At 36.2% G+C, this 144,179-nt stretch overlaps 1 protein-coding gene across 2 annotated transcripts; it reads right to left on the reverse strand.

Annotated features, from left to right (window-relative positions):
* Positions 1 to 10,240: 10,240 nt before the first annotated feature.
* SLC7A11 (solute carrier family 7 member 11) lies at positions 10,241 to 93,316 on the reverse strand. Of its 2 annotated transcripts, XM_036112413.2 has the most exons (13): positions 93,044 to 93,315; positions 92,560 to 92,828; positions 88,885 to 89,011; positions 84,308 to 84,423; positions 76,040 to 76,165; positions 71,775 to 71,874; positions 64,282 to 64,326; positions 36,089 to 36,212; positions 34,094 to 34,197; positions 33,173 to 33,269; positions 31,278 to 31,427; positions 29,849 to 30,026; positions 10,241 to 18,355 (listed from the first exon to the last, which is right to left on the reverse strand). In XM_036112413.2, the coding sequence occupies exons 2-13, from the start codon at positions 92,603 to 92,605 to the stop codon at positions 18,288 to 18,290; spliced, it is 1,281 nt and encodes a 426-aa protein (XP_035968306.1). In that variant the 5' UTR covers positions 92,606 to 92,828; positions 93,044 to 93,315; the 3' UTR covers positions 10,241 to 18,287. The 2 variants fall into 2 exon arrangements, with proteins under 2 accessions (XP_035968306.1, XP_035968305.1); XM_036112412.2 differs by having other exon boundaries at positions 92,560 to 93,316.
* Positions 93,317 to 144,179: the final 50,863 nt, after the last annotated feature.

Here is a 144,179-nt window from a genome sequence, read left to right on the forward strand (position 1 = left end):
TCTCTCCCTCTATCCCTCCCACTTGCGCTATCTCTCTCACTCTCTCTCTCTCTCAAAAAATAAATAAATCTTTGAGGCACTGAGGTGGCTCAGTCGGTTAAGCGTCTGCCTTCGGCTCAGGTCATCATCTCAGGGTCCTGGGATCGAGCCCCATGCTGGGCTCCCTGCTCTGCAGGGAGTCTGCTTTTCCCTCTCCCCCTGCCCCCCTCCAATAAATAGATACAAATTTTTTTTAAAAATAGTGTGGACTTCATAAAGTTGGCATGAGAATTAAATGAGTTAGTTTTTACTTGGTCCTCAGAACAGTGTTAAAGGCACATAGTACACATCTGTTTAACATTAATTATTTTTATCTTGTCTCTCGCTATATCTCACGCTACCTATTCTTTCCAATTTCTTGATTTATTCATGCTTTATATGAATGTACATCTGTGTATGGGGGGGACAGTATACATGTGTCTAGAGAAAACCTTTTACAGTTAGTACAGTGACTGGGAATTCTGCTTCCTCAAAACCATTCACCCATTCACTTGTGCAGGGACCTGAGGGCCATTATTGAATTCTGCTTGGTGTTAAAATTTGTTACTTGTAATTGTGACTAAAAGACCTGTGGCTTCTTGAAGTACCTGGCCAGACAAAAGATTTGAGTCTTTGTGGTTGGGTAGAACTGAAAGTTACATCCAGCAGTTAAATGGAACTTCTGACTCGCTTACTGTCTGGGTGGTGTCATAGAATGGGCTCTGCGCTGGGACAGCCTGATGGATTTTGCTCCAAACTGGGCAGAACTGCCAACCAAGCTCCATGGCCAGAAAGAGTCACTGGATTGGGTCTGCATATGGGCACCACTGCCAACAGGAATGCTGTCTGCCAAGATCCACATGCTAATTACTGTGAGCCCTCTCCCCTTCTTTGTCTCTAGCAGATTTCCCCCCGTGATCCTTATGAGGTAATACCTAAGTGGGGCTCATGGGAAACTTCCCAGAATTATGGGGAAACTGGGTGTCCACCTTGGGCTTTCCTTTGCCCACTAGAGAAATAGGCCAGGGGACCACCCTACGTGTGGTGTTGTACTGGCCTGGGGGAAGGTAGATGTGGTCAAAATGAAATCAGTCTTCTTACCTTTCTAATGTGATTTTTCTTGGTTTTTGTCATCCAAGGGGGTGCTTCAGCCTCACCGCCAAGTTCTGCGGTCTTCACAAAGGTGTCTTATCTATGGGTAGTTGCTAGTTGTTCCTTCTGCAAAGAAAGCTTAAGTTGGGAACCATCTTTTTTACCATCTTGCTCTAACACAGCTTTGTCATACCAGGTTTGCTTTACCTGAAGTTCCATTACCAGATGTTTCTCTATGCACTTATAGTGATATATTGATTTCCTTAAAAGAATAATTTGATATCATCCAGGTGTGCCTAATGATAAGAAAAGGGTAATGTAGAAAGTCTGTGATTATTAGTAAAATACTTTCTCAAATTAAAGCTCTCAGATTTCAGTGAGAGACTATTGAATCAAAGAACTGAAAGGGCAGAAGAGATTGAACAATGGTTCAATTTTGTAATAGATGTTATTTATCATTTTTATTAAACTTTGTATTAGCCATGTGCTTTGCATTGACTAGGATACTCCTCACCACTCTTTATGAATAAGACAGATGACAAGTCTTACTTCCATTTTCGGATTAAGAAAATGCATCCAGAATAGCTAAAATGACTTGCTTAGAGCACAGAGAAAGTCAAAGAGGTCAGAATAGAAATTCTCATTATCAAGTCACTCTTAATTTTCAGACTATTAAATCAAAATATTTCTTAAGTGAAGACAATTACTTTATTTATAAGTTAATTAGTCATTAAATATTTATTTTGTATCTGCTATATAATTAATAATACATTTTATGACATAGAAAGTATACCATAATTCTTCAGCCCTAGGAACTCACAGTAATTCAGCTTGGATAAAGAAGAATCTGTAATAAGCCACAGAAACACACAATAGCATGTGATTAACTATAAAACTGTGGGTTACAACTCTAAATGCACTAAAGCATAAGAGTAGTGGGCTTTGCATTGGTCCTTAAACATTTGGAGGAGATGATCAAGAGGGTAGAAGTTCATTTTCAATGATGTGTGTATGTGGTTTTCAATTTGATGAAAGACATGTATGCCAAGTATACCATGCTTTTGGTTTCTAGAAGAGTTAAGTCTGAGTAAATTCAAGACTAGTCAATACAGAGGAGTTGATTGTATCATGTCTGCTTATGGCAAAGCCTTTAGACCAGGAAAGTGAGTTTGATCTGAAGATGGAATCTACCGGAGGCATTTCTAAAGGGAATAATTTGGTCAAAGCGGCTACTGAGCAAGGTTATATTGTCAGCTCTGCCAGAGAGTTTATGAGGAGAAATCTGGGATCAGCAAAATCTAGCTGATGAGTTTTACAATATATAGACATAAAGTCTAGATTGTGATTAGAGATAAAAGGGCAGATGAATTAGAAATTCTGGAGAAAAAAGCAACAAGTGTTTGTGCTTGATTTATTATGGAGGATAAAGAGGAAGAGGAGTCCAAGGAGACTCCTAGGTTTCAAGCCTGAATGAGCTGATGAATAAAGGAGCATGTGACTGAATTAGGCATGTTTGGTGGTAAACAGCTGATTTCTTTTTATGAAGTGATTGGAAATTTGAGCACATTTCCATTTATGAAGTGCTGAATTTGAGGTAGTGAAAATTCCTCTGGATACAGTTCCTAATTATTAGGTTACAGGCAAGAGCTCAGGAGAGAGGAGAGGATTCAAGATGTACATTGTTAATACTCTTGGGGAGGCTGATAAATATCACTTCTCTTCCCCACTTGAATTATAAATCAAGAAGACATAAGTCAAAATTGTAAGGCAAATAGGAGCATAAAAACATCACCTTTATTGCTGATACAGTTAATGTAGAAGAATATGATTCATAGCTAAGGGCAAGTGGGCTTTCTAAGATTGAACTCTAGGATTAGAAGGATTTGGTCATCTCATTGCAAGCATTGTACCATGTCAGGCCTCTTCCCAAGGATTTCTGACTCTGGAAAGGTATGGAGCAGCATGGCAGAATTAATGCCCTCTGAAGCCAGGATAGCTCCAAGAGAGAAAAGACACATAATTAGTTTCTTTTTTTCCTTTCCAAACTCACCAATAAAATTAGGGAACTTCTCTTCTAGAATGAGGCTGAATGTTTCCCTAACATGGCTCCTTCCACATGGAAGTATATATCAGGTATAAGAAAAAACCATCTCCTCTCTCCTCACCCCCCACTCCATCACATTTAGGAGTACTCTATAGAAATGCACCTTGAGTTCAGAAAACATGTCTTTTTCACTTTGTACCCATAATCTAACTCAAGCATGGTACCTAGAAGATGTCAGTTACTCAACAAATACTTTCTGATGACATGAGCAAATAAAATTGGCAGTTGAAGATGACATGACTTGATAGCTTTCCATTGAGGAGAGTGTAAAAGAGAAGAGGATAGCCCCCATTGAGTAAGCCTGCATGATCTGGGGAGGAATGAAAGGAACCAGAGGAACTAAAAGGGAAAAGAGCAGTGGGAACCTACTAAGACTTTGGATGTAAGATGAATGTCTGTTTGGGATGATGACACAATATATTGCATTTCATTGATGTCATCCTCTATTTCTCATATTTTGTTCAAGTTGGCAGCTATCCTGGACTTTGTGGTTTCAGGTATGTGGTGAGTGAAAATATGTCCAATGATAATTACTGTATTGTATTGTCTTCTGCTACCAGAAGCAGTCAAAAACATAATTTCAGCCCTAGCAAGTTCATTGTGATGTATTATATCATATTATCTAAAACTCTTTTGGATGTAAATAGCAGAAACCAATTCAAGTAATTAAAGCAAAAGAGGGAATAGGATAAGGAAATAGCCATGTCTTAAAGAACCACTATCAGTTTGGCCTCAGAAAGGGCCCCAAATCTTGAACTGAAAAGGTACAGGAAACCAGGCAACATTCTTTTTCCATTTCTTAATCTCTGTGCTTTATGTGACTCTTAATACTTCTATTCTTCCAGGTACTGGTCTCTGCTATACAACACCTGAGTTTGTACATCTCTTCCAATTAAGAGAAAAACTCAAAGACTCAAATCTTTTATCCGGGTACCATAGAAAACCACCAAGCACATCCTCGAGCCCTCCTGGGCAGGGAAGAAAGTCAGTGCCCCATCCAATTGCTGAGTATAGTCTCTAGTACTGCCTCACCGGCAAGCCTGGCCAGAGACTCTGGGGGGCTGTGGAGTCCATACTGTAGCCCTCCTCAGGCTGGGTCAAGTCAGCAGGCTTGCGCAACTGCAGAGCATAACCTCTGACACTGTCTTCAAGGGAGCCCAGACAGTGACCCCAGGCAGACTTGGACCTGAGCCAGCCGTACTACCCACAGCCTGTGGTCTCTTCCAGGCACAGAGCCCAGCCAGCACACCCAATCATGGAGCATAGCCAACAGTCCCATCCAACTATAAGGCACAGCTGATAGCCCTGCTCGACTAGGGACCCCAGCCAGAAGCCTTACCAAAGAGTGGAACATAGCCAGCAGACTGCCCAATCATGAAGCCCAGCCTGCAGCCCAGCCTGAACACACAGAGTCTACCCAGTGGCACCCTACATCTGGCTGGGGAGCCAAGTCAGATGAACATAGATTAAAAAATTCTCAACAAAATACTGGCAAACCAAATTCGGCAGCACATTAAAAAGATCATACACAATGACCAAGTGGGATTTATTCTTGGGATGCAAAGATGGTATAACATATGCAAATCAATAAATATCATATACCACATTAATAAAATGAAAGGTAAAAATCACATGATCTCAATAAATGCAGAAAAAGTATTTGACAATAGAACATCCTTTGATGATAAAAACTCTCAACAAATTGAGTATAGAAGAAACATCTTGACATAAGAAAGGCTATTATATGACAAACCATAGTTGTCACTTTAACGGTGAAAGGTTGAAAGCTTTTCTAAGACCAGCAACAACTCTCACCATTCCTATTCAACATGGTACTGGGAGTCCTAGCCAGAGTAATTAGGCAAGAAAAAGAAATAAAGGGAATTCAAATCATAAAGGAAGAACTAAAATTGTCTTTGTTTGAAGATGACAAGATCATATATTCACTAAACTAAATACTCTATAAAAAACTATAGACCTAATAAACAAATTCAGTGAAGTAGCAGGATACAAAATCAACACATAAAAATCTGTTGCATTTCTGTATACTAACAAGAAAGTATATGAAAAAAGAAATAAAGAAAAGAATCCTATTCACAATATTATCAAAAACACTAAAATACTTAAGAATAAGTTTAATCAAGGAGATGAAAAATTTGTACACTGAAAATTATAAAACAATGATTAAAGAAACTGAAGGAGACCCAAATAAATGGAAAGATATCCCATGTTACTGGATCAGAAAAATTAACATTGTCAAATGTCCCTACAACCCAAAGCAATCTATAGATTCAATGCAATCCATACCAAAATTCCAATGGCATTTTTCACAGAAATAAAAAAAAAATTCTAAAATTTGTATGGAACCCATAATAGATCCCAAATATCCAAAGCAAACTTGAGAAAGAAGAACAAAGCTGGAGGCACCACCCTTCTTGATTTCACACTTTATTATGTAGCTGTAGTAATCAAATAGCATGGCACTGGCATAAAAGTAGACACATAGGCCAATGGAATAGAATCAAGAGCCCAGAAATACATCCATGCATATACGGCCAACCAGTATTTGACAAGGAAACCCAGAATGTTCAATAGGGAAAGGTAACCTTCAATAAATGGTGCTAGGAAATCTGGATAATCACACACAGAATAATGAAATTTAACCCCTATCTGAAACCACTCACAAAAATTAACTCAATAAAGGAGCACCTGTATGGCTCAGTCAGTTAAGTGTCTCTGCCTTCAGCTCGGCTCATGATTTTAGGGTCCTAGAGTCAAGCCCCACGTCCAGCTCCCTGTTCAGCAGGGAGTCTGCTTCTCCCTCTCCCTCTGTCCCTCCTCCCTGCCCCGCTTGTGCTCTCTCTCAATCTCTCTAATAAATAAATAAAATCTTTTTTAAAAATTAACTCTAGATTAAGGACTTAAAAACTATAAAAAAACAAAAAACTCCTAAAGAAAACAATAAGAAAAATTTTCTTGATATTGTTCTTGGTGATAATTTTATGAAGATGACACCAAAAGCAGGAGTAACAAAAGTATATTAAACAAGTGGGGCTAATAAAATAAAAAGCTTCTGCACAGCAAAAGCAATAATCAACAAAATGTAAAGGCAACCTGTGAAATAGGAGAAAATGTTTGTAAATCATATATTTGATAAGGGGTTAATGTCCAAAATATATAAGGAACTCCTATAACTCAATAGCAAAAAAAAAAAAAAAAATTTTTTTAAATCCATTTTTAAAATGAGCAGAGGAGGGGCGCCTGGGTGGCTAAGCCGATTTTGGCTCAGGTCATGATCTCAGGGTCATGAGATGGAACACCGTGACAGGCTGCATGCTCAGCAAAGTCTGCTTGAGATTCTCTCTCTCCCTCTGCTCCTCTCTCCACTAATGTTCTCTCTCTCTCTGTCTCTCAAAAGAAAAGAAAATAATAAAATAAAATAAAATAAAATAGGCAGAGGACCTGAATAAATATTTTCCAAAAAGATATACAAATAGCCAACAGGTACATGCAAATGTGTTCAATATCACTAATCATCAGGGAAATTCAAATCAAAACCACAAAGAAATACCACCCCATACCTGTTAGAATGACTAGTATCAAAAAAACAAGAAATAACAAGTGTTGATGAGAACGTGGAAAAAGTGTGTCCTTACACACTGTTGGTAGAGATGTACATTGGTCCAGTCGCTATAGAAAACAGTTTGGAGATTCCTCAAAAAAAAAAAAAAAAATAGAATTACAATATGACCCAACAATCCCACTTCTGGATATATATCCAAAGGAGATGAAATCAGAATCTCAAAGACATATCTATACAACCTTGTTCATTACACCATTATTTATATTGCTAAGATATAAAAACAACCTAAGTGTCCAATGGCAGATGAATGGACGATGAAAGTGTATACTTGAAATTTGCTAAGAGAGTAAATCTTAAATGTTATTGCCACAAAAAAAGTGGTAACTATGTAAGGTGATGGATGTGGTAACTAATCTTGATGTGGTAATCATTTTCACAATATCTACATATATCAAATCATCACATTATATACATTAAACTTACACAGTATCATTTGTCAATTATATCTTAATAAAGCTGGGTGGGGGGGGAACTGTATCAGATAATTCCCTGTTTTCCAAGAAAGTGTTCTTTAAATAATCTCAAATAATTTTTCTTTATTTTTCTAATTCCTTAAACAAATGTTATCTTGCTAGAAGAGTCACTTTTCATCCATTGTGAATTACGAAGAGTAGAAATAACTAAAAATTCACTTTATTTCTACAAAACCAGAAAAAATTTCAAATAATTTTACTGTACTCGCATTTTTCATATTAAAGCATTATAGTCAAATGAAAATTTTCTTTTCTTCTAAGATAATAACTCTGTTTGATAATATGTCATGCAAAGTAGTTTTTGCTTAATGTTTTCACTTGGGGAAAAAAAAATTTAGAAGTTACAATTAGGCTAAAAAATTATAGCACCAGAAAAATATTTCTCAAAAAAAAAAAAAAAAGAAATTACAAATTGGCCTTGAGATGAATGTTGGTGAGCACTCAATAGTGTAGGTTAGATGTAATTTAATTTGAAAAAGAGGAGGGAAACATGCTAAGGAGAGACAACAGTAAAATTTCTGGAAAAAAAGATTTCCATTTGTTGATTATATAATTCTTGCAGTTACTTTCCTTTTCAAAATATATGTCTTGAGCTTATTGCCGTTTACTAACACTTTTGGCAATGTAAACTAATTAGATAAAATATAACAATAATTAAAAAAAGAAGTAAAATGGAAATCATTTTTTACTATTTGAAATGATTCTATCAGAGATTTTAGCAGAGTGTAAGATTTGAAATTTTGATAAAGTTCAACGTGCATATTATATCTGAATTTCATTTGTCTATGCCATAACACTGGGTAAAAACCAATGTCTTGAACATTGACTAATAAGTCCTCTACAATTGCTCCACTCTAGAGGTACATTACGTATGGTGTCCCCATGCTCTGGTTCCACTGGTCCTGCATTTATTTCCTTAAACAAGCCCTACTTTTTCTGGCTCAGGGCCTTTATCACACAGTTTGTTTTGCCTATAACACTCCTCATCCAGGCTCCACTTTACCTGATTAATGAGTACCCATCCTTCAATATCAATTCATACTACATCTCTAGGAAAGCCTTCCCCAACATCCTAGGACTAGATCACGTCTGGGTATACCGTTTTATAGCACCTGAGACCCTAATTTTAACGATACATTTGAATGACTAGGAGAAAAAATATTTGTACCCCCCAGCTTCACGAAGCAGAGGCAATACAAACTGTTAACCGTTTTGTATCTTTAGCACCTATCATATGGCTTAGCACTGGGGAGGTACTTAAAACTTTGACTTTAGTTCTCTAAGTAACAAATTTTGAAAGGAACATAACAATGGAAGAATAAGAAGTAAACATAAGTTTAAGGCAGAATTCAGAACATGAAAGAAATTTTTATGGTGTCTTTAGATTTTAGGAAATGGAATGCATGATGATAAAAGAACATTCGGGTATATAATCACAATGTTAATTACTATGACAAAAGTAAAATTAGTTTCTCTTATTTTTAAGAAAAAATAAAACGAGAGGAAAATAACTAGCTTGCTCACATTTTTCTTAGGGTTATCCTCACCTATACTTCGTTATTTTATTATAGCTGGAGGGTATTTCAATTTTTGTAGTATTTAACCTGAATTAACAACTTTGAAACCCTGTTTCACATCTTTCAGAGATTAATAAATCTTCAAAGCTAAAGTTTTAAAAGGTATTGAATCCTAATTACATTTTTATTTCTGAATTCTTTCAAACATCAAACGTTTTTTGAAAGAATTAGCCCATGCCTGCTGGTGACCAGGTGTTCTTAAGCTTAAGACTATAAAAACAATAAGATGGCTATAAAGACCTGACCTTCAAAGTCAGATCTCCAGGAAGTTGCAAATACAATTTTTAGGGCATGTGGAAGCAAAAGCAACAGTAGTTATCCATGGCCCACCCACCCAATCCCAGCATATATAATGATCTCAAATCTTCATAGACATAGCCTAAAAATTCAAGTAGAAAATTATTAGAGGTAGTTTAGCAGCAAAAGTTTTTGTAAACCTAAACTAGCATGTTTAAGAGCCTAATGATAGTTTAAAAGCAAATTATTAGCCATTATGTATTATCTAAGTTTTTCTGTATATTTTTATTAAACATATTTCCAGTCACATTCATTAACTTTAAAATAAGTATATCTACATATGACATGGTTTATATTTCTTTTGAAAATAGTTTAAATTTAACAGGTGCCAACGTTATGAGTTTACTTTTTTGTTGTTCTCCCAAAGCATTTCACCAGGGAAAAGTGCTACTCAATCTCCTATGTCTACTTCAAAGAGAGTTTTGGTCATCAAAACTTTAGGTTCCTTCTACTCTACATTTTTGAGCATTTTTTTCAAATTATTATGAAAATGATACCTTATTGAAAATATAAAAACCTAAATGTCTTTTCACAGGAAAAGTTCATAGTAGGTCATTTGACTGTTCATTTCCTCTATCAGGACCCACTTACTGACATGAACTGGGGATGGGGGGCAGTGGAAGGGAAAGAAAAAGAGAGAATGGGAGGGGAGAGGGTGGGAGGGAAGAGACTGAAACTCCCCAGTTTTCTTACATTCTGAAGTTAAGATATTCCACGGAAATATTCTTTCCATAGAATCTAATGGATAAGCAATTGTATTGCTTAAATTTAGAGGTAATAAAAACTGCATCTAAGAAAAAATTATCATGAAACCTAATGAATACAAACCATTCATTTATTCATTGAATATATTAATTTAATAAACATTGAGTACCTACTATGCTTCAGTCAGTGATAGGCACACACACACACACACACACACAATTTCAAATCTAGGCAGAGAAGGGAGCCAAGTACAACAATTTCAAAGGTGTGATGAGTTCTACAGAAAAGGTGCACCTAAGATGGTGAAGGTATTCAGGGATCAATCTTGGGGAAGGTTTCTGGAAGAGGTGACTTTTGAACTCGATCTTGAATGCTGGGTAGAAATTTGCTATGTGGAAAGTAGATGATAGGAATGGGCAAGGAAAATATAATTCCTGTAATCCACAGTGTGTCAAATGAAATAATAGCATCTTTTTTGTTGTTACTGTTAAACTACTGGAAAAAAAACATTTTATATGGCTGCAGAGAATGTAGAGTACCTGGAGAAAGGACAGCAGATTATTCAAAGCACTGTGTTATGCAGAGGAGTTTGGATTTATCCAACCAAAAAAAATAAAAAGTAAATGTAAAGCCATGGAAGACTTTTACTATATTTGTGTTTCAGAAAGAACATTCTGGAGAAACATGTGAAGGCTGAAATAGAGATAGACAAGACATGAGACTTTTGTTAAGAGGCAAGAAATAAGAAGACTGAACTAAGACAGGAGACAATAGAAGAGAGAAGTTGGTAGATATTTCAGACCAGAGCACAGATGGACATAAGCCATGAGGAAGAAGAGTGTCTACAGTCTTTAGTGTTTGCTACCACTTTGAGTTTTTAGTATAGGGAATTGATGCCAAGGGGAATACACCAACAAATTCACAGAATCAATGATAGATAAATCCAATCATCAAAACCAAAGCCTTCAATTTGTTGGGATGTATACTGCTTAAAAAAAAAAAAAAAAAAAAAGCAAAACATGACTTTTCTTATGTAAACTATCAAATGTTTATTTCCATTTAAAATATTTTCAAGTAAAAAATATGGACAAAAATACATACACAAAGCTTGAAGCAACTAGAAGCATGACGGGTATGCAGATACATATATACAAATGAAATTAAATTCATTGCAAAATTGAGTGACATCATATTGCACAAAAATTTATTCGATACAAAAACACATGTGTCAAGACTTTCCATCAGATGAAAGCACTCTTATTTCATAGTATCTTACCACTCACACAAAGAGCCCATAAACACCATCTGGCAGTGTGATTGCTGTACCAGAACTCTCCCCAGAGGGAAATCATTAAACTGTAGAAAAATCCATTTTATTTCACATATCACATGATGGTATAGGCATCAGTGCCAGAGACCCTTAAGAAACACAACACAATCCACACATGAAAGTCCCTTTGCACCATTTATATTTTCATAGTTAAATATCTAAATAATTCAGTACTCCTAATATGGTTGGAATGTAGACACAGAAAAGGAATTCTGCTATTTAAGAATTTAGCAATGTAAGACATTGTGTAGAATTTGTGCAAAATACACACAGACCCCTTTACCAAGTTTTATCATCATATTGTCAGAGTGAAGAAACCCCACCACAGATGAAGACCATTTAGGATACTGAGGTTCATTCTTCCTCAGATGGACTTCTCTGTTCCTGTATTTTAGATGACCGGGCCAAACACTGTTCCCCCTGCCCCTCAGTTAGGGGAATGGTACAAGGTCATGACAAATGCATTACAGATTCACGGTAGGGGTTAGAGCTGGTCTATAAATTATAGTTGAAACATAGATCAAAGAGGTGGCTGCCAGCACAACCCTCCAGAGGATTCTGACTACCATTTGTTCCACTGGTCTAACCTGATTCCGTGGGTGCAAATTATTGATGCTTGCCATATAGAATGTCAGAGGCATTTAAACACAATAATATACAGAACCTAATAATATGTTAATATGAACATACCAACACACATATTTGCTATCCCTTGATAACTGAAAAAAAAAAGTCACTGATACTAGGGAGATTTAACACAAAGCTCACTAAATCCATTTTTATATAAAGTAAATACAGATATACATACAATAAAAAGACACAAAAAATTCATCATGAAATGAATTCTGAGTCAATAACTAAACACCATCTCTACCAGTGCATCACTACCATCTAATCCACTCTACGGTAAGTAAAAAAAAAAAAAAAAAAAAAAAATTCTATGAAATCTGGAGTGAAATATTTGTCAGAAAAGTAGGACAAATTAAGTTTGTCAAGCATTTGGTACAAGAGGCCATTTGTCTTGCTTTTTTCTGACTTGTGTTTATTATAAAAACACAGGTAGCCAACATGTAGCATTAGTAAACACAACTACATGTCTGTTCACCAATTTGGCACAGAGAGAAGACTCTATATTTCATGGTATTAAGCAATGAACTCTTAACACATCCTTAACACATCTAATGCTTATGTTTGCAAAGTTCTCAAAATGTTGAGGGGTACCACTGAAAACTCATTACTATTACATTGCAACACATCTACAAAGAAATAGAAACTTGAGGCCCACGCCTATGTTCAAAATAACATTGGCCCCAAATATCCTAAAAGAGTAAAGTCATATGTCACTCTCTGTACATGAATAATGTCAAAAGAAGAATCCGGTTTTCAACATGTAAGTATCCACAGTTTAGTTCCAGATTTATAGCATTGGTAATACTATTCACAAGGGAAAACTATTAAGTAAAAAATTTCTCCAGGGAGAGGATCAAAAAAAAAAAATCCAAGACTACTTAAAATTTTTGGAGGACTCTTGTGGTTTATGTGATAACCATAGATATATATTGGGGTCTTTTTTTATTTTTGCTTCCAGAGCAATTAAAAAGTGCTATACTGTAGTGTTTGAAATCATTAAAACAACAGTAGTTTAATGTAGATCACTCATATTCTGTTAAAAGCATACATTCATTTGAAACAATCTGTTTTATTTGCCCAGAGTATTATTTTACTTTAAGATAATTTTCTTTATATTACATTAGTCAGTAAATGGAAATTTGGAATGGAGAACTTCTAGGGAAAAAATAATTCCAAAATCTTTTGAAATAAGACAGTTCAAACCTAGAACCAGGAACCACATTGCATTGCCTCCAGGTGTGATACAAATGAGCTTCTGAGGATGTACTGAAGACTGTTAACCTAGTAGGAGTAAGAGAGGTCTATCTTCACAGTCATCATCTAAGTCAAATCCCTCCCAACCCATCCAATTACCCAGATGTAACATCGAAAGGCCTAATACGTTTTCCCATAAGATTCTGTGCAAAGTACATTGTCACCCACGGTGCTCAAAATACAGTCACTTCTGCAAAAGACATAACTGTGATTCAGTCTTTTTTGTTTGTTTCTCTAGCTTTCAGCATGACCTTTAAAGACTTCAAGAGGTAATAAGGAAGGACTCAGCAAACAAGTCTTCTAACCAATAAATTAATTCGCTTGAAAGTCATACTTTAAAAAGAAGTCAGTAGTGTAAGTTACTGTGGAAGGAAAAACAAGTATGTTCACTTTCAAACCAGTGCATCCATCTGCATGTCTCTCAGATGCCTACCGCTCCACAGTTTTCTTGAGAGAATTTTTATCTATAAAATTGTTAAGGCTGTTACTGATACCATAAAGGTACCCTGTGTCCAAGTAGTTGAAATACACACATGTAATAGATAACTACTTGAGATAACCATCTCCCAGTGATATTTTAAGGCCAGTGGTAACAAAGAGAGGAGAGGTGAGGACTCCCAAGGAAGTAAATCAAGTGGCAATTTCACACTAAGGATATCTAGGGTCATTGTATAAATTCAAATTAAGACTAACTCCCATCTCAAGGCTATCATGTCGAAATATGACCAAAAAAAAACAAAGGAAATCATTGATTCATTTAAAAGAAAAAACAGAAATGGTTCAAAAAGATCAAGTTAATATCCTTAGGAGGTTATAAAGAAGGACAATATCTCACAACATGGAAACCTGGTGAACTTTCTGTGAGACCAGGATTTACACCTTTGTGAATTTGTAGTGAATCTAAAAATAGACCAAGCATTTATTTTTAGACACCAACTAATTTGAAAATGCAACAAAAGGAAGTAAGGATTATCTTTAAAACTTGGCTGTTAAAATAACTTTTTAAGAACAGTACTAAAACTACCTAGAGGTTACACTTTTAGGTATTATATATATTGAGATATATTTAAAATACTGTTTATGAGAACATTAACCTAAAATACACGTATAGGTAATAAATTTTTACCTTACATATAAATTATGTAAACAGAAGCTGTCAAGATGTCTCATTATCTACTCTATATCTGCCACGAGTTTCTCGCCAGTTACACAATGTCATGCTTTAATTCCTGACTTTGAATTGTTAACAAAGTAAAATGTGACTCTGTAAAAATTATCAGCACTAACATACAGCATATCGTGTTGGGCAAAATGAAGAAAGATTACATTTAAGTAAAATCAGTCTTTTACTCACTTGCATTCAAATCCCAAATATCACTATATTTCTTTCCTAACTAAGAAAAAGAATTACAATTAAAACCCTATTTGTTGTTTTTCTATCATTCAGAACTGAATCATAAAATATGTCAAAAGTGAACTCTCTCCTTATATATCGCAAAATATATATTATGAGAAAGCCATTTATAATCATATATAGATACTTCAATTAACTCAAAACTTTATTATTTAAAAATGTATTCTATAAATGGCCCATGTTTATTTCTACTAGAAAAAGTAATGGAAGTTTATTTTACCATACTCACAGGGAAAGATGCAGAATTTGTAGGGCCAGAAATGTATAAAATTTTTCTGATCTTCTTCAAGAAAATTAATACACATTTCCTAATGCAACATTAGGTACAGGACCTTGGAAGGGGCATGTCTAAGTGAGGGGCACGGAAGCTACATTCCATTAGTTACTTGGGATATCCACTTATGCACAACAGACAATTAATTTTTAATATTTCTCTGACTATGCTGCATAATAAGTTACATCAAAATATCATTACTTCCAGTCACATGCTGTCTTTCATTTCCTGCTACTCCGACCTTCAGTATTCTATCTTTTCATAACCTACACCTCAATTATAAGAAATCCACCATAGGTCAAAGATGCCTTCTTTCTTGGTTGGCATTACATTCATCTACAAATAGAGATAAAATAATGAGTTTCCTGAAGACTGATTACAGTTCATAAAAAATTAAGTAATTATACTCAGGTTAACTATCTGTTAATATACCAAATAGCAACTGGGGAAACAATTTTACCAGGCACGTAAAATAATCCAGAAATTTGTTTCAACGTACATGTTTTAGTGTTGGAGAAACTGCTATGCATTGCTAATGTAACCTAATAACCTATTGTACTTTTGTGCCAGCAGAGATGGGGGAGAATACAGTATAAGCACATATGTATATGTGAACATTTATATTGGATGCTGGAGTCCGCCATCTTTTCTAGGGCAAATCTTTAATCTCCTGAAGAAAGACAAGAACAAGATCTACTTCCAGCTGACCTAAACATTCATAGTAGTCTAGTTTTCCTCAACTGATCAAAGAAATACCTCAGAAAAATAACCTAACATTTTTAAAAGTGAGTCAAAAACATTTACTGAAATATTCCTATTGTGTAAGGAGAATCAGTTCAGTTTTTAATCAAATTGTTTTAGCTTTGGAAGTCTTTACTAATCTGTTTAATACGCAATTAAATACTTGAGACTCCATGTAACCCAAAAAGTAGCACATTTGAAAATAATATATTAGTTGTCTTAAACTGTATTGGCCACTTTTACATTTTGTGTTATAATAAACTCATAATATGTATATAAACATTTGAATATCCACACTGGTGCAAGTATATTGTAATGGTTTATATATAATTCTCTATATATATAATTTTAAATATATGAGAAAAAATTTTACTTAGTATAAATAAAAATATATATATTAGTGTTCAGGAGAGTTTTCAAATAGAATTGGTTTGATGTGATACCATCTGAATAAAAATTATGAATACTGATTTCCTGATTATAGAAACTCTGCATCTTGTCATGATGTATCCTAAAAATAAGCTGAAGTACAACTTAATCTTTATTACTTTAAAATAAATTACTGACTGACTCTCTGTCTGGCTAAAAGTGGTATTACAGTAGCATCAGAAATTTAACAATGCAAAAATCATTTTTGAAAATGATGGAAAAAATATAAGAATGTATCCTAGTTAGCTTTTATAATGTTATATTTAAAGAGAAATTAAAACAAAAAATAAAGAAATAAAATGAGACCTATCTGCCACTGTAGTTATAAGCACATTACTCTCAGGAATAATCAAGAACTATGTAAACCTCTCCATGAGATTTTACCATTTTTTTTCATTAGACAAAACAAACAAACAAAAAAACAAACAAACCCCACAAAAACCCTTAAGAAGAGTTTGCTGGTTTATATTACATGGGCCTAGACTGTTAAAAAAAAAAAGGAATATAAAGACAATCTATTTTTTTTTACCTCAGCAACAATAGAATGGCATGAGATACAGACAAATGGATATAAGAAGCAGAGACTACAGATCAAATTTGAAAACCAGATGGTAAGAGAAAAAGGAAGGAATTTTTATAAATTCACTTAGAGACCCAAACACCAGGTTTGGCCGAAAATAATATCAATCTTGGATGTGTATTAAATGTTATCAAGAGCAAAAACTGAAATTAGTGAATTGGAATTGCCTCAAATTATAAATCATCATTTCTACTTCGGTCAATTTTCTATGAACCTATATCAGCTCTTAACGATTTTAATCAGTGCAGTTGTTTCAAAAATTGTTACTTTTAAAATTAGAGGATGAAACATACTCTCGTATGACTATTTAATCTTGGATGTATGTAAATAATAGTTTACACATTCCATCATTATATTACACTATATGAAAATTCCACAGTATTTTCTAAACCTTGCATAAAAACACCTATCTGAATACACACACAGTTTCTCCTTCTTTCAGTGAATTTGTTATCAGTTATCTCTTTTGCAAGTTGAATGATAATTAAGGTGAGGAAATTACTGACAAAGCTGAGATAAAGAAGTGGAAAATTTTAGAAACATCAGTTGTAAATCTTATTTAGCAGTGACATTTCTTCCTCAATTTTTATGTAAATATATGCCTTTTCCTAATTAATCTGGACAGTTTCATCTGAAGAGATATTTTAACAGAATATAAAATATATAAAGGAAATGTACAAACTGTCAAAATTTATCACCATATAAAAATAGCTATGAGATTAAAAAATTGCATATAGATATGATTATAGGGTTGGGCATAATATTTTGGGTATTCTCTTTCTTGTTGATTTCTGTCTTATATGGACATTGCAATTTGAAGATTTAAAAATGCATATTTTTAACTATATTACCAAGGGGTAAATTATTAGTGAAACAAATGATTGTCCTTAAGAGCCTTTAATAACAAACTGACTATTGCTTTGCTCTAAAAAAGATGTTACATCCTTTCCTGATCAAGTGGGCTTCCATGAAAACAAAGTGGCCCATAACTGTGGTGCTTCCTGATAATGAGTGAAAAAAAAATCTTAACATAATCAATTATCGAAAATTTTTAGATATAATTCCTGTATTTTTCTCACAAACAATAGCCCCTGGAAACTCTTCTTTAATGTATTCATTAAAATTAGGCATATCCCCTCTGTCCTTTGTTCAAAATGCTCTGGGAATAACACACTAAAAGATGAGTGATATCTAAGTTGGTATCTAAGGGGAAGCAATGCAATGCCAACATAAAATAAATTTCTTTCTTTCCTCAGTCCATAATGATGATGTATGGTTCCCCTGCCCCAGAAGAGTAGAAAACACTTTTCACAGTATAGTCATCTACGGTATATAAAAATTGTTTCTATAAAAGCCATATATACAGAAAACATCTCGGTGTTCATGATTAGATATGTTATATGGACCACTAAAGTAATTGTTCATTCGGTAGTCTATTTCCTCTAACTTCATGTAGGTATCAGGAATTCCAAAATCATGTGAACTCATGGAATACTTGCATAGCATATCTGCTTTCAATAACTACAAGGAGTTATAACTAAATTTCTTAGAAACCAACTTGAACACACCAAAAGATATGAATAGCAATAACCGATTCCTTTAGTCCATCACCAAAGTTGCAATCTTCTGGATTTTCATAAAATGAAGTGAAGATCCACATTTTGTTTCAGCCCTTTGGGCAGAAACAAGGCCAAGCATAGATTGCCAAGATTTCAAATGCATTAATTCATAATTTATGACAATCTTCTTCTGGTACAACTTCCAGTATTATTTGTAATGTTCTGGTTATTCTGTCTACAAAGAAATAAAGAAGAGAAATTAAAAATGCACAGAACTCAGAAATGCGTAAAAACAGCAAAATGTGAATTATTTGGGGTTGAATACTGAAAACACACAACCGCATATTTCATAGAGCACTTTCAAGAATTATTTACTTCATTAAAATCCCATCATGCTCAATTAATTTATTTGTCACTTCTGTAACTTCCCATGATGGCTTCTCAGCAAGAATACATTAATATTTTGTATTCAAATAGGAATTTTTATTCATAAACCAGGAGGCTGAAAATATTTTGAGGCAATAGAACCAAGATATAAATAAATGTTCAAAAATACACTTCATATTCGGTTTAAAATTGGTTTGTTGTTTTAGTACCTATGAGATTACAACCAATTCCTCAGAAAAATCAAAAGACTCATACTATAATGTCCAGTCTTAAACATGTAGCATATTGGGGCACCTGGGTGAATCAGTCATTAAGCGTCTGCCTTTGGCTCAGGTCATGATCCCAGGGTCCTGGGATCGGGCCCCACATCGGGCTCCCTGCTTACCAGGAAGCCTGCTTCTCCCTCTCTCACTCCCCCTGCTTGTGTTCCCTCTCTCGCTGTGTCTCTCTCTGTCAAATAAATAAATAAAATCTTAAAAAAAAAAAAAAAACATGTAATATTACTGAGTAAAACATGTTATGTCCCAGGGCCTTATTACCTCATCTGCAGAATGAGGGATTTGGAAGTGCCACCAGCAAGATGGAGGGCTAGGGGGTCCCAACACTTGCCTCCCCAACAAAAAACAAAAACAAAAACAAAAACAAAACAAAACAAGGGAACCAAAAAGTACCCCAAGAACAATAAATAAACAGCTATAAACTGAAGAAAACAAATCAGGGAAATTTCTAAACAACAAAGAAAAGGGGGCCAAAGTCTGGCAGAGCTAAAAAATTGAGGATGTCTGCATAGAAAAGTAAAGAAAGCATTTTGCCTGCATCATCCCATCCCCCAGTCAGAAGCTGAAAGACCCCAGCAAGCCTCGGTGTTGTGGATGTTTGCAGCTTTTGCTACCGAGTTCTCCCACGGTCCTCCCCAATGACACTGGTGTCAGCTGATGAAGCAGCCTGCAGCGCCCCCACTCTGCATCTGCTCCCAGAGGCTGGGGCTGTTGCTGAGGTGAGATTTACCCTTGGGGGTCTTGGTTGTTGATATGCCCACTCTTAAGGACTGGGGGCTACAGCACATCACCACACACAAGACTGGAGCTGCCACAGTTCTTTGCCCACTCCAGCCCCAGACTGGGGCTTTGTCCCATAATTACTGAGGCAACCCCTCCCCACTTAAGCCCTGCCCTCAGGGTCCCAAGTTACTCGTTGGCTGTCATTTTTGGGACTGTGCTGTTGCCCTGAGCCCTCCTCCGACAACTTTCCCAGGTCAAGACTCTGAACTATAATTGCTGAGACAGTCTCTTACTGTTCTGACTCCTACGCCTGGGTTCTAGGTCCTGGCTCGGACTCATCATTGCCAGGGGCACTGCCACTACCCTAAGAGTCACTCACTTCCTGTGTCTCGAGTCACACTTTGGCTACCATTATCAGGGCTGTGCCGCTACTGCTCCGAGAACCCCCATCCCAGGTCAAGACTCTGAGCTGTCATTGCTGAGATGGGCTCTTGCTGCCCTGATCCCTGTCCTATGGGTTCCAGGTCACAGCTCTGACCCATCATTGCTAGGGGCACTGACACTACCCGGAGCCCCACCCCTCAAGTTTCACGTTGGGGTTCTGACCCATCATTGCTGGGACAAGGTTACTGCTGCCCTTAACCCTACCCCCCAGGTCCTGGGTTGCAGCTCCAGAATGTCATTGCCAGGGCAGTGCGGCCACTGCCCTGTGCCCAGATCCCTGGAGCCCTACACGTACCTTAAACAGACTACTACCAGAGTTGTGCTATTGCTATCTTGTGAGTGTACTGGTGCCAGAATTGAGACTTTCACCCACATCCTCAGGCTCTGCTACCATCACATCTTGTTATTCCAGGACTCTTGCCACTGCTGCATTCCCTCCTACCAGCACAAGTCACAGTGGTGAGTCTTTGAGACCCAGGTACCAGTTACATGGGATATCTGCATATTCCCACACTCTAGACATTAGTGCCAGAGCCACAGCCAGCACATCTATGCCCCAGGATCTAGGCACTGTGATAGTTCCACATGCACCTGAGCCTAGGATGCCAGCTCCAATTCTGCTCTGAGGGCTCTGAGTGTCAACATGACTGACCAGGTGCCAAGGAGGGCCTCCTTAGCTAGAGCTGCCTCCCACGGGCAAAAAGATCCCAGTAAGGCTATCAGCAGATTTCTCAGCAGAAAACCTGCAGGGAATGGGATTATATATTCAAAGGGCTCAAAGAAAACAAAACAAAACAAAACAAAAAAACTGCCATCAACCAAGAATATTTTATCCAGAAAAGCTGTCATTAGGAAATAAAGGAGAGGTAAAGACTTTCCCAGACAAACAAAAGCTGAGGGAACTTAAAGCCAATAGACCTGCCTACAAGAAATGCTAAAGAGAGTTCTTCAAGATAAATTATATATATAGAGAGAGAAAGTAACATGAAAACATAGGAAAGTAGAAAATTCACTGGTGAGGATGAATATATAGTCAAATTCAAAATACTCTCATTTTGATCAGAGCAGAATTAAAAGAAATAGAGACAGAAAAACAACAGAACAAAAGCAATGAAATTAAGAACTGATTATTTGAATAGATAAACCTTTATCTACATTAACTAAGAAGAGGATTCAAAAAGTAAAATCAAAAGAAAGAGGAGGGGTGTTTGAGTGGCTCAGTCAGTTAAGCATCCAACTCTTGATTTCAGCTCAGATCATGATCTCAGGGTGGTGAGATGGAGCCCCGCATCGGACTCCACACTGGTCATGCAGCCTACTTAAGATTCTCTCTCTCCCTCTCCTTCTGCCCCTCCACCAGCCCTTTCTCTCTCTGTGTCCCCCTTTCAAAAAAAAAAGAGGAGACATTACAACTGATACCACAGAAATACAAAGGATTATGAGAGACTTCTATGAACACTTATATGCCAACAAACTGAATAACCTAGAATAAATGGATAAATCCTAGAAATATATGCTCTCCCAAGATTAAATCAGGAAGAAGTAGAATCTCAATAAACCAATATCAAGTAAGGTGATTCAATCAGTAATAAAAACCTCCCAACACAGAAAAGCCTAGAAATAAATGGTTTGCACTGGTAAATTCTAGCAAACCTTCAAGGAAGTATTAACATGAATCCTTCTCAAACTGTTCCAAAAAAATTCTAAAGGAAGGAACACTCCCAAACTCATTTTATGAGGCCAGCATTATGCTGACACCAAGGTCAGACAAAGACATTATAAGAAAAGAATATCATAGACTGATATTCCTGATGAATATAGATGCAAAAATTCTCAAAAATATTAGCAAGTAAAATTCAACAACACAATAAAAGGATCATTTACCTATGGTCAAGTGGGATTTATTTCTGGGATGCAAGGATGCATGAAACATATACTGGAAGTCCTAGCCAGAGCAATTAAGCAAGAAAAAGAAATAAATGGCACTCATATCAGAAAGAAAGAAGAAAAATGATCTCTGTTCACAGTTGGGTGATCTCATATTCAGAAAACCCTAAAGACTCAACTAAAAAAAACTTTTAACTAAGTTTTAACTATTACATGAATTCAGTAAAATTGCAGGATACAAAATCAACATATAGAAATCAGTTGCATTTCTATAGAGTAACAACAAATTATCTGAAAGAGAAATTAAGAAAGGAATTCCCTTTACAATAGCATCGAAAACAATAAAATACTTAGGAATAAATTTAACCAAGGGGTGAAAGACCTGTGTTCTGACAATTATAAGACATTGATGAAAGAGACTGAAGAAGACACAAATAAATGGAAACATATCTCATGTTCCTAAATTGGAAGAATTAATATTGTGAAAATGTCCATATGACCCAAAGTGATCTACAGATTCAATGCAATCCCAATCAAAATTCCAATGACATTTTTCACAGAAATAGGAAAAACTATCCTAAAATTAGTTTGGAATCCCAAAAGACCCTGAATAGCCAAAGAAATCCTGAGAAAGAAGAACTAAGTGGGAGGCATTGCAATACTTGATTTCAAGCCATATTACAAAGCTACAGTAATCAAAACAGTATACTGGCATAAAAAGAGGCACATACAGGAATGGAATAGAGAGCCTATATACATAAATCCACATACATAAGAATGAAACCTTAGCTTGGACCTCAACCTTACATCATTCACAAAAATTAACTCAAAATGGATCAAAGATTTATTTATTTATTATTTTTTTTTTTAAAGATTTTATTTATTTATTTGACAGAGACACAGTGAGAGAGGGAACACAAGCAGGGGGAGTGGGAGAGGGAGAAGCAGGCTTCCCGCTGAGCAGGGAGCCCGATGCGGGGCTCGATCCCAGGACCCTGGGATCATGACCTGAGCTGAAGGCAGACGCTTAACGACTGAGCCACCCAGGCGCCCTGGATCAAAGATTTAAATGTAAGACCTGAGATCATAAAATTCCTAGAAGAAAATATAGGGGGAAAGATCCTTGACATTGGTCCAGGCAATGACTTCTTGGTTAAGTCACCAAAAGCACAGGCAATAAACACTAAAATAAACAAGTGTGACTATATTAAACTAGACAGCTCTGCACAGCAAAGGAAACAATCAACAAATTGAAAAAATAACCTACTGAATGGGAGAAAACATTCACAAATCATGTCTGATAAGGGACTCATAACAAAAATACATGAAGAACTCAGACAACTTAATAGCAAAAAAAGAAAATAATCCAATTAAAAATGAGCCAAAATCTGAATAGATATTTTTTCAAAGAAGACCTACAAATGGCCAACAGGTATATGAAAAGGTGTTCAACATCAGTAATTACCAGGGAAATGCAAATCAAAACCATAATGTGATATTACTTTACACCTGTTAGGATGGCTTTTATCAAAAACACAAGAGATAACAAATATTGGTGGGGATGTGAAGGAAAGGGAACCCTTATACACTATTGGTGGGAATGTAAATTGGTATAACCATTATGGAAAACATAATGGCAGTTCCTCAAAAAAGTAAAAATTGAACTACCTATGATCCAGCAATCCTATTCCTGGTTATGTGTGCAAAGAAGTTGAAGTCAGTATCTCAAAGGATTATCTTCACACCTATGTTGATTGCAACATTACTCACAATAGCCAAGATATGGAAACAACCTAGGTGTTCATCAACAGAAAAATGGATAAAGAAGATGTGATTATGGAATATATTCAGCCATGGGAAAAAGGAAATCCTGCCATTTGCAACAACATTATGCTAAGTGGGATGAGTCAGACAGAGAAAGACAAATATTGTATAATATCACTTACATTACGGAATCCAAAAAAAAAAAAATGAACTTGTTAAAATACAGAGTAGAATGATATTTACCAGGGACTAGAGGGTTAGGAAATTGGAGAGATGTTGTTTAAGGGTACAAACTTAGTTATGGAGATCTAATGCACAACATAGTGATTATAGTCAACAGTACAATAAATTACAAAAATTGCTAAGAGACTAAATCTGAACCAAAAAGAAATGATAAATACATGACATTATAAAAGGTGTTAACTAATGCTAGTGTTGTAATCATATTGCAATATACAAATATATCAAACCAACACATTATACACCTTAAACTTATATAATGTCATAATGTAAATTATATCTCAATAAAAAAGATAACTAAAAAAAGAAGAAGGGACTTGGACTAGAAAGTAGTTCTCAAAGTGTGATCCCTGGACTGGGAACATTAGCATAGCCTGAGTTATCAGAAATGCAACTTTTCAAAGTGCTATCCCAGACCTACTAAATTGGAAACTGAAGGCGGGGCCCAGAAATCTGTGATTCTGCTAGACACTAAAATATAGAAACCAGTGGGCTGGATGATTTCTAAGGTCATTTTATCTTGGCAGTCCTAGAACTCTGAGATGCTAGTTTCCCAGGGTATTCATTCTTGTTCATCTCTTATCTTTGTAATCGATCTCTACAGAATCTCTTTAAACTGTTACTGATCCTGGAACCTCTGGAGCTTATCTTCTTGACAGTTTCAGACCCAAATCGTCTCTCATCCAGACATGCAATGTTTCTCCTCTTTCATGACTTGTCACCTGTAATAGTCCCTTTCAAGCAGTATTTCACGTCACTAAAAAAGATATATTTTTCATCCGTTGCTTTATAACAGTGTTCCCCAAAGTTGTTTTTCTCCACACACTGATTTTTATAATATACATTAATTATCAAGAGCTCAGCACAGTTCTGGCAAATGATAAACTCCATGTAAATCTTTCTTGAATAAATTATATTTGTTACAGCCCACTCTACACTGAGATATATATGTGGAATACAAGGGAGTGCTCAAGAGTAATAAAAGTCCATGTTTACAGAAAAGGGAAGTGGTAAAATTATCTGAGAAAAATAGACTGTGGAAAAGTAAGTATCAATAGTATGGGATATATGGCTTTTGTAAACAGAGAAGGAGACAGGGCTATCTGATAGGTTGAAACAGTAAGAGATTTTAGGCATCTACAATGCTGGATTGCAAAGCATTGGGGTTAAATTTATATCCTCTCCATCTTTTCCTCCCTGAACTAATCCCTACAATGGCTGACTTTTGAGTGTGTGTGTGTGTGTGTGTGTGTGTGTGTGTGTGTGTGTGTGACTATTCAGGCATGTATCTTCTGAACAAAAGCCTTTTCCAAAAGTCCGTTTCTGTATTCTGGGACCCCCAGCCCTTTGCTTTCTTAGATGTCTTACTTACCCATGTCACAATACTGCATCAGTTCCAGAGAAAAGGAGAGCAACTTAGAGATCTTGATGCTTTGCTTGTATGACATTCTCCTTTCTGAAAACTCAATTTAGATCTTCTATTCAGCAGCACATATGGAGCCAAAGAATCTGTTTTCTGGTTCTGCACACCCATTCTCTTCTTCCATGTTCAATCAGTCCTATTACATTCTCTCCTATGACTTTTCTATGTTCTCTCTTGGGATCCCAAGATTTGAATAATTATCATAATGGAGGTTTGGCTAGAGTGACTGATTTTGGCCATGAGTAAGCTGTTGGAACTACACCAGCTTTTCCTTCTAGGTCATCTACAGCGATGGGGTCAGATAGGAGGACTCAGCAGACCCAAATAAGCCTCTGTGGAAGCTTCCTGCTTGCCCAGGAGAACTGCGGCGCATGTAGTATTCAACTGCACCTGTGCTCATATAAGCCTTTTTTTGACTTTGGGGATAATCAACTCCATGATACTCTTCTTTTTTACATATATATATTTTATAGATTTTATTTATTTACTTGAGAGAGAGTGTGAGAGAGAGAGCATAAGCAGGGGGAGGGGCAGAGGGAGAGCAAGAAGCAGACTCCCCAATGAGCAGGGAGCACCCACAGGGCTCGATCCCAGGACCCTGGGATCATGACCTGAGCCGAAGACAGATACTTAACTGACTGAGCCACCCAGGAGCCCCTCCATGATACTATTCTTTTAAATAAAGTTGAGCCAATGAGTCTATACTTGGTGTTTTCAGTAACTGCAAGTTACAAGAGCAAATAGCAATTGCAGTAATTTTAGTTTTACTTTTCAGTAGTAAAGTAGTTTTTGAAATCAGCTGAAACAACAACTGACCTTGCAAAATCTGATTTACCCAATCACGCTTGGTACAAGCATGGGATCTACAGCCAAAGTTGAGTAAGTCTGTGAAGTATTAGCACAAAACCAATCTTCCCCCCACAAGTCATAATGAAAATAATAGTATGTGTTTTTTTATAAAGGCTGCCAAACCTTTTCACATGTATGGTCTCATTTTATCCTTACAATGAAGATGGTTTAGGCCCCTAAGAGATGTAGGCAAGCTTAACTAATTTAAAATATCACCCTGCAGACTTCGTGAAGAGCCAGTCAAACGCATTAAGGAGCTTTCAGTGAGGTATCAGAAGCTAAGTTACCAATGATACACCGTAAGCAGCATAATGCTTTTAGGACCCCAGAATTGCAAAGTCATTGTCTACAGAGATGGACTATGATCATTTTGCTGGTGCTCCCCAGTATGATTCTTTGTACTCAAAGATGTTGCCTAAATGCAGCTGTCCTCCATATCTTGCTTTAGCAAGAGGGACCAGCTTCCAGTCATCCCACTCATCTCAGGTGCGACACAGTCTGGCTGATGAACAGAGGCAGCCAAGCCAAAAGCTACTGCAAGCCCTCGCCAGAGCTTGCCAGGTCTAGCTACCCCCATGTATAGTGAGTATGTCAGTGGGGTGTCTGCCCCATTTTCCCTGGGTGAGAAGCTCATGTTTCTATAAATAAATAAGTAAATACCCAGAAAAATTCACTACTCTGTCAGAGATTGCAGAAAAATGTGTTCTGTGTATCTGACTATTCCCTTAAGAGCACATTTTCTTTTCACCCTAGGAATGCTATCAAACAAACTGTGGTTCAATACTGGCATCCTGTGGCCAGAGAAATTCATCAAATCTCTGAAAATCTCAGATCCTCAGGTTCTGAACATTCCTGGCTATCTGTGCCAAGCAGCTTTTCACCATTTCCTGAAGGCTGTTCAGTCACCTCACATAGTCTGTGAAAGCACCTAAGGAAAGATGTATTGAGATCAACTATCATTTCAGAAGGCTAACCCGTTCATGCATATCAGGGTGAAAATAAATGATAATAGAAAGTCTAGAGAATGTTACCCAACAACAACAACAACAAAAATCTGATATGAAGCTCTCCAAGTTCACACTGAGCTTTTTCCTAACAAGGAGGCGGTTGGGAAAAGAGGCAAGGTGGTGGCCAGGACTCCGCTGTTTGTGTGTCTATGTATGAGAGTTTTGTTTTGGCCAAACGCTAGGAAACTACTTGCTATTGCAGCAATAAATATTATGAATTTTCTTTATTTTACTACAAGAATGCTGCCTAAGAGGAAAATCAAACAAAATTATGGAGGACTGTTGTTTTTTTGCTACTTACTTTCAAGGCGGCTATAAAGATAAAGGGTTACAAGGCCCGCAGTTTAAAGGCAGAATTGCCATGCTCCCTGGTAAGACTTAATGGCATTTATGAGATCCAAATAACCATCATGGGACTACCGCATCACGGCTGCTTTCACAAATGGCTACACTAAATTTGGAATCCTTGGAGATGTTTGAAACATCATTAAAGACAGAAAAATAACAAAAAACTTCAAAATCACATAACCGTGGAAAACCATCAAAGAAGGATCAAGTGTGAAAACTGACAAAGAAATGGTGCAAAATATGTACATGGTAGCCACGGGAAAGGATGTTTAGAGTTGGCTGCCTCCCAACTGCAGGAGCGCAATGCCTACTACGCAGAGAAGGCACGGAATCTGCTCTCTCAACATGCTCTCCCTCATCATCGTCCAACTCTAGGGCTACTAGCTCTCTCTTCCTCAATTCGCCTGCTTTCCCATGGCTCTTGGGGGTTTGAACTGTCTCTGGCCAGGATCTGAGACAGACACAGACCTCGCAATGATGAACGCTAATCTGTCCCAAACATTGGTAATGAGGACAGCAATCCTAAGGGTAGTTTGCTTAACAAGATTCTTTTTTTTTTTCTTTTCAGGAAAGCCTCTATTTTTATTGCCTACAACAGAGAAAATGTAACTAAAAATATTCCGCAGAAAACTAGTGTGATCTAACAGGAAATAGAGATTAAATACCCTGCCAGACAATCAGTGTGCCCGTGTTAGCCTTAAGGAACCCAACTTTTAGAGTAATGCCTCTTCAGGGAGTTAAGTGTTGCTGGCTAGAAAACAAAATTCAGATATAAATCATAGCATAAGGTCTAAAGATACCAAATACCAATTAAAAGCTAATAAAGAGTAGTAGCAAAAGTCTATTTTAAATGGCTGACTTCTAAATGAGTTTGTGTAGCACACTGGAGAGCCAATATGTATACATATTTCGGGGTTTTTTGTTTTTTAGTTTTAGTAACACTGACATTATTTATTAACAATTTTACCGGAAATATCAGAAATCTCCCTGAACCTCTTACTGGGCCTTTAAAAATTAATTATGGTTAAAGAAGTAAATTAAAATAAAGGACAAGAACAATAGCTGTTTTCTAAACTCACTAAACTCACCAAACTCACCAGCAAGAACATGGTTGTTCCTCTGGCTACATGTTTTTACTTTGCTCTTGTCCCCCAAGCACCTACTGGAGAAAGAGCATGGACTTTGAAGTCCAGCAGATGTGCGTTCAAATCCTAGCTCAATGGTTTAAAATCTGTACACTCAAAGATAAGTCCTCTACCTGCCTGAATCCTGGTTTCCCACCGGGTATGGGAATAACAAACATTATCTCTCACAGGGAGCTTGTGGAAGATGGAATGAGATGATGTGTGAGGGGAAAGGCCTCATGCAGCTGAGCCCCTGACAGAGGGGTAGGTTCCCCACAGAGGCTGCTCCTAAGCACCCTTCCTACCTACTCATAGCCTATATTTCCTCTTTCCCCAACTTACCTGGTCACCAAGCCCTCTGGGTTTTTCCTCTTTAACAGCTTTCACTTTCTCTTAGACCCTGCCAGCATTGTCCATGTTCAGACCCTCCTTAATCCTTGTACGGGGTTAATGTGGTAACTACCAGTCTTGAGTCTCTTCAGCCTTGACCCTCTCTAATCCATCTTCACTATACCCAGGATGATTTTTATGAAATACAACACTACTTGAGTTTGAATTCTAGCTGGTCTACCTAATATCTGCATGACTTGAAACAAGTCACATGAATTCTTCCACGGTATAACTCAAAATCTACAAAATAGGGATGAGAACTTTTCTTACCTCAGAAGGTTGTTATACAGATTAAATAAGGTCATATATGGGCTAACACACAGAAATCACACAATAAATATGAGTTGTTATTCTTCTCTTCATTGTTCCTGCTGTTCTTATGACCCTTCTGTGAACTGCCATGCCTATTAAATAGGGTTGTGTCATAATCATATTTAGGACCTTTGTGGGTCTCTATCTCACTCCCTACCAAATCTCATATCACTCAGCAAGTAGCATGTTATGATATAGAACCAATAAACTGAGTTCAACCCAGAATAAAAAATAATTAGGTTAGTAAGGGATTCAGGAAAGCAATTAGGTCATTTATAGAACTGCTAATAAAATTCTATCTAAAAAAAAACTATTCTCTTAAGAAGTGATTAGAGCAGCCCAAGCTAAATATCCTGAAAGGATTGAGTGGCTGTACCCTAAACATCCTTCCTGCTTTTTCTTCTCCTAGTTCTAATTAAAATGCAATAACGTATTTAAACTAGCAATTGTCTTACTTATATTTTTAAACTTTAAGGGGTGTGGGTGTACAAATAGATGGGTTTTCCACAACACGGTCCCTCAAGAGGTCCTGAAATTGTGTAAAAGTCTTACCTGACATTCTTCTAAACCACTTGGGTTTCTTGTCCCATATGATAAAGAGATAGTATGCAGGAACCCCAGTCAGAGTAATGATGAAGCCAATCCCTGTACTAAATGGGTCCGAATACAGGGAAAGGGCAACCATGAAGAAACACGTGAAGGAAAACAATGCTGGGATGAACAGCGGCACCTGGAACACAGCACAGGAAAAAAAAAAAAAATCACTTCAAACAGTTCTAGAGACAGAAGATGGGTTCAAGAGGAGCACATCAGTCATAGGATCGGATGATCCCCACTGGTCATGTGAGCAGGTGACCGGCACCATCCTACCTTTACCTTAACAGCAACTTTGATAGGGCGCAGAGAATGTAGCAAACATACTCCCCTAATTTTTTTTTTTTTAAATCTTTGAATAGAATAAAACCTGAGGATAAATAAGTGTGTTTCATTAGAGATGTTTTGTTTGAATGGTTTGACTAGATAAGTACCATTATGATTTATGTTTTTGATTTTAAAAGGTTGGCTCTTTGATAATTATGATTAGAATCTGCTTTAATGTAGAGTCAAGAGCAACGGCTGCTTGTTACATGTTAAAGCCTTTCAGTGCATATTGATTTTCTGCTGGAGACTCACAATAAGAACTGACAGGAATAAAACAGACCAACTCCTATTCAACCGCTAATAAAGATGTTGCTAGCATTAGGCAATGGATGTAATTAGAAACAAATTCTGACAACATGACTGACAACATTATCTGTGTTATTTTTTAAAAGCAAATAAATAGTGAGGTCAAATCAATCCATGAACACTCACGGCTAAAGGAGATGAGAAACAGATTCGTCAGCCTCCCCAAAGGAAATGCTTAGTTATAGTAAACGGTATTCTCTTAAGTGGTACATTCATACATATACCTTCACTTTCCCCATGTGTCCACACTTTTATTCCTTCTAGAATATCTAATTTGAAAAAAGAGCAATGTCACAAGTGATAAGATTTAAGAATACTTAAAATGACTGTTTTGTAAAGCAGCATCCTTTGTAGAGTTTCAATTAGTGACAATTCCACGTATATCTGCCTCCCTCTTTCTCAGCATGGCTATCCACAATTACTCAGCATAAAGATACAAGTGTCCCACACTTTGAACGCATCAGGTCATTAGACACATCCAAGAAATAGCAACATAACAAATACCTTATATATATATATACCTATCCCTTTTCAGAGATGTGACATACGAAGTTGGGTATATCACCTAAGACTTGATGAATTATTTTTCCAAGCTACATAAACTCAACACGAAGGCACTACCTGCAGGAGTTAAGCATTTTATTCCAGAGGATGCTGCCCCCCGCCCAAGCTCCTCCTCATCAAGTTATGACAAAGGGAGGACTAGGTATTAGAAGAAAGATTTATGTAAACCCATCAAGATTACTGAGGTTACCTTGAAAGGACGATGCATATCTGGGCGTTTGTATCGAAGATAAATCAGCCCAGCAACCGCCAGCCCAATAAAAAGCCACCTGGCAAAACTGAGGAAATTCAAAAGACTGTAGAGGTTCCCAGAGAAGAGCATTATCATCGTCAAAGGGTACTAGGGCGAAGGGGGAGAAAAACCTCGCTCAGTGAGTTAAAAGAGAACACAGCTGATAACAAATAATAACATCACTATACATTATGATTACCTTTTTCATATGATTATTTATACTGATAAACGACCACAGTGATTAAAACCTATATTCAACTAACTTCTTATCTATATTCTGCTCTTACACCCCATTACGCACCAGTAACAGCGTGAGAAGATCATCATCATTACCACTTAATCAGACGGAATGTTATATGGAAATTTAGTTCTTAGTTGTTTTTCATTTGAGAAGAGAACGTGTTTTCAAAGAGTAAAACACAGGATAGTCAATGACTTAAACTTAAAGACCCAGAGACTGAGATGGTTAGCAAATAACTAATACTAAAAATCAAAAGTGTACCCAATTAGAAAATTCACAGAGCACTCTGTAAATGGTTTCTGACAAGCCCTTGGCTATGCACACACGTGAAACGCAGCCACTTAGAGGTGACTCTGCCAACTCCTGAATGCAAAATATTGACCTTCCCTTCCTCCGCACTTACTCTCCCCGTGCGCTTGCCATGTGTGACCCTCAAGACCGCAGAAAAGAATGAAGCACAGAGATCAGCATAGCAAGTCTCTGCAGCTGCACACGCCAAGGACAGCACGACTGATAGCAGAGGCTTAAAATGAAAGCCCTCTCCACCGAATAATACATTCTGTTCCCACAAGTGACGTTAACTTCCAGATTCCGCACGGAGAGTACAGAGAGTAACATACTTTACAAAGAGATTTCAAAGGAAACATTCTGAAACAAATTAAATGCATGAAACAAAATGTCCAATGTATTCTATGGTGCTCCTGACAGCAGATTCCATTTGACAAAAATGTTACAAAAACAGTAGGTAAAAATGAATATAACATTGCCAATGGGTATTATAAAGGACTTTTACACCTTATGCAGTTTTTTGTATCCCACGCTTCACAAACACTTTGCATTAAGAATTCTACAACTCAAATTTCGGTTTTGGTGCTTTTATTTCTTCCCTATAGAGTTGGTCTCAAATAGCTCACTTTTTATCACACAGAATTACTGCACTGTCTAGGACTTCATGTGATTTTTTTCTGTTAGTTTTGTATGCATTTCATTATAAGGAGCCTACGATACTATAATGCACACCTAGGTGTTTCTGGACTGTGGCTTTTCGCTCCACTTTCAGTTCGCAGATTTGGGACTTGTTGCTCTACATCCTTTTCTGTGAGGCTCTGTGTCAGTGACAGAAGCCAAGGTAGTCATTTCCCCCAGAGCTCGCAAATTTCCACAAAGGTGAAAAAGAAGTGATGTGCTTATTGCCCCATAGCATCAAATATGCATCGGAAATACTGAACAAAGGGAAGCGATGGAAAATATCCTGCCTCCCAAACTCCACCAAGATACACATAGAGCCAATCCAGCAATGAATGAGAAAGTAAAGCCCTATCTAAAGTCTGCTTTGAAATCCTCTTTGCAGGCGCCTGAGTGGCTCAGTTGGTTAAGCGAGTGCCTTCAGCTCAGGTCATGATCCTGGAGTCCCAGGATCGAGTCCTGCGTTGGGCTCCCCGCTCAGTGGGGAGTCTGCTTCTCCCTTTCCTGCTCCCCTCCTCTTGTGCTCTCTCTCATTCTCTCTCTCAAATAAATAAATAAAATCTTTAAAAAAAAAAAAAAAAAGAAATCATCTTTGCTAACTGGTTATTCAAACTTATATGTAGGTATACTTTTTAATATGCATTACCAAAACAATAACTGCTGGCAGAGGGGTGTGCTTGCGGACATGAATCATGGAGAGGAGTTCTGGAAGGTGACCCTCTCGAGACGCAACATAGAATAACCTGATGGGAGAAAAACGTGGCTGGCATTGACTGTACAATTGATCATTTCAAAGAGAAAAATCCAGAAATCTGAGAAAACTTGCATCTAATTCCATACCAAACGGTTTGGCATTTCTTAGGTGGATTACTTCAGTTTCACTGTCCAGGTAAGGCAGAGAATCATCAAGAAAAATCTGACTTCAAATTTTATAAAATCTGCCAATAATTTCTCTTATTCTTTGAGGAGACCCAATAGCAACATCCGGCTCAGCATGGCTCTCCCTACATAGGAATAGTTCTAGATTCCTAGTATTGTATGTGTGCTGTCCATCCGATCCAGCCCGACATACACACACATGCACAGGCACGCACACACACAGACATGCCCATGTACACACATAACATTTATATTTTTCTGACTGGATCTTAATCTTATGTTAAAATAAAAGGGGCTTTTATATCAAACAAAACAAAAGGGATACGGATGGTAGGGTGGTGATTTCTGGTATCTCTTACTTTACTTTTTTTCTTGTCACCTTTAGAGAAACAAAAGATTTTATCACCAGAAATAAAATGCTGTTGTTAGACTCTGTAGACATACTATTAAAAAAAAAAAAAAAAAAGGCTCCATGCCCAGCTTCAGCGTAGGCTATGAGTAGACAAGCAGTGCCCTCTAATGGGCAGAATGAGACATGCTGTTGATACTTGGACAAAGATTTCGATCTTAATGTCTCTTTAAAAACAACAGCTTTGGAGGCACTATTTCTTCTCTTTTTAAACCTACCCTTATCACATCCAATCTCAAAAACAGAAATGCATTTCTGGAAATGCTTGAACTCACTCACCTGGAGACAGCAAACACACCACCATTCATGGAGCCAAAGCAGGAGAGGGCAACAAAGATCGGAACTGCTAATGAGAAATTTCCCAGTAGCCGCTCAGAAAAGGTCTAGTGAAAGACAGAACGAAGCAAATTAATGCTCTGCCAGAAAGTGGAATAAAATGAAGCAATTTAGTCCAAACTCGCTCTATGACTTTGTTTTAGCCTGCTGATACGTGTATGTTTTATAATCTTTCTTTTTGGTTAGGGTCAGACTAACTTCTTAGACAATAATCAGAAGCAAGTACCATGGCATTGCTTGTTGCAGAACTATGGGCAAAGGTCTAAACAAGCACCTTCTCCCTACTTTCAAAAAGCAACGATCCATTTATTGAATTTTTATCAACCGTGGTATCTATCATCTCTGATTCTGGTAGGTAGAAAAAGCTCAATTCAGAAGTTCTCCTATTGGAAACAGAAAGCCTTCTGTAAAATGCCTTCTCTTTAGCCTGGAAAGCCACATTTCGATAGCGAAGTACAAAGGTACACCGAGAAGTATCACAGATACTTGTTTCATATACCAGTCCTCCTGTTATGACACAGAAGTACAGTGAGATATAATTGACGACTTCATCATTTATATCGCAAATACGAGCAGTTCTGAAAATCTTTGCCCCAAATAATCACATTAGCTGAATGTCTGTTTATTGAGTCCCTCCCTCCCTCTCAGGTATCTGCCAATTCCTTCTGTGGTTTCCTACCATAAGGCTAGAATACAAATACAACTCTGAGAAAATCCAGCCACAGAAAATACGAAAGATAAATGACAAAACTTCTGAAATTTCCTTTTATGCCATGGCACAGGCAACACTGCGAAGTTCCATGAAGGATGTATTAAAAACACACACACACACAAAACAACTATGTGGGGTTCCTTAGTCGTCCTTCATGCAGCTGGCGTTGTGTAATTAATGGACCACATTACGCTCAAAGAGTAAGTGGTGCCCTTTGTCTAGTAAGACGGGATAACTGACCCGACCTCAGTAAGCTCTGGACACTTGGTTGTCTGGTAGGACTTACAATAGCGGCAAAGTCTTTTTTTTTAATACAGTGAACAAGTACATAGGTTCACATGAAATGAGATAATTTGTTCCCTGTGGATGTTGCCTATATGAGGTAATAGCGACTATTTTAAAAGGAACTGACATCTAGTGAAGGGAAGTTACTTTTTCACCTTTCATTGTTATGAAGTCATGAATAAATGCCCCCTTACCAGCTAAGTTTTTATACAAAATAAAAATATGTGTCACAGAATAACAGGCCCATAACCTGACCTTTGAGAGCAAAGATGATCCTGAAGTCAAATAAATTTTGGAAAATGCTGTAAAATTATGAGTATCCACTTCTTAGGGAGCTAAAATGCACATTAGCATCTTTAATATTCTGAGAAGTGCCATAGCAATGACATCTGTTTAACTTTGAATAACTCAGCATTTCTAAAAATTAGTAATATCCCATCACTGGTATTCAAAAGGATATACTAGAACAAACAACTATATATGGTCATCCCTTGGAAATTCTTAAGTGGTACTTTGGGAAAAAGATTTTAAGTTAGCATTTGAAAAGTTTACAAACAGGAAAGAGTACAGAATAAATTACAATTTGCATACCAAAAAATACATGCATTTAAATTCAGTAACTGCCCACCTATCCTGAAAGTCACGTTGGAAGAATACTATCTTCTGTACAACATGCACACGTGGAAATGTGTTTTCAAGCATGAATATGGGGAAATGTTTTACACGAAATGAACAATGCAGAGAAACCATACAGGACTTTGGCTGTATCAGTTAAACGGAGTATGCTAAGGTGTGTTCTAAAATTTTTCAGTGCTCATTATCATTCAGGTCAAGAAACGATTACTGAATTTCAAAACACTTTCTGCTGGAGGGAACTACTGTGAAATTGCATCAACTCATTAACCTAAATTCAGACCGGCCTTTTCTCAACTTGGACTTACCACCGCCACCGCATTTGACAGCAGCAGCTCCTCGGCACTAATGGTTGTAAAGTAGGCCACATTTGTTAGCACGTAGCCAACGGTGACGACGGCCATGGAGATACAAATGGCAAGGGGGACGGTTCTGAAAGGCACAAAGGAATTGCTTATTAGTCATCATTTGTTAGTCATTCTCTGAAAGCAAAGACCATACGACAACGGGCTAATTCAAACAAAGAATAAAATAGTATGTGTGATAATTATAGGCTCTGTTGGGCATGTATATTTTATCAGGGTGAAGTACTACAGAGTCCTTTGTAATTTCATAAGGTCCATGGGAGCAGAGACTTCATTTGTCTTGTCCCCTGCTCCACCCCCAGAACATGTGGGTCCATCCCATTCTTGGAATCCATAAATGCTACAGCAGTGTTTCTCACACTTGATCATGCATCACCTAGAAGGCTTGTTGAAACACGGTTTGCTGATCCCATCTCAGAGTTTCTGATTCAGTAGGCCTTGTACTGCTAACAAGTTCCTGAGCAATTGTGCTGCTACTGGCCAGGGGACCACACTTTGAGAACCATGGGCCCATATTCTTTTCTAATACTAATTTACTGCCTCAACACCTTTCTAATACTAGGCCCCAGGAAGGTCTTTCACATTCAGCTTTTCCCCTTCAGTAGGTTCCCTTATCAGCAAATAAGTTGTACCCTTTTGGATGCATAAGAGCAAGATACATCTACCATTCTAAATGGTAGTAAAGATAATTTTATATATAACACAAAAAGCACAGAAGTGCTCGCAATAATGACTTTGCACTGCCCTGCTGTGAGTTCAAAGGAAGCTCAAGATCGTGAGTATCTATTAAAGCAACAGTGCAGATAATCCCATGAAATTAGAGGTGACATGCTGAGAAGTACATATGACCGGACCGTGCTGACACTCCGTGGCATCCACAAGTACCCGGCACAAATGCAACGTTATGTCTTCATTTAATGCACTGGGAAAGCCAGGAGTTACTGACCCTAATAATTTGATTCCATGTTACCGATACACATTACTTGCTTAACATAATCACCTCTTCAGACTCTTTGCAGTTCAAGCAACTTAAACCTTCAGCTCCCTGCACAAAGGCTGATCGGTTTTTTAGCCACACAGCTTATCAGCCCTAGTGGAGCCTTAACCCTGCTGGGTGCCACTAATGAAGACCTCAATATAATTTCTTCCAAGATGAAAATACAGTTCAGAGCTGGGAGAGGAAAAAAATAAAAAAAAGAGGCACAGCCTGCCTCACTCCCCAAGCTGGGTATGTTTAGCACACAAAGTCCCAGCTCATTATGCTGAACAGCACTATCCCCTGTTGAGAACGGGCAAACCTGGCCAGTCAGCAACTGCCATTCATTATGCTGCTTGGAGCCTGACACTTCCCCTGATCCCCAAAGCCTTAAGCCTTGATGGGGAAACACACTGACCTCTAAATCCTGGCATCCTAATATAAAAGTAGCAGATGTTCCCCTTCCCCAGTGTGAAGAGGGTCCTGTGGAATTTTCTGTTAACACCATAACATGCATTGCTAGCTGTGATTGATAAATGCTAAATTCAAGCAGAGGAAATCACCGGGCCAATTAAATACAAAGGAGTGAGAGACATAAGGCATATTAGAGATGAATTCTGTTTCTCTGAAAGAAAGACGAGATGTAAATGCAAAGGGCTAAGATGTAATGCAAAATGCAAAAAAAACTAACAATTTTACTCTCATCCAGATATACTATATAGATACTAGAGGGAAAAATCAAAGGAGCTTAAAATACAAGACAAAAGTGAGAAAGGGTCCAACCTTGTTGCAGTCCAGGCAGACTGGAAGGTATATGTGCAGCTTTTCAACCACTCCCTGTATTATTTTAAACTTGAATCTTTTCTGTTTTTACAGCATCCCAAATGGTGTGTTAAGCTCCTTCTCTGGAGGAGAGAAGCAGGGAGGGAGAGGGGGAGAGAGAGAGAGACTCTCTATTCCTTGCAAGGATGGGATTAAGAAGTGTAAAGTTTCTGTTAATAAAAACTGAGGTGACATTGTTAAGTGCAGCGAAGCAGCTAACCTGTCCAGGACAGGTAGCCCTGTCACATCTTGTGGCACTGCAAAATAGCAGGGACAAGTCAGTCTGAAACGTGGGCCGTGACCCTCCCAGCACAGAATCTCGCCTCTGCTCGGCTCTTCCAAGGCAACCTCCCCGCTTCCCGCTTTGAGATTATGGTATGTCTGAGGGAAGTTTTCTAAACTGATTTTAGCAGAAAGAATCCTAAAAAATCCAACTTTTTTTTTCTCTGCTTGTCAATGACAAAAACTATAGCAATAGCTGCTGCCGTTTACTTGGTGGCTGTTATGCGCCCGATATTTTATTAGGTACTTTACATATTTGCCTCATTTTATCTTCGGAAAATCCTGTGAGTTAGGAGCATCATCACCATTTTATACGTGAGGAAATGAAGTCTTAGAGAGCCTAAATAACTGTTTAAGGATACACAACGGTAAATGGAAACCCAGAAATCAGCTGATCGATCCTCGCTGAAGTCACAGCATTTTAACCACTAAAGTGTACTCTCTCTCTCATGCATGTGGATCCTCAATCTTTTAACTCTTTATTTTCAGAGAAATCATAATTGTTGAATATGTTTATTGCAAAGCTCTTATCAAGATTGTATTTCTCATGTAGTCACTGAAAATGCAGTTTTATTTACTATAAAGGTCGGGAAGAGAGTTATTCCATGATTTTTAAAATTTTTCTGTGTAACATGAACCGTAATGTCAAGTGAATGTTTTCAAAAGTTTCAATTTTTAGAAAATGGGGTTTGTATTTTTTTTAGATTTAAAAGACAACGGAAGCTCACTTAATAAATTTCCCTAAACAATTTTTGCAGGAAGGAGGAAAAGCGAGCATGTTTGTCAGAGAAGCTGAAACATATAGATTACTAACAATTTTACTCTCATCCAGATATACTATATAGATACTAGAGGGAAAAATCAAAGGAGCTTAAAATACAAGGCAAAAGTGAGAAAGGGTCCAACCTTGTTGCAATTCATAACATGCCCAGGAATTCCTCTCTAAGTAAATTAAGCCATGAGAACTGGAGGGGGTATGGCAAAAGAGCCACTATCTTCTGTCCTCAGGTTTCATTTCACTTTGACAAAGGGAAGGAGAAGAGTTTGTGGCTGCCTTGGCTTAAACAGCAATCAATTACCGAGGAAAGCCGTTGACGTGTTCAGAAGGGCTTGGCACCATGTGGTTAACTCCTGGGTTTCAAGCATCAAGGCTTAAGAGCCACTGGGTGAGCTGATAAAAGCTATTAGGCCATGCCAGAGCAATCTTTCTGGAGGCTTTAGATGCAGAGGGCAGATAAGCACAGTTAGTAACTCAAGATTAAGGCAAATGGCACGTGATAATAAAATGAATTAAAGGGACTAGTAGACCACTGATATTTCAAAGCCTCTGTGTTATTGTGAGGTACCCTCCAATTCTAAGTGCAACAAAAGCATTGTCTTTAAGCTGAATAAAAATGACTCACACCTATGAGTTCTACTCTTTTTTGAATGTCCGTGCATGTCTATTATGATGAACAAAATACAAATGTACTGAAAAGAGTTACTTAATCCTTAAGACCTCTAGTCATTATACAAAGTCTTTTCAATTAAAGGCCATTAAGTATGTGAGAATCCAATAATTTTATTAGCTGCACTTAGTTTTCAATCAAAAGGTCTTGGATAGTCTTCTTTTCCTGTGGGTTTACTTTAAATTGGTACCTATAACCTGTCTATGTCACACATGGATAAATATTTGCTTTCTTTGAAATTATTAAATGGAAGTCTCTGCAACATCTGCTTAAAAGCACTTCATTCTAAGGAATAGACCTCCCCAGGTATCCAAATGGTCCCAAAAGTAATGGCTGGTGGCTTATATTTGGATAATCTACAAAGCACTGACAAATACACTTTATCTACAAATATACACATGCCATTCCAAATCCTTTGTGGAATGAGAGAGAGTATAAACGAATAACAAACAAAATTCACAACAACCAAATGAGGCAAGAGGTTGCTGAAATTGTTCCCACCATTTTCAAATAAGGGAACCAACGCTCGGAAAGTTAAGTGATGTGGCCAAGGTCACAAGAATAAGTGGGAGGGCTGAAACTTGAGCCTACATCTTCCAGATTCCACATTCACCATATATCCTGTCATGATACCATGGTTCCCTTGTGCCTGCTTTAACTCCATGGACAAGGTCCCTAGGATTCTTATGAGCTGACAAACATGTGTTTTATTTTGTATAAGTAATCCAAATACCTGAAGGCTGGATGTAACAATGTGACACGTTTTATACCAAGTGTATTTTCTCTATGCACCAAACAGTCATCACAAATAAACTTGCAAATAATGCAGCATGGGATGCATTTTTCAATATGCTTTGCAACTGTATAATAAAACATCAGAAATGACCATTGTTTCCAATGTTTTATGTTGGCTAGAAAGACTCTTGCTGCAAACACAGAATGAGTCAACCTCGCTTGATTCTCCAGAGATTTGAGGACACCTGAAGGTTACAGGGATTCCTGATTTTCAAACCATATGAGCCATTTATTCATCACTTGAATTTAGAATATTCCTAAAATTGTTTTATAACTTGATCCAAATTTTCCGAGATTTGTGTGAACCAAAATAATTCCCACACAATTCCAAGTGTTGCATACACAATGGGGACCACAGAACTCATTGATCCTGGAGCATCTAAAGTTGTCTTTGAGCCAGGGGACTGGGCATGATGACAGTCAGTTATGTAAAGCCTGCTTTTTTATGTTCAAGAATTTTCTAAGGGAAGTAACTGATGCTTCACACTTTCTATTTAAAAATCATTAATATTTTAACACATGTGTGTGACATTCAGGAGAAAGGAGCAGGGGAAGGAGGGCTTAAGAAGTGCAAGAAAATGGTAAACTTCTTAATATGTGAGATGCAAAAAAAAAAGTAAAACAACTTGCAAAATATTTTGCAATTCTATTAATAAACTAGGCACTATTTATTCATATATAATTGAAAATGTAACTGATTCATCGCAACCCATTTAAAATTATATTAAGTACCTCTTGATTCCAAGTTTTTATTTTAGAATCATCTTGTTTCACATTTTCTTTTTAATTACCCTATAAAGACCTTGAAAGCTTTTCTATAGCCCTGACACAGAAATGACTCAAGCACCTCTTTTATTTCTCTCTTTTGTATCCACCGATCAATTAATTAATTTTTGCTGAATCACTCTGTTTATACACTGCTGTTAATTTTAGCTCACTTCTCAAACTTCAGTCATGTGTTATAGACAAAAACATAAGTAATAGTATATCTTAAAGAAAATCAATCTATATTTTTCATTCACATGATTTTTTTTTCCATACATTTTTGCATACTTTCCCTGACTCTTGCTCATACCAAATGCTCTAGAGAGCCCTAGGCACAGAATCATCCTATCTGGCTATGTCATTTCTGACATTTCGAGCAGGGATTGAATTACAAATAAGTGTTTTTGATAGTTTTCCAGACTTGAAACAATTAGATTACAGATGGCTGGAATCACAGATTCCTTTATGCGTTTTCAGTGATTTTTGCCTCATTGTCATTTAAGTGCTATCACTATATCTCTAGTTATCCATGGTGAGTGGGAATTGGGCTGTTAATAACATAAAAGAAATGTACTTGAGGAGACATAGCAAGTGGTTGAGGGAAATGTGGGGCTGTCACTAAAAGAAAAAAAAATGTAGCAAGAAGAAGAATCATGTTCAGTTCTGACTTAATGACAATTTCTGGGCCAAGGATGAACACAGAGATGTGACCAGCAGATTGTCACATAAAGGTACACAGTGATCCCACTGATTTCAGGCATTAAACACCCGCCCTCTGCTCCTCAGGATCACCGCAAGGCTATGGATGTTTCCACTGAAACATTTTAAATTTCAATACCGCTGATGTCTAATCTAAATCTCACCATTCTCCATTGTCCACAGATGAAGAAGTCCATAAACAGAAAGAGAAGACAGAGAGACCTGTAGAGAGATGTAAGAAATGAACAGACACAGATTAAAAGACTGCAGGGCTGAAGGAGTCTCATGAGAAAATGTAAGGAGGGAAGTAGGTACGGCAACACCAAAGAGAACAAAGAACTAAGATGGAAACTTACAATTCAGAAACATAGGGTGAGAAGCAATCAGAAGCATTAGTATAAGCATTTAATCCCGAAAAATACTTATTTTTTATCCTATTAAAATAAATTCATCACTAAATAAAATTAAGTTTGAAAGTAAATTTTCATTTGCTTGAATTTCATTCAAAAAAAATAACATGGGCTACACCTCACTTTTTCTCATGTTCTAGAGATTTAGAGTATGTCTTCCAGATATATTACAATTATTCATATTTATCATGGGTAAACATAAAGATATTAGTAGGCAATTTTAAACGTACAAAAACATTATTGGTTTCCAATAAATGTTAGCCATTAAATAACTGGAAAGATAAAATATTTTAATAACAATAAATTTCACACCAATGTTCAATTCTTATTCTTGTTACACTGTTTTTACCATATGCCTTTTAAAATTTCATTATTTTCCTCAGGACTTGGCCTGATGTACACTACAATAATGCAACATCTCAGTGAGCCATTCTTTGAAACAGAGTCCCTAAAATTCAGATATATCGCTGAAACATTAACTACCTACCACACCTTTATGTACCTCTTTCCACAGTATAAATTGTTCCTGAGAAGAGCTACTCACATAGGCCACATTTGCCAGACTCTCTTGTATTTAGGTGAGAAGGTGACTTACCCTTGATGTCAACTGATGTGGCAGTTAAAGGCCCAGGTGGATAAGAAGTGGGCCACCTGTCAACCCCTTTGCCTAACTGAGAGCTAGTTGCTGAGGATCTATCGAGTAGCAAAGCCACGCTGTGGAAGGAATCTAGGTCACAGAATCAACATGTGGAGGAGGGCCCACCACTTAGCCAGGGACACCAACACGGGACTGTTACATGATTTAAAAATTAAATTTTTGACGGGGCGCCTAGGTGGCTCAGTCGTTAAGCGTCTGCCTTCGGCTCAGGTCATGATCCCAGGGTCCTGGGATCGAGCCCCACATCGGGCTCCCTGCTTGGCGGGAAGCCTGCTTCTCCCTCTCCCACTCCCCCTGCTTGTGTTCCCTCTCTCGCTGTGTCTCTCTCTGTCAAATAAATAAATAAAATCTTTAAAAAAAAAAAAAATTAAATTTTTGACTGTTTAAAGCCATTGAAAACTTGCGGTTTGTCTGCTGTAGCCATCAGCATTATCCTAACTAACAAAAGAATAAAAGGCCTCATTATATCAAGATCTCAATTAATTAGTTTATATAAGAGTTGAAATGGGTCCTCATTAAATTTTATCCTGTATTTATTGTTTTATAAGAGATTAGTATATGATATAAAATTCTTAAAACAATGTCCCAAATTACAAAAGCCAAAGGAAAACATTCACATCTGAGAATAGTAAAAATTAGTCATTATTCAAACTTCCCAGAAACAGAGCAAAGATAGATCCCCTTGTTTGCCACATTAAAATAGAAAATCTCCTGCACTTCTAACAATTGCCACCAATCCAACAAAGATCAAAGCACAATCGCTTCTTGTTTTGACCAAGGACATATAATAATACACAATGCAATGTTACATAAATATACTTTTATGCCAAGAACAAGGCCACATAAAATAAATATACCCACTCTGGCATAGTAAATGAGAATTAGAGTCAAAATTCCCTCAGGCCATAAGCACTATCTTGGAAGGAACAGATAACATTTCTCCTACTACACATGCATAAATCAGGTCCAGGCACATTTCTGATCAGCCACATGATAAGAAATGGAACAGGTAAACATGGAGACGTTCGGCCATGATGAATAAACTACTGCTCCTACCACCAAAAATTGCCTTCGACATTTCTGACCAACAACGACAAATCTAATTATTAGTAATAATTTTACTTCGATATCTGGTGGTCATATAGATAAGTGACTTCCCAGTTGGGTGGTCTGGGAATCGGAACAGAAACTGGACAATTGGCAAGATTACAGACCACCCTGTTCTCATGCACTTCAACCAAATCCGTCCTCTCTTATTTGTTTTATGCATTGATATTCTGCCACACAAGTGAGGCTTTTGAATAGTTTTAAAATCACTGCTCTACATTCTACATGTTGAATTATGTCTTCAGATTATTTTTTGGACCCAATACTGGCTTCCTAAAGTACAGTTTTGAAAATACATGAATTTGTTCCATAAAGTAGCTATATATGAATGATTATACAGGTATGGATGTATATATTTGACCCTATAAAGTTGAAAATAATGTTTTTTACTGCAACAAGTCCCTATTTATACTCCCTATTTATAGGGTCATTCTTAGTAGGAAAGGTACAAAGTTGATAGACGAGCCAAGAGCTATGGCCTGGCTTCAGTAAGTGGTAAATCCATATGGCAGGACCACAGAGAACATGACACAGCAGGCTGATGAACCAGTAGAGAAAGGCAATGATGAGAAGACATAGAGTTGATGGGCCAAGTACCTTGCCGGTTGAGAGAGGTGATATGTCACTGTCAAGAAAGTGATGATGCAGACTCCTGATTGGAACAGTTCACAGCTCCCCGCAAAGGTCACAAAGGCCCAGAGAATGGCAGAACCTCCTGCAAGCTGTCCCTCTCCTCTCTGCAGGCTGTCCATTCACAGAGATTCATACTCACAGCAGAAATGGAAATTTTGTGATCTTATACCTTTTGGCTCAAAAGTTAAACCCTCTGAACAATAAGCTTTTGTGCTATAGTTTATAATTACTAATGCCCTTTCTTAGGCTACAAGGATTCATAGGCAAACCTCTCTCTAGGAATAATTTTCTCAAGTCAGATACACTGTACAGTGGCTGAGGGACTAGGAAAATAGAAGCAGTCCTCACATTCGCCCACCTTTTAATTCCCCCTCTCCTTCATACTTTCTCTCAGCCCCATTCCCCAAATCCTACAACCAATATAAATATTGGTATATGTGTGTGTGTGTGTGTGTGTGTGTGTGTGTGTGTGTATATATATATATATATATATATATATACATATATATACCATCCCAATTCTAAATTGTCTTTTCGCAACATCTTTTCTCTGATTTTGTCTTAAGTTCATAGAGTTTTGAAAAATATTCTGGACCCCAGTCCGAAGGCTGGGTCTACTCACATTCCAGTCACTTGCAGGGACTCAAGGAGATCACTGGATCTCTCTACGTTTAAACTTCCTTATCAGCTAAAAGGGGTATTGAATTGGGGCACCTGGGTGGCTCAGTCAGTTGAGCCTCGGACTCTTGGTCTCGGTTCAGGTCATGATCTCATGGGTCCTGAGATTGAGCTCCAAGTCAGTCTCTGTGCTCAGCGGGGAGTCTTCTTGAGATTCTCTCCCTCTGCTCCACCCATGACTCACAAACACGCAAACTTACACGTGTGTGCATGCTCTCTCTTTCTCTTTCTCAAATAAGTAAATAAATCTTTTTTTAAAAAGGGTATTGGGGCACCTGGGTGGCTCAGTCGTTAAGGGTCTGCCTTCGGCTTTGTTCTGCTGACACCCCACTGATGTGTCAGGGTCCTGGTATCGAGCCCCAGCATCGGGCTCCCTGCTCAGCGGCAAGCCTGCTTCTCCCTCTCCCACTCCCCCTGCATGTGTTCCTGCTCTCACTATCTCTCTCTGTGTCAAATAAATAAATAAAATCTTTAAAAAATAAATAAATGAAAATAAATTTAAAAAATTAAATTAAAAAGGGTATTGAATGAATAGAGTCTAAAGTCTATTTTATCTGAAAGTTTATTATTCAACCACTTTAGCAAATAGAGCTAATCCATAAAGATTGTTCAACAGAATACTTTAAAAACTCAGTGGAGCACTTGCTCATGTACCAGAGTATTCTAAGGAAACGCCTGCCATTGCCTTGTTCTGTCATTCGGAGGAAGGAATAGGATGCTAACTTTACAATCTCTTCTCCTGGGCTCTGGAGATTACGATTCTATCCTCAACCAGGAATACCAGCACATCAAAGCACGTTCTATCATTACAACTTCAAAGTATCATCCTGGCTGAAAAAAATTGATCATTACTAAAGATCACTTAAAGGAAAAGTGGCTGTCCACTCTTCCAGATTCTAAAATGGTATCAGTAGATCAGGTCAGACCTCTGGAAGGCCACATTACAAGACCATTTTATACTCACAGCAGAAATGTCTTTGCAAGTCACTATATTTTATGCCTCAGCTTTTATCAAAACTTTATTGCAAATATATTTTTTAAAAATCATCTGAATTTTAGGAGGACATTTATAGTAATATTATCATTTATCATTTCCATCTATTCATACTTGCCAAATTTTACAAAGAACTTAAAGCCATTCACTAAGCATTATAAAGTGCCCTCAAAGTGTTTCCTTTAAATCTGTAGCACAAACATTTTTGAGAGGAGTTGACAGGACTCTCTGTTACCCTCAAAGATACCTCTGCTTTTCATGTAGCTTGTAACCACATATGGAAAGAGTTCCCGGCCTCCTTGGCTTCTGGTTTTTTGTTTTTGTTTTTTTTCTTTTTATCAGTCTTTTATTTCTAGGACATGTGGTTCATTAAAATAGGGAGAGAAGAGGACTAATTTGGAAGATATAACATGGGATTTAAGAAATTTTTAAAATAGAAACTTGTTTGCAATAGTGATGGGAGGACTCATAAAAGTTACCAAATATAAATTACTTCAACCAAACGAAGCTATCATTTCGACTTTCTTTTACATTGTTTTCACAGCCATGAGACAGATCTGCACAAACCTTCCAAAAGCAGACTTTTAAAAAATAAATAAATGGAAGCTGTGAAGAGGAAAAAGGAAAAAAAAAAAAAAAAAAGTTAAGAGGCAGCTTCAACCGAGAAAAGAAATGTTTATTCCACCAAATCCCCATGAGAATTCTAAATTATTAAATCTCTGAAAACACCTGATTTATGAACAGGATAACACAGCCCCTAGCCAAAATCATTTTTAATAAAAAGCAGGAAACCTCCTGAAGTTCATCTCAGATTTAATATCAAACACAGCAACCACACATGAACACTTCCCCATAAAACACAAACACAGCGCGGCACGACCGGCCGGCAGCCCTCGGTGGGGAGTCAGCCGAACAAACAAACAGGGTGTTCGAACCGTGGGAGGGATCCGGCCTCGCCATCGAGATGAAGCAGCCAATGCAAATGCACGGCAGACTGAACCAACGTCAGTGAGGAAGGAAGGGCTCGAGGAAGACTCATTTCTGAATATACTACGGCAGCCAACTCACAGTCCTGGTCAAAACCCTGAGCTTCCTGATTGACTGTTAGATTTGAGAGAGCAACGCAGTTGTGGTTTTGTGTTGAATTTTACGCATAAATTTAAAATATACCAAGTGAATGGGAACGACCATAAGAAAACAGAGGCTAGGGGGCGCCTGGGTGGCTCAGTCGTTAAGCGTCTGCCTTCGGCTCAGGTCATGATCCCAGGGTCCTGGGATCGAGCCCCACATCGGGCTCTCTGCTCCGCGGGAAGCCTGCTTCTCCCTCTCCCACTCCCACTCCCCCTGCTTGTGTTCCCTCCCTGGCTGTGTCTCTCTCTGTCAAATAAATAAAATCTTAAAAAAAAAAAAAGAAAAAGAAAACAGAGGCTAGTAATGAAATATTCCAACATTGCCATTCTCATTCTGTAAAAAAAAAAAAAAAAAAAAAGGAGTAAACACCTAAAAGATGTATAAAAATGTGACTCGAATATTTTCCACCAGATACTTGGTTCATATATAAGAAAGGTGTCAAGGAAAAAATAGTATCTTATTCTTTCTAATGTATGTTTGCTTAGGAACTGTGTTTATTACCATGTTTATAACATACATGGTAAAGGATTTTTTATCAGGAATATAAATTCAACTGGTTCAAATATAATATGATATAATATATATAATGTATAAATATATATATATAAAATAATTAACTTCATTTATGTTTGATCCCTTAAAGGGCAGTTTCAACAATTATAAGGATCATAAGGAAATATTTTTTGCATGTTTCCATTGATATTTTCATTAATATTTTGGCATTTGGTGTTTTGTTAAAAAAATATTCTGGGAAACAGAAAATCATTATAAAAGGTGCTCCGTTAGAAGAGTTCAGGGATTGGGTGCCTGGGTGGCTCAGTTGGTTAAGCAACTGCCTTTGGCTCGGGTCATGATCCTGATGATCCTGGAGTCCCTGGATGAGTCCTGCATCGGGATCCCTGCTCGGCAGGGAGTCTGCTTCTCCCTCTGACCCTCCCCCCTGTCATGTGCTCTCTCTCATTCTCTCTCTCTCAAATAAATAAATAAAATCTTTAAAAAAAAAAGAGTTCAGGGATTAAAAAAGAAAGGCAAAAAGGGGAAAAGAGTGAGACTAATATCAATGATAATTACCTTATAGGTTACTTTAATTAGTATTTTCAAAATGTAAAAGAAGAAAGAAGAAAACAAGTTAATAACTAACTGTAGGATACAGGAAAGGAAATGTATGGACTATAAAGGGTTTAGCCATACATGTAGAATATATCTTTATATAGGGCATATTCTACTGTAAGATAATACTACCAAGATAATTTGAAAAACTATGAGTGTTAAATTTCAAAGCATTATACAGTTTTTCTTCCTATTCATGAAAAGCCAAGAGTAGAAACTGCCTCCCTCCAAATATGTTATACTATTTATTTATTCAGAGAGAAAAAGTAATAAGTAAGGCCATCTTTCTGTCCAGATAAGAAAGAGTATTAAAACTTTCAGTAGAAATTATATAGTAATTGGTTGATGTATCAATAGAAAGATAAGTCGAGCAGAATAAATTACCTCAAAATACAACTTAGTATATAACATAAAAACAATATATAACAACTGTCATAATTTATGAGTTAGTGTTATAAACTAAGTAAGTAAATATCATAAACTAGGGTGTAATATGACTGTTCAACAAATGCTGGGATATTGAAAAATTGGGGGGGGGGAATCAAAAGCCTACATTATATCATGCTAAAAGAAATCCATTCCACATAAATGAAAAAGCTTAATGTCAAAAAGAAATCAGGAACAAATAAACAAACAGAAAATATGAGTGATATTTAAATGATCTAGGGATGTAAAAAGATTTATGATAGAAAAGCAATACACAGAAATATTTTTAAAACTTACATTTAAATATAGCACACTTAAATATTTAATTAAATTATGATATATAAATTCAAAATTCTATGAGCTAAATCATAAAGAAAGTTTAGTTACATGAAAAACTGTGATAGAATTTGGCAATCAATATAATAAAGAATTAGTACCCATAATATACAAAGAATTGTGTTGAATCACAGATATTCATGCCCCAAAATGTCAACCACATACAGCTACTAAACATGGAGAAAGTATTAAGCCTCATATGTGATTTTAACAATGCAATTTAAAACAATGAGGTATAATTTTTGCTTTTCAATTAACAAAGATTTTTGTAAATAATGACACTCAATGCTGATTAAGTATTCTTAAGTATTGCTACTACTGAGTGAGGAAACCAATGTACATGCTTTGGAAAGCATCTTGGTAATACAAAGAGAGACTTTTTAAAAGTTTATTGCCTTTGACATGGTTAATTCTCTTCCAGCAATCTTCCTAAGAAAATAATAGAATATGTACAAAGATTTATCTATTAAATGTATAACACAGCATTATCACACTAGAAACTGGAAACGTTTTCAATGCCTAACAGAAAAATGAGTAAATGCTGGTATCCCTACCCAGTGAAATACTGTATCACCATTACAAACGGTGTTGCTAAGATCCACAAGATCCAGGAAAATCTAATGAAATGATGTTAAGTGAAAAAAGCAGTATAGATGTAGATGAATAAAAAACGCTAGAGCTGAGCTTAAGATACGACAAATCTGGATGGCAGGACAGACTTCATGGGCGCCTCTGAGCTGCTGGGGATAGAGCAATGAATGACACAGAAGGAGGCCCAGGCCCTCATGGGGGAAACAGACAACACATAAACAAGTAAATCTATAATGTAATGCCAAAGTGACAATGAAAAATGCATACGTACATTTAGCTCAAGTAATATAATGCAATACATATGAGCAAAGCACAAACACAGGCACATTACACACGGGGAAAAAAGCAAAACATCAAAATAGTGACAGGACTTCTATGTGATGTGATTATGAGATAACAGGTGATTTTAATTTTCTTCTACATAGTTTTTGGTATTTTAAAATTTGACTACTACTATTACTAAAATAAAAGAGGGAAAGACCCCCTACTGTTAATGAAAATACTATGAAAATCATAAAGTTTTACTGTTACTTTTTCTAGCAGGGTCTAGAAAACATAGAAGTTTTCCTTTCTAGAACTTGATTAAATGGATCATTTGACCATAACTGCTAGGTGGAAATTCGCATCCTAGCCACTTAAATGGCATAAACAAGATGTGTCTTTTAGGAGAAATAGGAGAACGAGACCGTCAGGATGTCTTGCGCTCCCGGGTGCCCCTGATCTGAGCTATGGAGCTGGGAAGGCCGGTCTCAGAGGTGAGGGAAGTCTGCAGGGAGATGCCTTAGAAATGGCAACAACACGGGCGCCTGGGTGGCTCAGTCAGTTAAGCATCTGCCTTTGGCTCAGATCATGATCTCAGGGTCCTGGGATCCAGCCCTGCATCAGGCTCCCTGCTCAGCGGGGAGTCTGCTTCTCCCTCTGTCTCTCCCCTCCAGCTTGTGTACTCTCTCTTACTCTCTCTCAAATGAATAAATAAAAAATCTTAAAAAAAAAAAAAGAAAACAGAAATGGCAACAACAGGAGCAGAAGGAGCCCTGTCTTTTGGAGAATAGGACTTGCATCAGAAACTTGAAGGTTGAAAAGCACCTCCATACCCAGGCTGAAGCTGTCTCCCTCACTGCAGTTCAGAGTTCAGGTTGTGGCTCGACAAAAAGACAAAGGGCTCCGTGTTACCAGAGAGGGACATCGCTGAGTTCAACTGGCCATTGTCTTCTTCCAGCATTTGCCACCGATCGCCTCTCCTCGGCCAGAGGCCATGACATGAAGAGGATCAAATAGCAAAACACTTACATACATTTAAAACACATTTACCCTTTCTTCCACCAGACCCTGAGCAGCTACAAATCAGTAGTTTATTAGCATGACCTCCCCTTGCAATCTATCTCACTCATTTCTTTCGTCATTTTCTGGCTCAAAACAAAATTAATCGTGTCTTCTATATCAATTTCTCTTTTGCTTGCCCCAGGCCAGAATATGGCAAGTGAGATCTTGATTGTTTGATAATATCAATACAGAAAAATTAAATATTGCCCCCCCAAAGAGATATCCGAACTATTTTGAGAATCAGTGTGTCAGTAAAAATCTTAGAGAAAATAAAAAGCAACTATATCCTTACAATATCCCAGCATTTCAGCATTTCCTAGTCATAAAGTTTCTGTTTTAATCGTGTAACCAAATGACCTTCAATAAACAACCTGAAATAGATTATTTAATTCAGCTAGCCTAGGACCCCTTTCATTATGTGTTTGAAAAACAGCTTTAGAAAGTCGAATGCAGGCAAATGTTAATGCTTTTATACATTTTTAAAAGCCGTTTCGTTCCATTCTCAAATAACATACAGTCACTCCTCATGATTACATTCTTCCCCTCAGCTAATTTCGAGGCTAAAATCTTGCCATATCCATCACTTTTAGATTTGTATTCAACAACGCTAAGTGTTTGAAAAGAGAACTAGAAAGGGATCAGTTATTTTAAATATAAACAAATGTAAATATAGACAAATTAATCCATCTCTCTGGCTTCAATTCTTTATCTTTACAATGAAAGGGATAGAAAATTTGATGGCTACTTCCTTCCCAACTCAAAAATCTCAGGCTTTTGTGACATATTTTCTCAAGGTCAAGTCCACTGTGTTTTTTATTTGTAATAGGTAGTTAGTCTAATGACAGTAGAATGTCAGGAAGAAAGGAAAAAATGACATCATGAAAGGCCAAGAGGAGAGACACTTTGGAGGAGGTGGGACATGAGATGCCTACAAAAAGCTCTGTGATGGGCAACCAACCAGCCTCTAGAAATAACTCTGCTTACAAAGTCATGCATTATGGCCTTTAGTCTCTCTTATTTTGTGTTATATGACTGTATGTTATAAACTTTAGTTTAACATATTATGAAATATTTGAGTGCTATGCCATAGACTTAATTTCATAAACTATTTTCCATATAATATTGTAGATCTTACCATATAAAACAGTGGCCATGGTGTTTAATCACTGCATTCTCAACTAATATGCATTAGTATTATTATTAAGCTTTTGTCACAGATAGCTCTCCCTATCTGTTCCACATATCTAACTTGAAAAGAGAGAGAAGAGGGGTGTGCCTTGATGGCTCAGTCGGTTAAGCATCCGACTCTTGATTTCCGCTCAGGTCATGATCAGGGTCGTGGGATCGAGCCCTGTGTCTGGCTCCCTGCTCAGCATGGAGTCTGCTTGTCTCCCTCTCTTTCAGCCCCTGCTCCTGCTTGCACTCTCCTCTCTAAAATAAATAAATCTTAAAAAAATAAAATTTAAGAGAGAGAGAATGAGAAAAGGGACAAATGAGAAAATGACACAGTAGTAAAGAGTTAGCTGGGAAAACCATCTGACTATTAAAAGCTATGAGCTTATCTCCTTAGAAAACCAACAAAGTACTATATGTTTTTGAAAAACAACCTTCAACATGAGAGATTAAAAATGCCTACTTCTGAGATTGAAATAATTTCTGCTTCCCTTGGCAAGGTGTTTCAAACAAGGGTGTCTTTTACCTTGTCATTATGAACTTCAAATCCAACATTTAAGCAGTGCAGAAAAAAAGAAACAGTTTGGCCAAATTCACAAATCCTGATCTGATAATCCCTCTTGGATTACAAATGAGCTAATGACACATTTCATAACAAGAATAAAAAGAAAATGGTCTGCCATAAAGTGTCTACTATGAGCAAAGTATTGTCAGACACATCAGTATATTATTTCTAATTCTCACAAAAATTCTGCAAGATAAGCATTAGAATTTAACAGATGGCTAAAGGAATTAATAAACATTTTTGCAAGTTATTACAAATCAATCTCTCTCTCTCTCTCTCACGCTCCCTCACCCTTTCTTTCCTTTCTTTCTTTCTTTCTTTCTTTCTTTCTTTCTTTCTTTCTTTCTTTCTTTCTTTCTTTAAGGTAGGCAACATAAAATACTTATTATTATTAATTAATTAAATCCTAACCAGACTATTAGAAACATCTAATGCTTAAAGTATTAGACCTATCAGAGAAGATACCTCTCTGCATAGGCAATTCCCTCACAATATATGTCTAATTCTTCTTGAGAAAAATAGGAAACACACAGAAAAAGACTAGTATAAAAAACATCGTGCGGGCGCCTGGGTGGCTCCATCGTTAAGCATCTGCCTTCAGCTCAGGTCATGATCCCAGGGTCCTGGGATCCAGCCCCGCATCGGGCTCCCTGCTCTGCGGGAAGCCTGCTTCTCCCTCTCCCACTCCCCCTGCTTGTGTTCCCTCTCTCACTGTGTCTCTCTCCGTCAAATAAATAAAATCTTAAAAAAAAAAAAAAAAAAATCCTGCACCACAGAAGTCAATAGACTATTTTATACCTTCTATAGGCACATGTGATAAAAATGGTAAACAGAATCCAGGATTCATCATCACACATGTTACCGATCTCCCCAACAAGTACATTAACACCTGCCTATCCCTCCTGGTGCACTCCACATATCACAGGATCCTGTACTTCAGGCGACCCCACTGAATTAGATTCCACAGCTTGGATCTAATCTTAGATCTTCAGATCTAATAATTAAGTTCCCATGTGGTAGGGTATCACTCTGGCTTTGTTTCCCCCCTCCCCATTTGTCCATTCAGACTTCTTATCATTTCCTGAAATAACTCATAAAGTTTTAGTCCTACCTAATCTCCCAGTCATCGTGATATCTAGAAACTGGCTGCAACATCCCTTTCTCTGGGTCTGTTTTTCTTCCTGAGACAGATCTCCTGCCTACGTTTCTCACCGTTGGCCATATTCCCAAATGATATCTTCATGTCAAACGAGGTACTTCCATGTCATCTGTAAGAACCATAGAACATACTAGAGTCGAAAGGAAACTCAGAATTTGATACTCTACCATTCCATTTCCACAGCTGAGAAATTGGAGGCTCGGAGAGGATAAAGGATATAGCTATGGTCACAGAATTACATGTTTCCAGAACTGGAAGTTCTTAGTCACGTGACTCCAGGTACAGAGCTCTTTCCACAACACCAATGTGAGTCTCACTGTGCTTGGTGGTACCCGCTGCTTTCCAGCCCAAATCTTCCCCTGTACTGGCATTGCTGTCTCTGTCCCCTCTTAACTCGCCCTTTCCTAGAATACCAAATGTTTGAAAGCCAGATCATTGACACATCTTATTTGAAATATTTCCAAACTTTGACTCAGGATTCTATTTGACCTTACAATTTAAGTAAGGGTTTCCTTTATCCTCCTAGCATGTGACACCTCTCTCCAGTAACATAGACCTGTGGTGCAGTAAGTGATTCCCCGCATTGGTTCCCATATATTCACTAACCTAAAAATAGAACCAAAATATTATAGAATTAGAAGTAAGCTTAAGCAATGGTCTGCCTCATTTTTCCACCTGAGTATCTAAAGAATCATGGCTAAATGATCATTTCTTTTATCTCTATTTTGAGATTTCTCTTGTTTCAATACTTTTGAATATAATTTTATCTTAAAATGAACTTGCTTCTCATTTAAATTGATCTCATTTGCTCTTCCTCTGGCATAGAGAATAAATTATTCCATCTTTTTCATTAAAAAAAAAAAAGGACAACTCTATTTTTTAAGAGAGTATGTAAACACCAGGTTGACTCATTCATTTTCTCTAAGCAGTTTAGTTCCTATCTTTGAGCTGGGACAATGTGACCATTATGATGCTATTTGCCAGAGTTTTCTGCCACATTATTTGTCACCATGTCTGACTGTAGTAATGTTCAGGTCCAGAAGGCAATTAACTTTTCAAAGACATTTGCTTTTTATTGATAATAAATGTATAAAAGAAGCCTGAAATGTGACTTCGTGGATTAAAACTCTCTTTAAACTGTACAAATGTCACAAAAGGAAAACCCACTGAACCTGCCATCAGGTACATCTTCCCTAAACACAATTTCATATATACCCAAAACTTGCAACACACCCCCACTCACCCTATTCCATTGGCTACTGGCTCAGGTCCAAAATTCTTATAATGGAGGCCCACCCCATATCAGCATCCACATCTTACTACCATTTTGCCTTCCACTCTTCTTTACAATCCTTTGCTGAAGCTAGAGCAATCTATACATTATTCCTTGAAACTAGGACTTTGTGTATGCCCATCCCCCATTGAGATGGCTTGACTTCTCTCTTCTACCTTTGTAAATCCTACTTTTCTGGAAAGAGTACAAGCTCTGAAAACAAACAGTCCATGCACTATATCAAACATGGATTATAATCCTAATCTTCTCACTAGTTACACAGCCATGAAAAATTACTTCACTTCTATGAGCTTTAACTTTCTCAGCTGAAGAATGGAAATAGGGGCACCTGGCTGGCTCAGTGGGTAGAGCCTCCAACTCTTGGTCTTGGGGTCATGAGTTTGAGCCCCACATTAAAAAAAAAAGAATGGAAATAATATACATCATATTATTGAAAATAATCTGAAGTGCTACTTTGTAATCCATCTATTACTAAGATAACAAATACTGTTTATATTTTTAATAAAGGCTATGCATTTTTCAGCTAGGCAAAAATTCATTAAAAAAACATTTGGGGGGGGCGCCTGGGTGGCTCAGTTGGTTAAGCGACTGCCTTCGGCTCAGGTCATGATCCTGGAGTCCCTGGATCGAGTCCCACATCAGGCTCCCTGCTCGGCGGGAAGCCTGCTTCTCCCTCTCCCACTCCCCCTGTTTGTGTTCCCTCTCTCGCTGTGTCTTTCTCTGTCAAATAAATAAATAAAATCTTTAAAAAATAAAATAAAATAAAATAAAATAAAATAAAAAAACATTTGGGGGGTAAACTAATACTTGTGTTCTCTGGAAATAAGAATAAAAATTTAAATACATGATGCCAGTCACTCAGATCAAACCCTTGTTTGTCAGATTTCATAAAGGAGTTTCTCGGTAAGAGAGTAAACCTAAAAATAAGTGACTGCACTGGAAGTACAAATAGTCCATCCATTATATCAGCACCATCAGCCCCCAGTGTGCCGGTGACAGTATTGGGTGTGGGCATACAAATATTTGGTTTAGAAGGAAAAAAAAAATCTGCCGAGAAATGTATCCTGATTATGATGCATGAGCATATTGCTACCTAAGGGAGATTAGAGACTACTAAATAAAAAGCAGTTCTCATCATCTTTTGAACCTTTTATCTACTAATAATTGGGTACTTTGCTGATGATGCAGAACAACTTTTCAAGCTGATTAATAGGTCATTTGTGTAGAAAAGGCACCCCTGTTCATAAAACAATTATGCTAATCCTCTAATTTTTTTCAAAAATTATGAAATATTCTAATCTTTCAAGAATATAGGTTTGGGTTGCACATGGCAACCGTTTGTATATTACTTGTCGAGCTCATTAACATTTTTGAATTTCACATATTTTATCCTCACAACCCCATGAGAACTCTAATATGGGGATTAACACCCTCTATTTAAAACTGGTAAACAAAGATTCAGAAGCAACTTAGAGGCCTGCCCAAGGTCAAATAGCTACTTAAGAGGAGACAGTCTTAGAATTTTGATTTCCTAAACTAGTGCTATTTTCAAAGACTCAGTAAGTAAATATTTTCACAGTTCATAAAAGTGAAGGAAATCTTTCTTCACTGGGAAGTCTCAACTTCATTTGCTTCATTTTAGATGTTTACATTGGTAATACAGTTTTAGCTTGTGCCTATACAAATTCAAAAGTTACTCATTTTCCTGAGTAGATCGATAAGCTGAGTCAATGTTTGATCATGACTAGAACAAAATTATCAAAATTATGCCAGTGTATGGCCAGTGTAAATATAATGGCCTGGATACATCTCGTCTCTGTGCATAAAGAACAACATGGGATATTATTCTATTTTTGTGAGAATCTTAAACAACACTGAATCTGAATGAATACCAAGCAGCAGACCACAGACTAGATATCAGTGGTCTAAAAAGTTTTTCACCAAGTATAACCCAGAATGTAAAACTTATTTGTGAGCTACTTTTTTGGGTACGCTCATTAACATTCAAATCCAGGCACAGAGAAAAGTGGCTTATTTGCATAAATGAGAATATGGATAAGGGAGTCACTAAACTGTGAACTCAAAAGCAGGAGACAATCTAATGACTGACATTTACATCTGATTGCAAAAGGTATTTCCTTTCAGATAAAAGGATTCTAACTCTGTAACCTCTGATGTATGTCATTTAATTTTTCATTCGGGTTGTACCTGTTACAGTCAAAACGTCTGCTCTACTCTCTTTATGCTACCCACCAACAACTGATCAAAGCTTGAAATGGTCACAGAAACGAACAGGTTGCTAATCAACATGTGAAAGCAGAAAATATTGGTAGCCCAGTTCACAATAGGTACAGTCGGTTTCTCGTTGTATTTTATATGAGCTACATCTGTTTAAAGATATTATAGAGGTGATTCATGTCTCTGATGGAAAGCTTGATTACACAGTGTCCAAGAGCCCTCCTCATTCTGAAATTTTTTGATTCCACTCATTATACCATTTCTGGTCTCTTATTTTATGAATAACTAAAGGAAACAGAAACATAGGGTAAATTTAAATCAGCCCCTTGTACTTCACCTAAAACATTAGTTCATGATTCTAAACTCAAAATATAAACTTAAATAAAATTAAAATTAAAATTTAGCAACAAGTAATATGAAAGGATGTAAAACAGTCAAAAGCATTGACCTTCAAATTTTTGCCACCTAATGGGGTTAGAATCCTTAAAAAAAAAACAAAAAACAAACTAAATGGCTTCCACAAAGCACTTGAGGATTAATATCTGTCTTCTTCGATTACTGCCTGATAAAATATTATAATATAATCCTATAATTTCTGCACCACGTATTTGACACTTCAACTTTACATGAACAAACTGTGTTTGAGCCAAATGTATTTTTTATGCATATGTGAAGCTGAGAAATGCAAGAATTTTGATCCCAGGGTACATCAACCACATGTTCCATCACTGAGAAATTTTTAGACTAAGCAAAGGCAGGAAGAGTAACTTGGTGACCTTGTTCTTTGAACATAGAACCATCTCTTCTCTGTGATATCAGTGGCTCAACCAGTATGATTATATACATATTTTTAAAAGGATATACCAAACTTTTTACCTATATTTCCAGAAGAAATGCACAAAATAGAATGGTTTTAATTTAGACATCAATTATTTCAATGATTGAAGAGAAGCACTGTCACATACTAAGATAATTCTAACTATTCCTTATTGTCATTAATAAAGAGATACTTCATTTTGCCAAAGTAATCTTTGTAACTTGGGTATAAATTCAATTTTAGGGGCGCCTGGGCGATTCAGTCGGTTAAGCGTCTGCCTTCGGCTCGGGTCATGATCCCAGGGTCCTGGGACAGAGCCCTGCATCAGGCTCCCTGCTCAGCAGGGAGCCTGCTTCTCCCTCTCCCCCCCTGCTCATGCTCTCTCTCACTCTATCTCTCTCTCAAATAAATAAATAAAATCTTTAAAATTTTTTTATAAGTTAACTCAATTAGGAGACATCATTTTTAAGAAATTCATTCAGCAAATACTTTTACAAATTAATTCTGCTTAATAATCCAGATTTTTCTATATGCATTTATTTGCAGTGAGCTAATTTTCTGTGGAAATTAGTTTACATTCCTTAAGAACATATATCACTTGAGTATTTGTCAAATAAACTTTAGAAATATTCTAAGAATGCAGATAACATTGTTTTGTAATAAAAAAAATCACAACTCATAATAGTGCAGTAATCTACACATATATATACTCAAGACATTATATGCTATTTTCCAGCAACTGTTAAGTTAGAAAGCTACAAAGTATATAAAGATGAAGATTTGTCTCTCATAGAAAACTGCATCCTTAAAATGCCAAAATGCAAAATAAAAGACTTCAAATCAACCTTTAATGTTCTGTCATGCAACTTAGCTATAGAACATTCGGGCAAGATTTTCAGATTGGTTTGTTCTGCTGTGTTTTTAACCAGGTTAACAGTTTTACATGTCCTATAAGCAACAGGCCTTATAAAACAGTATAATGTTATTAAGAAATGCCTTTACACTGACTTAATATTAATCAATAAGGATAGAAACACATAAGAATTTAAGATGGCAATATCTGAACTGAATGCGAATAACGTGATTATGGACCATTTATGAACCAGTCTGATCGATCACACTGCCCTAAATAAAGGTCTTTGGGCATCTTCCCCAAGCCAAGTTTCTCTTCTTCTAAGTTATCGTTGGTACAAGGTGTGATGACTTTCAGGCATCAATTAATATTAATTGGAAGCAGGCAAAGTATTAATTAAACATGACACTCTGATTATTTAAACCTTCTATTAAAGTTGATTATTCAGACCATGTTGATAGCCTGTTCTTTAAAAATGACTGATGATATCAAGCTTTACTGACTTCCACCAGTCGACTATTTCCAACTCTTGAAGACAGAGGGAATAAATGAAGTGAGAAGAACACTGGAACAAGTCTAAGAGACAAACCGACTAATCTCAGACCCCCAAGGTCAAAGTAAAGCGATTCATTTCTTGGCTTTCCTCAACACAAGACATGATTGATCAATCGAAGAGCAGGATTACAAACATTATACATCTCAATGATATGTTCTTTGCACTGTGTAACTTTGGGAACAATGATAGATTGCACAGTCTCCACACAAGTAATATCATAAGGCAAAACTCATTATATTTGCGAAGAAAAACACTTCAGTGTTTAAAAACAAAGGTACACATTAGCCTTCCTTACTACTACTAGGCATTTCATTTGATGGGGGGACGCTTTAAAATTCAGATATTCTTTGGGATTCTATCACCTTCATGGTCCAAACTTTGGACATTCTTGCTCCTCAGAATACTATTTTTACTCTTACGGAGTCAGCCGTAATAGATAATTACAAAATGTTACAAAAATTTCCACAATAATTACTGTCATTTTACATAAGTATGTTAAGTGCCTCTTAAAGGATTGATACTTCCTTAGATCCAAAACTACTCTTTAGAGAAGAAAACACTATAAAAAGACACTGGGAACATTTTTAGCATTATAAATGTAATCATAGAGCAGGAATTTTACCCCAATTTTTAGGATTAGTGCTTTACAAGCTTTAAAGAGAAAGTGAGACATAATACAAGAAAGAAGTCATGAGCTAGTTATTTTGATTCCATTAATCTCCCAGTTTACCTCTCACTTGTTTTAACACTTAGGGAACTGTACTGTAAGTCATGCTCGTAACAGCACTTCCGAAATTACTCCCTAGAGTGACATTAGGTAATTTGAAAGATTTCCACTGAAATTAAATTATATGTAAAGGATAGTCAATTGTGATCATGAAACCTCATTCTACATTCTGTATATTTTAAATCACATTGTTATTTTCAGTGATCTAAATTAATGATCACTGTTTCTATTAGGTCACAATTTTAGCAAAATTTTATTGCTTAGGTGGAGGAGGATAGTAAAAGATGTTGTATGTTCAGCCGATGATTCATTTCACCAGCTGCCAGAAAGTTACACGTTGCAGCATACCTGGACACGTGCACCCGTGACTGATTGGGAAACACACTTATCTTGGCATGTCACAAAGGAGATGGAATTATAATTATTCCCCCTTGTAACTAAAGATATTTTGGAGCTGTATCTACCTACAAAATAATACAAATTACACATCTGGATGAGGTTCACATAATTTTACCATCTGTTCTCTATGTTCAACCGTAAATATTTCCCAAATTGTTCCTTGTGTTTAAAAAATAAGATTTAGTTTTAAAAAAGACCTGGACTGATTGTCAATGTTATAGGGAAATGCTGTTTTTAAAATTAAGACACTGAATAAGTTGCTTAAAACCCTGAATTTCTTTGGTTGATAAGTACACAGTACAAATTTAGTCTTTGCTTTCCATTAAGGGGATTTTGTGGATTTCTCATATTCTGATTTTGAGAAAACAAACATGTTACCTAAGTTTTACACAGAATCTTTTAGGCAAAAATTGGATACTTAAGTACCCTAGTATAGCAGAACAAAAAAATACCAGAGGTTTCTTTCTTCAACTTAAGTCTTAGCAGTTACTAATTATCTTGACCTAAAATTCCATAGATTCTTACTTAATCTCTCCCGAGAAGTTCCTTAGTTTAAGACCTTAAAATATCAAATTAAAAGTATTTAGAAATATTTAATGACATTTGCAGAATCATGATTACCAGAAAATGAAAATATTTCATCTGGCATACCCAGTGATAATAATCAGTCTGAATCAGTTTTGACAGTTACTTTTAAATTATTATGGAACTCTTATATCTTATGTTTTTCCTTTAAAATACTAATTTTCTCTGAATATAAAAAATTAAATGAAATCTGTACACAAGAAGAGGAGAGATCATAAAATGCATATTCAATTTCAGCACTGAAAGTTTATGGAACAGGCTTCAATATGGTGTGAAATAATTTTTCATATTTCTTTCAAAAATACTGAAGAAAGAGAATGGCTTAGGATATTGTAACCGAGGAAATACTCTAATATGAGTAACACTTTATGTTGTTTTTAAAATCAGAATATAATTACAGTAAAAACAACCAATTATGTAGAGATTAAAAAGTACAGTCACTAATATAGGCACTTTATACATATTAACTCATTACCACCACCCAATGAGGTAAGTGCTATAATTATTCTCACTTTTTTGAGATGAGGAAACTTCTTTGCAACAAAAACAACAAAACACCAAATCAATACAAAACTGTTCTTTAGTAGTTGTACATATTGAATCATGGACATTATCAACATGTAAAACTAAGACCCTTAAATTAAGAAAGAGAGAGACAGAAAATCCTTGAATGGCATACTTTTCCAGTAGAATGAATCAGAAATTCAGATCAGGGTAATCATGGCATAAATAACTTCAAAATCTGCTTAATACACACAATAGGATTATATATACAGCAAATAAAACCAGACTTAAACTGTTAAACACCATTACAAGAGAATCTGAACTGTATCTATTCCACTGATATACCATATAACAAATGTCACACTCTAGGGCCTATCCACAAACCTACAGCTTGCCTTTTTTTTTTTCCTAAGAAATATTTCTGATACTAGATTTTAGTAACTGGGCTCTCTAAAGGGTCTTTAGACTTAAAAGACATAAACCATAGATACCTCTTTTATACAATAGAAATTCAATACATATTTTACATACATAAATCTAGTAAGAGCAATATGTGCTCTGTGTTACCACTTACACACTATTCTCAAAAACAGTAAAAACAGGGCAACCTATTTATCTCTGTAATCAATAGATTTAGAGTCACAAAGTGGCTTATCATTTCAAAGGAATGCTAGAAGAAACTAGTTCCTGGTAAATGTATGTTCTCTACCACAATTCCAGTTATAAATATGAAAGTACTGTCATAAATTTCTCATATTTCTCAATAAAATAACTTTTTCACATGTTTAAATTACATGTTGATTTGCATAACAGTTGAATCAGATAGTATGAACATCATTTTAACCTCGATTGCTGGTTTGCGTGTTCAAAATTCTGACAACCCCACTACGTGGCCAGATCTAATTGGCTTACTATCTCCCTCCCAATATACTTAGTGCCAGAATTTCTTTGTCTACCTTAATGTGAATTGTGAACACTTGAGCTTATTCTCTGATACTTAGGCAATTTCATACTGACTCACCTTTGTACATGTTTTGTTTCTTGGATGTCTTTCTCCCTTTTTCCTTCTCTCTCTCACTCTCACTCTTTCTCACTCTTTTTTACCTAAAAATACTTGTTCATCATTTGAGACTCTACATAATAAGCACATCTCCTTAGACAGAGTTAAGTATTTCCTCCTTTACTCTCTGTCAAATTGAGTAAATAATCTATTATGGCATCATACTATGTTACTTTCATTTGTTTACATATTTGACTAACTGACTAGACCATAAAATCGTAAATACAAGTTTTATTCATCATGTAAGAAGTTCCTAGCACATTGGTTGAAACATGGTAGATGTTTAATGAATGCCAGATGAGTTAAATTACTTAATAATTCAGTCCATATCTTACATGGCATTTCTTAAAATTTCCCTCTTCTGCCCATAGATTATGTTGCTTTCCTGTATAAAGTCAAACGTTTTTATGGAAACCGCAAAAGTCACTTATCTAAGTCCTGAGTTAAAAATAATTCAATTTAGGAACATTATGTAAATCATCATCAAATTACCTAATCATCAAAAGTATTACCTAGGAACAAAAAGTAAAAGCAATCATCCAGCTACTAAAATTTACAAGTTTTTATAGCATTCTGCAGTTACTTCTCAGCTTTCATAACTAACTTCATTAATTGCATTATTCTCTTTAATTGAATAGTTACAAAAAAACTCACATGAATTATTAGAAAAAATCAATTTTTAGAGTTCATGTCTTATGGAACATTTGTAGGCAGCTGAAAGTCCATGTTAAGTTGTATATAGGCTTTTATGAAATGGATTACTTAAAATATAACTTTTATTTTATACTTTCAGGTTATCAGATAATTTAGTGTTGAATGTGGAATAGACAATAAAGTTATTTACATTTAATTTATAATAAATTCAAATAAATTTTATCTGCCTAAGAAAATGATGATAAGGAGGAGGATAAGGATAAAGTTAATTAGCCCATACTGAGGACCTTCTTTAGGTCTGCTTTTTCAATTGTTTAACGTTACATTTTATTCCTCATAAATATTTCAGAGTAAATATGGCAACTTACTTTTCAGGATTTTCCACTTCTTCAGTAACAAAGTTGAGATAGAACCTAAAAAGATATAAATGAGTTATAAATTATCAATATATTTTACAATTATAACCCAAAGTGTCAATTTTTAAACATTTACAATCAAACTCAGAATTATAAAAAATTTAAAAACAAATACTTATTGTAAGATAAAAATCTCCAACAAAGTCCCCACAAATTGTTTTTCTATTAAACCATAAGTATAGAGTTATTTTTTTATTTTTTAACATTTTTATAGAGGTATAACATATGAACAGTAAAGTGCACAAATCTTAATCAACAACCTGATGAATTTTTACATATTTATACACCCATGGAACCAACAAAAAGATCAAGAGATAAAACATTCCTAGAACCCTAGAAGGTTCCCTTATGGCCCTTTCCAGTCAATACCATTCTCTTGTAAAGGCAACTGTTATTCTATTATCACCTTTGATTAGTTTTACTTGTTTGATCACAATAGACTAATATTGGGGTTCCTGGGTGGCTCATTTGGTTAAGTGTCTGCCTTGGGCTCAGGTCATGATCCCAGTGTCCTGGGATCGAGCCCCGCATCGGGCTCCCTGCTCGGCGGGGAGTCTGCTTCTCCCTTTCCCTCTACCTACTTGCCTGCCTCTCTACCTACTTGTGCTCTCTCTCTTTCTCTCTCTCTGTCGAATAAATAAATAAAATTAAAAAAAAAAACCACAATAGACTAATATTTGCTTGTATTACTATTATACAATAATTATTTTTTTGTGCATCTGGCTTTTTTTTCTGGACTTTTTTTTGTGAGTCTCATCCATGCTGTTATATGTAGCAATAATTCATTATTTTTATTGATGTTCATTTTATTACACCGTACATTCTACTGTTGATGGTTTTGGATTACTTCCAACTTATAGCTGTTATAATAGATACCATAAATATGCCTGTACATGTTTTTTGGGGGACCATGCAATCATTTCTCTTCAGCATATACTCAGAATATGATCACTGGGTCATGGGGTAGATGTATGTTTACTGCCAAACAATTTTTTCCCGTTTTTGCACTCCCAGCAATATAGGAGATTATCATGTTCCAGTGAGTGGGGAAAACAAAGTGGGAAACCCACACTATTTCTCCTCAAGGAGCCCATGGTTTACAGAATGGCCAATAGAATAGTGTGACAGAACACAGGTGTCAGTACTGGACCATATACAGGGCACAGTGGGAACCAGGGACGAGGCCTAACCCAGACTGGCAAGTCAGGAAGGTTTTCTAGAGAAGGCATCACCCAAGTGGAGTCTTCAGAAATGCTCAACATCTGAGCCCTAGTGAAGTGGTGAAGGACAGTCCGGACTGAGTACACCGCATGAGCATGGGGGTGTGAGCAACAGTTTACTATTTTGCACTGCAAAGTGTGGCAGGAGCAGTAAGAACAGAATTTAAGTACCAGATGGCCTTTGGCTTCCAGGAATCCAGATTTTAGTGGTGTTGGCAAGTCAATCAAAGCTTGTAGAGCAAGAGATGTATGACAATAGCATTTCACAGTTTTAGGGAGTTGGCCATATATAAACACAAGAGGGCAAGCAGGAACTGACAATGGTATCAAAGATAATAGAGTCTCAATTTGCACTTCTTCCTTTCCATTCACTGTTTTCTGGTATATGCCCATCCAAATAACCTCAAGTCACAAGACTATGAAGTTTTCCCAAGTTCTGAACACTTTTCTGGATCCCTCACATGACAAAAAGCATTCTAGGCATACAATATTTCACTTTCAAGTTTCATAGGATTACAAATATTACCCTAAAGTTATGGCCCTAGAGAAATTCAGATTCCTTTCTTTTACTTCGTGACTCTACTTATCCTACCCAGAAAACGTCTACCACCTTGTACCCTTATTTTTCCAATCGAAAGGGACTGCTCGAGACTCTTTAAAGCCCTTATAATTCTTTTTTTGTATTATGTTCAGTTAGGCAACATATAGTTCTTTTTCCAGGTTCCAAGATGTACAACTGACGTAGACTCCATCCTCAAATAAGCGTACATAGATAACTGAATTGTGAAGATGGGAAAACCAAGGGATCATAATGGGAGAGCTAAGCATATAAAGACAAAGACATTTCTACCTCTTCATTTGATAGGCTTAGGTCATTTCCACGAAATAAAAAGTCGTATTTTCAAAACACTCTTCTGCTCTCTTATTTTTCTGCAGAAGGCAAAACAGCCATTATATAGGTACACAGAAGCTTGGGTCTATAAGTACGAATTTTTCTATTACTTAAAACCAAATGGCTAAAATATTAGCCCAACAGCTTTAATATACTTAAAGTATCTCATAATTTAAAATAAGAAAGAGAAACCTGTCTTATCTCATCTTTATAAAAACCCATCTAAATGCACAACTAGGAAGTTGATGTTCATGGTTGTCAAAAACTAGACAACAAGTCCAAAATGGAGTTGCTTATGCTAAGCCCCACAACACCAAACCAAGATAATTATAGTTTCTGCTCTCCCAGTAAAGGAATTTTAAACCAATCAGGAATCACTTGATTGGTACTAGTTAGGTAATCTTCCTGACAGATCCCTGCCATTGCTTACATGAAAGTAACCCTGCAAAAACCAACCTGCTTTTTTGCCTACACTAAGTTGTTTGTTCCTGCTCCCTTCTGCCTATAAAAGTCCCATTTTATGCAGTTCCTCAGAGCTCCTTTCTATCTGCTAGATTAAATGCTGCCTGATTCAAATCAACTTTTGCTCAAATAAACTCTTAAAAATTTTAATATGCTTCAGTTTATCTTTTAAGAAGGTTAAGGCATCTAATATTTTAAGGACTATGTCTTAAGCAGAAGCATTTGAATAGCTGACAGAACAGTAGCAGTAAAGGTGATCTAAAAAGTTAGCAGTCAAGTTTATTTTTTAATGACTAGAAAGTAAGCTTCTAAAACTAGAGGCTGTAGTTACACCACAAAGGCAAGCAACAATCAATACTTATATCTGGGATATGCACTCTGAGGGATTTCATGTGTTATAAGGCCAAAGCAATGGGAAGTACAGGAAGAACATGCAGGAAAAAAAAAAAAAAAAGAAAGAAAACCCAAATATAAAATAACACACACACATACACACACAAATGTTTCCAGGCTTCTCATGTCAAAAATACTCAGTTCCTTCTCAATAGTTGTTTTAAAAACTGGTATTTTCCAACAATGTTTACAGCAAGAAAGGAAATATTTGTGAAAAAAGGAACACAATTTCAAATATTTGCCAGAGCTCCAGAGAATAGAGAAAAGGAAAGGGCTTGGGGCAGGGTGGGGGTGTGAAGGAGAAAGCTTCTTACTTTGGTCCAAACATTCACATCCTGTGGGAAATACACCTTTATGCTTTCCTAGTCTCCAGCAATGAGTCCATAGCATTCTCCTTGCTTTACATCTCCTCAAGGCCTCTCGAGAATGTTCACAAGATCTATTGTTTCAGCTTTTCCATAATTGTGTATAAAAAGTACCACAAAGCTGGCAATGCGTCCCAGTACCCAACTATGAATTATTTTAAAAAGAAGCTTATTCTTTAGATTAGATTTGACACAATGGTACAAAATAATCCCAGCAGGTACTTTAGAAAGACTAAATCCACCGAGGATCGGATTTAAAAGGGAGAAAAAAGACATGGAAAAATTTTCTATTACACAGTTTTAAAAAACCCCACGAAGCAATATTTAGCTTTGGATCAGGATATGGGACTGAAATTGGTTGAGTTCCCTTGGGCCACGAGGAAGACTGGCAGACATATCTCTCTGAATGCAGACATTGGCAATAATATTAAAGTTGCTCTGACCCAACTCTGTGACCTGGCTGGGTTAATGATTTCTTTCCCCCTAATCATGTTTCTGCGAAGGAGTTTTCATCATTCTGAAAAGGTTCTGCACTGCTCATAGCCAAAAGCCTACTATAATCAGACCCAAGGTTTGGCAGGGTCTTTTTCCTATTCACCATGTCGAAGTTGAATTGCTAACAGAGCAAGGCCTCCCCATCGACAAAGGTCTCGCTGCTTTTACTTACACCCTAGGTGGTTACGTTCTGATGACAGTAGCTGCTTCTGTCTGACTTATTTGCAATGCCCCCCACACTTTTTGTTTGCATCAAACATTGTCACGGCAGCTGCATGGGGAGTGGAGACTCATTTACAGTGTCCCATTTATAATTCCATCACCTAGTCTTGTCATTATACTGCGAAAGACAGAGAGAGGTCAGAGAGGCAGGATTACATTTGGGAAGGGAATAAGTACCCCTCTCTGTGAACTCTTTTTGTCTCCATCTTGTTCCACATACAACCAGGTATTAACTTTTTCTCTGGAACTCTGAGCCGACAGACGATTTCTTCTAGACACGGTTTCCTTTTTCTAAGACTGATGGCCATAGATTAACAACCAGATTATTTCTACCTATCCACAATGCAGCATTCAGGTAGCATAACAGCCCCGTTAGAGAAATGCAGTTACTCCTCTGTCTCTGCACAAGCCATTTGTATCAGGTAACATTGCATTTAAAATCCCGGTCTTCATTTCCAGTACTATACTCGAACCCCTCTTAAGAATAGGAGAAAATCAACAGTTTCCTCTTCTTTAAAATAGGGAGTGGAGAGAAGGATCATATGGGTAAAAGTATAAACAAAAGTTCACGTAAACCCCACGTTCCCTGTAAAGAGAGTGCTGAAATACATTTCTGGGCCCAAAATGGGGCCACTGAGTCCCCAGATGCCAACTCTGGGATCTATACTTACTTCCTTGTTCCTTATTCATTTTCTATTTTTCTCTTCCTTGTCCCTTATGCTTTGAAAGATTTCTATAAAAGCATATCCTATAAAAGCTTCCTGTCTTCCACCCCACTTTGCGGTTCTCTAGACTCTTGAAAGTAGAGACTGCCCACTTCATGAATTGTTAAATAAAGTCTGTCTATATCACCCAAATTATTTTTTAAATCATTTTAACACGAGCAGCATTTTAGGTTCAGCATCAATAAAACAAAATATTATGATAATAAGATAATTTAAAATGAAAAGAGTGAGAAAAATGGAAAAATCCCTCAGCCCTCCAAAGCCTACAGAAGTAGAGAAGGTTTGCTCAACACGAAGCTGCTGACCTGAATATCTGGTACTGGTAGTGGGAGAGTGAGTTGGATAGAAGAATATTTTAAGATTCCGTGGTAACAGATGCATGGCACTCAAAGGCAAAAGAAACTTCATTCAAAAGAATTAATCAAATCTCCTTTGTGACTATCTCCACATTCCACATTCCTGATTGAATATTGCTGGGCTCCCAACACTTGGCTCTAGCTGAAAGCTTTCACCACCTCCCCACTTCACTCTGGTCTCTGGGTTACCCTCCCAGTAGCTTGGCTGCTGCCCCAGGGCACCAGAGCTTTGATGCCGGCTGAATAGCCACAGAATGGTGGATTCTGCTACTAACCCTGTGATCACAACTCTGTTCTTCTCTCTGCCCAGCACCACATTGTGCTTTGGACAAAAATAAAAAGACTTCAAATTCACTGTGTGATTCAAGATTGATACTTACACACAATAGCTGTAAGAATATTTCTTGAATACACAAATATTTTATCCTATACCACTTAGAGCTACAACCTTCTAATGCCTTTCAAACATACTTTGCTTCAAAAGCTAGGTTAAAATTTTAAATTCCTATACCCTCCTAATTTTCCTCTAATGCTATATTTTCACAATTCAATGAGATTAATAGGGTAAATACTCCATATTTTTATATTCCATGCACTAACTGGAAGGTAAGAATCTAAAAACTAAAGAAATGGAAGTAAATAAAATTTATATTAAATGCATTTACATAATTTCTGAGTTAGTGTGGTTTCCTGATACTATTTTTATGTTCATAGAACATTCTCACAGCTAAAGTTGTACAACTATTAGCTCTGTAAATAATTTTTAAAAAGAGATTTTGCTACTAATAACTCCAAAACAGTGAAATTTAATTTTACTACAGTGATTGTGATGGTTAAGCAATACTTTTCTACCTAGTGGGCTTTCTTGTAACAGTCATTTCCACTGAGTCTTAGATCAATAAAATTTAATTAGGAAAAAATCACACCCTTATCCATGATTATTGTCATTCAAGTTCCTGAATAAAATAAGGCATAAATACAAAGTTCTAATGCTTCAACCAGAATGGTTATCACAGCTTAACATGCACAAAGGAAATGTACCCATGGCATAGTGATTTTAATCATCTTTGCTGAATATTTTGTTTTTCAAATGTTGAGGAAATCTTAAGGAATTTGTAAGAGCCTTAAATGTAACAGATTATCTAGTACACCTGTTTTCACCATCTTAGTTTTTCCTACCCTGCTTTTCGAGTATCATTTTACCTTCTGGGAACACCTTACTTATTTCTATATCTGAATTATTTCATTCTTATAGGACAGTAGAGAAAAATCAGTCACTATTCACAAACAACCTTGGAGCTTCAACTGAAAGGCCTTTTGACAAGCAAAGAATTAATCTTTAATTTCTCATGGCACTATTATGTCCTCACTGATACAGACTTATAAGTGATTTGCATTGGTTAATGTCAGCGAGTTCTCTTGCTCAATTGTAGACCCCAACAGTTAAAACCAGAAATAGACAAAACCACTTAACTCATGCTCTCACTAAACCCATTGTGCTTATTTCTTATTGTACTTTCTTGAGGCACAAAGACATTTTGCAATGACCAGAACATTCTAACCACTGGACCAGAAAAGCCCTGTTAACAACGGAATGCCTAGAAGACCACACCCCACATGTCCCCTTCCTTACCCATGATCAAGGGCTGAACACATACTCACCCCTCCCATGATTACGTGCACCCTGTCTGCTCTCTTGCACTTACCCCCCAAACCTCTCCCTACAAAACCATAGGTGTTCATCTTACGGGCAGAGAGGTCGATTGTTAGGGCTTGAGCCTGCCACCTCCCCCAGGTGCCAGCATCTGAAATAAATTTCTCTTTCCCTTTTTCAAACCCTCGTTGCTTGAGTTACTGGCTTCTCTAGCAACAAGTTCATCTGAGTTTGTTCAGCAACAGTATTGGCAAGCCCAGTCAGGAGCTGTACTTTCAATTTGTTCAGCCCCCTCAGGATTCCCCAGGATGGAGCAGTTGGCCCTGGCAATGTGCACCAGGCCTCCCCATTTATTTCCTGAGTTAGTGGCTGTAACAGATCTTTTGGCAATATTAAGACCCACATTTGTTTGTTTTTTATAACATCAGGCTAAATCTAATAGTTAACTTGACTGAAAAACTCAGTTATGCTTACATTAAGTCATATGCACAGTAAGTGGCCTGGTGGAGGGAGCCACACCATCTTTCTCACTTCAAGAAAGGCAGATTGTGCTGGATTGTGGCTATTCCCACTCGTCTAGCATCTTGCTTGGCACTTAACCAAAATACATGAAGGACTTAATGACCCATACAAACCATCAGATCTAGAGATATCAACTTACCAGCCAGCGTATGCATACATTCCATAATAAAAAGCCAGTGGCAACCCCATAATACTCGCATCTCTTCCTGAGAAGGCATTTTTAAAGTGTTGGGTTTGCCCTGTAATGAGAACAGAAAGATTTTAGGATTTTTCAAAGAATTGGTTATTATTCATTCTTTAACCATAAACGTGGAGAAAGAAATGGGAGGGTTGGGGATGAACTATACTGTTTCAGGTCCAGATTTCTCACTTCCTGCTCATTGCCAGATTCATCTATTAATACTATATCCATTCTAGAGGAGGAGTCCCAAAGGTATATTGATCACCACTGACACTATTTCACATTTCTCTTTTAATAAAATTATAGCAAAGAGCAAAGCAGTTCCTTGTTTGAGTGTGCCTCTACTCTTACAGAGTTTGAGCATAAAAGAAGACTAAAGAATAATCTGTAAGCTATACAGATTACAGTTTACAAGAGTATGATAGAATTCTTTTAAATAAAGATAATATAATGCTTGTGTTGGGGAGAAAGAATTTCCTCTGCCCTTTAAAATCCTTCTGGCTGGACTAAGAATCAAACTAACATGAGACAGATTAACAGGGGAAAATCAAATTTAATAGCATACACATAGGGAACCCCCACAGACATGGAAATTCCAAAGACAGTGAGGCAATATGATAGTTACATGAGCTAAGAAGGGGAGTAGGGTTCTGAGGATATAAAGGGGAGAAAGAACATTAGCAGGAAGGTAAAAGGAGATGTTTGGAAAACAAAAGTTGCCCTACTATGTAAGATGAGTCTCTTAGGTAAAGAGGAAACTATCTTGTTAATAGCTCAGGGGGAGGTAAAGAGCTTTTCCTGAATCTGCTGGGTTTTGATTGCTTTTAACTCAAAATAATGTTCATGTCAAAGTAGCCCATCTCAGGGCAGACTGCCCTTGGCATCTACACTTGGAAAGAAATATCCACAGTTCTACTCTCAAAGAGGAGGTAGCAAAAAACCCAAGAACCACCTTCTCATATCATTTAATTTTCATTCTGCTTTCTATTTTCCCCTGTAGTCTATTAAGTACCCACAGTGGTAGAAAACCCTGTGGACCAAATCTGCCTTCCAAAGCTTCTTGTGTAAATAAAGTTTCATTGGAGCACAGCCAGGCCCACTTATTTGTGTATTAGGATTGATATTATCAGTCTATGGTTGATTTCACTCTGCAATGGCAAAGCTGGGTAGTTGTGAAGGAGACTGTATCGCAAGCAAAGTTGAAAATATTTACTATCTGGCCCTTTACAGAGAAAGTCCACTGACCCTGTCTTAGAGAATGGCATGGTTTCCTTCTAGAAACACTGAAAAGAAATTATACTGAATTTTAAAATAGATAGTTCTTAACAAATTTTGCATCAACGTGTGGATTGAATGCTTTAATTCATAACATTTTTCCCTACTTTGTGAATCATACTGGGCCTTTTTCTTGTATATCCTTTGGATAATTACAAAAAAAAAAAATAATTCAGATTTAGCCAATATTCGAAGTTTAACATAAAAAGTCTCTTTCTTAAAGAAAATAGCAAATGAGATCACCAAAATGGGAAATGTGATTTTGTTTCAAAATTGGTCTTCACTCAAGTAAATAAAAGAGGGATGGGCATATAAAGATACAGAATATTTATCACTGTGTTATTTTTCTGTAGAAGTAATAATTTTTTAGTTTAACTATGTGCCATGCAATATTTGAGATACACTTATATAAAATATAATCCATTGTCTATCTGAAAAAAAAAAAGAGGGATGGGAGGTAGATGATATATGTGATTATGACCCTCTCTCGTCACTGAAACCTCAGTTGTTGCCTGGGTTGCCCAGACAACAATATATATATTAATATAATATGTATGAGCTTTGAGACCAAAAATGGAGAAGGTTGAGTTGTACAGTAAATAATTTTTCCCTCAAAGTATCCAGTTCCAAAATATCGTTCATTTAAAAAAAAAAATGACACAGTGAATTCAGAAATGCCTGTTTTACTAAAACATCTCTGTGTCCTCATAGAAGGGAAATATCAATACTGGAGCTCAGATAAAAACATCTGTTGAATATTCTTTTATCACGATAATATGGTCTCCTTGGCCTAAAGAGATAATATTCTAAGAGTAGAGTACTGAATAAGCAATAAGAAAAACCAAACTTTATTGAAGATCAGGTCCTAAAGCATAAATCCTAAAAAGTGTTATTTTGAGAGTATTACAAAAGAGAGGCTTTTTTAGACTTCAGGAATATTTTGGATGAATAACAGAGGCCTCAGGAATATGAAAGTCATAATATTCAAAGGAAAGTTTAACAAATCCTCAAAAGTACAGAACATACAACTATTTTCAGGATCTGATTAGAGTGGAAATAAATGCACGCTCTGTATTAGTAAAGCTTTTATCTTCCTGGAGTTTCAAATTAATGTGAAAAATTTGTGATTAAGTTAGAAAGAAAAATCAACATTTTGTATTAATAGAGTAAATATGCTTGCTAAGAATGCTCTCCAAAATAATAAAATTTACTTTAAATGTAGTAATATTCTTACAGCATTTCTCTATTAGGTGAGCTATAAAAGGAAGCCTGTTCACATTAAGCACTGATAGATAGCATAAGTATTAATTAAAGGATCATTCTATTTTAAGTGTTGAAAAAGATCCAAAAGATATATTATGATCTCTGTTCTTAAGGAATTTACAATAAAATAGCATTTGGAAAACTTCACCTCATCTCACATACATATATAAATAGGTGGTTAAAAAAAAAATGACTACAGTCTTATATTAGAGTTTTAAGAGTCTCATGCTCTACCGACTGAGCTAGCCGGGCGCTTATATTAGAGTTTTAAAGGATAGTATATCATCTTTTGGAACCTAAACTAGAACTGAAGTAGGGTCAATGACTCAGGGTCTCTGCACTTTCCAAACATGGAAGAAACTCCTTAGAGAAGGCTAAAGAGTTAGCTCATAAAAAGAAAGCACTAACAAAACAGATTATGTTCTCTACATTTCTAATGGATCAGATAAAATGAGCAGGCCAGCTCTGTGGTGGCCAATGTGAATTAGAAGAGAGCGAGCTCACGTCTTCTCTTTAGTGTAAGCCATAGCATTAAAATCTTTATTGTGTTTACTCTGAGTTGGCTGAAGTTGCTGGATTTGATGCAATCATTTAGCCAGGAGAGTTCTAAGATCCTCCATTAGTAAATGTACAAGAGCAGCTCCCTTGCCCTAGCTACAGAGTGACAGATCTTTCAGTGTTTGTTACTGTTTGATGCCTCTACCATCAGCGATTATTTTGCTGAATTTTGGCATTTCCTTTTGCTTTGTGTAATTCTTCTCCTGCAACTTCATAAAATTTCTCTCTAAATTCCCTTTCCTGGAACAGACAATATCAATGTAAACATCAAATATTTAAGATGCCCAAATTATATGTCACTCTTTCACAATTTCATCTCACTTTCCTATTCCCTATTATCAAGCCCATTGCCAATTAATTCACCTGGACCTCCTATGCTTCCAACAACTTCCACTGAATCCAAGCAATTGCATGTACCTTCTTCCCTCAAACAGCTGAAACTCTAAATACATCACCTGCTCAAACATCTCATCTTTTCTTATTAAACAGTCAACTCTACATATACTCCCCCAAAATGATATTACATTCCCACAGAAAAGCATATCTTACTTTAAAAATAAAGTAACAATAAAAATTAAGTTTTTACAACTTTTTTTTTTTGTCAGATAATATTTGGCTTTTAGGAATGCTATTCCCATATCTGACTCCCCTTCCATCAAGACTATTCTCAAGGTAAAAGTAATAATAGCCATAGAGTAAAAGAATTACTGGTCATCTTTCATTATTTTCCAGATATCCTTTTTTCTTTAGTCTTTATTACTATTAGTGAACTATTTTAAAGTAAATATAAGAGGATGTAGTTATCTGTAGTTGAAACTAATGGCAGATTTGTTTTTCCACTTTGAGTTTTCACTCCAAAGAGTTTATATGGAGAGAATTCACTGATGCCTTATTTTGTTGCTTGGCCTAGTCTTAATTCTGTTGTTGCCATTCAGCTGTAAATACCAATGCACTCCCCCCCCCCCCCCAGTGCATCAGTCTTTCAAATCAATTCGATGACAGTATAGAGTCTAAGTTCCACAAACAGAGACTAATTAAGGGATTCTGCTAATACAAGCGGAAGTTAGTGCTAGGAAAGATCAAAAGCAGATATGTATTTTAAAAAGCATTTACTTTCCAGTCCATACCTTTAATTAGCTGCATAACTCCAGGGACTATAATTATCAGAATTGCTGTGAGCTTGCAAAAGGTTAGGAAAATCTGGATCCGGGTGCTCCAGCTGACACTCATGCTGTTTAGGACCATCACTACAGCTGCAAACAAACAGATGAAGTTACAGAAGGTGAATTCTCATTGGCATGAAGACATCTTAGGTCCTTGCTATTCAAAGTGCCACCCATTAACCAGCAAAGTTGGCATTACCTGGAGGCATTTTGGAAATGCAGAATTTCAGGAACTGCCCTAGACCTAATAGATATATTTCAACAAGATGTCTCAGTGATTTTTATGCACACCTTGAAGTTTGAGAAGCTTGGATAAAACCACCAGACAGTAAAAATTCATTTCTTGGTCTTTGTATATGTCAATAAGAGTGGGCATATACTGTACTTTCTTAAAAATCATATAAAAATATCTTCTAACTGGGCGCCTGGGTGGCTCAGTTGGTTGAGCGACTGCCTTCGGCTCAGGTCATGATCTTGGAGTCCCTGGATCGAGTGCTGCATTGGGCTCCCTGCTCGGCGGGGGGTCTGCCTCTCCCTCTGACCCTAACCCCTCTCATGTGCTCTCTCTCATTCTCTCTCTCTCAAATGAATACACAAAATCTTTAAAAAATATATATATCTTCTAACCAAATCCTAAAATCATCATCATATGCAATCAAATTACTGAATATGACTCTCCAGCTTGCTAAGACAGGCAACTATTTCCTACTGTCATGATGTTACGCATATGCACCTGCCAGGATGGAATCATTCAAGAAAGATGTCAAGAAGTTGGTTAGTATTTTATTCTTCACTCTCAGACCTAGCCCTAGCGGGCACTCTGCTTTTCCTCTCCACCTTCCAATTAGCACAAGAAGGAGTGACTGACTTTCAACCTACCCTAAAAATACAGGTTTCCAAGATGTGTTTGGGGACTTGGACAAAAAGAGTTCTAAGTAATGAGTCTAAAAGAGTTCCATGACTAGGACACACCTTGGGTGTGAAGCCAGCAGAATTTCCCTTTCTTAATGATGCCGTCTACAGTGTCCTGAGTAGCACTCAACTATCCACTCTCCCCACATGGTAGCGCATGAAAACCCTGAGGATAGAACAAGCATTTTCTTTTTTTTAAAGATTTATTTGTTTATTTATTTGTTTGTTTGTTTGTTTGTTTGTTTGACAGAGAGAGAGAGTGAGAGAGGGAGCACAAGCAGGGGGAGTGGGAGAGGGAGAAGCAGGCCTCCTGCTGAGCAGGGAGCCCGATGTGGGGCTCGATCCCAGGACCCTGGGATCATGACCTGAGCCGAAGGCAGATGCTTAACGACTGAGCCACCCAGGCACCCCAGAACAAGCATTTTCTATCTCTGTATTGCTAGTGTCCAGCTCCATGCTTGGCCCAAGAAGATAATCAACACAATTTTGTTGAATAAATGAATGAGTTGGATCCTCAGTTTAAAAAAAACTACCTTTCAGCCAAGAAGGCATGAAACTAATGGTGATACTCTAAGACCCTGACTTCTATACTCAGCTGGAATGACTTCTAGAGGTTCTTCTAGACCACGGATTTCAACTTCATGCTCTTTCCAGAAGTTTATATTCAGTGTTAACCCCCCCACCCCGACCAAAGCTACTTCATACCTGACGTTTGCAGTTATTATCTATAAGCTTTATTTTTTAAAAGGTGTATCCCTCCTAAACAAATAACACAGATATATGAACATACTTCTCAGGGGACAAAACAACACACAGGATTTTTATAATTCGAGTGGCAATAGGAAGTATTCCTATTATACAGTCATCAGTTATCTTCATAGTTTCCATTGCCTTGTATAATCACGAGCTCATTTCAGAACTTTAGAATCAGTGCAAATGTTACCAACACATAACATATACAGTAATGGCAAAAATTTTAGAATAACCTAGACCCCTAAAGGAAGGCTAATTAAGGTACACCTTTTTAATGATTTACTATGCAACCATTTAAAATCATGATGCAGTTAAATATGTATTTCATGAAAGGGTGTTCATGATATATTACTAAATTACAGAGAGAAGGATGGATGGATGGATGGATGGACAGAGAGAGAGAGAGACAAAGACAGAGAGAAATGAAGGGAAAATATCTGAAAGAGTGTTCACCAAAACACTAACAGAAGGTTTCTATAGATGACAGAAAACTGAATAATTTTTTATTTTTATTTCTTTTTCTGCATTCAATATTTTTTATAATGGACATGCAGCATTTTAAGTGAAAATCAATAAAACAATTTTCATTTTTGAAAAATTCAAAGATGGGAAAATAAGGGATCAGAAGATCCCATACAAAGTTAACTAGGGGTCTACTAATGATGAAATGTTTCAAAGGAGTAATGATGAGAATGATCAGAAAGGCTGGAACTCCAAATAATCTCCATGGGAGGCTAAGGGAAATATTTTACCTATGTTTGAAGCTAAACACATGAAGAAAGACAGGTCCATTGTTAATGGCAGAGTGCATTACTTTATCAGAGGAAAGATAAAACAATAAAATTATTTTTCTTTCTTCAACATAAAGCACTTATGTGCTGAAAATAATTTAATGCAACCCTCTTCCCCACTTCATCATCCAGTTATTCTTTTTTTCTATGCAAATGACTCTGTGATAAATGAGTCATCATGTGAAAAGCATTATTTTTTTAGTTAAGGAGATTCAGAATTGGCCTGAAAAAAATTGGACTCATGTTCCCACCACTAACAAAAGAGCACTGTTTTCTTTTAAATAGAGCTCCTAAAACCTAAAACACTATTTCTGAAAGTACTCCACAATAGAAAAGAGCTGTTGTATAGAGAGAAAAAAAGAACGAAGGAAAGAGAAAGAGAAAAAGAGGAAAGGGAAGGGAAGGAGGAAGTGGGGGAGGAAGAAAAGAAAGGTGGATGGGAGGGAGGGAAGGAAGAGAGGGGGAGAGGGGAGAGACAAAGAAAGAGGCATTCTTATTTTTGGAACCTCTATCTATATATTTGAGGAGAGGAAAGAGGATTTGTTACTTTCGGAAAGAGTATAAGACTTAATGCCTATTGAAATAGAAAAAAGTGAGCATTTGGGGTTTTATTTTCTATTTTGTAAAGTTTTCTTAAAAATGGAAGACAAAATCAAGCAAATACTATGAATTGATAATCTCACCTTGCACTCCTCTCAGGCAGCTGAAGTAAAAATTCTGGTTAAAACTGATTCCTCTCAAAGGTTTCTCAAAACCCCACTTTATCTGAACATCCACACATTGCACTCATTATTTGGTACACCAGATTCCAGCTGAGATGTACCTCTATGACCCTGAAGGATACAGCTTAACAGGCAGCCAGGACAGAGGTACCGTGAAGGTCCTCAAGTGACTAGAAGTGCTGTTTCATCATGTGTCTTTACACAGAAATTTCAGTCTACATATGTTGTTTATCCAACAATATTGAAAAGGGGCTAAATGCAAGAGCTTTCTGAGTTTCTGCAACAAATAATATCTACTTTGATTTTTATAGATGATCTACCCACATTGTAATAAAAGAAATCTGAGTAAGTTCTGTGGTCCCAACTAGCTTTACTCCCTTTGAATAATAATTGCAAATGTCACACATTAGAAACTATTTATGTCAATTTTGGCTTTTTTTCCTTACCAAAATGAAAAAACAGGGACATATAATTTTTATTTACTTATTTAAAGGGCCGTTTTCTAAGAACTGAAACACAGCCATGAAAGCTATATGTATAAATCTTGGAGATAAGAAATACATATTTGAAGGGAGCTGTTTCTGAAGAGGATGTTTAGGGAAATGTGAAGGACTGGCAAGTGTTTCTTTCTGCACTTCTATAATTCAAGTCCATCTTCGGATTTGCTGAGTAAGATTACTGAGCCTGGATATATTGGTTTTTCTCCCAGGTTCAGGTTCTCTCTGGTTTCTTACTTCTGACTTCTTCATGCTAAATTGATAAAATATATGGATGCTGTAGGTATGCCATGTGGTGAGTTAAAGTCGATCATTCCACGGTTTTTTACAACAGCTGCCTGGGTTACCTTTCTCTTTGTTAGCATTCATTTCCTGGATGTATTGATTTCAGAGAAGATAAACGCGTCTAGCCATAAACATCTTTAAAAAGGAGAGACAGTCTGTATCTAGGATCTCGATATTGAGAATAAAATTGGTAAACATTAAATAATTGTAAACTAATATCATATGGCAGGCATGTACAAAGACTTTACATGGTTAATGTCATCTAATCCTCATCTCTCTATGATGGGGTCACCATCATTGGCTTTATTTTCCAGATGGGCAGCTGAAAGTTGGGATAGTATTTAACAGGCTTATGTTCACACAGGTAAGCGTAAAGATAGACTGGAGCCTAGGTAAACTGACTTCAGGGTCCACACTTTTACGCCTACCTCACAAGTAACAATGAGGAAGTAGCTCAAAAGACACACGTGATCTCACTAGTATACCTAGTTCTTTCAAACTCTTAGTGGCTCTGCTTCTCTGCTAAGGTTCATGTTTATCTTGGCTAGGATTTCAGGATACTTTGATCCTACATTTTATTTGTCATCCTCCTGAAGGATATGGTTATTGATTTTCAGTGCTTATATATTTCAATACCACGTATATCTACCTAAGAATACATTGTCTTGGTAATTTAGGTACGGTAGAGCCAGACTTCAGAATATTTACGCAAAACCACTCCACATGCTGTACTTGAAATGCTAGCCCAGAACTGATCCTTGATTTTCTTTCATGTAATTCAATGATGCCAGGAAAATAGTTTGGGAAAAGAAAGTACAGTGATATGGAATGGAACTGGCTAATTTTTTCTTATAATGCAGTCACAAGTGTTATTTTCTTTGCTTCTTCTAATTATTCCCACCAGGTATGAGAAGCAGGGTGGGGTCCTTTACTCATCTATACACACACTAAGTGAGGAAGGAAATGAGACTCGGAGATTGTTAGGAATGGATCTGGGATGAGATTTCATATTTTGAAGAAAGTATTTTTATTATAATATTCTGACATTTAAGTATATACTATATAGGTAAGAATTTCAGAAGACCAGAACAAAAGACTGGTTATCATTTTACAGATCGAACATCCTTCAATCCTTGCCAAAGCTCCATGGACAGGGAAACTTGCTGGCGTTGCACGGGTGTGATGTTCAGAGTGGGCTAGAGGAGAGCACCTCATGTGAATGTGTAAGATTTCCCAGCTGGACTTCCCTGTGCCTGGCATGTTTACCCAAATGGACAGGAGTTTGGATAAGCAAAAACTTTTCATCTTTATCAAATTGACAGAAATGAAATCGAGTACTTTCAACAAAGGGCAGATAAAATTAGCATTTAGTAACTCCCCACTCCCACCCCACTATCATTTCTCAAATGGTTGGTTAACATTTCACAAAACTTGAAATTCCTTTTTTTCTGTGACTTGATTCTAACAAGATCCTTCACGTTTGCGCTTCTTCTACACTTGAACTAGAGATTTCAAACTATCACAAACTGTTTCCTTCCCCCAAGGAATACAGGGAAGCAATTCATGCAATTAAACTCTGTTTTCTACATCTCACTAAACTTCCACCCTTCGCAGGCAGAAAATCATGGATACTCACTTTCAACGATGCAGAATAGGAGAGATTTGCCCCTGGGCAGATTTCTCCTTCTGCATCTCCATATCCACCCTGTTGCTGCATTAAAGCTAAATTCTTTTAAAAGAAGCGTCTCACTTTCCCAGTTAGGCCACTGATTTGCATGACCTACCACTGAGTCATAACAATACCTTGTTTCCTCTTTCAGTGCTTCTGATTATAGGAATGCATTTCCTCAGAATCTCAAGCTTGCAAATGGAACATCAAAATTGGTAAGCTAATGCTATAACTAATGGCAAAAATGAAGAAAATGTCTAGGTTCACCCAAGATTTACTCAGGCTTTGTGAACTCCTCTATCACCAATCTCTACCATAGGAGTTTGGTAAACCATAACTGGCCTTACCTACAGTTGCGTTAAAATTTGGTTTGAACAGTTTCCATTTTCTCCTACAAAATACAAATTTTCCCTTCAAAAAGTTTAACAGCACTGGGATAAGAAAAAGAGTCATCCAGACTCTTTGAGGTGGATATGTCACGATTATCCACCTCATTTGAAGTCCAAAGCAGGCAATATTTGCAGACTTGTAAATATTTGCATAAAATCTACTGAAAGTTTGCTAATTCTTTTAATTAAGTTGAGAAATACGTGTGCCTACACAAGAGATAGCTTTTAAAACTTCTATTGTAAATTTACAAATCTCTCAAAAACATTACCTCTGTCTTCTTTTCGAATATAGTAATTGTGGTATGAGTCTGCCTCAGTCATTCGAGGGACAAGAATATAACGGTTATAATACTGGCTGTTAGTCCAATCCCTTAGTGGGACACCACATTTATCAAGAACTTTCTACAAGCAAGGCACTTTGCTAAAGGCCTTAAAAACCTGACGTGATTTCATCTTTCTGCAGCCATCCAAGACAGATTATCTTTTCACAGATATTTTACCAATAAATAAAAGTAATGCTTAAGCAGGTTTAATATTTAGCTCCAAATCACCTAAGAAATTGTCACAATAAGTTTCAATTCCAGGCTGTTTGCCTTCAGAGCCTAAGCTGTAACTACTAGGCTAAGATAGTTCATCCCACCAAAGCTCATGGTATTAGATCTGAAGATCACATTGAACAAACTCTGTTTCATTTACCACCATTGTCCTACTGCCTGAGAAAACTGAAGATGTGTAATCCTCCAGGTTCAACAAGATTTTTCTGCTAGAGAAAAATTCGTAGACCTCTCTCATAAAATCAGTGAGTCAACAAATATTTAGTGAACACAAATACCACACAAGGAGCCACGTGAAGGTCTGGAAATATAGCAATGAAAGGACCCTTGGTCTCATGGGAATTTCAAATGATGCTTTCCCCCAAGAGTATAAATAGCTACCATTTGCAATTTGTTCTTAATAAATTGCAGGCGTTACCCAAAACACTATACATACATTGTCTCCGTTAATATCATTTAATCCTCACAAGACACCTGATGAGACTCCGCAGGATTTACAGGTAAGAATAATGAGGTGTGGGAAGGTTCAGGGATTTGTCCCTGAGTCTCACATCTGTAGCGTGTGTTAAGGGCATGATGAGTTAAGTTTGCCATTACCTCCCCAGAACTCAGAAATCTCTACTTCGAGTATTTTTCTTTGTCTTTCTTCAAACATTTCATAGAATAATAGCGTGTGCATGTTTGGTGAATAAAGTAGCAAATCCAGAATGAACCTAAGTTCAAAAATATATGTATCTACACTAGAGATACTTTTATGTGTAATTCCTAACTCTTTCCTGCAAACAAACCACTCACCTCTCTACTGGCGAATGTGCATTGTTCTCTTCGTTGTTCTACTGAAATACTTTTGCCATGCATAACTGAATTTTTTTCGTGAGTATGCAATTCAGCTACTCCTGTGTCATTTACTATTTCCAAATAGTTCAAACTTAATCAAATGTGATCATATTAATTCTTAGAACTGATTCAATTAGCATCTAGAATTAAGTTATTGTTTCCCATAATATCCAAAGGTTTGGCTTCATATCACTTATGTAATGCTGTGTATTTTCCTCTTTTTTATTTCTTTAAAAAAAGTCTAGTATTTGTGCACATTGATAAAAATGAACAAATTCCTAATTTGGAGACCTAATCTGAGATGTGCTACTAATAATCACATATTAAAAGACTTTTATCATGACCATCAATGGGCAGCTAAAACTATAACACTGAAAGTGACATTCTGCTAACACTATAAAATGTAGGAACACAACATACACACCCAACACATGAGGATAAGTGAGTTATCATTCAACATATTATCAGTGAGGAAGGATAATTTCTAATTCAAACATCCATAAAATAATTGGGTTTTCATCTGTGAAATTCTCTTTTCTTGTACTATTTTACTAATATGGTGGTTTTTGTTTGCCTACATCAAAAGGTTAGACATCATATCTATTGATCCAATGCAAAACTGGCATGTAATGTGATGCCAGGGATTACTCTGAATCCTTCTTGTTTTCTTTATTTTCCAACACAAATTTGGCAAGGAACTGAAGCCAAAAGAGCAGGATGTGGAGAGCAGTCCCATCATGCAAAAAAAGTCCATAGAAACTTTGTCATCAATCACTTTTGCTTTTTTCTTTTTCCTTTTCATATTTATACCTATGATACTCACTTATGCCCACAGCTGTAACGAGCTTGATCGCAAGTTCAGGAATTTCACATTGAATAAATAATGGTTCCAGAATGTAGCGTCCAAAAGCCAGAGAAATCACAGCGGTGGCTGCAGGGCTGGAAAAGAAAAAATTAGGTTAACAAAGGAAAAAACAAATAGCACCTTCACTAAACTTATTCTACCTTGAGGTAATGTTATTCAACAACAAGAACATGTTAAATATAAAAGCCTATAATTTTCCAAACTTCATATTTGCTTAGGTTGTCACAGACAATCCAAGTAAAATATGGCCTATAATTTTGGTGGCCAGTTTAAACTTCCCCTATCCATGGAAGCAAGACTGGGTGATATCAGTTTTGACCCTGCTCTCCTAGATTTGACTTTTTTTTTTCTTAAAAAATGTAGTTTATTATTTGAGACCCTAACAGAGCTGAGCTTTACAAGAAGCATCTTCTCACTAAGTCAACAACTAAACTCCAGTCACAGCACAAACAGGTTAAGGACACAGAACTATTGAGTCAGGGCATGGTCAGGAAAATGAATACAAAATCCAACTTCAAAAACTATTATTAATAATTGCTCATTGCAAATATATGCTTTTGTCCTTGACATTATATTCTTATTTTTTCAGTACAGACAAAAACTTGAAGAGCCCAGTGATTATTTTTAATTTCATAGAAACATTTAGATGCGAAGTATAAGTTGAAAAATAAAAATGTTGCTGTGATTTTATACAACTGAGAAAACATGCATAAGATAAGAAAATTAAATAAGTTCAGGTCTATAGTAAAATAGGTAACAAACCATTCTACTTTATTTTTTTTTTAATTTTTTTATTGTTATGTTAATCCCCATACATTACATCTTTAGTTTTAGATATAGTGTTCCATGATTCATTGTTTGTGCATAACACCCAGTGCTCCATGCAGAACGTGCCCTCCTCAATACCCATCACCAGGCTAACCCATCCTCCCAACCCCCTTCCCTCTAGAACCCTCAGTTTGTTTTTCAGAGTCCATTGTCTCTCATGGTTCTTCTCCCCCTCCGATTTCCCCCCCTTCATTCTTCCCCTCCTGCTACATTCTTCTTCTTCTTTTTTTCTTTCTTAACATATATTGCATTATTTGTTTCAGAGGTACAGATCTGAGATTCAACAGTCTTGCACAATTTACAGCGCTTACCAGAACACATACCCTCCCCAGTGTCCATCACCCAGGCACCCCATCCCTCCCACCCTACCCCGCACTCCAGCAACCCTCAGTTTGTTTCCTGAGATTAAGAATTCCTCATATCAGTGAGGTCATATGATACATGTCTTTCTCTGTTTGACTTATTTCGCTCAGCATAATACCCTCCAGTTCCATCCACGTCGTTGCAAATGGCAAGATCTTATTCCTTTTGATGGCTGCATCAACAGATGAATGGATAAAGAAGATGTGGTATATATACACAATGGAATATTATGCAGCCATCAAACCATTCTACTTTAATTCTTCAAATATTTCTATGAGAAAATTGCATGTGCCTTTAAATATATTTCTATACGAATGCATCTTCTTTAAATACACACGCAACGGGCGCCTGGGTGGCTCAGTTGGTTAAGCGACTGCCTTCGGCTCAGGTCATGATCCTGGAGTCCCGGGATCGAGTCCCACATCGGGCTCCCTGCTCAGCAGGGAGTCTGCTTCTCCCTCTGACCCTCCTCCCTCTCATGCTCTCTGTCTCTCATTCTCTCTCTCGCAAATAAATAAAATCTTTAAAAAAAAAAAAATCAAATAAATACACACGCAAGTTCATGGAATTATCTAATTTCTCATGCCAATCTTCGCTTTCAGCTTCTCTTCTCATAGTTACTCAGCACCCATGCTAAATCCCTAGACTGTCAGAAAACCAACCACCATTATGTTCCAACGTTAGCCTGCTTGTAATAGCACCATATATTTTTTTGATTTTCTTCTTTTCCTAAAGACCCTCTCCTCTTCCACTCCCAAAAGATGATTTTTCCTATTCTTCATCATTTGCAAATTTTTAATGTATAAATTAAAATCTGATCACGTCATTTTAGTGCTTTCAAAACATGCTCAGGATATGCAAAATCCTTCAGTTACGGCTCCATCTGGTCTAAGCGTTCCCTTCCTCTTGGTTTGCTTCTTCCCACTAGAAGGAGATGAATACCCTTTGCCAGGAGCTCCTGCAACTCACTGACATTTTTTTATACCCATATCTTTGGTCAATCTTTTTTTGCTCAAGGAAGTTCCTTTAACCTTCTGATTGGGTGAGAGCTCCATGAGTAAGTATACTCGTTCACTCGGTCTCATGGCTTCCCTTTTACGGTGCTTATCACAGTAGCAACGTTATCTTCACGATGTGATTTCTTGATTGATAACTATTTCCCTCGTGTGACCCTGAGCTCCATGAATTCCAGACTCTGTCCATCTTAATCACTATTTTATCCCCAGTGTTTAGTATAGTATCTGTCTTAAGTAGAAAACCAATAAACATTTGAATATATGGTTAATATGTGAATTCAATCTAATGACCCCTGCTATGTACTGATGTATGATATTTATTTTCTTGAAATCTGTGTCCTACAGATTATTCCTGATACGTATGAAGCATCATTTTAAGTATTTAGACACCATGGGTGTTGTTAACAGATGAGAAATACTAAAGTACCTAGGTATCTTGTCAATCCTCAAGTCATTTATCACTCTGCTTATTTGGAAGACCAGCCAAGCAATGTGAGTCCCTTATTACAAAGGAGTATATGAACCCTTCAAAAAAAGCTTCTAGAATGTATCTGGGTAATTTCCTCTGTCAGTACACATACACACACACACACACACACACACCATGAAGCAGCTCTCTTGCAGTTAACTAATGTTTAATTATGTGCTACTTGGGAACAGGAATTGTGGCTCCTTCCACTTTAGATCTCTTTAACTTACCATTCGCCACTCAGTAGCTGTTTAAGGAATGAATAAATAAGTGAATGAGCACTGTATCTGTGCTACTGTGAAAAGAGTGATCATGTTCATTATAATGCCAAGCAATCAGCCAAAGCCATGCGACAAATACACAGCTGAAGAGGGATTCAAGTGCGGCTCTATCAGGCTCCCACCATCCTAACAGGCCAGCACTCTAAATACGTAGTATCCTCATTTGAGTGCTGAGAATGTCGTATTCAAAATACTATAACCTTAAACTTTCAGTCAAAAATAATTAAATTATTCAAAAGAATTTAATATTGCTGCTCAAAAAGAATTTACTATCTGTGATACTCAGGACACTGATTAAGAAGTATAATGGTTTCAAAAAGTGTGAGAGTTGGTCTTATGTACTTAAAATGCCTGCATTTCTGAGAGGGGAAACAGAACATAGACACCTGGAAATACTAAGTAAGACTACAAGATATCGTGTTGAATGTCAAATAAGGAGAGACTGCATTTTTTCAGAAGAATTGAGAGAGAAAAGAAATATAAACTAGGGTGAACAGGCAGTGAACTGTGGAAAAGACAGGATTTAGGTTAACCTGTGAAGAGTAATATTCAAATAAATCAAAAAAGATCAGAAGGTACATCCCAGGCAAATCCCAGATTTTAGAAAAGGACCAAAATACTTCTTTCTCATTATTTCATTATAACAAGTTTAAAATAATGCAGAATTGTTTAAAATGAGAACAGACTTACAGAAGTAAATACTACTCTAAGCTCTTTGTTAGAAAAATGTTAGGATAAAAGCTCACAGGAGCTCTCAGCTGCGTATGTCTGATAAGTTTATAGTAAGAGCAAGTTTCTCCAGTTATTTCTGTTAAACTCTGCAATCAGAATGTGCAAGTCACATTTTATGGTAGCAGTTAGCCTTAAGGAACTGTGATACTCTACACTTCTCATATGACATCACAGATTTCCCACAAAGGTAAAGGAAATTTGCTATTCAGAGTGACTTAGCACTATTTGGTTTGATTTTAAGCCAAGCCAATTAGAAAGGAGAACATATCTTAGAGCAATAAAATTTTTTTTTCCACAACTATAGTTCACTGATTTGCCTAACAAGAGGAAGTGAGTCACTCGAGCTTTGTTTTGTTTTGTTTTTTGTAAAGTAGTAAACTCAGTGACACATTAAGTTGTTAGGCACAGAAGTTTCCTGGTCACGACAACTGAGTAAAGTTAAATGACGATGTAATCTACAAGAAGAAAAACCCCAACTACTAGCATAACACTTAATTTTGTCTGGCCAGTCAAAAGGTATGATTTATCAAGGTAGATTTTCATGCTTTGTATCCTTTCAGGTCAACATATTTTCTAGAAATGTCAGAGAATAATTGAACAGTAAAGAAAATCAGTAACTTTAAAAGTCTGGCATGGACAGAGAAGTCCTACGAGTGACAAAACTGGGTTAAAAACATGAATTGACAGAGGTATTTCATACAGACTTCAAACCCTGAAATAGACTGTTTACAACATAGTCACGTGACATGCATAGTTCTAATCCATTAAAAATAATTAAGATGATTCAAAGAGGGTGTAATGAATGGATTTATTTTTCCTTAATATTTTTCTCATCTATGCTCTTACCGTACTATGAGCAGTTCTACCCAGACTCGTACAAAAGCTGGTAATGGGCCAAAGACTTCCAGAATATATGTATAATGACCACCAGATTTCTTTATACTTGTTCCCAATTCAGCATAGGACAAGGCTCCTGTGAAATGTACATAATAAAAAGGTACAGAGTTAAAATATTACCAAGTCATCCAATAGAAGAATTGATACAATAATGTTCATGTTACATGAGATGTTACTACATCATTTGGTCTGAATGAGGTCCTCATTTCAGGAGAAGAAACAGTCATCTGATTGTTAGAAGCCACCAAATTCTCCTTATAACTTCCTCATATTTGAGAGCTAGCTCATTATATTCAAACAATGTAATCTTACTTGAAATGGTAAAGACAAACTTCTAAAGTAGTATCATATTATTAAGAATTTTTAATCTCAAACCTGAGGAAAAGAGAAGATAGATGCCAATAATGCTAACCTATTTTTAAAGGAACTACACACCAAGACAAGGAATTATCTCAAATTGACCTCATAATATTAAGAATCCTTATAATAAATGATATTTCTGTTGCACATCAAAATTAACAAGGTTTATTTGTTCTTCAGAAAAGTATAGACTCTGGGCCTTGCAAGACCTCATTTAATTTGTAGGACATGGTCTGTCAACAAAATGAATTTTGACTCCAATATTCTATTTCTAGAAAAGGTTTTCTTGGATTTTTTTGAAGTGCACACTTCTGGGTAGTTGAAATAACATACTGTTTAAAAAGAGATGCTATAACTTATGTATATTAGGTAAAATTAATTTTAAACAGTTAGCAATTTCAACATTTAGCAATACAATTCACATGGACCTGAGCAAGTCATGTAACCTCCCCAAACCTACGTTTCTTCCTTTGTAAGATGGAGATCTCAGTTCTCACCTCATAAGAGAGTTGTGTGTACACATGTGATAATGGGCACCAAGGACAGTACCGGGCCTGATACAAGAGAACGCCTCATGAAATATACTTATTAATTTGAGCAATTAACTATCAGGAAAATGAAAAATACATCTTGATACTACGTGAAAAATGCTATTCATACTGCAAAGTACTCAAATGTAACACAATTTTTGGCAGAGCTACTTCAGAGACTAAAAGTGTGGGAAATTATTACTGATCAGAAAAGCCTCAGGCAGAACTGTCCAAGAGGAGTAAAATTTGGATATTCAGTGAAATCTTCGTATCATTTATCCTATTCCTGAACCTAGCTCTGTATCAGAATCACCTGGAAGTAAATTTCTTACTTAAATACACACAAAGAACAGACTCTAAGGCCATACCCCACACCTGTTCTCTACCAAGTGAGTCCAGATCTCAATAGAGGGATCCAAAGAAATCTATTATTTTAAAATTTGTACAGATGATTTTAAAGTAACTGGTAAGCAGATTGATATTTGGGGATCACTAATACAGCTTGCCTATTTGTAACTAATTGTAACTAGCTGCAATTCACTCTGTTGGAAACCAGTCGCCATGTTGGGAGTCTGTACATAAAAGCTTCCAATATAAAATGTTATTGGAAAGTCTCAAGTACCTCAGAATTTATTGCCAGAGAATCAATACCCAGACCTGTGTATGCTTTGCTGAAACTCCAGGATGGTTGCCCTAGGTTTAAATTGAGTTCGGGAGGAATGAGATTTTCATTTAAAAGTCTCAAGCGCCATAACCATTTTACCCAGATGAAAAAAGTTCAAAACAGGATGTAAAAATCCATGTATTGACCCTGGCTTTTAAAAAAAAAAAAATTGTAAACCAAATATACAGATTCTTTACCCTTCGTCCCAGAGTTCTAGAGTTTTAAGAAAAAGGATTTGTTTTCCTTACATTTTGCTTTGCTTCCTGTTAGGAAGGCACCCTGTCAAAAAGCTCCTAGGAACTTAAATGACAAATAAAATGTAAATACAGGTAAGTAGATTAATACAGGAGCATGCTCCCTGTGATTAGTAATCAAAGAATATAAACTCAAGTGTAACCTTAGCTAGTCCTTTTAATTTTTTTTCCCTCTGCGTCTGCTTGAGTTGATATACTTACACAGAACCATATTTTCATAGCACGATAGCATTTTAACTAGTTCAGTCCTCAGCCCAATCCATTTTACTATATCTGAATAACCTTTTATTGTGTACACACATCAAATCACACAGTGGGAGCTGCATGTATACAAGTACGAAAAGTCCAGGAAATTGGTTATGGTTTTGCCTACTAGACATTGATGTAGTCTCAATTTACCAAGTATTTGTAGAAGATTAAAGACTGAGGGTGCACAAAGTCATTTAAGAAGAGCAACAATTAGGTTTCTCTTTGTCTATAAATGTACATGCCAGAACCATACAGAATACCACAAACTCTTTTTAAAAACCCAAAAATAATTCTTCTATAGATCTTTCTATACTAAGGCTTTCTTTTAACAAGTTTTCCTTGAAATACCTTCTTCCTACTAATGGAAATTTGGGTTCTCTAGATGAATACCCAAAGGAATGCATTAAAACATCACAAGGCCTTAAGAATGAATGGATTGGTACGTGTAGGACCAAGAGTTAAGACTTAGTCCTAGAGTTAGGACAAAGCTTTGTGTTAGTAGAGCCTTTTAGAATTAAAACACACTAGTTGCCACAAAAGAGCAAATATATCTTAGACACTTACCGCATAGTGTAAGCAAAATTTAATTTTTTTGACCCTCCACCAGTTTTTGTCACCTTTATAACTAACTCAGGTAGCTTTCTAGTAATCTGCCCACCCCATGAAAGGCATTTATTACCTCTTTGCTATTAACATCAAATCAATAAAAGAGATGTAGATTTTGAAGCAAAATTGTATCATCACGCTTCTACTAGTAGTTCTGTTCAGACTGACTCAGTGGACAGGTGGACACGTTATCCATGTCCCTGAAGACCAAGTGAACTATAAATGAAGGAAACAGATCTGGCAAGCACGGCAAGCTAACACCCAATTCCAGTTTTCCTATTTATATTGCAAGAGTTTACAGGTGTTAGGGAGAGATGGAAGATTGAAAAAAAAACTGAAATATGCTCAGACCCTTGCAATATTCCCACTTATCACAGGAATCGAGTTATGTACCACCACACACGGTATCATGGCAAGGCCTTTTGAGAAAATATTAGGAACTGACAAGCACGCGAAGTTCAAAAGTTAAAAAGAAAAAGACTGCACCCCATCCCGCCTGGTTTGTTTTGGCAATAAAAACACCGTAACGCTTCTGCTGACTGCTCAGTTCTGTGCCTAAATAGGCCACGCCGGGTTTCACTTCACAGGTGTTTCATTCAGCGTGCTGGCTGCCAAGATGCCTCAAACAGACGTAACTAAGCAAACTGCCTGGTACAGAAAGTTCACATGTACTTTACTGGGTCATCAGTTAGCTTTTGCTCTCATGGCCACAGGGAAAGTCAGAAAACAGTCTGTCTTAGTCAGGAAAAGGGAGTACGGGCTGCAGGAAGCAACTTGGTGGAATTCAGGTTCCTGCCAAGAGTGAACACCGTGTTTGGGTAGTTCACACACTTAAACAAAAATCAGAAAATCTGGTGTAGCCTGTGCCATTCATTCACTCCTTAAAAATTACCCTTTGCTTTCCCAGACAGCAAACTGCCCAGCGCCGCAGACATACCCCCAGAGAAGAAGCTGCACTCACCAAATAGTGACAGGACCCCACAGACTGTCCAGATAACCAGAGACATGCCCACGCTGCCCGTGTTCTGGAGCACGCCCTTGGGAGAGATGAAGATTCCTGCTCCAATGATGGTGCCAATGATGATGGAGATGCCCCTCAGCAAAGTGATTTTCTTCTTCAGCACCACTTTCTCCTGCCCAGGTGGCTCCTTGCCACCCAGGGCAGGCAGCTTCCCATTAACATTCCCCTGCAGGTAACCTCCACTGGAGATGGTGGACACCACAGGCTTTCTGACCATTGTAGTGGCACACGGGAAAAATGAAACAGAGGAAAAAAAAAAAAATTAAAAACCCCAAACTTTCAACTTTGGTGTCTCTTGGTGTGACTGACCAAACCTCTTCCTCTTGGCTTTCAGACTGTCTCGCTCAGTGCTATTGTGTTCACAGGTAAGAACTCAAAGGTGTATTTTCTCCTCCACAGCTATCTAATTACCCCTCAGAAACACCTGTGTGTTCATGGTGCTCTCTCGTTCCTCCGCCTCCTCGGACTATCTCTGCCGCTGCAGCCGCTGTTACTGCCCTATGATTACAGACCAGCTCAGCTTCCTCAGGGGCTGGTATTTAAGCTCCTGCCTGTCACACCAACTTATTCCAGCTTAATGATGATGCAAATTCTCCAGGTTTGCATCAGCCACATGAGAAGGCTCCAGCATTACTCAGCTCTTAAAAAAAAAAAAAAAAAAATTAGCAGCATGTTGCTCAACTGACCTAAGCTTTTCAGAGAACAAAGCACACACTTAAAAGGGATCTTAACCAATCCAGAAGCAGTAAATTCGGAACAGACCTTCCCAGAGATTTAAAGCAACTCCTAGTGAGGGACAAAAGCTCTTCACGCGAAAAGAAAATGAAAAATGAAACAGGAAATGATCACTGCTTTGTAGGGAGTTTCTTTTTTAACTTACGCGTAAAACATTTCACATACAACTGCTTTGATAATAGAACACAACCCAAAGCTGCATTGTTTATGACAAAAAGTTTTTAGATTTCTTAGGTTTCCTGCTTAGTTTTATGTTGTTTTTTTTTTGGGTCTCTGAGTAATATAGGTAAATCTAGTATTTACAAAGCTAGGATGACTCTGTGTAGCCGCTGTCATGCACATAACAATTGTGAGACTTACTCAACATTAAAAGATAAAAATGATTTCTTGCTACCTGGAATAAACAGAAAATAGCTATTTTCTGATTCTCATCAGCTCTGGGTGATCTCCTAAACTAAGTAAAAGATACATATTCTTCATTTGCATGTTGTTTCATTGAATTGCCAAAAAAATTAATTTCAAAATTAAGCAATGATTACAATGACATAAAACTATGCATACAGCAAAAACTTGAAAAGGAATGCAAAGAATAACAGTTTTGGAAGGTGTGATATTATGTATGGCTTTTTTTCTAAAGTGTATGATCTACTGTTATATCATGATTATAAATTTAAAATGAATTGGAAATATAAGCTAATCTTAAAATGTTCACTTTAAACAGTAAGAAAAGCAAAACATTTTCAAACCCTACTAACTTTCTTAATCTAGTGTCCATAACACAAATACCAAAAGAAAAGGAATTCTAGATATTGCTTTTGGCTGTGTTTAGAGATGGTTTCGGAGTCAGTGAGAATTTAACGTTATGTGAAGCTACCTGAAGCTACACTTACAAACACCATTAAATACACTTCTAAATGTCTGAACAAGAATAACAAACAAAAAACTTGTGTGTGAGAGGCGGGGACGAGGTGAGTGGGAGGTTCAGGAGGGTGCAAGAAAGAAACCGCCACTAGGAAAGTAGCACAGAGAAGGTTAGAACCATTTCTGTTATTTTGGCACCTGAGAAAATTCTACCACCTCAATGCTCTTCCATCCAAATAATTGAGCCTTTAATCATTTCCTTTTTATATTATCCACCTAAATCCTATCTAATTTGCTTTGGGTATCTGAAGTCAGGGTTTTTAGACAGCCAAAATAAATATGTTTTCCCAGTTGTTAATGCCTTTCATAAAGTAAAAATGGGTGGTTTCCTTCATTCAATCTTGTTGACACTCCTAAAAAAAAAGGAAGCTAAAGGAAGATTTTTCTTCACTTCTCTTCTCCCTACCTGTCCTTCCCCTCACACAAGTGAGGGGAGAGTTCTCTGTTTCCCCAAAAGAAGAACTAATGAGTGCTGAAGAAATAGGAGTTAAAAGTAGAACACTAGGAATCCCAGGGAATAACTTTTCATCTTTACCTCACATGGAACCACACTTTGATTTTAAATTTTGTGCTAAATGACAGAACTAATAAATTGAGACTGTGACCCCACTCAGACAGGAAGTCAGATAAATTCTAAAAGAAGAAAAAATGTTCTTTTAATATCAAATAACATTTTCCTCCTTTGTAGTATTCTGAAGCAAACTTGAAGTTTGACTAATGACCAAAAGGACTGTATTATCATATAAGAGAGTCAGTCATATTCAAAAATTCTGCCAGGCTGTGCATAGTCACCAAGGCACAGCATACCTCTTCCAACCACCCACAGATTTGCAGAAAATTCAGGTTACAGAGAAAATGTTGAGTTACCTTCAATGTTAACAAACCCTTATAATCAACAGTCCTAAACTTGTAAACTAAGAATTTATAGTCTTCAAATATGTGTGTATCTATCATAAAAATGAGTTCTAAGCTAGTGCATTTATATTCCTCCTGCCTCAGGCCTCATTTTAAGCACTCCTGTCAAATTAGTGCTATTTACAAATATTTTTCTAGTGCTCTCTGTGCACAATGGATAACCCCAGCTCTCTAAAAGTATCTGACAGAAGAAACCAGATGTGGTATACTGTGATGGCTTCCCTTTTCTGGTAATAATTTCTGTCCCATGATTATAAATATATGGGCATGTAATGATCTGGCCAAAAATAATCTTCTTCCTGGCTGCCAGGTATAGGAATGTGACCTGAGCCAGGCCATTACTAAATAGAAAGAGATTTATCTTTTCTCAACTATTGGAAGTTGTAAAGATGTGACCCAGAACGACTGGTGGCCATGTGCTCTGCCATGTTGAGTAAATCCTCATGAAATAAAAGAGAATATGCAGAGATCAGAGACACTTTCAAATTGCCAGAATCATCAAGGCCTGATTTCGTTCCCAAGGAACCCAGATTGGCTCTAGATCCTGAAGATCGTCCTTCAATTCTAGAAGCGACATAGTTTCCTTGCTAGATATGCTACCTCACGCCACACACACAAAACAGCAACATGGGTGCTAGAGCTAAATGTAAATGTCATATCATTAAAGCTTCTCAAATGGGTTGATATATGATATATGATAGTCATTAGATACATGTAATTATTAGCATCTGAAGCGTCGCTAGGCCAACTGGGATGTGCTATACATGTAAAACAGCCACTAGAATTTGAAATCTTATTTTTAGAAAAAGAACAAAAAACTCTTGTTAATAATTACATTATTCATATTAATTTCACCTATTTCATTCCATTTTTTTAAGTGGCTACTTAAAATTAAAATTATATATGTGGTACATGGGGCACCTGGGTGGCTCAGTCCATTAAGCGTCCCAACTCTTGATTTCACCTCAGGTCACAATCTCAGGGTTGTGAAATCGAGCCCTGTGTTGGGCTTTGCACTAGGCATGGAGTCTGCTTAAGATTCTCTCTCCGTCTGCCCCTCGCACCCCCACATTCTTTCTCTCTCTTTCCCTCTCTCCCTAATATATAAATAAATAAACAAACAAATAAATAAAATTATATATGTGACACAAATTTCTGGCTCACATTATATCTCTAATAGTCAGTGCTGATCTAGAAGAAAACATAAAATATATTCTTCAACAGGTATAAGAAGGGATTTCTTAAAAGGGACATACAGTACTAATCACAAAAGAAAGATATATTGAAATATATTAAAATTAAGAATTTCAGTTCATCAAAAGACATGATTAAGAGACTGTAAAAGTGAACCATAAGAGGAAGTATTTGCAACTGACAAAGATCTCATATCCAGAATAAATAATAAATTCCTATAAATCAATAGGGATAAGAGAGGCAACCTAATAGAAAATCCACAAGAAATCTGAATAGACACTTGATAAAATGGCCAATGCATTTTTTAAAAAACTGCAAAACCATATTGGTCATTAGGAGAATTAAAACTAAAACCACGATGTGATATTAATTCCCACCATCATAGTGGCCCACATGAGAAAGATGACAACACCTGGAGTGGTAAGAGTGTGGCACAACTAGTAAAATCTACTAAACTTAAATGTACACGTACACTTTGACCAATAAATTCCATTCCTAGGAATATAAACCAAAAAATGCAGGACATCCATGTGCCAAAAGATACAGATGAAAATATTCAGAGTAGCTTTATTCACAATGGCCAATAATAAAAATAACACAAATGTCCATAAACAGTAGAATGGATAGATGTATTGTTGTATTTATTCAGTGAAATACAACAAGACAGTAAAAAAGGAACAATAGCTATGTACAACATTATGGATAACTCTCACATAATATTACAAGATATATGTAAAATAAAATACTATATGATTTAATTAACATATTTAAAAACAAGCAAATGACTCTATGGGGTAAGAACTCTGATGGTTGTCTTTGGAGATAACTGGATTCTAGTGATTGAGGGGGGACACAAAGGTAGTTCTAGGGTCATAATAATGTGCTTTTTAACAACCTGGATAGTAATTACATTAGTCTTTCAACTTTGTGATAATTCACTGGGCTGTACACTTGTATTTTTGTACTTTACTGTATCTATGTTAAAATTCAATTTTTAAAAAATAAGCATTTCAGTTGAAAATTTATGATAGCCTCTCAAAAACAGATCAAGCAGACAAATAAGCAAAACATGAGAAAATCTGAAGAATATGATTAACAAACTTAGTTCTCTATAGAGAACTTCCTATCCACCAAATAGAAAATACAGATTATTCTAAAGTATATATAAAGCTTTCACAAAAGAAGCCGTATCTATGATAAAAGGAAACCCCAATACATTCTGAAGAATTAACACCAACACTATACACTTTTATCACAATGCAACAAAATTAAAAATAACAATTGTAAAACTAAAAAAATAAACCTTGCATGTCTGGAAATTTAAAACTATATTATCAATGTATCTTTACATTAAAGAAGAAACATGAGAAAAATACACAAATTACTTAAAATTAAATAAGAAAGTATATGTTCAAATTTGTGAGACTCAGTAAAAAATTAATAAAGAAAAAATCCAAAGTTATAAGTTACATTAATCAAAAAATAAGAAACCCTCATGCAAAACTGTTGGCGGAAATGCAAATTTGTGCAGCCACTGTGGGAAACAGTATGAAGGTTCCTCAGAAAATTAAAATTACACTTAGCATATGATCCAGTAATTCCCCTACTGGGTATTCAGTCAAAGAATATGAAAACACTAATTCAAAAAGATATATGCACCTCTATGCTTACTGCAGCATTATTTACAATAGCCAAATTATGGAAGCAGCCCAAATGTCTATGGATAAATAAGAGGGGGCATATTAATATATATATTAATATATATACATATATATGGTGGTATATATATATAATGCGTATAATATATATAATGGAATATTATTCAGCCATAAAAAAGAATGAAATTATGCCACTTGCACAACATGGATGGATCTAGAGGGTATAATGCTAAGTGAAATAAGTCAGTCCAAGAAAGACAAATACCACATGATTTCACTCATATGCAGAATTTAAGAAACAAAACAAAGGAACAAAATAAAAAAGAGATAAACCAAAAAACAGACTCCTAACTATAGAGAACAAACTGATGATTACCAGAGGGGAAGTGGAAGGGCGGATAGGTAAAATAGGTGAGGAGATCAAGAGTACACTTCTCAGGATGAGCACTGGGTAATGTATAGAATTGTTGGATCACCATAGTGTATACCTGCAACTAATACAACACTGTTTGTTAACTATACTAGAATTTTTTTTTTTAATTTAAAAATTAAAAATGAGAAAAATTTAGGGCAAATAAGCCAAATATCCAACACAAAATTTGGGAGAAAAAGACTATATTCAAAGAAGACAAAAGATAATTCCAGGAGTCAGGAAAGTAAAAACAAAAAGACAATAGAAAATATTCCCACAAGCAAATTTTAATTATTTGTAAAAACTAATATAGATAAAAGTGTGACAAAAGTGAACAAGGAAAAATTAGGAAATTAATTATATCTGGAATGAAAAAGAGAAAATATCTTAGAGAGCTAGACAGTTTTTTTTTAAATAATAAAGGAATATAATAACTATATGGCAAATAATATGAAAACCTAGTGTAAATGGACATATTTCTGGAAAACAAATATTAGAATTTGAAGTGGCACTAGAAGAAATAGAAAAATTGAATAAATAGAAAAATTGAAAAATTGAATAACAATTTAAAGTGGTAATCAAGGATATGCTTGACTCAAAAAAAACAAAACAATGACAACAAATAAACAAAAATTTGGCCCCATTTGTTTTACATGTGAGACCTACTCAATTTTCACGAACTAAATAATTCATTTCTTAGAGGAGTTATTTAAGAGACTTAAGAATTCTTCCTGTAGGAAGAGGCTGGGACTTTACCTGAAATTGTATCTTTGTTTTCTTTATCCTCCCTGACCTGCTTTCTGTATACTCTTACCAGTATTCATTAAAGCATTCTTTAGTGGATCACTTGGATGTGATTCTTCATCTCACAGTATTTATCTGGAGAATCTGACTGAAGATGGTTGATATTGAAAGTAGTCTAGAATGCAAACTCTAAGAAAGAGATTTGTAGTTTACTCACTCACCTGTCAAACAGGAGTAAGGACCCCAACACTAGTGGCAAGTAGAATACTAATAGCCACTGTCAGGCTATTGTATTGCAATTACTAAGACTTTCCCCTGAGGTGAACTGGGATAAAACACAGTTGGAAAGGGATGCACCGCCTTGTGCAAGCTCTTTGGTATTTGGGAACACTAGAAACATTCCTCTTAATGTCAGGAATAAGAAAAAGGAATTCACTGTCACCATTATCATTTAATGTTATCTATTTGGTACTAGCCACTGCAATTAGATAAGAAAAAGTACTTAAGCATTAAAAAAATGAAGAAGTGAAGGCAAAAATTCTCACTATTTTATAATTACCTGGAAAAAACAAAACATTTAACAAGAACAATGAAAATTTCTTACCATAATCAAAGTATTTTAAGGTAACGAACAAAAATAAATGAATAGAAAAGCAGTAGATTTCATATACTGGATATATATATGTTTATATACAAAAACAATTAAATGAAATAATGAAAGTACTTATGTCATTTATAATAACAATAATAAATTTAACACTAAAATGAAATTAACAAGAATTGGCAAAGCCTATACTTAAAAAATCAGCTTGAGCAAATGAAAAGGTATGTTATGTTCTTGGATAGGAAGACTAATATAAAGCTGTCAATTTTTAAAATTAATTTGTAAATAGAACACAATCCAAATGAAAATGCCAAAAATTTGTTTAACTAGAAAAAGTGATTCTGCATTTATATGAGAATGCTGTTTCTTAATCCTGAAAAATAAGATCATTGAGGGAATACTAAACTATCAAGATGTATTATAATTCTTCAGTAGTTCAAACTTTGAGGCATCAGTATTTTAAAAACAGAGTAATAGTATAGAATACAAAACCCAGGAATTGACCTAAATACATTCAGAACTTTATCAAATGATAAAAGCATCATCTCAAACTAGAGAGGAAAATATGAACTATTCAATAATGAAGTGAGGAAAGCTAGATAACCATTTAGAAAAACATAAAGTTGAATCAGTCCTACACACCACACAAAAGAAACAAAATCCTAATAGACCCAGGGTGTCAATGTAAAAATGAAATCACAGAAGTCCTATGACAAAATATAGTAGAATTCTTGTAGAATCTAAGAGTGCAGAAAGTTTATCTAAGTGACACAAAATCCAGAAGCTATTAAAAAAATCATAATATTAAGAGAATACAAATTTTAAAATCCATGTGGCAAAAAACCATAGTCAAAAATGAAAATGGGGATGATATATTTAATATTACAGGCAAAGATCTAGTCTCTTTAAATTTAACAATTTTATACAAATCAATAGGGAAAAAAAGATATCAACCAAATAGAAAATTAGCAAAGGATATTAATAAATTCTTTACAGAAAAGGAAATATAAATGCCTTTCATACATATGAAAAAATGATCAAGCTTACTTATATTGAAAGAAAGGCAATTCCATAAATCAAGGATGTGCTTAATAATAAGTAGAGCTGGTCAAGAAGAGAAGCTTTCTTGAAGCAGCTCTTATTGTCCAAACTTGGAATAATTTGAGCATCATGAAAGATAATGATTGCAAAGAAAAATATTTTTTAAAATAATTTTTAAATCATTTTAAAAAATGATGAGTATAGTTTCCCTAGGAGAGAAAGAGAGAAGGGAGAGAAGAAAAAAGGGAAAATTGTCCTTTAAAGAATCACAGCTATTATATGTAAAAGGAGTGAAGAATTAGAAAATAAATTATTTTGTAATCCAATGCAATAATTGATTCAGATAACAATCATTATGAGTGTCAAAACCACTGGGTGAAAGCTTGTTGAAAAAGAGAATATTTATATAAGCCTGAATTATCTCTCCAAAAAATATTTATAATTTTCAAAGAAAACAGACTTTTTACAACATAGAGATATCACTGTCACTACCTTAATTAAGTGATCAAAGTAAATACCACCAATAGTGCCTATTGATGTAACCAATACTGATAATCCAATATTACCTATGTAGAATTCTTGCCCAAAATATTTAATTTGAATTCAGTGATGGGCAAAAAAATTAGAAACATCCATAATGAGAGAATATTTATTTAACAAGTAGCCTATGATTTTTAAAAAAAATTCAGGGTGATACAAGACAAGGGAGGAGGGGGACTGTTCTATATTAGAAGAAATTAAAGCGATATTACAACCTAAGGCAGTCTGTGAAACTTGATTGGACCTTAGATTTTTAAAAAAGTATATAAAAAATATATTTGGGACAACTGAGGAAATTTGAATAAGAATTGTGTTTTGGATAATATATGGAATTTTTGTTAATTTTCTTAAGTATGACAATGAAATTGTGATTACATGGGAGAATATCATTTTCCTTCACAGATGTATATAAAATATATATGGGTAAGGTATCACGATGTATGCAATTTATTTCCAAGTAGTTCAGCAAAAATATGTTTAAAGAGACATAAGTTAAATGCAGTAAAATATTAACATTGCATCACAGTTTGTGGTAGCAAATGTTTCAAAACATCAATGCCCATCCAAACTGGAATGGTTAAATAATTATCCAAATAAACAATAGAATACTAGCCAGCTATTTTAAAAAAACCCAAACCTTCAAATTTCTTAATGTCAATATACGTAGATTTCTAAAATATATACGCTATTAAGTAACAAAGGAAGAACATTCATTGTGTGGGTGTCTGCATAAATATGACTGCATAAAATCTCCACATGGAAATTGAGCAGATGGGGTCAAAGTAGGAAAGAACTTTTCACTATATACCTTTTTTTAGTGCTATTTGATATTTAATCACTGTGAATGAACACTTATTTTAACAACAACAACAATACTTTTAACAAAGAACAATGGAGGAAGCTCAAAAAATGTAGAAAAAAGAGCATAATAAGGCAATAATAGAAATTGGCATAAATGATGATAATAACAAACAAAAGAAACAACATATGATTCTACGAAAAGCTGACAAGTTAAGCATACTTTCGGCAGGATGGATTAAGGTATAAACAAATAAGGTAAAAGCAAATCTTTGTAAAAGAAATATAGGGGTCATAACTATCAACAAAATACAGGCTTAAAAACTATAATAAAGTGGTACAAATTCAAGCCAATTCATTTGAAAAAAATCACATTAAACAGACAATTTTCTAGAAAAATCTCTATCACCAAAATGACTCAAGAATAGAAATTTTGAATTCTTTAATAGTTAGAAACTTATCAGCAGTTTAAAAAATCATATATAACAAATGAACAAAAAACATAGAGGTAATTTTATAGGAAAATCTACATTCAAATAACACATACTTTCTGTCTTAAGCAAACTGTTACCCAAAGCAGCAAGAGAGAAAAAAATCTCAACTGTCTTTATTAAGTTAGTGTAATCTTGATATCAAAAATTAGAAAGACAGTAAAAACAAGGAAAATGAGGGTCCAGTTTTACTTGAAACACAGATAAATGCATGTTAGTACTAACATAAATCATTAAATATTAATTAACTATAATCAATCATGTATTAAATAGTTCATAATAATCAAATCATGTGATCTCAATAATATAAAGTTAGTTTAACAATAGAAAAATCAGTGCAAATTTTAAATTATGTAATTAGTGGATGCTAAAAATTATAAATTTCATATTTTTATATATATTATTTTTATATATGCATATATAGTAAAATATACACACACATATGCTATTCAATATTTTACTGGAATTCCTAACCAACACAAAAAGGCCAGAAAAAGAAATTAAAAGTATAAGAATTATTTTTTAAAAATCCTTGTTATTCACAGATGATATTACTACCTAAATAGAAAGCCCAATAGAACCTACCAATAAATATATTAAAAGTAATAAGAATTTTCAGTAAGATTGCTGGATATAAGATCATTATATAAAAAGATTACATTTCTAAACATAAAATAAACAATTATAAAATATAATCCTTTAAAAAGTATCATTAATTGAAATTTGCTAAGTGATGGGTCTGTGGCAGAGAATTAAATAAGCTAATATATGGAAATATGTATTATTTCCATCTAGTAAACAATCAAAAGTGAAATGCCAAGTTACCCCTTCTAAAAAAAAAGTATCATTAATGATTTTTAAAAAGATGCAGATTACCTAAAGATAAGTTCAAATTTTAGAAAAAAATTATAGTCTTTACTGAAAGACTTACAAGAAGATTTATTAAACAGATATATACCTTCTTCTTGGATGACAAAACTCTATTTTAAAGATGTCAGTTCTCACTAAGTGAACTGATACCAAACTAAAATCAAAACTTAACATTTTATGAAACTAGATAGCTCATCCTCAAATTTATGTTATGATGAAAAGCCAGGAATATCCAGGACACGTTAAAAAAACTAGTAATAAGAGGATTCAACCAACTGGAAATCATGACTTATTACAAAAACACGGTAATTAAATTCATGGGATATTGGTACAAGAACAGACTACTGGAAGAGAACAGAGAGCTTATTAAAAAGACTTAATTATATTGAGAGTATTGGTATTTGACAGGTAGCAATACAGAACAGTGGAGACAGAGTGGTCTGTTTAATGCACAGTGTAAGAAAAGATACCTGTGCAGAAAAAGTTGAAATTATACCCCTACCTCACACAACACACGCGCGCGCGCTCACACGTGCACGCGCGCACAATTATTTTAGACAGATAAAGTTTTAAATAATGAAAAGCAAATTAAAAAATATTTTACGAGAATGTATAGGAGTAAATTTTGTATCACCAGATAGTGAAAGATTTCTTACACAGCAAATACATCTATATGGCTTGCTTCCTCATTTAATAAGTTCTCTGCTCTAATGTCACCTTATAATAAAGGCCCTATTTGACCTCCAGATATAGAATAGTAGCCCCCATACTTGATGCTTGATATTCTCTATATTATTACCCTGTTTTATTTGTCATCATAGAAATTATTACCACTGTTGAGATGGGAACATTTGTGTAATTATAAAAATACAAAAAAACTTTAAAAAGTATTAATAAATTTACCACAGTGAGCTGAAATTTTTCTGTAAAAATCTTCATAAACATAGAAATAGGCCATATCTGAAAGATATTTACATTCCCCCCAAGAGAAGGACTTAAAGTCCAGAATATATAAAGATATGTGCAAATCTATAAGAAAAGAAAAACAATTAAATATAGGATTTAATCAGACTATGCACAGAAAAGAAAATCTACCAGGTTTATCTCATCAATCTCAGAAGTATACAATCTACAATTTGATTGCAAGTTACCCTACGTAACGCCTAGACATGAATTAACTTCATCCAGCTTCCTCACCCACCCTAGGCTAACATAGTTTCATCCAAAATAGAATCAGAAGAAAAAACACATTCTTCTTGAATACACATGCAATGATTACCACAGTTGACCACACACTAGGCCATAAAACAAATCTCACAATTTTTCAGATGAAAGGTATCTATCATACAGGTCATGTTCTCTGACCACAACACAGTTAAGTTAGAAGTTGTGCATAGGAAAAATAAAATGCCCATTAAGGAACTCATTGGTCACAAAATAAATGGCAAGAAATTTAAAAATTTGTGGAGATTAATGAAAATCAAAATGCTATATTTAAATTTAGGGCCATTGGTTAAGGCCTCACTGAGGAGAATATACAGCCTTAACTGCTCAGGCTAGAAAAGAAGACTAAAAAATTAAAGAGTAAAAGTCTAACAAAAAATTAGAAGCAAACAGTAAGCCCAAAGAAAGTAAAGGAAATCATTAGAAAGATGAAATAGAGACGTTCCATAAACTGTAAGTCAGATCTTTGAAAGGTGACAACATAGAAGCGACCTCTGGTAATACTGAGGGATAAGAGGAGACAGGGAATACATAAATAATATGAATGGTAAAGGAGACAGAATACCAGTAATGCAATTGAAATTAAAAAGGTGATAAGTGAATATTATCAACAACTTTATTCAAATGTAATGAAAACCTAGGTGACAAATTATTAGGGAAAGTTAGCCTAATGAAACTAACCTGTGAAGACATGAAATGTCTGAATGGCACTGTAACTATTAAGGAAATTGGAGAGTTGCAAAAGCTTAAGAGAGTAACACAGGTCAAGATGGTTTTACAGGTGAGTCTTACAAAAACTTTCAAAGATTAGTACAGTTGGCAACTTGCATACCCTACAACCCGTCAATTCTACTCATAGCAGTTTTGCTAAGAGCATTGCTCACATATGTGCGCTATGAGATGTCCACAAGAACAATCAGAAAGCAAAACATTACAAACAATGCAAATTCCCTCTGCTGGAGAATATTTTTTAAATTACATTTTATTGGGGCGCCTGGGTGGCTCAGTTGGTTAAGCGACTGCCTTCGGCTCAGGTCATGATCCTGGAGTCCCTGGATCGAGTCCCGCATCGGGCTCCCTGCTCAGCAGGGAGTCTGCTTCTCCCTCTGACCCTCCCCCGTCTCATGTGCTCTCTCTCATTCTCTCTCTCTCAAATAAATAAATAAAATCTTTTAAAAAATAAAAAAATAAAAAAAATAAAATATGTTTTATTCATGCAATGGAGTGTGAGAATGAAGAAACTATAACTGCATGCAACATCATGGATGATCTTACATAATGTTAAGTAAAATAAAGTCTCCAAAATCATTCAACATGATACTTTCTTCATGAAGTTCAAAAAGCTAAAGCAAACACACACACAAATGCACAATTCCTAAAAAGCAAGGAAATGATAATCACCTTAAAATTCAGGGCTATAGGAGGCAAAGAGAGATGTTTAAAAGTTCAGGGATGTCCATGACATTATTTACAAATAAACAGGCAAATAAAAATATAATCATGCATGGACTAATTATGATTTTGTATCATGAACCTAGGAATATAATAAATGAAATTCCTTCTGCCTGAGACCCTAAAGGAAATAAAGGAGAGTAACTCTATCTTCTGCTCTCCTAGTGACAAATCTTAACCAGATATTTTATACAGGGAAATGAAATAAAGAGGAGTTAATGTTTCACCCCTTACAGGCTGATAAATATTTAAGATGGATAACATCCACATGTTGGTGAGGACATGGAGAAAAATAAACCTTAATGTTGATCTGAAAGCATAAAATTTACACAACAACTTTATAGAAAACTATGTAGAAATATCTAAAAAAGTTAAAGTTGCACTTGCCCTACGAGTCATGAATTTCACTTCCAGAAATCTGTCTTAAGGAAATTCCCATACAACTGCTCAAAGGAGACAAGTACAAGGACCATTCCCTGAAATATTGTTTACAACCGCAAAAATGTGGAAATGCCCAAATATTCATCATAAGGAAATGGATAAATTGCAGTTTATTCCTATAAAATGTGATACAACTGGTAAGAAGTGTGAACTAAATTTGCATGCATTAATATCTCCAAAACATAAGCTTACATGAGAAAAATGAAGTTGCAGTAGGATGCATACCTTTGAGGAGGCAAAAGAGGAAAGGATTACAAGGATGAGGTTTTGTGGGGATCTTTAATGTTTTATTTCTTTCAAATAAAAATAAGGTGTGAACTTAAGGAAACATGAACTTAAGGAAAATAACATCTGTTAAATCCAAATTGTGTACCCTGTGTTTGTTACATTATTTTTTAAATTTTTCTGTAGGTTTGAATTATTTCAACAATAAAATTTAATTGAATTCTATAACAAAATAATTTGCCATCTCAAATTTTACCTAAAGTCCCAGTGATCACCATTAGCTCCAGTGAGAATTCGTAGCACACACATAAAGGAATCACTGGAATCCTTAGAATAGTGATATATGTCCAGTTTTGCTTATAATTATTTGACTCAACTTAGCCTAAACTGTGACATGAAAGAGATTTGGGGAAGAGTACTTAGCCTCCTATACTATAAATTTTTATCAATCATCAGGGAATGGCAGAAAGTACTCTTTTGTAACAGATGGCTGAGGTTATATTAAACCTAAACAAACTAAAATCATTCATATGTAAGCAATTTCAAAACACTTAGAGTAATTAAAATCTTTAATTTTTGTACTGCAATTTTTTTGGAAATGTGAGCTCCAGAGAAAATTTCAGAAGCAATGAAGGAAAATTATAAATGTAACTTATACATTCAAATATGGGTCATAAGTACAACTGAACTACCATGATTCTCATGGTATTTCCATTTCAAGAATTGATGCTATAAAAAAAATCGTAGGCTTTGATTTCAATCATGATACTGAGTCATCACAATATAGCTATGTGCAAGTCTCAACTTGGATTACCACTCCCTCCTCTTTTAAGAAGCAGGAAATCTTACAATCTCTGAAAAAAATACACCTTTCATTACTACTGACGGCATCTCTACAATATGGTTTATGTCAGCATTCACTGGAATAATTTGTTAGAGGCGCTAAACTTTATATTCTATACTGGGAAAAAAAAAAAGCTTATTAAAGGAATTTGCCAGAGAATAATTGCAAATAAAATAAAAGCATTCCCAAAAGGAGGGAAGGGTGGAATCCTGTCTTTAACATAAATAAATTTACATACTTTATCTATTAAACAAAACAACTAATGAATTATGAAATCAAACCTAGCTAATTCAATCATGAGTTGTATGAAAATCGCAATCTAAAATTCAGGGCCAGAATTCACCAAAACAATTTCTATAAAACGGCTGACTCACCATAGCAGGTGTCACAAAGAATTAGAAAGAAATTGTAAAATCAAAAAAATATAAAATTCTTTTGCTAAAATTGGATTACTTTTCAAATCTGTTTATGTTAGTAAATATTTGAATTAATTTTGCTAAACAAATCCTTTTTCCACTTTGAACATCCTTTGAAGGCATATAAATACTATACAAAGTCCAGTACTTGACTGTATAAAGCCCTTAGATGAGAACATCCACTTTGGAAGACCCAATCCAATTCATTGACCTCTTCAGTCTATGCTTTCCTCCTGAGCCTCTGTCCATTCATTTCTTCCTTCAGCAAATATTCAATACATATTTATCATGTGCCACACATTATACTAGGCGAGAATATTTAGTGGATGATGATGATGATGTTATGTCCAGACACTATATAAGCACTTTATAATCCCTACTTTCATGAAGATTACAAACTAGTAGGGAAGGAACAACTAATAAATTGATTATAATTATAATGCATACTAAAAAGGAATCTTTTGCGAGTCAAAATGACAGGGAGATGGTCTGAGAGTCAGGGATGAGGTCCCCGAGAAGGTACAAGAACACTCCCAGTTTCCAGCAATTTCCTAATCTTGCTCCGGTTGCCCAATACAGCTTGTCTCTGAAAGCCAATGCCATATCCCTATGGACTTTACTCAGCCCTTTCCTCCCTCTTACCCCTTTTTTCCCCACATCCTGATCTACTCTTTGGTACTGAGCCCGTGTTTGGCCTCCATCCCCAAATTTTGGCAAATACACTTCATCCATTTAATATGCAGAGACTCCTATGGGCACTCACACAGTTATTTCCTTGTGCCATCTAAGTAAAACCCAAGAGAAGCAGCAACTGCCAATGGAAAGCTACCTTCTTCCCAAATTCTTACATGCCACTTTTACCTCTCAATCTGTTCTCTTTTATTGCAAAGAAGAAAATGAGAGCAGAAGAGCACGGAGAAGGAGGGAACGAAGGAAGAGAAAAAAGAAGAGAAAGTAAAAAGGGAAGAAAAGGAGGAGAGAAGAGCATCACCGGCAAGTTCATGATCAATTTTAAAAGCACAGGAGAACTTTGACATGTCTTTTCCTCCTTCTGTTGTTCTTTCTCTTCTTTCTTTTACCTTTCTCCTTGTGTTCCTTTTGATCTCCTGTGGCTATCAGTACACATACGCGCATAATCATGGCATTACTAGAAGCAGAGATCCTTCCTCCATACAGATCACATAGCAATGCAAAAGTCAGCCCCTGGATGCAAGAAGTGCCTCATAGTTTTAAGGCCACCTTGTCCCTTAAGTAAAGCCAACCAAACCTCTCATCTCAGGTATGTTACAGATTTGGAACGAGAAGAGGGCAGCACTTATATTTCTGCCAACTGCCTTTGGCACTGGTTACTTCTGCTGAATTTTATATCACTGTTCTGCCTTTGCTTATTACTTTGATTTTCCTCCCCTCTTCACCCCATCCTAATTGGACAGTGCCCTAACCCTTTCACACACACCCAAATAGCAACCACTCAAAGTTACCTATTTACATGTGTCTAGCAGACTACAGTGAAATTTTGGTGCAATCAGGGTGGGAGGTGAGGATTACCTACCAGAGCAATATAGAGAACAACTTTAAATTAAACATTAGGCATACCTGTTTTTCAAATCTCTCAGCCACTCCTGACACTGAAAACTTTTGCCTGGCCACCCTCCTTCCATATAGGAAGTTGCTAACTGTCCTGTCTTCCCTCACCCAGTCTCATTCTCAGGCTGCCTAGAGAAACTCAAACTTCTTACTTTGCCATTCAGAGCAACTGGTTTGTCTTTGCCTCACTCCTAGCCCAGACTACTCTTTCTTTTTTTTTTTTAAGATTTCATCTATTCCCTTGAGAGAGAGAGACAGTGCAAGCAGGGAAGGGCAGAGAGGGAGTTTGAAGCAGACTCGGCACTGCGCACAGAGCCCGACATGGGTCTTGATCCCACAAGCACAAGATCACGACCTGAACTGCAATCAAGTGTCGGACACTTAACCGGCTGAGACACCCAGATGCCCCTAGCTCAGACTATTTTTATACTGAAAGACATCATTCCACAAACCAAATGGTCCCTCACAACACTTAAGAAATTCATTTGTTTCACTGTAGAGAAATTCTTTACTCCCGTTTAAGCTAACAGTTTCTTTTTTCCCCCTTATTACAATTTTGAAAGCATAATTGTAAATAAAAATAAAGCAAAAGCAAACAAATCAATCTCAAAAGAATAATAATGAAAGGTAAAATGTGCTGTAACAGATATGTCTAAAAGTTCTGGCTAGTGCCTTGTAGTAACAGTGCTTTATTAAAATAATTATAATGGAATTCCCTCCAACAAATACAAGTTTATATTTAACACTATATATGTGTGTGTTGTGTGTACCCAACGGTTTCTAAAAGAGTAATAAAAAGTCTAACATATGGCAAAATACAATATGAAGACAAAGTGAAAAAAATGTTAAGACTTTGGCTAACAGACAAACAGCGGCAGAAACCTCAGAAATGCAGGCATAGTTATGGCTCCTAGAAGTTAAGTACACTGTGCAAGTTGGGGGAGGGGCGTGTAGGTGTGGGGGAGGTGTGGGTGGGGAGAGGTGTTGGTCGAAAAGGTGAGGATAGTTAAAGTAGCCACTGAAATGACAACCATACAAAACATCAGTGTGGTACATTTGTTCTGCCTTCCATGGAAACTCTGAATTGATTAATCGACCAAGTTAATGAGCAAACTGCAACCTAGCAGTCTGTCCCATCCAACCCTACAGTGATCAAATGCACAATGTCTTGGGAAAGAACCAAGAAAGAAAGCCAGGTTGGAGCTAACCAAAAACATATATCATGTCCTGCGAAAGTAACAATGAATCTGGAACCAACACTTTTTGAAAAATGTTAAAGGAAGAAAGTATCAAGACCTGACAGGTGTTCATGAGAAGGTTGAAAAGGAGGGGAAGATGAGAAGTAAAGCTAACTCAGAGCATGTTTAAAATTTTGAATTCATGCAGGTAGTTATGCTATGCTTAGGGACTGTATACTCAAATGCAGCATGATTGACAATAACTTAAATTTGCAAAGTTCTAAATTGGAAGCAAGTTTTTAGTTTGGCGAAGATGCCTTTTCCTTCCACTAATGTCCGGTCAGAATGCAGCCGTTTCAGTGATGTACCCGGCAGCAACATGCAGTGCGTTTGTCATAGCTAATTATTTGACCACATTTTGGTGGCTTGGATTTCTTGATAAGAATGGTAGGAAATTTGACCACTGATAGCTTTAAAGATTTGGTATTCAACATGCCAAAGAAATAAGAATTCAAACTGTACCTGTTAGGGTCACATATCATTTTCTAACAAACTGAGGCAACGCTAGTTTGCATTCTAAGAAAGAAGAAAGGAAGAAAAGGAGGGAGGGAGGGAAGGAAGGAAGGAAGGAAGCAAGGAAGGAAGGAAGCAAGGAAGAAAGGGGAGGGAGGGAGGGAAAGAGGAAAGAAAGAATGAAGAAGCTCATTCTTTAAAAGTATACACATGACTGCATGTTTTGTGGTCATTTTCATTGAGAATGTCATATGAGGAAAGTGTCCAATTATAATAACTCATTTTTCTCCAACACGTTTTAAATATAAGAGAGAAAGAAACTGTAATCAACAATTTTTTATAATTTTGACAGAATCAAAATATTTTTGCTGGTTTCAAAGATGAAGTACAGGCAGTCTGTGGCATGTGGAGTCTTCCCAAGAGAATGTTTCCAGTAGCATACTTAGGAAAATGGTAAATGAGGAAAAAATTTATTGCTGGCATCCTTTGGTCATCCTTCTCCCTCCTTTTAGCTGAATATTTTGTTATGCTTTTGGTCTGTTGAAATCCCCCAACTAAATTCACTTTTCACTAAAGTGCCCCATAACAGAAAATAATCCTTTCTTCAGTGAGAACTCCCATTCTTTTATATATAACAACAAAAAAGCAACCTTACTGAAGACATTCATACTAAGTATAGATGGGGCTGATACAAGTCCAAACATCAAAGGCATATTTTCTAACTAAAATCAATTGATGGTATGGTATGTGTAGGAAGGTCTTTTTGTCTATTTATTTCATTTTGTTCTGTTTTTGCTTTTGTTTTTGCTTGTTTGTTTGGCCTGGAAACTTTCAAAGCACCTCCTGCTTACTCTGACAGAGTAATCTTATTCCATGTATTTTAAGAGTAATTACACAATAATTCAATAGATTTTCTTTTTTTTAATTCAATAGATTTTCTAATAGGTTGTTAACTCTTGCTAAAAACCAACACTGTATCACTCTGTTTGTAGCATACTGGCCTTGTCTTGTCTCCACAGCACTCCCTCTCTTAATCACCCCAGGTGCTACTTAAGACAGGTCGTGAATTTTCAGCCTCACTCACTCGGGAGTTAGGATAAGAAAGCCTTGTCCCATTTCCCCCATAAGCCAGCAAGAGTAGCTCCTGCTCATCCACATGCCCATCCCATTACTAAAGTTCCAAACCCATAACATGCTAGCCCAGCCCATGCTAATAATTTTCTTCCTGTTTCTCCACATCTTCTTTTCTGCTGTAATTAGAGCTCCACCCTGACTACATCTCTCTTGGGAACCCTTGTCTTTGCATCACGCTCAGGAGCCAGGGTTCTGTAAGCGTCCCACCTACCACCTTAAGCAAACCAAACATATTCAGCCCAAGTCTCCTTATCTGTCTCACGTGGCTAACGTATCCTCATAAGGCCAAATAGAGTACTTGACCGAATGTACCCCATTACTCCTCACAGTGCCTAACATACAGCAAATGAAATAGCTTTGACTTCCCCTCTAAATAAGAGAGGTCTGTCATAAGGAAATGTTAAGTAGAAGTTTGTACTGGGCCAATAGTCTATTTAGTAAGTGTCAATTAAAAATTCTAGTTGCAAAATCCCTAAGTAATATATGATTGTTTTGTCTGTGTTTCTCAAAAACCTGTTTTAAAAAAATAAAAGCAAAACAAAACACAAAGCCCCATTCCCAGATTTGTGAATATTTAAAATGATATTAGAAGATTCTGGGAAGAGATACTAGTGGAGGCATAGTTTTGGAATCTCCCTGAATCCCCCATAAACAACAAGCAAAGACTCAAAACTCACAGACAATATCTGTAACAAACTCAAGTGACAGAGTATCCTTACAAATCCCAAAATATGAGTCAGTGGCCACAAGGCCACCAAAAGTGGAAAGAACCACAGGGCATCAGAAACTGTTAAGGAAAAAATAGAGGTAAGGCACAGCGGATTTCTGAGGGCCCTGAGAACTGGAGAAACCAAAGATTGCTGAGAAATACTCATTGGAAAGCTTTGTGGGACCAGCTATGGATGAGAGCAAAGGGGTCACAGTAAGGTGTGACTGTGCTGAGTTACCCACACCCCATGGACTCCTGAAGCTAACCAAATGACGCTGCCTTCCCAGATGAAACTCTGCACTAAGGAGAGCCTCAACAGCAGAGTACCAGGTGAAGAGGAAAGGTGCTACAGAGGCGGTGGGCTGGTAGGAAGAGCATGGCTGTTCTATGTAGAGAGTCCAAAGAAAGGTCCAGCTGTAAGAGAATACTGGAACAGAGACTGGAGGGAAATACAGGAGTGTGTTAGTTTCCCAAGACTGATGTAGCAAATTACTACAGACTTACTGGCTTAAAGCAACACAAATTTGTTCTCTCACATTTCTGGAGGTCAGAAGTGAATTCAACAGCCTCACTGGGCTAACTCAAGCTGTCCGCAGACCTGGTTCTTTCTGTAAGCTGCAAGGGACAATCCATTTCCCTTGTCTTGTTCAGCTTCTAGTGGCCACCTTCTTCTCTTGGCTCATGGCTACTCTCTGTCTCACTCTAACTGTTGCTTTGGTCATCACATCCACTACTCTTCTCTGATCTCCTGTCTCCCTCCTCTAAGGACCCTTGTGATTGCGTTGGTCCCACCTACATACTCCCAGATAATCTTCCCATCTTAAAATCCTTAGCCACATCTTCAAAGTTCTTTTTGCAGTGTAAGGCAACACATTTACAAAGTTCAGACTAGGATTTGGACATCTTTGGGGGGTGGGGGGATATTATTCAGCCTACCACATGGAGCACACGAAGACTAACCTTTCTGTACGAAAGCCAAAGTAAGATATGCCTTCCACTTGCTTAAAGCTACGATCAGTTATTATGTTCATGTTTTCACCAGGACATAAACTAAACCAGCTTCTCATGGCTCTCAAAAAAACACTTAGTGTTTGAAAACAGTCCCTGCACTTTGGACTTTTAACACCAGAATCTCAGCAGAAGACATTTGAAAGATGAAAAGAGTTTGAGATTAAAAGCAAATATCTATTCATTTCAATCCATTTCAAAATCTTCTGTTTTCCTAGAAAGGCTTAATTAGGATGCCAAATTGTGTGTCAAAATGAAAAAAGAAATACACTTTATATCAAAAACCAGCATGTCTGTTTCACCTGTACTAGCTAACAACTGTCAAGACATAAAGAGCATACATTTATGAATCGATGTTTTACATATCTTCCCCTTGCTGAGCATTCATATGTTAATTTAAGTAGTAATTTCATATGATTTACAGAAAACTGCTAACCTTCAGTCCTTGCTACAAAATACAGTAGGTAGAAATGTGAAGATATTTTCATGTACTCATGGTCATTAATACGAAAGATGGTATGTTTTATTAAAAACTAATAACTAGGCCTCATAGTAGAAAGAAGATAGAATTTAAAGAAAAAAATTTAAATACATACACAAATAAATCCACACACACACACACACATAAGGTTTCAAAATCTCACCTAATGTCCTATGAAGAGAGACATATTCAAGTCCTGACTCTAGAATCAGATCTTCTCCATGTGACTCATTAGCCCTGTGACCTTAGTTGCTTGAACTATAAACTCATTTTCCCACCTGTAAAATGGGGATAATATATGTACCACCTCTTACATTAGTGAGGATTAAATGAGATTATGTAACATGAAATCTATGCAGGATTTAACCAGAGGGTAAATCTTTCAACAAGTATATGCTACTACTTTTATCATTTACTCTTCAGTTTCAAATTTTAAGATTTTAAGATTTATTTTATTTATCTATTTGAGAGAGAGAGAGAGAGAGAGAACGTGAGCAAGGGGAGGGGCAGAGGGAGAGGGAGAGAGAGGATCTCAAGCAGACTCTGCTGAGCATGGAGCCCGATTCAGTGCTCCATCTCTCGACTCTGAGATCATGACCTGAGCCAAATCACGAGTCAGATGTTTAATGGACTGAGGCTCCCAGGTGCCCCACAAATTTTAAGATTTTAAATAAATCATCTTCCCTATCACCTTCACAGATCACAGAATTTGAAACACAGAAGCCAGAGTGATTGTAGTTAAGTTAAAATGTGAAGTCCTATCAGGTCTCTCCTCTGGTTTCTAACTCATGCTAAGTGAAAACAGAAGTCCTTACAATGCCCTAGAAGTTTCTGCAGTCTTTCTGAGGGCATTTACTCTTCATCCCCCTCAGTCCCTTCTTCTGTTGCCTTTCCTGCTGATGCTGGGAATGCCAGTTCCTTCATGCCTCAGGGCATCTACCAGTGCTCCTCTGTCTGGAACACTTAGCCCCAGAGACTTACCGGCTCCTTGCCTCAAAGTCTTAAGCAAGAGGCCTTCCCTCTTTACCCAATGAGCATTCCCAATCACTTTCTTGTTTTTTCTCCAAAAGAATTACTCCGTTTCTATTATATGTTCAAAATTACCTATTTATAGTATCTATTGTCTGTCCTCTTCACCTATATATAAACTCTAAGAAATCAGGAAATTTTGTCTCTTTTATTCATTGCTCCATCTCTTTGCCTAGAAAAATGTCAAAGATATTCAGTTGCCCTATTTAAATTGATGTTTTCACTTTTGTTCTGTTGAGAGCCAGACCAGGGCCCAGTCATTCACTACAAACTTCTACCACCATAAGAACAGCATGCTCCCCTCTATTACACTCTATGGGCGGACACAGGTAATTTGTGGGGCTTCCAAAAATGTTTATGCATACCTAGATTATATACTTTACCTCTCAATTCTCACAAAGCAAGACCAAATATGATTGGAGTATCTTCTATACTGAAATAAGCTGCAAACTTCTCATTGTAATTTGATAAATTTTTCTTCTCTTTTGGAACTGTCATCTCCCGCTGTTATAATGTTTTACTTTGCTTAATCACACGTATCCCATGTGATGTTCACAATGACTTTATGGGGGATATACTACAATCCTTATTTTACAGATGAGGAAGTAAGAGTCACAGAGAGTTTAAGGAACCTGACAGATGGTTATAAAGTCCCATGAGGAGTGATTTGAACTTAGAGATGTCTCTGTCCAAAATCTATTCTTGGTACTCTGCTATATCGCCTCTTCAACTGTAGAAGACTGGACATTATTTTCAAAGGATCCTGAAGTCTAAAACTGCATTATTTCTTAAATCCTTAGAGACAAATTAGTATTTGAAATATGTGTGAAAGTATTGCTATTCTGTACAATTTCCCATAAAGACAAATGTTTTGTTTTTCTGTCTCTGATAGTATGTACAAACTCCAAATATAGCTTTGCAGCAAAACATTCTCTGTATCACTGTAGGAGGCAGTCATCACTTCTGCTGTTAAAGGGATGGCATAAAAATCATCAGTATTTCCATTTAAGTTGGATCCAAAGTAGAATCCAAAATAAAATCCAAAATCCAAAGTAAGATCCAAAATTTAAGTTGGATCCAAGTAGAAACTGATTTATAAAGTTGACTAAGTTACTGAGTCAACAACTGGAAGAAAGCCACTCTCAAAAGAATATAGACAACACTGAAAACAAAAGAAGGGTAGAAAAAAAACCCATGTGGGTCAACATAGATTCTCTGTACTAAGAAAGAAATTAAAATAAAAATGGAGATAACATCCTATGTGTGAAAAAGAAGCTTCAGGATGGGTATATCAGATCTCATATAATGCTCTCAGAGTTAAGAGTTGAATCGCCATCAATGGATTCTAGAGGGGTTCATTAGTCCGACAAGTCAACGTGTATATTGCATCTTGTTAAAGAAAAACATGCTCAATCAGAAAGAGCATTACTTGAAGCCCAGCCAAGGAGGTTACTCGTTTATAGGAGCACAGCCTATATTTTATTCCTGCATTTTTATTGAGATCATTATTTTAGCCTCACAAACATTTTTCAAAATTTATTCCCACTTCTTCCTTTTTTGGCTTTCTGAAAAGTATCAGAGCTCAATTTCTCTACTTTTATAATATGCTCTTCAGGTTAGCATATTTTCTTTTATAGTTATGTCTAAAAAAGTTGCAACATAATCATAACAGAAATAGACCATCATGTTGAGTTGAATATATTGCATAAATTAACTTCCAACAATCTCCGAGGATATTCTGTAGCCGGGGATTCATATCCTTCCCCTACTTAAAAAAGAAACCAAAAATATATCCCTGCAGCGCCTGGGTGGCTCAGCTGGTTAAGCATCTGCCTACGGCTTGGGTCATGATCTCAGGGTCCTGGGATCGTGCCCCTTGCTCAGCAGAGAGTCTGCTTCTCCCTCTCCCTCTGCCCCCCTCTCATGCTTGTTCTCTCTCTCTAGTGCTCTCTCTCTCTAATAAATAAATAAAATCTTTTTTAAAAAGGTACATTCTTCTAAAATAAAATATATCCCTAATATTTCCCTGATTATAGTTTTCTCAAGGATAGTAATCATGTGCCTAATTGGCAAGTCACTTTATCTTGTACTTCATACTGCATTTATTGATTAATGACTGTTAGTTGACTGAATTATAATATACAAATATCTGAAAACTAGAGTAAGCTAAAGATTTAAAGGTAACAATTACACCTCAATCAAAAACCACAAAATCTAATATGAAAGACAAATCTATTTCTTATCTAGGGTGACTATTCAGGAGGTATTGACCTTTGCCCTTTTCTTCATTTGCAATTGATATAGGCATCAGTTCATGTATGTTATAGTAGATCAGTATACCTATCTTACTTTTAACCCTAATCGCTCTATGTCACAGACCAGGGAGATGTGGAAACAAGTCTCAGCTTCAGCTAAAGTCATTAACTTCCAGTCCCTCGGAGTCAGCACCTGTTCCAACATGTTGGAGAACCTTGGCCCAAATTATTTCTGCAAAGTTCTGTTATGAAAACTGAGATTTTCTGATAGGCCTTGCCACAGTGAGAAAAGATAATCAAACTACTGTGGACAAGGAGTGGAAATCCTTAAGGAATCAACTAAATTCCACCATAAGGTTAACAGATTTTATTAGAAATTACATTGATTTTATTATTTTTTTTAAAAGACTTTATTTATTTATTTGACAAGACACAGCAAGAGAGGGAACACAAGTAGGGGGAGTGGGAGAGGGAGAAGCAGGCTTCCCGCGGAGCAGGGAGCCCAATGCGGGGCTGGATCCCAGGACCCTGCGATCATGACCCAAGCCGAGGGCAGACACTTAACAACTGAACCACCCAGGTGCCCCAAATTACACTTCTTTTAAACAGAACCAACTAGCCAAGAGCAAAAAATGTATTCATTAGAAAACCCATCCTCAAGGCATATCTGTGTACAGTGAAAATAGGCACTTCCTGAAAGACAAGGAACAAATAAAAATAGTTGACCTACAAATGTGAAGCATCACCACATTTGATGGGATGATTTAGTTTGATCTTCAGGTATTATAATGAAGCTCAAATTCACAAATAGTTCTAACTGCAACTGTTCATTTATTCTTTTGACATTGGCGATAGCACTACCAACAACTTACTAGATTTGGATTAAATGTATGTCCATTTTAATTTGAAGACCATCTCATTAAGATGATCCTAACTGCTAACTTTTTGGTGATTTTGCTATATTCACTGAAGTGCATGGCATTTAATTGTCCCTTTAATCCTCATAACAAGAGCATTAGAACTTGCCTCAGGGAGTTAGCCTCAGGTCTAATGAGTTGATATACGTAAAGAATTTAGATCTTGGCTCATACTAAGATTTCAAAAAGTGCTATTTGGTAAGTGGAATTATTATCCACATTTTAAAGTTAGAACACTTAAGTTATAAAGCTTCCAGAATCCATGTTCTTGTCCGTAATTCTGTGTTTAGTGTGAATTGTATGAAATTAGAAATCATGAGCGTAAGAGAGGACGCCCATCTCTTTAACATCCAATTCCCTTCCCATACAATTCTATTCCCGTGATATTTTTTCCTCACGAACCTCCATTTCATACCCTCTCTGACAGTATGTTTCCTTGCTTCGGACACCTTTGAGCCCGTGCACAAATTATGTCTAACTGTGTGTTTCAACATCCACCTATTTTCCGAAGCTTTCTAAAGCTTACTTCACCTCTTCTCAATCTCTAACCTACATGTATAATCCCTGACCTCTCAATATTCTTCATTTTTTTCCTTTTGTATTGGGAAGTATGCTTGGAAACACATCTGTTATTCTCTCTATTGGATTTTTAGGAAGTAGCAACAGTATCTGAAGTCTCAGTTGTTCTCTACAAAGTCTCAGTTTATCATAGATTGTAAGCTTCTGAGGACACCTGAATCAGAAAGCTACAATTTGGCCAGCATGTTCCCAAAATGATACTCTTATCAAATGAAACGATTTTAAAAATTTGATTATAATATTCAAATTCCTAAATATACTAAATAGTGGATAATCGTGTAATTACTTCTTTTCTCTCCATTGAACAGGTGTGAAGTTCAAAAGCAAAAGCATAACTTCTATCTGCTAATACATTTATGCTGTGCATCTGATAACTGAAGTAGAAGGTGCAATGACACGAGGAGTGCACCATGTTCAAATAACAAATCACCTCAGTATTTAGAAAGTATTGTGCCATGAATCAAAACACTCATTAGAATCATAAAATATTTTACTTATGTTACATCAGAGTGACTGTGAAATATTACACGCATTTTCAATATGAAGTTAGGTAAAAATTTCCTGGCCCTGGATTTACATTTGATACATATTACTATGTCAGTCTACATCCTAGAAGGATTCCTGCGGCAGAGAGTGAGTGTGATCCATGAACAACAGTCCTGCTGCCCATTCTACACCAAGTCCTGATGGGATATTAGGCAAATGATTTATCTTGTCTCCATCTCAATTTTCTCATCTACAAAATGGGTGGGTTAACACAATCCTGACTCGTTTCTAAATTCTATCAAAAATCCCTAAATATTCTATATAATTTTCAAAAGATTGGTAAAATAATGTTCCTAAGAATGATTTAATTTAGTTACCAGATTTTATATTTAATATTTATGATGTTCATACTTCACAATTGAAACTTTCATAATTGAACATTAATGCTACAGTGCTACACTCTTGACAAAATTATATTTTAAGCTATGCTACTCTAAGCAGTTTTGTAATTTATCCTACTCAGAATGTTTTTATAATAAGTATTTCCTTGATCTTTATAGAAAAATAATCTCGCTATTAAGAAAACTTTAGGGGAGAAACTGATAATGTACAAGTGTTGCACATAACTTTTCATTGGGTATTTTTTAAATTAACTATTTCTTTAAAGTGATTACAAAAATTAAATACATTTCAGAGAGATGGGAGTGTTTTATCCTATTATTAGGAAGCAAATTTTCCTACCAAATTCTCCTCCCTTTTGCTTCTGGGGCTCTATTTTCTACGCTCAACTTAGAAATGCTGCATGAGCTAGAAGACCTACCAGAAAGCAAACACAAATATATCAGAGTAAGTCATACCCATTTCCAAGCATAGATATTAGCACAATTTTTAAGAAGATTATGTTTCTTTATAATGATCTCTGCCCACATCACCTCTGCTTATCAATGCTTTTAGGACACATATTCAGACAGAAAAGTCATTCAACACTGAAGACCTGGATGCCAGGGAGGAAAAATGACTTATTGCCAATAATCATTTTGGATCATTCTGGAGATTTATTCAACCAGATGCTCCCGGGTCCTGCTGTCTGACAGTTGCACGACGATGCAGCCGTAGGACCTGCCTTTGCAGTGCTGTCAAAAATTAGAGCTTTTAAACACTTTTTAAACGGATTTTTTTAATGGAAGGGAAAATATCGGGGAAAGTGAAAATCAAATTATCTTTTGCTCTTCCCTTTCAACCACTTTAAAACAGATTCGGAGGTTATTTTGCTAAGGACTTTGCTAGTGACATACAAATAACTCCATTTTCAAAGTAGAATGAACAAGAATGATAGGACTATAAACACATCAGCTACCTTTCTGGATAGCTCCTGGTTTATCTCATTACTAAGTTTTTGCTTGATTTAAGCTTGATGATTCCTGTTTAGGATACTTAATACATTGAATGAAAACATGATTTGAAAGGAAAAGCCTGAACAAAGATCCAAGTTACAAAGTATGAGAAGAAAGCCTCCGTTTGGCTCTGCTGCTTTTCTTTCTACAATATTGATCTTTATTGTTTACTTATAGACTTTTAGAGCTAGAAAGAAAATGACCTAATTATGTAACTCAACTGTCTCTTTTAAAGCAAAGGAATTTTTGTTTCATTAATGAAATGCAAAAGTCGTTGCTACACTACAGTAATTCAGTATTTCCTATTACGAATGTTCCTTGGCTCTGTCTCTAATATTGCTATTTACTCCAAAGAATATTCTTTTCAGCAAAGTAAACCTTAAAAGTGCATAGCAATTGGCAACATCATTTTTTAATGTATTTCCAAGTAACATTGTCCAATTTTGAAGCCCAAGACTGGGGAACATATGTGCAGGGTTTTTTTTTTACAGTTACTGAGTGACCTTAGGACAGGTCACACCTCATCAAGTCGGTGATATTATATGCTGCTTAGCGTCAGGCCTGCTGAATCAATCAGAAAAGACGTAAACTGAAATATGGACTGTGTCTTGCTAGAATTAAAAATCAGATGTGATGTCTGTTTTTTTTGTTTGATGCATGCCCTTGATCTTCAGCTGTGAGAGCAACTCTGTTATATTTTTTATGGTTTAAAAAGTATTTACAGGTGTTAGACCTCAATAATTTTAAGCAAAGAGATTATTTCTTCACAATTCAAGTAATCTGATACATAAAATGCTCTATTTATAAACTACACCTTATTGTTACAACTGGGATATCATCCTAAGATAGCAAAATAGAGGTCTAGTCTTTTATGGTCCAATGTTTAAAAATATATATACACAAATATATGTAGATATTTATTGTTTGTTTGTATATATCTGTCCACATTTAAATATATATTAATTATGTTACACACTAAAAGTTAACAATAGTGTGTATATCATACAAAGTTTGTAAGCTAAACCCAAAGTTTGACAATTTATAGCCTTATGAGCCACAAACAGGCATATACAATAATCAGAATTGGAGTTTTTTTCTTTTTTTTCCTAATATTAATCCTGTGGAATTCATTCAGAATATCGAAGTAAAGTTTGCGGGGGGTGGGGGGAAAGGTAACCAGGAACTACCAACATCTCTGATCACTGCCTCCATTATAGAGAAAAATGTTTTAATAAAATTTATGGGAAAATATCATTGTCAATATTGTAACAAGCAGGCAGATAAGAATGGGGGGAAAAAGGTAAAACATAAGCTAACACTGCATTGAAGTAAATCTTTATCTTGCATTTTATTCCATTGGATTTATTCAAGCCTGTTCAGGAGTATGTCTTTATTGGCCTTAATTTTTTTCCCAGTAAAAACTGTCTTCAAACATACTATTTGCTAAAATCTGCATGGTTCTAAAGTGAACTATTTTTAGAAAACCACATTCAACTTAATGGAAATAATTAGAACCATGAGGTTTCCAAGAAATTTTTTTAATCCATTTAAATCTTTGTGAATTTTTAAAATAAGAACTCCTGCTATGCACAGATTATTGGGTCAATATTTATATTTAAGTAGAGAGAAATATAATTGTAAAACACAAACATAATTATGTTTGGCTATAGCATTTTACATTTTCCAAAATGTTTTAATGTACTACACCTTATTAGACTGTCACAACACCCATATATTATAGGTAAGCTAGTGATTATTATACAACTTAAGCATCCCCTGTATTCTAATTTCTCTCCTTGCTGTCATCTAGCATTGTGTTTGTTCTTTTCTCTTAACAATGAAAGAAAAAAGTCTGAACTTAACCTGGTAGGGAAGTCATAAAGAATTCACTTTACATGTACATGTGTCTCAAGTTATAGTTGAAGTAGTAGCAGTCTAATCTTGATCTCTGTTTTAAATACCTGAACACTAGTATGGCCAGTCGTATGGGAAGACCATTCACTGCTAGTAGGGACATGATATTGCTTCTGTTTAAATGGCTAAAAAAACATAAATCCTTTATATGCATGTCATAGATGCAGCACACATTTGCATATTTGTATATCACTATTTAAATTACAAATTTAAAAGTGCAAAATAAGCAGCAGCAGATTTCAATATGATGAGGAACATTTCATTCCCAGAACCGAAGACATGTCTTTTTGGCTTTGGTATTCTACCCGTAATTTGGCAGAATAAATGAACAACAATTTTAATCTGAGGTTCCTTAGATGCTGGCCTCATTTAAAATTACAAGCATTATCAGCTCATTCAAATGACTTGACAGTAAAATTATCAGTAGTCCAAAAGTGACTTCAAGATTTAAGTCTTCATCCAGATGACTAAAAATGAAATTAATATAAAGATGTGCAATATATAAGCAATATTGGACAATATTATTCTAAGGGCACTCCTGATGGTCGTCACCTGAGCAGAGAGACAGTCTGAGGCATCCCGGTCCCAGTCATCCTGAGGTTTCCTATGTTAATTACGTGTCTGGGTTTCCTGGCCGACAGAAGACTGGGACTCAAATATCTGCAGTATATAGATGAAATCACCCCCAAGTATTAAATTATACCTGTAGGTTTACCTGAGAGCTGAGATGCTTCCTGGAGGAAAAATGAAACTTACAACGTTGTCCTTCTAAATAACTACTAAAGCCTATGGGGCTGGGAGGAGGGGAGCCAAAAGACCCAATATTCACAGGTGCTACTTACCTGAGAGAGCTTACTTTATAAAGGCTGAAGAAGACAGCACAGGATGCTGGATTTCATAAGATGACCTGAGCATGACAGAACTCACCACATCCAACTACACGGGAGGCAACTGACCGGTCCAGGATGAAAGGGTCGGGAAACACAGATGGGTTTACCATGAAGCAAATGAGGTTTAAGCTTCGAGGGCCCTCAATATGTTAAAAGGGTCTAAAGAAGTGTTCACACGGTCATGAATTTTTGGGAATTTAGCACAAATAAGATATTTAACCCCAACCACTATAGACTACCACCTCTTTCCATCCCAGCCTGCTCTGGAGTTGAAGTGGTTACAGGCATGTTTGAGATACAGTGAGGTAGAGGTTGAGTGAGTCACGAATACATTTACATCCAGTTTAATGAGTCAATACATTTATGTGTGTGGTTAGGTTACTGTTAGCTGGGAGATGCTTTTAGGAGCACACTATTATGTAGACACACCTAGTTTCATAACACAAACATACAGGTCCAAAGATCAAATCACAATGTGAGCAAATTCTATAGCACCTGGAACCAGCGCATTTGGGCAGAGAAGAAGCAAGATGTGAAATGTACACAGCCAGAAAGTAGACTGTGGAAAATTTTCTAATCATTGGGTAAGTTAAAATAAGCAGAGGATTTAATTCATATTGACATCTAGTCAAAAAGAACTGACTTATGTCAAGAATATTCTTGATGGATAAGTATATACAATTATAAATACACTATAATGGTGTTCTTAAATTCTAAAAACTGGCATGATGGTATCAATGGTAAGTGGTAAAAATATCAATAAAAACAAATTTTAATCAACTATCTCAGAGGAAGGGCTGAATTATCTTTCTGTATTTTATAGAAAATACTATATTTCTTATATATACAAGATCTCAGTGGTGTGGGGATTTTGTGATATCTTCGGCATTAGTCAACTTTTTAAAATGTGTTGTGGTTTTTTAATTCTATATCAACAGTTTCTTTCATGGCTAAATTTGTATTCATGCTTTTTTTTTTAAGATTTTATTTGTTTATTCATGAGAGACAGAGAGAGAGAGAGGCAGAGGGAGAAGCAGGCTCCCAAGGAGCAGAGAGCCCAATGCAGGACTCGATCCCAGGACCCTGGGATCATGACCTGAGCCGAAGGCAGACGCTTAACCATCTGAGCCACCCAGGCACCCTATTCATACTTTTATATCTTTTTTGTAAAGAGTTTCTACAAAACTGGATAAATTTCAGGCTCCACAAAACTTCTATCTTCCTCTAGGTGGTGTATTAATAATATATATTTTTTTTAATTTTTACCCGAATCAGGGTGCTGAATAAATAAGGCTCTTCCAATAGTTTGGGACTTCTGCTAATGTCCCAAAGCTGAAGACTCTCAGTGCTAAATATCACACATTGTAGAGACTGCCAACAGACACATTTCCATGTGCCCACTAAAGGTTCTATCTGCTGCTCCAAACATTACACACCCTTACAGACTTATATAAAAGCAGACTAAAAAATTCAAAGAGAATGAATAAGAATCAAGAGTCACTTGCTTCCTGAGATTAAGAATTCCTCATATCAGTGAGGTCATATGATACATGTCTTTCTCTGTTTGACTTATTTCGCTCAGCATAATACCCTCCAGTTCCATCCATGTCGTTGCATGGATAAAGAAGATGTGGTATATATATATATATATATATATATATATATATATATATATATACACAATGGAATATTATGCAGCCATCAAAAGGAATGAGATCTTGCCATTTGCAACGACGTGGATGGAACTGGAGGGTATTATGCTGAGCGAAATAAGTCAAACAGAGAAAGACATGTATCATATGACCTCACTGATATGAGGAATTCTTAATCTCAGGAAACAAACTGAGGGTTGCTGGAGTGGGGGGTGGGGTGGGAGGGATGGGATGACTGGGTGATGGACACTGGGGAGGGTATGTGTTCTGGTAAGCGCTGTGAATTGTGCAAGACCGTTGAATCTCAGATCTGTACCTCTGAAACAAATAATGCAATATATGTTAAGAAAGAAAAAAAGAAGAAGAATGTAGCAGGAGGGGAAGAATGAAGGGGGGGAAATCGGAGGGGGAGAAGAACCATGAGAGACGATGGACTCTGAAAAACAAACTGAGGGTTCTAGAGGGGAGGGAGGTGGGAGGATGGGTTAGCCTGGTGATGGGTATTGAGGAGGGCACGTTCTGCATGGAGCACTGGGTGTTATGCACAAACAGTGAATCATGGAACACTATATCTAAAACTAATGATGTAATGTATGGGGATTAACATAACAATAAAAATTAAAAAAAAAAAAAATAGTCACTTGCCTAACGAGAGAATATAATGTGCTTTTCTCCTCCGCAGCAGGTCCACCTTCCAACCCTTCTCCACCATACCCCCAACTCACCAACCCCCCCCCCTGCCCTGGAGAGTCCGACCAGTGTGGACTGCATCAGTGGGTTTTCATACCCTCTGGCTGTTGTTGGGTGCCACTCTTGAGGACAATGGACAGGAAATTGGCAAGAGGAAGGAGAGCTATGTTGTTACCAAAAGCTGACTGTACCTAGCAGGTGAAGGACACAACTCATGTTGGGTGACCTTCTCTACACAGCTGTCTCCACCTTCAGTAACCACATTCTCCCTAGTATTTCAGTCTTAGGGATAGTGATTATAAGAATTCAAGGGTATTGAATTTTTCTTTTTGATTTTCTCATATCCCTCCCATATCTTTTTAAATAGTCATGTTTTAATGAGTAAATGAAATTTTTTGTTTTACTTTGATCATTTTATAACAAGTTAAATTTCTACTTTCTCATCCATAGGTTTTCCCAGGTGAGTTTTTGTTTTCTAATTTTTTGTGTGTGGTAAAATGCACAGCATTGACTATCTTAATCACTTTTAGGTGTACATTTTAGGAGTTTCAAGTACATTTGTATCATTGTGCAACCATCACCATCATCCATTTCCAGAAATCTTTACGTAAAATCTGGCAAAACTGAAACCCTATACCCATTAAACAATAACTCTCCCTTTTCCCTCCTCTCACCCCCTGGCAACTACCACTTTACTTCCTGTCACTAAAAAGGCAATTCATAGAATGGGATAAAATATTTATAAATCATATATCTGATAAGGGATAATATCCAGAATATATGGTGAACTACAAAAACTCACCACCAAAAACACAGACAATTCAAGTCAAAAAAGAGCAAAAGGCTTGAATAGACATTTCTCCCAAGAAGATATACAAGTGACCAAACAAGCACATGAAAACTCTTCAACATCAATAATCATTAAGGATAATGCAAATCAAAACCACAATGAGATATCTCCTCACAACCCATTAAAATGACTAAAAGAAAAAAGTACAGGTGAAGACGTGGAGAAATTGGAACCCCGTGCACTGTTGGTAGAAATGTAAAATGGTGCAGCCACTGTGGAAAACCGTATGGCAATTCCTAAAAAAATAAAAATACAATTACCATATGATCTACCCATTCCACTTCTAAGTATACACCCAAAAGAATTGAAAGCAAGGCCTCGAAGAGATATTTGTACACCCATGTTCCTAACATATTGTTCACAATAGCTAAAACATAGAAGCAACCCTTGCCCATCAACAATAAATAATACAAAATGTAGTATATATACACAATGGAATATCACTCAGCCTTAAATAGAAAGTAAACAGTTATTTTGTCCCTTTTTAAATTTTGTAAACTTCTCATTTGACCATTTTCAATGTGATATCTATTTCTTATTGTCACTTAAACTAATGTCTACCAAAACCATGTGAGGGAGAATTTAAAAAAACCACTCAAAGGGATTAGATATCGGTCAATAGGGGAAATGGGCTTTTGAACAACTTTGGACTTCTGATTTTTCAATGGACTTGCTGTCTTCCCTCTATGCTGTGGGGTCTCCTGTCAGAGGCAGGACCTGAGGGGACTCAGTAGAGGTCACACAAGAACACATTCCTGGGTCAGAGAATTGAACACTGGGACGTCACCTGCAGAGCCTCTTAAGACTATGCATGTGCCCCTATGAGAGTACCCCGATCTGAGCTTCTGTCACTCAGAGAAGAAAAGCAGAACCTAGGGAATCAATCATGAAGAAATTGCCTATTATGTGCTCAGTTACACAAAAGATATTTTTCTCTTTCCTTTCTCCTTTGCCGAGTGCCAACACTCTGGAGGATCCAGAGGTTATAAAAGTAGGGTCACCAGATAAAATACAGAATGCCCAATTAAATCTGAATTTCAGATCAATAGTAACAACAAAACAATTAGCATAACTATGTACTATGCAGTATTTGGATTATACTTACACTAAACTCAAATCTTATTAGACATTTTTTTTGTTTATTTTATTTTTTTATTTTTTTGATAAATCTGACAACCCAATCTAAGATGAAGGAGATAGTGTCTCTGGATTAGAGCTTTCCCCACCCCTAACCCCACATACCATTGTTTTAGGCTGATCAGTAGGGGGAGGAGAAAAGAGAGTTTTAGATCAGAAAGGAGATTAAAATGCTAAACTATTCTAGACCAGACTGGACCTTTCTATGAAATTGGGAAAGTTCTAGAGTCTACATAAATCTCTTTAAATGGTGACAAGGAGAAAAAGTAAAACATACTCATGTTTCTGTGCCCCACCAATTTCAGGTTTGTTGAACAAGACAATTAAATCCCAGAGCTTGATAAAATCTCCGAATACAACTGAGGGTTGTCATTAATTCTAATGTGAAGCATATCTATCTACACATGGACTAATGACTGCCATCCCTAGAAATAGAGGCAATGAGTTTTTGAAATAATGGCTATGACATTCTTTGAGAAAAGAGGCGAAAGTTTTGATGTGGGTTCTCAGACATTAATACAAGCTTGGGAAAAACCAGACAGCTGAGATGGTGATGAATATGGGGACTTTCCAGTCTCTTCTGTAAAGCCCTTCTGCAGACATAAAGCGCTTGCCTAGAGGTTCAAGTGGGAATAACATGAACGCAGCTATGACAGAGCTTGCTGACCATGCTGATTCTTCTGCAGTCTTCAGGGAGCTCTTGTAGAGAAGGATGTATAGAAAGTGATATTTAAAGACCACCTCAGATGCTCAATTTTTTTCAAAAGACTGAACCTCTTCCTAATGAAAGGAAAAACTGTGTAAGAATGGCCTAAATCTTACAACCTGACATCCCTCCCTAAAGTGTTAAGGGCACACTACCAGAAAAACAGGCTTATCCCATAGAAGGGACAGAAGAGTATGCTGTCCAGTCTTTTGTGAAAACCAGGAAGACATAAAAATATAGGTAATTCTGAACTTGTCCCAGAGGAAGAAACTTTGGAGCCCTAGTTAGAACAGTTTGTTGAGATGCGATCCCACTGTTTTCCTAAAATTAATGAAGCTAGTTTGGAAAGAGGAGTAGAGGGAGGTCAAAGGCACTGAAGATGGAAAGAGGGGAAAGATAAAAAGTTCATGGTCACAAAAATCCCTGGCAGGGCTTTAAGAGGAACAGATGAGTACTTCTAGGAACATTATTCAGTGATGATTTCAAAGGCTTGAGACTCAGTAAATCAGACAGGCAGACCCCGCTTCCTTGAGTGAGTGTTCAGGTATGAGATGCCGACCTGGTAGATCTTATGAACTGATAGGATTCTACCTGAAAGTGAAAGATAATATAGAAGGCCTAACTTGTAGGGATAGAGATAAATTGTCCTGCATAAGGTTGTCAGAGAAGCCCTTTCTGAGAATGTAGCATTTAGGATAAGAAGTCAGCCTTGTAAATAGCAAAAGGGAAGAGCAATCCAGACAGTTGAAACAGCGCGAGATATGATTCAAGGTGTAAAGGAGCTTGGCATATTTGAGGTATGAATAGAAATCCATTTAGGGAGAGCACAGTGAGAGAGCAAATGGCTAAAGGAGTTAGGGAGTTAAGTTATAAGCTGAACAAGCAAATGAATAATGAGTGAATAAATGTGTGGTTACTACAAAGGATATTTACATTCCACCTATCAGTCAAATTTGTGAAGAAAGAAATCCTCTAACTACAAAGTGAGTAGTGGTTGTTTTATACAGGAAAGAAAAGCAAAATGAATCCCTACAATGTGCAGAAAGAAAAGAATTTAAAGTCTTGGAGAAAGACAACATGAATGTGAGAAGTAAGACACACTTCTCCCTAGGATCCAAGAAAGCTAATGAAGCAGAGATTTTCCCCTGTGGCTCCCACACTGGGAAAGCACCAGTACAAAGAAAAGCCCCCTTCTCCATGAAGAGTGGAAAGTTTCTTTTCTGTTTTGGTTTTTGTGTTCTGTGTGTGTATTTTAGTGAGATAAAATATATTTATTGACACTGACCAAGACATACACAAATAATTCTCAGAACAAGCTGAAAACTTTTCCTTGTTTATTTTCTCACACAGAGACCCACATTACCCTGAAGGCAGGATGTGCTAGTTTTCCTTTGTGGAAAAGCACACACAGGCAGCAAGCTTTACCGAGAGAGAAGATGTTGTCCTTAAAGACCTGCAGAGCAGAGATCCTTCTGTGAGGGGTAGGTGGTGGTGTTCCCAGGGCTGACAGAGACAGGGCCAGCCAAGGGAAGCAAGGGCACGGAATAGTATCCATGAAATTGCAAGAAGACCATTGCTCAAAACATGTTAAGGGATACTCTGTGTGCTTGGGATTTTCTTACCTGGAAAAGAATACCTCCTAGATGACTGCCTTTTGAGGAGACAGTAGTCCTTCCCACTGACAATTAGTAAGGATGATATAGTCATAGTGAGAAGAACTATATAACTATGACCATAACTGTCAATTTCTAGACTAAGTAGAATTTAGTCTTCAAAAAAAAAGAGATCTTTAAATCATAGAATTTTGGAACTGGAAGATTACAAGATAACAAGTCATCAATCTCTCTATTTTTCAAAGTAGGAAAATGAAACAGAGATAAAGTAGGTGATTTAAGCACAGCTATAACAGGTGCAATGACCACGAGTTTAGTGCACTCTCCCCCTTGTTCTTCTTACTGCTCCCAAGTGTAGTATAAACAAGACTCCTAAGACCTCTGAGGAGTGCAAATGGTGTCCAAGCACAGCCTTCCATTTCATCTATTTATTTCTTGCAAGAGAAAAACTGGGGCGGGGATGCTTAACATCTCCTTTTTTGAGAGTACATAGTACTGTGTAAATGCTGTCTGAAGAAACGTACTATAGCTAGTTCAGTGTATTTGCAGCAGAAGTAACCAGTGATGAGATGAGAAGAGTAGTAAGACTCTGGACTCAGAGACAGAGCTTTGTAACAATTCTTTGCCAACAGAATGTACTTCAGAGAAAGTAATTATTCACTTTGAATTAAATCACCCTTTTATCTGAAGGGCAAATATATCTACATTTTAAGTATATATAGTAAAAGAAATTTCTAAAATACAAATTGGTTAAAAGGGGGCGAGAATTCAGGAATAATTACCAAAATGAACAATTTCAGAGTTTGGGACTATGCATATTTCTGATGTCAAAATCTCAAAGCAAATTTTATAAATCCTATATCTCAAAGAATATTTAGTATCTTTGTAAATAACCAGCTCTTGTTTTTATTTCAATTGTTTTTATTCCACAATCAGTAACACATTTTTCTCCCTCGAAGGCAAAACTTAAACAAATAATGTATGAACTGCCGATTTAGAGAGTGTGATCTTTTAAAAATTTATCATCTCTCTGATTCTCTCTATTCCAATTTATGGTTCCTTATTCAACAAAATGATGTGATAAGCAGAATAATGGGCCCCCAAGAGAGGTCTAAATCCTAATCCTCAGAACCTGTGAATATGTTGCTTTACATGGCAAAGGGGAATTAACTGTGCAGATGGAATGAAGGCTGTTGATCAGTTGACTTTAAAATAGACAGATTATGCTGGATTATCCAGATGGGCCCATTTAATCACAAGGGGTCCTTAAATGTGCAAGAGGGAGGCAAAAGAGTCAGTGTCAGAATTACACAATGTGAAAAAGCTCTGAAGAGGGAAGGGGGCCAGAGCCAAGAAATGTGGGACAACCTTTAGAAGTTGGAGAAGGCAAGAAAACACATTCTCTCCTAGAGCCTCCAGAAAGGAATGCAGCCCTGACCTCATCTTGGTTTTAGTCCAGTGAGACCTATGTTGGACTTCTGACCTCCAGAAGTCCAAACAATGAGGCCATAAGATGATAAATTTATACTGTTTTAAGCTATCAAGTATGGTAATTTGTTACAGCAATTAGTGAAAACATATACATGACAGGAGAATATACAATCACCCAGATTTGCAAACAATATTAAATAAATTAGAGTTCAGAAAAATACTGATTTTGGAAATTAACTTCTCCACAATTTCATGCCACCCTTTCCAAAAGGAAATTAACAAATTGAGCTTCCAAAAGAACATGAAAGGAAACAGTGTTGTATGCACAGAATATACAACTCGTTTAATGTTATTTTACCCTAACCACTTTCTCTATTCTTCAGAATGATTATTCTCTTTAAACTTCTTCATTGTCTATTATAAATTTAAAAATAAAACTAATCTGTACCATTTTAGTAATGTATTCTAATCAATCACTCAGTATTTGTTGAGTTCTATCTGCCCAGCTGTTTCAGAGAATTTACAGTTTAAGAGACTAGTTTTTATTTTTTAACATAAAAAGAGTGGTACAATATAAAGTAAGAATTGTATAAATAAATCTGATGGAGTGATTTGAGAATATTCTAATAAATATTCATAGAAATGTTAACAAAAGGATATTTTTATCCAAGACTTTAAGGAATAGTATTAAGATTCGTCTGATATATTTGCAAACTTTCAAAAACCAGAAATACCACAAGAGCTCCTTCAGACATGTGATACAAATATAAGTACTTAATTTTCAGAAAAATGATTTCATCTACATTTGTATTATAAAATAATGTCGATCATTATTAATAAACAAATGTGGCTCTATTTGAATAGTCTTACCCTTATAAGAGAAAACTTATCATTACTTACTACAGACTACCAAATCTCTGATTACTGGGGAATTTGGGCCTTCACATATGTTGTGTTTGTTATTGCTATGCTTTATTAGAATTAATTTTCAAACCACAAAAGCAGCACATGTTCATTTTAAATAGAGAATAACATAAATAAAGAAAAAAATGACAAATCTTGTCTTCTCCTACCATGGTCCTCATTAAGATACCAATATCAATAGCTTGGCATATGTTCTTCCTAACTTTTTTCTATGTTAACACAAACTAATAAAAATGGATTCCTAAGTATTGGAATGTGTCATTCTTGTTTTTACAAAAGTGTGAACTTCTGCTCTACAAATTAGTCTTTTTCTTGCATCCATTTTCTTCTAACATCTCATAGATGTCAGTTATTGTCACTAGCTACATAATATTCCGCAGTTTGGACAGTAACTACAGCATGATTTCTTCAACATTTCTCTATTAATGAATATTTTAGATTGTTTTCAATTTTTATCACAGAACACAGTGCTGATTCACATATCTTTTTTGTATGTACCCCTACATATTTATGCCTTACATTCTTAAGACAGATTCCCAAAAGCACACTGCTATGTTAAATGGAATGTATACTCTTAATTTTAATAGACATTGTCAGATTACATTCCAAAAGTTATGGCAATTTAACTGACAGAGCCATACATGAAAACACCCATTTTTTTTTTTTTACCCTCTAAATAACTGGATTTTTCAGTCTTCTGATTTTCAACAAACTTACAGTTGAAAATGAAATATCATTGATCTTTTCATTGAATTTCACTCAGATTAAGCATCTTTTCATACATTTATTTTCCATTTTCATTTCTATTTCTGCGGAGGCCTACTTTTGTCTTTTGTTCTAGTTTTTGTACTGAGTAGCTTCTCCTTTCAATTCCTTCTTAATTGGTAGGAGCTTTTTGTATTTAGAGATATTTATATTTATTCTACCATATGTGTTGCAAATATTTTCTCACAAATAACTTTTATATTTTGATGTTTTATAGTCTCTTTTGCGACGTAGAAAATTTTAATTTTGAGATACTCAAATTTGTCATTTTATACTTCTGAGGTACCACTGTAATTTTTTATTGAGAGGAAAGTACTGATTAAACACTCTGCATTCATCCTACTAGTTTTCCATTCATTTCTTAACTCACTAAATTAAGTATTAAAAATATCCTGAAACTTGCTTAAGTACCAAATTCTCTAACATTATATAGGCTACTGAAAATTATTTTCAAAACACAGTAGTTCTGTTTAAACATCCCTAAATAATTTTTTAAATTATATGCATCTATAGAATTTGAGTTTAGAGGATAGATTTTTATTTGGTTGTTGATCATTGATATTTGCTGATGTAATAGAGTGTCACTGGCTAAATTGCTCCTAGAATATTTCAAATATTCTGTTGTTATCAATAAGAAATGTTGCACCTGGAAAGTAAGAGGTGTCCATGTGTTTGTCTGTAAACAGCTGAATAAATGTAGAGATAGATTACTAGCTGGGATGACAGGGATAATACCATCTGTAACTTCATATGTGAGAAAATTCAGTTTTAGTGTAAAATTTTGCCATATTTTGTTACTTGAATCTTCCTAAACCTGTCTTCCTCTTTTATGGTAGTATGAAGGTAATAATAAGTAAAGCAAACATTTTTTCCCCCATGAAAATCCAAAGTGACTGTAAAATTAAGTCTCAAAAGAAGACCCTCATTATTCACAAGGAGAAACTTTATGAGCAAATTGACAGCAAGTCCCTCAAGATTGTCAAATTTTGGCAAGTGGCAGGTATAATAGGACACATGCAGTTATCAACCACCCTGATTAATCAAGTGGCTAAGAGAGTTTTTGAAAATTTGAACGGCATTATATAAGAGATATAAAAATGCCCTACTCCCAAAAACAATTACACCATTCTATCCTATTCAATTGAACATCACCACTGAGTACCCAGTTTTTCTCTACTTATCTCTACTTATATCTGTTCCTTAATGAATAATAATTATACAGAAGTCAATAAGAAAACAATGGATTATAAAATTATCTCTTGTCAAAATCATAATAGCCAACACTTTGTGTATATAATGGAGCAGAAACCATTTTTATGCTTTGAATGAATTATTTCAGTTACGCTTCATAACAAGCCTTGAAGGACATTTATTATCCTCATTCTACAGATGGAAAAACTGAGGCCTAAAGAGGTTAAATTACATGCTGAGATCACAAAACTACCATGTTGCTGATGTGGGATTTAAAACCAGGAAATATGGATCTAGACCTTACACTCTTCACTATTATGCTATAGTACCTCATGTAAGCATATGGACAAAAGTTAAAATATTAACCTTTTCCAAAATATAATCAGTGCTTAATTTAATAGCTTATAGCATCAATCTATTAGAGTATTTTTCTTGGTATTAAAACATCTGTTTAATTTGAAGATATTATTGTTATCAAATAAAAACTACCATTACTCATTACATATTACAAAAATGTATTTATAGCTTCTGATTCCAGTAAAACCAGATCAACTCTTGGATTAACTTGGATCAACTCTTCTGCTAAAAACAACTAGAAAATTTAGGCTAAACTTAAAAAAGATCTGTTTCAAGATCTCAAAGATTTTAAAAAAGCAGTCATGGATTTCAGGGCTAATATCTTGTGGGGAGGGGAGAATAAAACTTAGTCTGGCTACATCTGAACACCATTATATAAGAGATTTGGAATTAGCATCATTCTGAAAAACCACTACACCATTGGATCTCATTCAGTTGAATAGAATGTGAAAGGTGAACATGTCATTCAAATTCTCTTTTCTCCTAGGAAAATCTGCTGATTTCAGAATTAGTATCTATCAGGTCTAGAAGCTGAGCAGAGTTTTTTTGACATTTTTGTGAGGTAAAGTCTTCACACCTTGTGAAGACTTTTGGAGTTAAAGGTCCTGGTAAACCTCTTGCACTTTAGATTGGGAACCTAAAAGCTATAGTTTAGAAAAGTATATAGGAAATATACCAGCCATCATAGGGGCTGCAGCTTACCTTCAAATGAAATAAATGGGTTAAGATAATCTAGTATCAATAGAATTCTTATCTATCTGACAGAAGCCAAGGTAAATCATCCCTGAGTAAAGATAACTGTATCTTAAGCATCATATTAATTTTACAAATTTTCACACCAATATCCAACTCTCAATCACAAGAAAGCACAGGAAGAGATCAATTAACTTGATAAAAACAAACAAACAAACAATAAACAGTAGAAACAGATCTTCAGAGATCCCAATAAGCAAAAGAGATTTTTAAATAAATATGTTGCAAAAATAAATAAAATAAAATAAAATAAAATTTAAGACTAAGAATTTTGGCAGACAACTAGAAAGTATAAAAAAAAAATAACCTATATAATCTCTAACTGAAGAGTATAATGACCAAAATGTAAAAGTCACTGGATAGATTTAACAGCAAATTAGACACAACTGAAGAAAGAATTAGTAAGCTACAAGGCAAGTTGAAAAGAAAATAAGCATCAGAAAGCATGGAAATATAAAAGAATGGAATATACAGAAGAGAATATATAAGACATAAGAGACATGGTCAAAAACTTATATGGTCTGTTATATGTGTAATCGGAGAAGAGAGAGGTAATGGGGCAGAGGTAATACTTGAAAATATAATAGCTAAGAATTGTTACAGTCAGATATTTCAACAGTCTCCAATTGTTACAGTGATACATTGGGATACTATAAAAGAATAAAAATGAATGACTTCCTGTTACACCAAAACAATATGGATTAATCTTATACACGTACTATTAAGTTGAAGAAGCCAAACACAGATATGATTTATACATATAAAGTTCAAAAACAGAAAAATTTTTAGTATAATGTCAGAAGTCAGAATAGCTTTTGGACAGAGGGAGAAAATACTCATTGAAGGGTCACAAGGCAGGCTTCTGAGTGCTGACCGTGTTCTATTTCTTGGCCTTGGTGTTGATTATCCAGGGCATAGTTACTTTAATAATTTATATATATAGTTTACTTTGTATATATTTGTAATGCTTCATGTAAAAGTTTAAAAATAAAGCAAAATAATAATTATAATGTGCTTATGGTAGAGAAAAATATTAATTCCAAAAACAAAAAGAAATTTATTATTTTAACATGGCTCTTAAATTAAAAATTACATTTTAAGATTTACATTTAACTATGTAACAGTAAGACTATAGATTGTCGCACAGTTTCTGTAATTTAGGACTCCTATGATTTAAAAAAAAGGGTTAGTACATTTCACTCTAGCAAAAAGAAACTTTGTAATGGTACTTATATAATTTTTCTGTGTTTTTCATTTTTATGATTTCCATAATGGTCAGATAGAATATATCAATACTGAAAGCTGCGTGTAAATGTCTTTCCTTTTTCAGAATCATGACTTTCTTCTGTATACTAAGTGAGATATGCACAAGGAACTTGCTAGCCATAATAATCATTCTGGTTTGGATCTACGGCAGCAAGTAAGAAGAGGTGTCCATGTTAAATTATCTGGTTAAGTTGACTGAGCAAATCTTGACTGCTTACTTGCTACAGAATCATTGTTGTACAAAAATTTTTCTGATGAAATCTGTGACCTTAAATCATATTTTAATGAGACTTGAAGAAAGTATATATAATCATCAATAGTTGAAACTATTTAGTGATTTTAACAAGAAAATATCAATCAATATGCCAAACATAAAACAAATGTGCGAAATCTTCTCATTATTAGGTGTGAATGTTAAAACTGAGGGGTCATTTCATTGTTTCACAAATTCCTAGGAACAGGAAACCTAATCATTTACAATGATTACTGTTGATAATCTAAAACATGAATTACTTCGAGACTTGCCAAGAGAAATGTGAAGAGACATTTCTTCAATTAAGTGTAAGAAAAGCAACAGCTTTCAACTTCAGTAATAAACAAATGTTGAAATGTCAAGAGAATTGTTATAAGAACTGATCTATATATCTCTGCATCCTTTTTTAAACTTCATGTAGTTTTATCCTTTTAAAAAGGGCAACTTACAGAAGAATAACAAAATTTAAATGTACATTACTAAAAATTTTTATATAAATCAATCCATGAATCAGGAGGTAGATAGAGATCCATTTGTTGCATTTAACACATTGCATTTAACACATCATCCTAAAACTGTATATTTATTTATTCCCCCATTGCACTGTAAGCACCCCATAGGCAGGAGACAGTATCTTGTTTACATCCCTAGGACCTTACACAATATGATGCTCAATAAACATTTGTTGCACTAAACTAAGCCTTAAAAAGTAGTCATATTTCTACAATCCCCCCAAAATAAATTATAATAAAACAAATTAATACTAGTGTCCCATTATGTTATTTAAAATAAGGAGCAGAGTTAAAAAGAGAGCTAACCTATAATCCAGCAATTGCACTACTAGGTATTTACCCCAAAGATACAAGTGTATTCATCCAAAGGGGCAGCCGTACCCCAATGTTTATAGCAGCAATGTCCACAATAGCCAAACTGTGGAAAGAGCCGAGATGTCCATCAATAGATGAATGGATAAAAAAGATATGGGAAGTCTGCAGAGAGGGAGAAAAACTGTGAGAGTCTCTTAACTATAGGAAACAAATTAAAGGTTGCTGGAGGGGAGGTGGATGGGGGGAAGGGGTAATTGGATGATGGGCATTAAGGAGGGCACGTGATGTGATGAGCACTGGGTGTTATACGCAACTGATAAATTAGTGAACTCTACATCTGAAATTAATGATGTACTATATGTTGGCTAATTTAATTTAAATAAAAAATAATAATAATAAAAATTATTTATTAATGCCAAAAATTTTTAAAAATTAAAATAAAATAAATTAAATAAGAAGCAGAGAAATAAGGACTTTTGGCAGAGACTGCTATCTGATTCTCAAAATTCATTCTCTCTTCTTAATTAATAGAACTCCAATTTTTTAGCTGTGCACTTAGCACCCAATAAGAAGGCAACATTTCCCTGTCTCCCTTGCAGCTTAGTATGGTCATGTGAGCACAGTCATTCAGGCAAAGAGTTCCTTCAAATGGAGAAGGTAAGTAAACAAATTACATATTAAAACATGAAACATAAAGAAAATAAACTTTAAGGTTGGAGGAGCAAGATGGCAGAGGAGTAGGAGACCTAAATTTCGTCTGGTCCCAGGAATTCAGCAAGATAGGGATCAAACCATTCTGAACACCTACGAACTCAAAAGGAGATCGAAGAAAAGAATAGCACCAACTCTCTGAACAGAAACCGACCACTTTCTGGAAGGTAGGACGTACGGAGAAGTGAATGTGAGGTGCTATTCGGGAGGATAGATAGATAGATCACGAGGGCAGAATTCGAGAGATAAGTGATACCATAAGATGAAACAATATTAGAATAATTGGGATCCCAGAAGAAGAAGAAAGAGAGATGGGGGGCAGAAGGTATACTGGAGCAAATTATAGCAGAGAACTTCCCTAATTTGGGGAAGGAAACAGACATCAAAATCCGGAGGCACAGAGAACCCCCCTCAAAATCAATAAAAATAGGTCAACACCCCAACGTCTAACAGTAAAACTTACCAGTCTTAGAGACAAAGAGAAAATCCTGAAAGCAGCTCGGGACAAGAGGTCTGTAACCTACAATGGTAGAAACATTAGATTGGCAACAGACCTATCCACAGAGACCTGGCAGGCCAGAAAGGACTGGCATGATATATTCAGAGCACTAAACAAGAAAAATATCCAGCCAAGAATACTATATCCAGCTAGGCTGTCATTTAAAATAGAAGGAGAGATAAAAAGCTTCCAGGACAAACAAAAACTAAAAGAATTTGCAAACACGACACCAGCCCTACAAGAAATATTGAAAGGGGTCCTCTAAGCAAAGAGAGAGCCTAAAAGCAACATAGACCAGAAAGGAACACAGACAATATATAGTAACAGTCACCTTACAAGCAATACAATGACACTAAATTCGTATCTTTCAATAGTTACCCTGAATGTAAATGGGCTAAATGCCCCAATCAAAAGACACAGGGTATGAGGTTGGATAGAAAAACAAGACCCATCAATATGCTCTCTGCAAGAGACTCATTTTAGATGCAAAGACACCTCCAGATTGAAAGTGATAGGGTGGAAAACCATTTACCATGCTAATGGACACCAAAAGAAAGCTGGGGTGGCAATCCTTATATCAGACAAAGTAGATTTTAAACCAAAGACTATAATAAGAGATGAGGAAGGACACTCTATCATACTTAAAGGACCCAACAATTGTAAATATCTATGCCCCTAACATGGGAGCAGCCAATTATATAAGCCAATTAATAAAATCAAAGAAACACATCGACAACAATACAGTAATAGTGGGGGACTTTAACACCCCCCTCACTGAAATGGACAGATCGTCTAAGCAAAACATCTACAAGGAAATAAAGACTTTAAATGACACATTGGACCAAATGGACTTCACAGATATATTCAGAACATTCCATCCCAAAGCAACAGAATACACACTCTTCTCTAGTGCCCATGGTACATTCTCCAGAACAGATCACATCCTAGGTCACAAATCAGGTCTCAGCCAGTACCAAAAGACTGGGATCATTCCCTGCATATTTTCAGACCACAATGCTTTGAAACTAGAACTCAATCACAAGAGGAAAGTCAGAAAGAACTCAAATACATGGAGGCTAAAGAGCATTCTACTAAAGAATGAATGGGTCAACCAGGAAATTAAAGAAGAACTAAAACAATTCATGGAAACCAATGAAAATGAAAACACAACTGTTCAAAATCTTTGGGATGCAGCAAAGGCAGTCCTAAGAGGAAAGTATATACCAATACAAGCATTTCTCAAGAAACAAGAAAGGTCTCAAATACACAACCTAACCCTACACCTAAAGGAGCTGGAGAAAGAACAGCAAATAAAGCCTAAACCCAGCAGGAGAAGAGAAATAATAAAGATCAGAGCAGAAATCAATGAAATAGAAACCAAAAGAACAGTAGAACAGATCAACGAAACTAGGAGCTGGTTCTTTGAAAGAATTAATAAGATTGATAAAACCCTGGCAAGACTTACCAAAAAGAAAAGAGAAATGACCCAAATAAATAAAATCATGAATGAAAGAGGAGAGATCACAACCAACACCAAAGAAATATAAACAATTATAAGAACATATTATGAGCAACTATATGCCAGCAAATTAGATAATCTAAAGAAATGGATGCATTCCTAGAGATGTATCAACTACCAAAACTGAACCAGGAAGAAATAGAAAACCTGAACAGACCCAAAACCACTAAAGAAATTGAAGCAGTCATCAAAAAATCTCCCCCCCCAAAAAAAAAGAGCCCAGGGCCAGATGGTTGCCCAGGGAAAGTCTACCAAACATTTAAAGAAGAATCAATACCTAGTCCTCTGAAACTGTTACAAAAAATAGAAATGGAAGGAAAACTTCCAAACTCATTTTATGAGGCCACCATTACCTTGATCCCAAAATCAGACAAAGACCCCATCAAAAAGGAGAATTACAGACCAATATCCCTGATGAACATGGATGCAAAAATTCTCACCAAAATACTAGCCAATAGGATCCAACAGTACATTAAAAGGATTATTCACCACGACCAAGTGGGATTTATCCCTGGGCTGCAAGGTTAGTTCAACATCCACAAATCAATGTGATACAGTACATTAATAAAAGAAAGAACAAGAACCATATGATCCTCTCAATAGATGCAGAAAAAGCATATGACAAAGTACAGCATCCATTCTTGATTAAAACTCTTCAGAGTATAGGGATAGAGGGTACATACCTCAATATCATAAAAGCCATCTATGAAAAACCCACAGCGAATATCATTCTCAATGGGGAAAAACTTAGAGCTTTCCCCCTAAGGTCAGGAACACGGCAGGGATGTCCACTATCACCACTGCTATTCAACATAGTATTAGAAGTCCTAGCCACAGCAATCAGACAACAAAAAGAAATAAAATGCATCCGAATCGGCAAAGAAGTCGTCAAACTCTCACCCTTTGCAGATGATATGATACTTTATGTGGAAAACCCAAAGGACTCCACCCCAAAACTGCTAGAACTCATACAGGAATTCAGTAAAGTGGCAGGATATAAAATCAATGCACAGAAGTCAGTGGCATTTCTATACACCAACAACAAGACAGAAGAAAGAGAAATTAAGGAGTCGATCCCATTTGCAACTGCACCCGAAACCATAAGATACCTAGGAATAAATCTAACCAAAGAGGCAAAGAATCTGTACTCAGAAAACTATAAAATATTCATGAAAGAAATTGAGGAAGACACAAAGAAATGGAAAAACGTTCCATGCTCATGGATTGCAAGAACAAATATTGTGAAGATGTCAATGCTATCTAGAGCAATCTACACATTTAATGCAATCCCTATCAAAATACCATCAACTTTTTTCAAAGAAATGGAACAAATAGTCCTAAAATTTGGATGGAACCAGAAAAGACCCTGAACAGCCAGAGGAATGTTGAAAAAGAAAAGCAAAGCCAGTAGCATCACAATTCCAGACTTCCAGCTCTATTACAAAGCTGTCATCATCAAGACAGTATGGTACTGGCACAAAAACAGACACATCGATCAATGGAACAGAATAGAGAGCCCAGAAATGGACCCTCAACTCTATGGTCAACTAATCTTCTACAAAGCAGGAAAGAATGTCCAATGGAAAAAAGAGTCTCTTCAACAAATGGTGTTAGGAAAATTGGACAGCCACATGCAGAAGAATGAAACTGGACCATTTCCTTACACCACATACAAAAATAGACTCAAAATGGATGAAAGACCTAAATGTGAGACAGGAGTCCATCAAAATCCTAAAGGAGAAGACAGGCAGCAACCTCTTCGACCTCAGCCACAGCAACTTCTTCCTAGAAACATCACCAAAGGCAAGGGAAGCAAGGGCAAAAATGAATTTTTGGGACTTCATCAAGATAAAAAGCTTTTGCACAGCAAAGGAAACAGTCAACAAAACCAAAAGACAACCGACAGAATGGGAGAAGATATTTGCAAATGACGTATCAGATAAAGGGCTAGTCTCCAAAATCTATAAAGAACTTACCAAACTCAACACCCAAAAAACAAATAATCCAATCAAGAAATGGGCAGAAGACATGAACAGACATTTTTCCAAAGAAGACATCCAAAAGGCCAACAGGCACATGAAAAAGTGCTCAACACCGCTCGGCATCAGGGAAATCCAAATCAAAACCTCAATGGGATACCACCTCACACCAGTCAGAAGGGCTAAAATTAACAAGGCAGTAAACGACAGATGTTAGCGAGGATGCGGAGAAAGGGGAACCCTCCTACACTGTTGTGGGAATGCAAGCTGGTGCAGCCACTCTGGAAAATAGTATGGAGGTTCCTCAAAAAGTTGAAAATAGAGCTACCATACCACCCAGCAATTGCACTACTGGGTATTTACCACAAAGATACAAATGTAGGGATCCGAAGGGGTACGTGCACCCCAATGTTTATAGCAGCAATGTCCACAATAGCCAAACTATGGAAAGAGCCAAGATGTCCATCAACAGATGAATGGATAAAGATGTGGTATATATATATACACAATGGAATATTATGCAGCCATCAGATAAAAACAAAACAAAACGAAATCTTGCCATTTATAATGACGTGGATAAAACTAGAGGGTGTTATGCTAAGCAAAATAAGTCAATCAGAGAAAGACATTTATCATATGATCTCACTGATATGAGGAATTCTTAATCTCAGGAAACAAACTGAGGGTTGCTGGAGTGGTGGGGGGTGGGAGGGATGGGCTGGCTGGGTGATAGACATTGGGGAGGGTATGTGCTATGGTGAGCGCTGTGAATTGTGTAAGACTGATGAATCACAGACCTGCACCTCTGAAACAAATAATACATTATATATTTAAAAAA

Source organism: Halichoerus grypus, chromosome 3 (genome assembly GCF_964656455.1).
Source record: "Halichoerus grypus chromosome 3, mHalGry1.hap1.1, whole genome shotgun sequence".
NCBI lineage: Eukaryota > Metazoa > Chordata > Mammalia > Carnivora > Phocidae > Halichoerus > Halichoerus grypus.

Excerpts from the sequence above, each read along its gene's own strand:
- SLC7A11 (XM_036112412.2), bottom strand. The coding sequence starts at position 92,836 with ATGGTCAGAAAGCCTGTGGTGTCCACCATCTCCAGTGGAGGTTACCTG. Across the intron at positions 89,012-92,559 it reads TGGGGTCCTGTCACTATTTG|GAGCCTTGTCCTATGCTGAA; the intron begins GTGAGTGCAGCT and ends TACATTTCACAG. Across the intron at positions 64,327-71,774 it reads ATGTATGCATACGCTGGCTG|GTTCTATCTCAACTTTGTTA; the intron begins GTAAGTTGATAT and ends ATATCTTTTTAG.